At 42.0% G+C, this 119,151-nt stretch overlaps 2 protein-coding genes and 1 pseudogene across 3 annotated transcripts; 2 read left to right on the forward strand and 1 right to left on the reverse strand.

Annotated features, from left to right (window-relative positions):
- Nucleotides 1–28,809: 28,809 nt before the first annotated feature.
- NRG4 (neuregulin 4) lies at nucleotides 28,810–74,400 on the forward strand. Of its 2 annotated transcripts, XM_073619211.1 has the most exons (8): nucleotides 28,810–29,298; nucleotides 43,710–43,776; nucleotides 53,203–53,354; nucleotides 53,523–53,638; nucleotides 57,411–57,501; nucleotides 66,367–66,516; nucleotides 72,725–72,796; nucleotides 73,249–74,400. In XM_073619211.1, exons 4-7 carry the CDS (start codon nucleotides 53,584–53,586, stop codon nucleotides 72,759–72,761), a joined length of 333 nt encoding a protein of 110 aa, XP_073475312.1. In that variant the 5' UTR covers nucleotides 28,810–29,298; nucleotides 43,710–43,776; nucleotides 53,203–53,354; nucleotides 53,523–53,583; the 3' UTR covers nucleotides 72,762–72,796; nucleotides 73,249–74,400. The 2 variants fall into 2 exon arrangements, with proteins under 2 accessions (XP_073475312.1, XP_073475313.1); XM_073619212.1 differs by lacking the exons at nucleotides 53,203–53,354; nucleotides 53,523–53,638 and having other exon boundaries at nucleotides 28,826–29,298.
- Nucleotides 74,401–74,777: 377 nt separating this feature from the next.
- FBXO22 (F-box protein 22) lies at nucleotides 74,778–103,272 on the reverse strand. The gene is made up of 7 exons (XM_073619209.1): nucleotides 103,070–103,272; nucleotides 101,223–101,364; nucleotides 98,047–98,134; nucleotides 96,092–96,187; nucleotides 91,198–91,362; nucleotides 90,186–90,351; nucleotides 74,778–79,701 (listed from the first exon to the last, which is right to left on the reverse strand). The coding sequence occupies exons 1-7, from the start codon at nucleotides 103,234–103,236 to the stop codon at nucleotides 79,290–79,292; spliced, it is 1,236 nt and encodes a 411-aa protein (XP_073475310.1). The 5' UTR covers nucleotides 103,237–103,272; the 3' UTR covers nucleotides 74,778–79,289.
- Nucleotides 84,342–84,460, forward strand: LOC141135908 (5S ribosomal RNA; annotated as a pseudogene).
- Nucleotides 103,273–119,151: the final 15,879 nt, after the last annotated feature.

The following is a 119,151-nucleotide window of genomic DNA, read 5'->3' on the forward strand; positions in this document are numbered from 1 at the left end:
TGTTTCTCGGGCTCTGCTTCGGGTAGTCTCTGGGGTAGACCTCGACCACGGCCGTGGGAAGCCTTTACATATCCCACCTTCCTCTGGACAGGTTCAACAGGGATAGGTGCAGTAGACGTGGAAATGAAAGTGATGTCCGCTGATGAAGTAGTGACATCGGTATCTCCCTCAGGAACACTCTCCGTGGCAACAGGCGAAATCACGGCCTGTTGTTCTCCAACAGCAATGGTAGCAGCTTCCACTGTGGCAATACCTGTAGGCCAGTCCACCGATAAGCACGGGGCGACATAGAAGGTTGCTCCACTATGAACAAATATTCTCCGCACTGCAAACAACGAACAAATGGATGGAGATGTATGGCCAGTCCTTCACACTTGTGGCAAAGCATGCCCAGCCCTTCAATATCTCTAACTGTGTAGAGAACAAACCTCCCCTGTGGTTTCAGACGAATGCTGGTATCTGTCAGCAAGGTTCCGGTCAGCATAGCACCCGCAGCGGTACTCGTAGGGAACATCTTAGGTCCCATAGTTGGCGGCATCAATGGAAAAGAAGACATGGCCGCACTCTGATCTTCTCAGCACAATCACGTGGCCTCTCTTCTCCTCTGGCGCCAAACACACACACGCGTCCCACGAGGCAACAAGTAGGTTAGGCTCCTCCCACTTGTTCTTCTGATCACGTAGCTCCCGGGCTTTTACTTCTCACCCACAGCCTACGCAGTCAGAAATAAAGTCCTGCACTTTAACCCCTTCTTCTTTCCAAAAATTAACAAAGTCCAGAAATTTATTCCAATGCAAACTCCCGGTGAAATACCTCTCAGGGCTGCGGGAGGTTGACGGCTAACAAATCCCGGACGACGCCCCCCACATGTAGCAATAACTCACGGTGGAGCTGCTGGTTTAAAGCGGGCTGTTACCATCACCTTCGTTACCTCTATTTCACCAGAACCGGGTCTAGGGTCCCGTTGAGTTTAATACCAGACAATGTAGGCGCCGGACACTTGAGTATCTTTTCCAATGCTTTAATAAATGTAAATTGAAGGAAGTAGCAGGAAAGAGGTAGAAAGAGAGTTGCAGGGAAGTTCAAATACCTTTTCTTGGTGTAGCTTGTAGATGAATGTACTCTCTCTTTAGAGTTGAATCTTTGCCCGCCTGGATAGGTTTCTCTCACTAACCTAGCAGCCAGTACGCAGTTTGAAAAAGTTTTGTACATGTGAATGCGCTATTCGTATCTCTACACCACTTACAATATAAATTTCTATTCCTAGTGCTATGTGATAAAGAAAATGTATCATACAGTATTATCTCCTAAAAATTCAAATAACCATCTCCTGTGTACAAATCAAAAAAACATAAATCAAATATGTGCAAGTAAACCAATGGCCTTCCACTGCGTGTGAGTCACACATGGAAGCCTGTTAAAAACAGCTGAAAACCATATACTAAATTTCCCCTCATGTGCATATAACAATTTTCAAGTCCCATAAACAATGAGAATCCAAAAATCCTCTTTCAATTGCTGTGACTGTATTCTTATCGTGCTCTTGTGTCTCTTCTTATTTATATGTGACTTTGTGACACACCACCACCTTGCAGATTAGCCACTCACCAGATGCTTGTTAAATGATGTGCCTTTGGTTCATTCATGGGATAACCACTCCACCTTAAGAACGCTCCACCTTAGTGTCGCTCCACCTTAGTATCACTTTCTCACCGACTAAGCTTTAGTTTTCCTCATGTAGGGTATGTAGATAGACGATCATTGCGCAGTGCGTTTAAAACATTTATTGAGTAAAAAATCAAAAACAGATATTACACTCACATTTAAAAGTGCCTTCGAGCCGGCACTGAGCGAATCCAGCAGATAAGGACAAGTACTGAGCGGTTCCGTGGTTCGTATATAACCTCCGCGTTTAGCTTGCGCCTCACCCCTCGCTCTCGTATGTGTTTCCGCCCACTGCCCGGACGTTTCCGATCACCTATTCCGAGAGAACTCCCAGCAGCCTCTACGCGTTTCGCATCATCAATTGCGTCATCAGGAAGCTGCCGTGTGATTGGTGCGTGTAGTATTTATACTCCGTACAACCGGAAGTACGTGTATCGCCATCTTGACTAAGGGATGCTTTTCCTAATTCCTATTCTTCATAGCCGAGAGCGAGGGGTGAGGCGCAAGCTAAACGCGGAGGTTATATACGAACCACGGAACCGCTCAGTACTTGTCCTTATCTGCTGGATTCGCTCAGTGCCGGCTCGAAGGCACTTTTAAATGTGAGTGTAATATCTGTTTTTGGTTTTTTTACTCAATAAATGTTTTTTACTCAATAAATGTTTTAAACTCACTGCGCAATGATCGTCTATCTATATACCCTACATGAGGAAAACTAAAGCTTAGTCGGTGAGAAAGTGATACTAACGTGGAGCGACACTAAGGTGGAGCGTTCTTAAGGTGGAGTGGTTATCCCATGAATGAACCAAAGGCACATCATTTAACAAGCATCTGGTGAGTGGCTAATCTGCAAGGTGGTGGTGTGTCACAAAGTCACATATAAATAAGAAGAGACACAAGAGCACGATAAGAATACAGTCACAGCAATTGAAAGAGGATTTTTGGATTCTCATTGTTTATGGGACTTGAAAATTGTTATATGCACATGAGGGGAAATTTAGCATATGGTTTTCAGCTGTTTTTAACAGGCTTCCATGTGTGACTCACACGCAGTGGAAGGCCATTGGTTTACTTGCACATATTTGATTTATGGTTTTTTGATTTGTACACAGGAGATGGTTATTTGAATTTTTAGGAGATAATACTGTATGATACATTTTCTTTATCACATAGCACTAGGAATAGAAATTTATATTGTAAGTGGTGTAGAGATACGAATAGCGCATTCACATGTACAAAACTTTTTCACATTCCCCATTCTTAAAGAAGGATTTTTTTGAATGCAGCAATTCTGATTTTAACACTGATTGATGCACAAGTTTTTTGCGCCGGTGACACACATTTACGTAGTACGCAGTTTGAACAAAAGTCTCTGCCATAGACTTGATTGGAACAAAACCCGTACGATCCTCTGCCACAGGATGTAATGGTTTACGATGAACAGCAAACACAGCACTAGAACCTTTAAACCGACCCGGCAGTACTATGCGGTAGGATTGCTTTAGGATGCGTCCTCCAACTGAGTCACCAGGCCCCTCTCCAGACCAGCACTCTGCATGATCCTTTCATGACGGGTCCTCCCCTGGGATCTTCTCAGTTGTCCAGCTTCTTCCCGTAGAACAGACAGCCCAGGACCATTCCTCTGCCGCTGTGGTAGGCCCCAGACAGGCTTCTGGGCCCACCCACACGCTGCAGCGACATGGGCCTCCCGATCGGAGAACCACGAGGGAGTACTACTAGCACATACCTTTCGGCCAGAAGGGCCAGCAGGTGGAACGAAAGACGACCCTAAAACATGGCGTTTGTCCCATAAATACGCTCTCCCAGAATGCAACGAGGACCACCTCCACTGAGTTATCTGCGGGACAGAGGAGCACTCATACGCTTCAACGTGTTGCCTTTCCAACACCGACCCATGGCGACAATGACACCCACAGGCACAGTGTGAAACTACATGCAACTCAGCCAAGCTGGAACAGAGGCAAATCTGACTATGTATAAACAGATAACCCACTAAATTTACCTATAAGCAGTAGATTGAAAATCTACCACCGCTACACAGGATTTAATGCATACAGGATTAAGTATTACAGATGACTGGCAATTTTTGAGTCCTGTTCTTTACAATTACTGGCCAGTGGAGGAGACCTGGAGTAACTGTCTGTTACTTTCTAACCAATTTCTGAGAAACACACTAACTATGGTTAGTAATCTTCCCTCTTTTTCTTCACTCACAAAACCTAAAGTGCCTTGCAGGCTCGCAAACCTCTCAGCTTTGACTCTCCCTTCCAGCTGTAGTAAACAGGCAGGACTTATAAAAATAAACATTGTTGTGTTAATGCTATTGATAGAGTGAATTTTTTATGTCATTTTTTATTTCGACCATAATTCCACTGCGGGCCGGTTTGCAGCAAAACGCCATTGATCTTAATGGGTAAGTTTTACAGGGGGTGCCGCCAGACAACCTCTGCAGCCAAGGTTAAAAATGGCTCCACCATGAAACAAAGCATCAGTGCCATGGCATGTGAACAGCCTTGTCAGGCTGTAATAGTAAGATTCAGGTGGGTGGCCGGGGGGGGGGGCAGTAAAAACACTTTTATTTATAGAAGTCTTGTGGCCTCTGAACAGTCCTCTCCACAGAACCCTTTTATCTATGTAGAATGTTATACTACAACTAGTAATATATATAATATAGCTCAGATGGAATGCTATTCTACCAATCTTTACTATCTCTTACTCAGTTGCCACTTCCTTCTCTGGAAAACCTTATCTATTGTGGACTACAAGTGTTAATTCCCAGCTTCTACTTACCAGATAGGTCAAGTCTCATCACAACTATCAAACATGACCACTGTACTTTGCTGCTACCTCAGCAGTTCCTATACTTTCTGGGTTTCTCATCTATACATTACGCACCTGTTATCTAGACTTTCACCGCTGTTACTTATTCTATAATTGCTCGGACTATTATAAAGGCAATTCCTTGGGCTCCTGGTTGACTGACAAGATTATTGGAATAAAAGCCCAAGGTTTATCCATTCATGAGAATTTGAAGTGTCATCTGAGTTGGATGGGAAGTGGGGATGTGGTGTCTGTTACTGTGCAAAAAGAATGCGGGGCCAGATAAGCCAGATCCAGCCTAGCTAACCAGAATTTAAAGGCTCAGCATGGGAGACAACAATTAGGTACAAATATAGATTTTATTGTAAAAGATTTATAAAAACAAAGGCATACAAGCCTAAAATAGATCTATCAATAATTGTATATACTATCTCTACTAAGGTACCGGAAGACCATATTTGTAGGTATCAAAGCATAGCATCACATGTGAAACTGTGTGCTTGTGGTAACCCAATCTGCCAGGTCAACGTTTCGCCAATAACACGGCTTCTTCAGGAGACACGATAGGGAAAGAGAGAGCAACACTAAATATGTTTGTACAGAAAGATAAAATATATGTAAGACTACATATAATGTAATGCATTAACCACAATGAACATATTAAAAAATGCTTACGATATTGCAGTGGATCATATGGGTACAGCAGAGTACCGGCTGGGGGCGGGCACAGGAAGACCAAGGCCCAAAAAGAGGTGGCAGGGATCGTTATGGACAGAGATAATAAAGCGAGGCCTGAAAATCAATATGTCCCTTAGTGTACATCTCATTTAGGTATCCTAATATACATATATAGCCACAGGGCTGTACATAAGTGGGGTAGTGTGCAAATTTAACAACTTACTATATAGTTACATTTTCAAGGATAACACCTGTACTTGGTCACCAATAGTGGGCTCATAGGGCCATTTGTGAAGCGATATATCATAGAAGGTCAACTGGGGCTCCGTCATCCAGCCAAGAAATAAATATATCTATGGCCATAAAAAGGATATATATGGCTAGTAGAAGGTACTCAAAATGTTACACAAGGAAGGGAATATAAGCACATTGCATATATCCTTTAACAGGCAATAGAACTGTGTCAGTATCTACTATAGATGTAATATCCCACAAAGCTGTTCAAAATAGGTAGCCATACAAAGTTTCCGCCAGGGTATGCTAATAGTAAAAGAAGTGCAGTAACTTTAACTTAGCCAGCATCATGAGCAGAGTGCATGTATTGCTTCCATCACAGGTGCCCTATTAGAGACTTCCTATAGTCTCTTTTTGTAGTGTTATGTTATACATTCAATTCTAGACCATTAACCTACAATAGGCTCTATAAGCTTAAACAAATGCAAATAAAGTCTATTATGCCATCATATCAATAAGACCTGTTGACCATGGGTAACCATCCCTGAATATCAGGAAGATGTGTGAATTGTTATGTCCAGTACTATTATATCCTCTGTATACCTGCAGTTTTATGTAGATGTGATTACATGGTGTGTCCACCACTGTTTTTGTATTTTCTTGTTGATCTTTATGTTCAATAAAAACCTTTGTACAAGAAAGTGAAATGCAGACAGTTTAGTTAGTACTATGTAAAACTTCTCATTACAATAGATAGCATTAATTGTGATATAGTTGTACAGTTCAGAAGAGTTTAATTTATTGTGTCCCCAAATAAACAGCAGAAAGGAATAATAAAAAAAAAGATTTGCAGTTTTTCTTGGAATACAGAAATACTTAGAAAAGATAGCATAGTATATTCCTTCAAGGAATGAAAGGAATGAAGAGATAACAAGCCTTTCCCTTGACTAGATACAAGTGAGCATGACAGCTGTCCCTGATATGCTAATACAAAAATATACACTTCTAAGACATCATTTAGCACTGAGAATAAAGATTATATTCATGTATGCTTAAAGGGAAAGGGTTAGTTCACATTTTCAGAAGAATGGATAGGTGAACTAACACCCTACAGGCTTACACCATTTAAACCCCCCCGTCCCCACTATACTTATGTCAGTGGGTGATACGTTTTCAGTATCCACACAGCCAGTGCAGCGGTATGGGAATGTGAAATCCTTGCCCTTCTTCACCTACTTTTAGCAAGGTTTCCAGGATATATTAGCGCAATACTCTGTGCTGGCGCTGACCCATCAAAATTGCTCTGATCCATCCTGAAACCCTGCTTGGAGAAGAAGGGGAATTTAGAATTACTTGAAAACTGCAGCGGTTTTGTGGGTACTGACAGCTTATCTCCCACAGAGGTAAGTAGAACAGGGACCAGTGAGTAGGGAAGGTGTAGGATGTTAGTTCACTTTTCCATGCTTTCAGGAAATAAACAAACTTACACTTTAAAATTGGAGGTAAACTTTGTAATACTCTAGGATTGTGGTATTCTAGCACACTTTCAACCTTTTCTGGAAGTTTTTATGTTTTTGGTCAAAGGGTAGATACATTATCATGCCTGTCCTGGCTGAACTGAGCAAAAAATGTAATCAATCTATCAAATCTTTGTCAAAATAGGCCACATTCTGCATACAGGTTCCAAGGCTGTCACATAGGCTCAATTCACAATGCTTCAACACAGTCTAAAACCCTCTGGGGGAATAAGGGGAATTAACAAAGACTCTCATGTGCCCAATTTCTATATGCGTACTTAATTAGCATTCCCTGGGACAAATAATAAAGTGGCACATTTGTAAATTTGTTCTGGTGTGCCAGATTTGAGGTAATCTTCCACTAGGATCATCCTAAATTTTTTCCTTCTTCTCCCCTGCCTGTATTGCTGCACCTCGCTAGCTGTCCACCCTAATCCCCCTCTCCTCTTCTTGTTGCACTGCTGATTTCCTCTTTCTGTCCCTCCTCACTATAGTTTTTACACCACTATAATAATGGTGTATATTTTAGAACTTTTTACATTAGAACATTGGCGCAAGTGCATTATTATTTTGGCAATCAACACCAGACATTATAGAAATTTTCACATAGTGCTTTTTTAATGTCATTTTGCCTGGTTGGTATAACACCAAACAGAAATGGTCTTATAACATGGTTAATTTGGTGCACATAAAATGTCAAAATATTACACCACAAGACTAAAACATTTTACTTTGTTAATTCCTTTCTCTATGATAAGTCATGTGACAGTAATTTGAAAATCTCAATGAAGCTGGAGATAACTCTAAACGTTCTGGGTATATGGATCCTTATACTGGTGTGTTAACATTGGACCTAGATTTCCGAAACTCTTCAGACACCCTCTGACACCAGAATGAAAACTGTATATTGATCAATGTTCCAGTCCAGCTGTATTTCCAAAATGCACAGTAACATACTGCTTTAGAAAATTCTACAAGAGTGTTGTTTCATTTTATTCCCCAAATGAATGGGCTGTCTTAATGCAATGGACATTACCTTATGAAATACTGCACATTACCATGTGTAGTAATGCAAAGCAAAAGATTTGTATAGTGGGAAGGCACCCTGGATAATTTATTAAATCAAAACTAAACTGAGGACAACAGGAACCATCAGAAACGCCAATACTAAAAAATTCCAGATAAACTTCAGATAAACATTATTATGTATTGTTACAGTATATACTGAAATTACCATTAATTCAAACTATGTATTCATTAAGATCATTCATGTATTTTTCATAATTTCTGATTGGCTGTGGGTTAGCACCAATTGCTGAAGTTTCCACCGTGCTTCTTCTTGGATAGGACAGCAACCCACTGCTGGTAGTGTGTTAGCCTTCGTCATATTGTGCCCATCTCCTTTCCAAAGGCCTTCCCATGACATCCCTGGCCATCAGCCTTTATATTCAAAAGAAAGGAATGTGCACGCAAAGTTGTAGTTCCTGCATTTTACTCTAGTACTTGAACGAAGACATTGAAACACCACATCACATGTACATACAGTAGTATGTGGTGTCACTCGGCATACTTCACCAATCACATATAGTTGATGGTCCGCAGCAGTCACATATGAAAGCCATTCATTGCACATTGCTGCTAAGCCATCTTCCCTGATATTGCTCTCCTCTCCTTGGGAGCACCATATTGTTGGAACCCAGCTCACTGCCGTCACTCTCTCTCACTCACCATGGTCATTAGTATTCACTCAGGGGCTCTCACTTGCCTATTAGGCTTGATGCATCCAGCTCATGACTCCCTTCATGTCATTCCAGAGATAGGACTGCTGCAGCTGCTCCTCTAGTTGGGTACACTTGACTCAGATGTCACTAGAAGATCCAGGGGTATGAATATGCCCCCAGAAAACACTGGTCCTTCCTAAAAAGCCTTTTGCATTCTCATTTCTTTTTATGTTGTTTATTCGATTTTTACAATACAAGCGATGTAAACACAATTGTTCACAGAATTACTGTTACATAGATTGTCACAGAATGAATGAGCAAAATCTTAAAGCAGGAGACATATGTACAGAGCTATTGAAGTAGATCACAGTAGGAGATGAGATCTAAGGTAGCCATTTCCGGCAGTACTATTTGAGGAGGTCTTGAAGGCGGGGGGGAGGGGGGAGGAAAGAAGGGGGGGGAGGTTGCATTCTCATTTCTAGTCCAGTAAGACCATGTTTCCAGGTCACTTAGACAATGTTTAGTGAGACAGGATGACTACAGCTGGCTCTTCTGGGTATTGAACAATTTCACCCAGAGACATCTTCCCCATGCCGGGTCTTAGATGTGCTACATCTGCATAGTTGTGGGTGTTTGCCTCACATGCCCTGACTGCACTAGGCTCTTACTATCCAGGCATATATATGGGCACTAACTCCACCCATTACATCACTACAGGAAGGCTTTGTCTAAAAGGGACCTAACACGCACTTACATTATTCCCTGTTACCACACATTATTTTGGGACAGAGCCACCTAGTGTAAGACTGGCTAACTACATCTGCTTACACTCCCCTCCTTTACCTATGGTATGTCCTTGTGCCATGAGGAGAACCAACTCTCAGGAAGATGGCTTGCATAAACCTTAAGAGCAATATAGTAGTCAAGTACAACATAAAACAACACTAACCATAACTCAAGATATAATAGTCCATGCTGGCACAGGTTAGGTGCTGGCTTACAAGCTGTGGCGGCCTGGGTCGCCTCCTCCAATTACCCCTCTCCCAACGCAGCACCCTTAGGGGCATTCCACAAAGCCCATGGCCAGTCCTTAGGCTCCTCCTCTTTAAATGGGGACTCTGTCACTACCTCCGCATTCAGGGGTTCCACATGGCATGGGACCAATTCTGGCTTCCCCACTGGCAATGAGGAACCATTGTCTGTAGCAGGTTGCATGGCATTCTCCATAGGCATTAGCTGTGCAGTAAACTCATCTCTTGGTGAATTCTCCTGTGTGGGCTTTTGACAGAGCTCAGCCCTGCTGAGGGAATACTCAACCCTGCTGTCCTTGGAGGAGCCTTGGTGGGGAACATCATCCTCCTACACCATCAGGTCTGCAGAGCCTGTAACAAAACAAAAACTCTTGTGCATAAATGTTTTAGCCCGACAGTTCAAAGTTCAGGATGGACGGTAGCTTTCAGCCTTGCTGCCCTCAAGGATAGGGATATCCTAGCGATCAAACAAAAAAACAAAAAAGAGAGGGCGCACCGGCCTTGTGCATTATCCTTTAACAAGTTTATTTTAAAGAACATGTAAAAACGATTACTCACAAAGGTAGATGAAAATCGTGCTAAAGATAATCTTTAATCTTTAACGCTGCTGACTGACGCGTTTCAAAGGTTACACCTTCTTCTTCAGAGCCTAACAGGCTCTGAAGAAGAAGGTGTAACCTTCGAAGCGCGTTTTCATCTACCTTTGTGAGTAGTAGTTTTTACATATTCTTTTAAATAACTTGTTAAAGGATAATGCACAAGGCCCGTGCTTCCTTTCTTTTTTTTGGTTTTTTGTTTGATCTGCAGAGCCTGTATGACGATCCACCGCTGGCTTAAATTTAGAGCTGTCTTTCTCAGCAACTAGACAGGATGCTTCACCTGCCATGGCATCCACCTCTCACAAGATGCCTCCCCGACTGGCAGGACCTCAAAAAAATAACGCCCAACATTCTCCACAGTGAGCCCAAGATGTTTAAACCACTGTTAATGCACCACAGTCTGATCATACTGGAACCAGGGTTTCAACTGTCCCAGTGCACCACAATGCCATGCCTTGCCGGAGCATAACTTGCAGGCCAGTGTCCAGAGTAATATCCTTGATGACAGGAGCAGTGAAGCGGGGATGAGCCATCCATCCTGCGGCATATGGATAAGGCTGCATGGTGGAGAAATTGTAGTGCTAATGCCGTTCACACTCCACTGTGAGCAACATGTTGTTCTCCATTCACGCTGCCCGATATCCTTCCTGTAACTTCAGACTAATGTCAGGTCTCTGCACTTGGCACAGGGGTGTGTCCTATCCCGCTGACTACACCAGAATTGAATTTATCCTTGGCATTGGACTATTTCACCCCGGGACATCTACCCCATGCCGGGCCTTAGCTGTGCTGAGTACATCTAAATAGGTGTGTGGTGTTTGCCACCCATGCCCAAATTGCACCAGGCTCCTCCCATACTAGCATATATATGGGCACTAACTCCATCCATTACAGTGCCTTGAAAAAGTATTTATACCACTTGAAATTTTACACATTTTGTCATGTTACAACCAAAAATGTAAATGTATTTTATTGGGATTTTATCGATAGACCAACACAAAGTGGCACATAATTGTGATTGTAAAGTGGAAGGAAAATGATAAATGATTTTCAAAACAAATAAATATCTGAACAGTGTGGCATGCATTTGTATTCAGCCCCCCTGAGTCAATACTTGGAGGAACCAACTTTTGCTGCAATTACAGCTACAAGTCTTTTTGGGGATGTCTCTACCAGCTTTGCACATCTATAGAATGAAATGTTTGCCCATTCTTCTTTGCAAAATAGCTCAGGCTCTGTCAGATTGGATGGAGAGCGTCTGTGAACAGCAATTTCCAAGTCTTGCCACAGATTCCCAAATGGATTTACGGTAGGTCTGGACTTTGACTGGGCCATTCTAACACATAAATATGCTTTTGATGCAAACCATTCCATTGTAGCTCTGGCAGTATGCTTAGGGTCGTTGTCCTGCTGGAAGGTAAACCACCGCACAGTTGCATTTTTTAGCAATTTTTGCACAGATTATCGCACAGTGCTAAATCATCTACATATATTTATAGTATGAGCATTCATTGGCATTGTTTTATTTGAGCACAAGCTCATATTTGCACCTAGCAATTTTGCACAGCATCTTTAGTGTTTTTTTGCACAGTCGCATTTTTTTAGCAATTTTTGCACAGATTATTGCACAGTGCTAAATCATCTATATTTATAATATTAACCACTTGCCGACCGCCGCACGACTATATACATCGGCAGAATGGCACGGGCAGGCAAAAGGACGTGTATGTACGTCCTTGCCTGCCCGCGGGTGGGGGGTCCGATCGGACCCCCCCCCCGGTGCCTGCGGCGGTCGGCAAATCTTCCCCGGCGATCGGAGGTGAGGGGGAGGCCATCCATTCGTGGCCCCCCCCTCGCGATCGCTCTCAGCCAATGGGATCATTTCCCTGCCTCTGTATTGTACACAGAGGCAGAGGAAATGATGTCATCTCTCCTCGGCTCGGTATTTTCCGTTCCGGGCCGAGGAGAGAAGACTGTAATGTAAGTGCACCAACACACTACACACAGTAGAACATGCCAGGCACACTAAACACCCCGATCCCCCCCCCGATCGCCCCCCGATCCCCCCCCAATCACCCCCCCCCTGTCACAAACTGACACCAAGCAGGTTTTTTTTTTTTTTTTTTTTTCTGATTACTGTATTGGTGTCAGTTTGTGACAGTTACAGTGTTAGGGCAGTGAGTGTTAGGCCCCCTGTAGGTCTAGGGTACCCCCCTAACCCCCCCTAATAAAGTTTTAACCCCTTGATCACCCCCTGTCACCAGTGTCGCTAAGCGATCATTTTTCTGATCGCTGTATTAGTGTCGCTGGTGACGCTAGTTAGGGACGTAAATATTTAGGTTCGCCGTCAGCGTTTTATAGCGACAGGGACCCCCATATACTACCTAATAAATGTTTTAACCCCTTGATTGCCCCCTAGTTAACCCTTTCACCACTGATCACCGTATAAGTGTTACGGGTGACGCTGGTTAGTTTGTTTATTTTTTATAGTGTCAGGGCACCCGCCGTTTATTACCGAATAAAGATTTAGCCCCCTGATCACCCGACGGTGATATGCGTCGCCCCAGGCAGCGTCAGATTAGCGCCAGTACCGCTAACACCCACGCACGCAGCATACGCCTCCCTTAGTGGTATAGTATCTGTACAGATCAATATCTGATCCGATCAGATCTATACTAGCGTCCCCAGCAGTTTAGGGTTCCCAAAAACACAGTGTTAGCGGGATCAGCCCAGATACCTGCTAGCACCTGCGTTTTGCCCCTCCGCCCAGCTCGGCCCAGCCCACCCAAGTGCAGTATCGATCGATCACTGTCACTTACAAAACACTAAACGCATAACTGCAGCGTTCGCAGAGTCAGGCCTGATCCCTGCGATCGCTAACAGTTTTTTTGGTAGCATTTTGGTGAAATGGCAAGCACCAGCCCCAGGCAGCGTCAGGTTAGTGCCAGTACCGCTAACACCCACGCACCGTACACCTCCCTTAGTGGTATAGTATCTGAACGCATCAATATCTGATCCGATCAGATCTATACTAGCGTCCCCAGCAGTTTAGGGTTCCCAAAAACGCAGTGTTAGCGGGATCAACCCAGATACCTGCTAGCAACTGCGTTTTACCCCTCCGCCCGGCCCAGCCCAGCCCACCCAAGTGCAGTATCGATCGATCACTGTCACTTACAAAACACTAAACGCATAACTGCAGCGTTCGCAGAGTCAGGCCTGATCCCTGCGATCGCTAACAGTTTTTTTTGGTAGCGTTTTGGTGAACTGGCAAGCACCAGCCCCAGGCAGCGTCAGGTTAGTGCCAATACCGCTAACACCCACGCACGCACCGTACACCTCCCTTAGTGGTATAGTATCTGAACTGATCAATATCTGATCCGATCAGATCTATACTGGCGTCCCCAGCAGTTTAGGGTTCCCAAAAACGCAGTGTCAGCGGGATCAGCCCAGATACCTGCTAGCACCTGCGTTTTGCCCCTCCGCCCGGCCCAGCCCACCCAAGTGCAGTATCGATCGATCACTGACACTTAAAAAACACTAAATGCATAACTGCAGCGTTCGCAGAGTCAGGCCTGATCCCTGCGATCGCTAACAGTTTTTTTGGTAGCGTTTTGGTGAACTGGCAAGCGCCAGCGGCCTAGTACACCCCGGTCGTAGTCAAACCAGCACTGCAGTAACACTTGGTGACGTGGCGAGTCCCATAAGTGCAGTTCAAGCTGGTGAGGTGGCAAGCACAAGTAGTGTCCCGCTGCCACCAAGAAGACGAACACAGGCCCGTCATGCCCATAGTGCCCTTCCTGCTGCATTCGCCAATCCTAATTGGGAACCCACCACTTCTGCAGCGCCCGTACTTCCCCCATTCACATCCCCAACCAAATGCAGTCGGCTGCATGAGAGGCATTTTTATGTCCTCCCGAGTACCCCTACCCAACGAACCCCCCCAAAAAAGATGTTGTGTCTGCAGCAAGCGCGGATATAGACGTGACACCCGCTATTATTGTCCCTCCTGTCCTGACAATCCTGGTCTTTGCATTGGTGAATGTTTTGAACGCTACCATTCACTAGTTGAGTATTAGCGTAGGGTACAGCATTGCACAGACTAGGACACACTTTCACAGGGTCTCCCAAGATGCCATCGCATTTTGAGAGACCCGAACCTGGAACCGGTTACAGTTATAAAAGTTACAGTTACAAAAAAAGTGTAAAAAAAAAAAAAAAAAAAAACACAAACAAAAATATAAAATAAAAAATAATAGTTGTAGTTTTATTGTTCTCTCTCTATTCTCTCTCTCTCTCTCTATTCTCTCTATTGTTCTGCTCTTTTTTACTGTATTCTATTCTGCAATGTTTTATTGTTATTATGTTTTATCATGTTTGCTTTTCAGGTCTGCAATTTTTTATACTTTACCGTTTACTGTGCTTTATTGTTAACCATATTTTTGTCTTCAGGTACAGCATTCACGACTTTGAGTGGTTATACCAGAATGATGCCTGCAGGTTTAGGTATCATCTTGGTATCATTCTTTTCAGCCAGCGGTCGGCTTTCATGTAAAAGCAATCCTAGCGGCTAATTAGCCTCTAGACTGCTTTTACAAGCAGTGGGAGAGAATGCCCCCCCCCCACCGTCTTCCGTGTTTTTCTCTGGCTCTCCTGTCTCAACAGGGAACCTGAGAATGCAGCCGGTGATTCAGCCAGCTGACCATAGAGCTGATCAGAGACCAGAGTGGCTCCAAACATCTCTATGGCCTAAGAAACCGGAAGCTATGAGCATTTTATGACTTAGATTTCGCCGGATGTAAATAGCGCCATTGGAAAATTGGGAAAGCATTTTATCATACCGATCTTGGTGTGGTCAGATGCTTTGAGGGCAGAGGAGAAATCTAGGGTCTAATAGACCCCAATTTTTTCAAAAAAGAGTACCTGTCACTACCTATTGCTATCATAGGGGATATTTACATTCCCTGAGATAACAATAAAAATGATTAAAAAAAAAAAAAAATGAAAGGAACAGTTTTAAAATAAGATAAAAAAGCAAAAAAATAATAAAGAAAAAAAAAAAAAAAAAAAAAAGCACCCCTGTCCCCCCTGCTCTCGCGCTAAGGCGAACGCAAGCGTCGGTCTGGCGTCAAATGTAAACAGCAATTGCACCATGCATGTGAGGTATCACCGCGACGGTCAGATCGAGGGCAGTAATTTTAGCAGTAGACCTCCTCTGTAAATCTAAAGTGGTAACCTGTAAAGGCTTTTAAAGGCTTTTAAAAATGTATTTATTTTGTTGTCACTGCACGTTTGTGCGCAATTGTAAAGCATGTCATGTTTGGTATCCATGTACTCGGCCTAAGATCATCTTTTTTATTTCATCAAACATTTGGGCAATATAGTGTGTTTTAGTGCATTAAAATGTAAAAAAGTGTGTTTTTTCCCCAAAAAATGCGTTTGAAAAATCGCTGCGCAAATACTGTGTGAAAAAAAAAAATAAAACACCCACCATTTTAATCTGTAGGGCATTTGCTTTAAAAAAATATATAATGTGTGGGGGTTCAAAGTAATTTTCTTGCAAAAAAAAATAATTTTTTCATGTAATCAAAAAGTGTCAGAAAGGGCTTTGTCTTCAAGTGGTTAGAAGAGTGGGTGATGTGTGACATAAGCTTCTAAATGTTGTGCATAAAATGCCAGGACAGTTCAAACCCCCCCAAATGACCCCATTTTGGAAAGTAGACACCCCAAGCTATTTGCTGAGAGGCATGTCGAGTCCATGGAATATTTTATATTGTGACACAAGTTGCGGGAAAGAGACAAATTATTATTATTTTTTTTTTTTTTTGCACAAAGTTGTCACTAAATTATATATTGCTCAAACATGCCATGGGAATATGTGAAATTACACCCCAAAATACATTCTGTTGCTTCTCCTGAGTACGGGGATACCACATGTGTGAGACTTTTTGGGAGCCTAGCCACGTTTGGGACCCCGAAAACCAAGCACCGCCTTCAGGCTTTCTAAGGGCGTAAATTTTTGATTTCACTCTTCACTGCCTATCACAGTCTCGGAGGCCATGGAATGCCCAGGTGGCACAAACCCCCCCCAAATGACCCCATTTTGGAAAGTAGACACCCCAAGCTATTTGCTGAGAGGTATAGTGAGTATTTTGCAGACCTCACTTTTTGTCACAAAGTTTTGAAAATTAAAAAAAGAAAAAAAAAATTTTTTTTTTTGTCTTTCTTCATTTTCAAAAACAAATGAGAGCTGCAAAATACTCACCATGCCTCTCAGCAAATAGCTTGGGGTGTCTACTTTCCAAAATGGGGTCATTTGGGGGGGGTTTGTGCCACCTGGGCATTCCATGGCCTCCGAAACTGTGATAGGCAGTGAAGAGTGAAATCAAAAATGTACGCCCTTAGAAATCCTGAAGGCGGTGATTGGTTTTCGGGGTCCCGTACGCGGCTAGGCTCCTAAAAAGTCCCACACATGTGGTATCCCCGTACTCAAGAGAAGCAGCAGAATGTATTTTGGGGTGCAATTCCACATATGCCCATGACCTGTGTGAGCAATATATCATTTAGTGACAACTTTGTGCAAAAAATAAATAAATAAATAAATAAATTGTCACTTTCCCGCAACTTGTGTCAAAATATAAAATATTCCATGGACTCAACATGCCTCTCAGCAAATAGCTTGGGGTGTCTACTTTCCAAAATGGGGTCATTTGGGGGGGGTTTGTGCCATCTGGGCATTTTATGGCCTTCAAAACTGTGATAGGTAGTGAGGAGTAAAATCAAAAATGTACGCCCTTAGAAATCCTGAAGGCAGTGATTGGTTTTCGGGGCCCCGTATGCGGCTAGGCTCCCAAAAAGTCCCACACATATGGTATCCCCATACTCAGGAGAAGCAGCTAAATGTATTTTGGGGTGCAATTCCACATATGCCCATGGCCTGTGTGAGCAATATATCATTTAGTGACAACTTTTTGTAATTTTTTTTTTTTTTTTTTTTTCATTATTCAATCACTTGGGACAAAAAAAATGAATATTCAATGGGCTCAACATGCCTCTCAGCAATTTCCTTGGGGTGTCTACTTTCCAAAATGGGGTCATTTGTGGGGGTTTTGTACTGCCCTGTCATTTTAGCACCTCAAGAAATGACATAGGCAGTCATAAATTAAAGACTGTGTAAATTCCAGAAAATGTACCCTAGTTTGTAGGTGCTATAACTTTTGCGCAAACCAATAAATATACACTTATTTACATTTTTTTTACCAAAGACATGTGGCCAAATACATTTTGGCCTAAATGTATGACTAAAATTGAGTTTATTGGATTTTTTTTAGAACAAAAAGTAGAAAATATCATTTTTTTTCAAAATTTTCGGTCTTTTTCCGTGTATAGCGCAAAAAATAAAAACGGCAGAGGTGATCAAATACCATCAAAAGAAAGCTCTATTTGTGGGAAGAAAAGGACGCAAATTTCGTTTGGTTACAGCATTGCATGACCGCGCAATTAGCAGTTAAAGCGACGCAGTGCCAAATTGTAAAAAGTGCTCTGGTCAGGAAGGGGGTAAATCCTTCCGGGGCTGAAGTGGTTAAGTTGCGCTGATCACTTATTTATTTTATACCAATTGAATGCACTCATACACTTTAGATCTAGCTGCAATTTATCAGAGTACTATATTATACATTCACTTTGATAGCGCAAAAGACCTTACTTACATTTATTTAAACCACCGCAACAGTCTCAAGCCTTTTGCAGACTCTAATGCCCTGTACACACGGTCGGATTTTCCGACGGAAAATGTGTCATAGGACCTTGTTGTCGGAAATTCCAACCGTGTGTGGGCTCCATCACACATTTTCCATCGGAATTTCCGACACACAAAGTTTGGGAGCTTGCTATAAAATTTTCCGACAACAAAATCCGTTGTCGGAAATTCCGATCGTATGTACACAAATCCAACGCACAAAGTGCCACGCATGCTCAGAATAAATTAAGAGACAAAAGCTATTGGCTACTGCCCCGTTTATAGTTCCGACGTAAGTGTTTTACGTCACCGCGTTCAGAACGATCGGATTTTCCAACAACTTTGTGTGACCGTGTGTATGCAAGACAAGTTTGAGCCAACATCCGTCGGAAAAAATCCATGGATTTTGTTGTCGGAATGTCCGATCAATGTCCGACCGTGTGTACGGGGCATTAGAGGTTTTCTTCTAATGCCCCATACACACGGTCGGACTTTGTTCGGACATTCCGACAACAAAATCCTAGGATTTTTTCCGACGGATTTTGGCTCAAACTTGTCTTGCATACACACGGTCACACAAAGTTGTCGGAAAATCCAATCGTTCTAAACGCGGTGACGTAAAACACGTACGTCGGGACTATAAACGGGGCAGTGGCCAATAGCTTTCATCTCTTTATTTATTCTGAGCATGCGTGGCACTTTGTCCATCGGATTTGTATACACACGATCGGAATTTCCGACAACGGATTTTGTTGTCGGAAAATTTTATCTCCTGCTCTCCAACTTTGTGTGTCGGAAAATCCGATGGAAAATGTCCGATGGAGCCCACACATGGTCGGAATTTCCGACAACACGTTCCGATCGGACATTTTCCATCGGAAAATCCAACCGTGTGTACGGGGCATAAGACTGCCCTATATTTGGCTTCATCCATCTTCCCATCAACTCTGCCCAGCTTCCCTGTCCCTGCTGAAGTAAAGCTTTCCCACAACATGATGCTGCCACCACCATGTTTCACGGTGGGGATGGTGTGCTCAGGGTGATGTGCAGTGTTAGTTTTCCACGACACATGTGTTTTGCTTTTAGGCCAAAAAATTCAATTTTGGTCTCATCTGACCAGAGCACCTTCTTCCACATATTTGCTGTGTCCCCCACATGGCTTCTCACAAACTGCTAACAGGACTTCTTCTGGCTTTCTTTTAAGAATGTCTTTCTTCTTGCCACTCTTCCATAAAGGCCAGATTTGTGGGGTGCATGACTAATAGTTGTCCTGTGAAAGAAATTCAGAAGAACCTGACTGTCCAAGTGTTTTACAGATGCCAAATCCCAGTAAATGTAGACAAAAAGAAAGAGGTTGGGAGGGGGAACTTTAGAGGCACCAGAAGACACTTTGAATTATAGTAAATGTAAAAAAGAATTTTATTGGTACAAACATATTAAAATTCATGTAAATATAAAACATAATTACATACAAGAGAATTTCATATCTACAGCAAAAATTGTAACGTATATGCCCTTCTCTGGTTCAACATATCGTTAAAACAGTACCCCTACGCGTTTTGACTAAAATAAATCTTCTTCAGGGAGTTCTTTGTTGAGGAGTACAATGAAAAGACACTACAAGACAAAGGTCAATTAGTGACTTACTCTACAAAATTATATATGAAAGCATGTAAATCCAACACCAAACATATTGGTATCCACTTATGATCTTTCTACACATACATTGTAAGATATATCCATATGTTTGGTGTTAGATTTACATGCTTTCATATATAATTTTGTAAAGTAAGTCACTAATTGACCTTTGTCTTGTAGTGTCTTTTCACTGTACTCCTCAACAAAGATTCCTTTGAAGAAGACTTCTTTTAGTTGAAATGCGTAGGGGTACTGTTGTGAGGATATGTCGAGTCAGAGAAGGACATATACGTTACCATTTTTGCTGTAAATATGAAATTCTTCTGTATGTAATTATGTTTTATCTTTACATTAATTTTAATATAATATAATACACTGTTCTGCATTTTTTCTGCACTGTTTGCACACCAGATGTGAAGCATTTTTTCATTTTTTTATGGACTTTACGTTGTGTTTTTTTAACTTATGATGGGTCTATGTTTGTGAGCGCTTTATTTATGTATTTTTATTAATTTTAATATGTTTGTACCAAAAAAAAATATTTTTTACATTTACTATAATTCAAAGTGTTTTCTGGTGCCTCTAAAGTCTCCCCAATCCACTTAGTTTTTGTCAATAGTTGTCCTGTGGACAGATTCTTCCACCTGAGCTGTGGATCTCTGCCACTCCTCCAGAGTTACCATGGGCCTCTTGGCTGCTTCTCTGATTAATGCTCTCCTTGCCCGGCCTGGCAGTTTAGGTGGACGGCCATGTCTTGGTAGGTTTGCAGTTGTGCCATACTCTTTCCATTTCTGGATGATGGATTGAACAGTGCTCCGTGAGATGTTCAAAGCTTGGGATATTTTTTTATAGCCTTTACTGCTTTAAACTTCTCCACAACTTTATCCCTGACCTGTCTGGTGTGTTCCTTGGCCTTCATGATGCTGTTTGTTCACTAAGGTTCTCTAACAAACCTTTCAGGGCTTCACAAAACAGCTGTATTTATACTGAGATTAAATTACACTCAGGTGGACTCTATTTACTAATTAGGTGGCTTATGAAGGCAATTAGTTCCACTAGATTTTAGTTAGGGGTATCAGAGTAAAGGAGGCTGAATACAAATGCATGCCACACTTTTCAAATATTTATTTGTAAAAAAAAATTGAAAACCATTTATCATTTTCCTTCCACTTCACAATGATGTGCCACTTTGTGTTGGTCTATCACATAAAATCCCAATAAAATCCATTTACGTTTTTGGTTGTAACATGCCATTTAAAATGTGGAAAGTTTCAAGGGGTATGAATACTTTTTAAAGCCACTGTACATCACTACAGGAAGGCTTTGTCTAAAGGGGACCTAACACCCAATCACATTATTTTGGGACAGAGCCACCTCGTGGCAAACTGGCTAACAACACCTGCTTACATGCTTGTTTGATGTCAGCCATCAATAAAATTGTGCACTGTAACTGTTCATCTATGAGTGGGTGGGTCTAAGCTATTTACATGTTACTGCTTTGCACAGTGCCATGAATGTTACTGTGTGAACTTATTTAAAGGAGGAGAGAACAAAGCATTGTCTGTTCACAGGCTAGAGAAGGTCCTTGATCAAGCCATTCTGTAGGGTTGTACCGATACCACTTTTTTATGACTGAGTACGAGTACTGATGCTTTTTTTCAAGTACTCGCTGATACAGATTACTGATACTTTTTTTTAATGTCATGTGACAGTGGCACTAATATGCAGCACTGATGAGGCATGGAGTTTTTTATTAAATCTTTTGTTGCAATTTTATTTATGAAGTTTTTTATTAAATCTTTTGTTACAATTTTATTTATTTATTTTTTTTATTGTATTATTTTTTACAATTTATATATATATATATATATATATATATATATATATATATATATATATATATATATATATATATATTCAACCCTGTGAGATGTCACCAAAGCCCCTGGCGACCGGCTAAACTTACCCTTGACATCTCCCCTTTGAGACATGGAAAGGGACTGAGGACACAGATTCCCCAGTCCCTTTCTCAGCAGCCTCAGCTGCACTGGAGATGAATGGACAGGAGACAGCGGCTCCTCTCTCCATTGATAAACTGAAGCATCATAAACACAGTTTACGATGTTCAGTTATGAATGGACAGAGTCAGTGATCACTGACTCTGTGCATTCAGAAAAGGAAGGACCCGGTAAATTACATATTTACCGGTTCCTTCCTCCGCTCTCCATCCTGAAACATATGGGACGAGGGCGGAGGAGGACAGGGGGAACAGAGGAGCACACTGAGGGGGACCGGAGGAGGACAGAGGGGGGGACCGGAGAAGGATGGGGGGATCGGAGGAGGATGGGGAGACCGGAGGAGGACGGGGGGAGACCGGAGGAGCACACAGAGGGGGAACAGAGGAGGACAGGGGGCGAGCGGAGGAGCTCACGGAGGAGCACAGAAGAGGACACAGAGGGGAGTCGGAGGAGGATACAGGGGACACACAGGGAAGTTATAATCATGATCTCTCTGTGTGGCTTTCAATAAAGCAGCTGAGGGGATATGGCAAATTCCTGCGGAGGGGAGAGGGGGAGAAGCTGCTGTCAGCTGCTTTATTGAAAGCCACACAGGGAGATCGGTGATTATTTATTTTATTTATTTATTTATTTCAGGTACTTATATAGCGCCGTCAATTTACGCAGCGCTTTACATATATATATTATACATTCACATCAGTCCCTATACCCTCAAGGAGCTTACAATCTAAGGTCCCTAACTCACATTCATACCTATACTAGGGCCAATTTAGACAGGATCCAATTAACCTACCAGCATGTCTTTGGAGTGTGGGAGGAAACCGGAGTACCCGGAGGAAACCCACGCAGACACAGGGAGAACATGCAAACTCCAGGCAGGTAGTGTCGTGGTCGGGATTCGAACCAGCGACCCTTCTTACTGCTAGGCGAGAGTGCTATCCACTGCGCCACTGTGCCGCCCTAATTATAACTTCCCCTGCCGCCGCACCGCTCACCCCTGAGTGTCCAGGTATCGGACTAGGCATCAGGAGCATTTGCACGAGTACAAGTACTTCTGCAAATACTCAGTATCGGCACCGATACCGATACTAGTATCGGTATCGGTGCAACCCTACTATATTGTTTAAAGCAAAACTATGTACTAAAATAGCAAGCTTACCTCTTTAGTGAGGGCTCCTCTCCCTTGCTAAAACACTGCACTAAACTAAAAATAAAAACCGACAGAAGGGAAAAACGTACCTTTCCTCTATTTCCAGAGTGCCTAGGCAAAGATAAGGTGGCCACTCTTCCAGAGAATTCCCGCAGAATGCTGGGTAGTCCAAATCTTGTGAGAAGGTGATCATGCACTTTGCAGAATAGTGCAGCATTTTAGCAAGATAGGAAGAACTCGCTAAATAAGCGAACCTTCGGTTTTTGCAGGGGAACATTGGAAGATAAAATCTCTCTTTATGCAGATGACGCTTTATTGTATCTAGGGGACACAATGGCAAACAATATGTCCCTTGCAGAACAGTTTGGTAGACTCTCAGGGTTTGCTATCAATTGGACTAAGTTTGTGTTGACACCTTTGGTGAAAACTGGCCTTGACAGTAGTAGGGAGAGTCAACATGGTCAAGATGGTATGGGCCCCACAAATACTTATGCACTCCATAATTCTCCCTTGTGGATACCCCGTAAATGGTTTACCTGTATGGATACCCAATTTAGGAAGCTTATTTGGAAAAAGCAATCTGCTAGAATAAAACTCACTATGCTAGAATATGGTTAGGATCAGAGAGGCTTGGCAGTCTCAAACTCTAGGACTTATTTCATAGCTGCCCAACTCCAACATCTTACTGGGTGGGATTTGGAGCATAGAATGGACCTTATAGTAGGTAGATTTTTTCTTTTCCCTGATATAGAATTAGCAATAATGTCACACCTTGAAATGGGTCTTCCATATGTCCTGTCATGTTGCCCCACTGTGTCCCTATTGAAAATACTTTGGAAGTATTTAAAAACAGGTTTGCAGGTTAATGGTTACCTTAAAAACACACTACTTTTGTATAATCGCAACTATGCAGAACTAGCTAAACTACCAGGGTTCCATCCCTGGCAGGCACTGGGTATGTGGTTCATTGCTCAGGTATATTCCATGAACGTGTTGATATCCCAAGACAACAGTTTTATAGGTATTTCAAGCCCAAGCTCCCCACTCCAACCTAATTTTAGAGGAGCCATGTCTGATTCTTGATATAATACGTGAAACTGGTAGGAAAAGTATGATTTCAAATATCTATACTAATCTTTTCACAGTCACCCAAAATGCTGCCTGTTTATTTTGTAGAGGGAAATAGGAGCTTGCTGTTGGCAAAGTGGATGGAGAGAGATGGGAGGCAGCTTTGGCATCTACAGTATATCCCTAATCTTTTTATTCTCTTCACTAAAGCTATCACAACTATTTCTATTGCATCAAGCATATAGGACTCTGGCTCAATTGTTTAGGTGGGGGAGAAGAGACTTTCCCATGTCCCAAATGTAACAGAGATGAGTGGGATTTAATACATATATTCTAGAGAGGTCTGAAGTTAACCACATATTGGAATGATGTTATCAATAAACAATATCAGGGATATTTACTAATATCATACCTCAAGACCCTGTAGTATACCTCCTAGGAGTTATAGACCAGGAACATTTTACACCCACTAGCTTTATTGCAGTGTTGCAACTCCTCTTCATTGCCCATAAACTGAAAGCATGTTTTTGACTATCACCTCATGCCCCTACGAGGCAAAAGTGGATCGAACAGGTGAACTGTACTTTAATACATGAAAAACTAACCTATCAATAGTGTAACTCAAATGAAAATGTATCTCTCCAAAGAAATGTATGTCTATATGGCAAAGATGGTTACATACTCCGTGGCTAGTTCCCCCTCAACTGATTCTCCATAGACTTCTTCAGATGTAATTTCCCATATGCCCTGCGGTGACAAGCTTAGATACCTGATAATTGAGTAAAGAAACAGCAGCAGGGAACCCTATTTCCAGATGGAGTTTGGTTAAATGTTTAACAAAAAAAATAAAAAATACTTTGTAGATATTGAGCACCTGTCACACATGTCAGTAAGAATATTACTATGTTATCAATGACAAAATGCCTGATATGATATGTGCACTATGTGCAGTATGTTCAATAGAAAAGTACCTGAATAAAAAAAAAGTGGACCTTGCTCTCAAGTAGGACAAGATGTTGCCTTCAGTGCACAGAGCTAACCTGCGCACTCTGTAGACACACACAACTGGGCTTAGTCCCACCTCTCCCCACTTCCTCCTCACTGCATTTGATTGACAGCTGCAGGAGCCATTGGCTCCTGCTGTTGTTCAAGTCCCTGTATGAAGAGAAAGGGAAGAGGAGATGCACCCGTATACAGCACTGGATCTCTTCTACCTATCTCAGAACGAAAGATATAAAACATTTTTTACCTTGAAGTGGTTCTAAAGGCAGAAGTTTTTTTTTTAATTTTAATGCATTCTATGCATTAAGAAAATAACCTTCTGTGTGCAGCTCCCCCCTCAGCCCCTCTAATACTTACCTGAGCCCCTTCCCGATCCAGAGGCTGTCTGGGACTCTCCAACCTGATTGGCTCCTGCTGCTGTCAATCAAAGTCAGTAAGCCAATGAGGAAAGAGAGGGGGTGGGGCGAAGCTGTGGCTCTATGTCTGAATGGACACACAGAGCAGCAGCTTGGTTTAGGTGCTCCCATATCAAGCTGCTTGCTGTGGGGGCACTCAGCAGGAGGGAGGGGCCAGGAGTGCCGGTGAGGGACCCCAGAAGAGGATTGGGGCTGCTCTGTGCAAAACCACTACACAGAGCAGGTAAGTATAACCTGTTTGTTATTTTTAAACAAAAAAAGACTTTAATAACACTTTAATGCAAGGAATGTAGTTTTAGTATCACTTTAATGTGACTTTATAAACCCGTCAGTGACCGGTATTTACAACATGAGCCATAACTCCTCAGTGTTCAGTCTCTAGAGTATGTGTATTAACAGCTCAGAGACCAGTCTCCTTTGAACCAGGAAAAGATTCTATATGTTTAGCTCTGTGAAGATATGCATTTACCTTCTGTTTTAGCAAACAGTACTGTACTTTACAATGCATTAAATGAGGACTTCTTTAGTCCCCTTGGTTCCCTTGCTAGAAGACGAATGTCTTTTCTAATTCTTTTTGCTTTTTTTATTTATTCCTTTTTTTTGTTTTAATATACTATAAAATGGGGCAGGTACAGTGCAAAATGTAATGTGTATGTAACTGAACCTCTGGAGGAAATGTTATTCTTTTTTCAGAACATTGCATTTTTTGCCACCTGTATTGTTTAGTAGTTGCAATTTAAAGAAACGTATTGTGTTTTTTATTTTCATATTTTCCCTATTCTTGATTTCTTTACTTATATTATTTACTTATATTATTATACTGGTAATAATTTGAAAAACTCTTCTGTGTCTAACTTGTGAATATATATATGGTATATCTAACTATATGTGTATGTATATATGGTATATCTAACTATGTGTGTATGTACATTATTGGGACTGTCATATTTGCTTCTTACATACACAGGCTCTGCTTCGTTTTTGCTTCGTTTTTGCAGTACTACACAGTACTGTAGTTGTACTTTACTGCAACTTATCACAATACAAGTCTTTGAGTCAGTTGATGTATAAAAACTATGCACAGCCGGTATAGCTGGTATCATAGCTCAAGAATTGTTAGTCAAGGAGGTTGAATAGAGCTGAGATAAAGATACAGCTCCCTCCAGTGGCTTATCTACAAATCCCTAAATTTAATACAATAAAACATAGGAAGTGCAAGTTTTTTTTCAAGTCATATAAAAAATGATTTTAAGATAAACGATGCAATAATTTCTTAAAATATATGCTCACTGAAAATATAGTATATGCTCCCATAAAGGTACTATACACTTATGTAGAAAAACATGTACTGCGCAGCATGGTCCCCATAGCTATATTGCCAAATACATCTCTATTCTTACTGTTGGGTTTATACTGTGAGGTTAAATTATTAAAGCAGTAGAGCACATGCAGTTTGCAAAGTGAATTTTTACTTAGTTTAGTGAATGAAGTGACGCTACTGTAAGTCAACATTCACTTTGCAAAGAATATCTAATAGCATGCAAGGAAAAAAAAAAAGATTTCTCCTTGGGCCATAGTGTGCCGATGGTGGAGCCCTGTCCCTGAGGACCCCTTCACTGCTCACCAAGGGTGAAGCCAAGAGAGGTCTGATCCCTTTGAGAATAATGCCTATTTGGTCTCTCCTTGGATAATTACATCAAGGAGATCACAAGGGATAGGAGTATTCTCCCCCCCCCCCCCCCCCCAGAAAGAGAAGGCTTCCACTTCTGAGGGTAGTCTTTCTATTTCTGAGGCGGGGAAAATTTCATTTGATACGCCCTGTCGAGAATGTTTATGCCCCGGGACAAACTGCTGCTTCTCCACTCTTGTGCCTCCTCGATTAATGCCTGCATAAGGATCTAATGGTATCTTCTTTTGAGGCAGTGCCAACTGCCCAGGTTCCCTCCACACTGCTGCAAGTCAACATGGCAATGTGGGACAAACAGGCTTAGTCCTTAGATTGTACCATGCATCTGACCTGCAAGACCACACTTTCCCTGGCATGGTAGATATACAGCCCAATGTGGAAAGTTCTCATGACAGATGCCAGCCTGTTGGGTTAGGGAGGAGTCCTGGATGCCCTATTGCTGCAGACTACTTGGTCCTCAGGGCTAGGGCGATTCAAAATTTGGATCTTCTGGCCTCCAGATGCAACAATAAATGGGACAATTGTTGCCAGGTCCACAGATTATCAGGCCTTTACAGTGTATACCCTGGTGACTCTATAGGATCAATTTCACCTGATCTATGCTTTTCTGCCTCTCCAGTTTCTTTTTCATCTGCTCCACAGGATAGAGATGTAGGGTGTTCTAGTGATTGTTATCTCATCGGACTGGCCCAGGATTCAGGATGATGTGGTACGCGAACATACTCACACTCCTGGCAGATTCTCTGTAGGCTCTTCTGGATTGCCTGGACATTCTGTCCCTAGGGCCCATCCCCCATCCTGCTTCTCAGTCACTGGCTTGAATGGCATTGCTGTCCTGAGAAGCAGGCCTTTTGGATTTGGTTATCTCTATTTCCTTGAAGCTTAGCAAGTAAACCTCTCTAAAAATCTACCATCATTTCTGGGAAGCCTTTTTTTCGTGGTGACTTGTCCTTCTTCCTTTCTCCTCTAGACCAGCATCTGATAACAACAAAGGGACCGTTGCCCTCCCATTCCTTACTCAAGTCATTTGTATAGGGTGTTGCGCACATCTCTACCCCCTACATTCCCTTCTGACTTCATGGGATTTTATGCTTTCAGCCCTTCAGAGATTGCCTTTCTAACCTTTTAGGGATATTCCCTTATCTGACTTTACTTGCAAGGTGGCCTTTCATGTTGCTATCACCTCTCTGTGGAATGCCTATGAGTTAAAATCTCCCTGTACAGAGGCTTTCTTAGTTTTACACAAAGACAAGGTTGTCTTGAGGCTTACTGTAAAGCCTCTTTTGTCCCTAAGGTGTTTTCCTCCTTCAACATCAACCAAGTCCGTTTCCAAAACATCCCAGGGAAATTTCTCTCCACTGTCTTGACATGGTATGTGCTGTGAGAGTCTACCTCTCAGCTACAGGCTCTTTTCGGCAATTAGATTCCCTCTTTTGACATCTTGATAGGCAGTGGCAGGATGATGTAATTTCTGTGCATATACACAACTGTTTGTTCATCCTGGCACCAAGGCGCGCCTAGAAGGTACACTGAGCTGCACATATGCAGCTTAGTGTACATTCTAAAGAAGATGGCAAACAGGCAGGTAAGTTTGTTTTATTGTAGAAGAGACATGGCATGTCTCTTCTAAAATAAAGAGTCTGCTTGCTCAGAATTTTTGCTGTTTATCTTTAGTTCTGCAAAGGAAAAAGACCAATCAGAATTCATCTTTCAGCAGATTAGAGTAATTTTAGTGTTGTATTTGTTCATGTGGCTGAATAGGCAATGCATGGTTTTCATTGCTATCTGTCTTACTAAATAAAACATAAAAAATGTACTAAATGACCGTGGCTGTGGTATTTATAATTGTCTTATGATCCTCTAGTTAGAAAGTAAAATATGGTTTGTCGAATAATCTATACCAGTTAAAAAAAAAATTCTTATAGCAGCCCCAGAGAATATTGTGCGCCTTTTCTAATAATATCGCATATGAAATTATGCAATCAGCAAAATTCCAGTGATGCAACACAGCTTGAGGGAAGCATAAGTGAGGATATAAAAAGCAGTGAAAATGTGCCAGGACAAAGAGGAAAGAGAGCACAATGCAGTAATAGTAAACTGAACACACAAACAAAAAAATATTTAAGAAGAGATAGTGGAAACGGTGAACAGGGAGAGACTCAGCCCAGGGGAGGAGCAGCTGTTTCTGGCTGCAGAAGCTCTATATCCAATCTAGGATTGCATGGGTTGGCACAGACATTGCACTGAGCAGTGACAGGCGAGAAGCTCTACTATATTTCCCGTACATGCGAGAATACTGTAAGTAACTAAACACACCAGCTGTATGTGCCAGTACTATATGCCTGAGGTTGGCAGTGTAATCCACGTGGATGAGATAAATATGGAAATGCTTAACAGTATTTCTTTTTTGAGAGGGCCTGTATATAACTACAAACTATGCTGTCTTTTTACATTGCTTGTGTGCTATTTTATAATATAGTCTTTAAATTATTGTGCTGTTTATACTGATTTAGAACACATGTATTTGTATCTAACATTTTACTACTGGATATTTGTATTATAGATTAGAAATCCTGTGTTTATCATTTTGTTCCTTTTGTTCCTGGAATCTGGTAGAACACAACTTTACTAGTTCATTTATAAAATGTAGAAAGTGTAAGTATGTATGACTGTACATGCTGCTGATATCTAAGTATCCTAACATGTACAAGTATACAGGTTTAGGAGTTCGGACTGCACTCGGCATGATTTTTCTGGATAAATGACCCCAAAGTGTTGAAGCCAAAGACAGCCAGGCAACTAGCATTTTTAGATAAAGGTCAGTAGTGGCATTCGATATATGTCTGCAACCACCTGCAGAGAAAAATGTGCTACCACTCACAAGATGTTTGTGAGTACCATTAATCCTAATGGCACCCCCACGCAGTGGAAATGCACGGTGTGTTTTCCCTGCGGCTGCGTTTTCTGAAAAGGTGCAGGCACCTTTTCCCTGTGTTTTCTGTTGATACAGCAGCCTATTCAGATTAATGGGTTTTTGTGCGCAAGGAAATGCAGCTGCAGTCAAACCGCATATATGCGAACCAAGCCTTCAAGTCAGTTCACTAAAATATATGAGTTATTAGAACACCTCTGCATATTGTATCCTTTAAATTCAGTACACAAAGATAAATGCCATCAATCTTTAATTTTCCAAAGGAAACATTTATATCTGTTCCCTATCTTTTCAAAAATCATTATTTTAGCTCAAGTTTTATGTTATCACCATCTTAGACACCTCATTTTAATTTCCTCCCTATTAGTACTACCCTGAAGCTGGTGTTATTTTAAAGTCCTATTCTACCCTGTACAAAGAGTGTACATCAGGTAGGCATATTTGTTTTTACAAAAAACTATCTAATTTAGCCCCTTTCAGCCAGGGTGCCCAGGCACCCTGGGGTGCCTTGAGGTTATTTCAGGGGTGCCTTGGCAAAATGCCTAAAAATTGGCCAAAAATTGTATACAAGCCGGCATGTGGATGAAGGCTGCCTTTTAGTTACACTAATGCCGCGTACACACGGTCAGAATTTCCGATAACAAATGTTCGATGTGAGCTTGTTGTCAGAAATTCCGATCGTGTGTACGTGGCATTAGTCACAGGTTTTCATAGTGCACCATTACAACCTTCTAGCTGCTGGCGTCCTAACGACCATAAGTTGATAAGGAGGATGTCAGTTGCCTGCATAGCATCCTTGTTTGGCCATCCCTTGCAACTCTCCATCAGCGATAGGGTCATATTAGCTGAGTGATGAGGAAACATTGGAATACTATTCAGTACCAGTTTGAAAATGTGTATTTGCTTTGGTAGAATAAATCACCTTTAACTTTGGGTGTTCTACTTGGACATGTGGATGTTGCTACATTATTAGAATTACATCTTTTACATTTAGAATGTGGTGCCTGGAGACTGTCCATCATTTTTAAAGGCTGCTTTGAGATTGTCCATAATTTTTAAAGGGTGACTTGACTCAAAAAAGGTTGAGAAACACTGATCTGTTGGGATCTCCGTCACACCTTAGATGCTTCTTTCCATGTGTGCCAGCATATCTTCAGGGAAGGGTTCCTTCCTTGGGCCTAAATTTGGAGACAGAGAACTATACTGCACCAAATTATTTTTTTTTGCATAGGAGTCTCCAAAGCATTGTATTCATGTTCAGCGGATCATGGGTGCAATGCCAGACTCTTCCCCCTGCTCTATTTCTGTACAAAGGTACAGGCTTTCAGTTACTGAGCTGGAAGAAGTATCATTAGACTATGAGTGCAGTAATCACTGCACTTGTGTTCCAACGAGAACTACAATCCATCTGCCGCAGTGGCAGGAGGGACTTGTGGTTCATTAACTTAAAAATCTCAGTGAATGAATGATGCTGTGCAGGCAAAGCCGTGGCAATTTTCAAAATAGACGGCTGCTGCAGGGAAGGAGAACCCCTGCAGGCTGTTACAGGGGGTGTTTTGGGGGTGGGGGTCCATTTAAACCATGATACATCTTACAAACTAAATACGGGTGTGACATGTAACATGGTGCAAAAGGTGAAGTTAGCCTTTAAGTTTAGCATCCTCCCTCTCAGGTTTCTATTGGACAGTAAGGCTATCCATCACAGTTATGGTTCACTAGAAGCAGCAGGAAATGAAGGGTCAACCTTAAACACTTTCAATAAGTGATGAAACTGGCTTCTTATTGCAGCAATAGATGTGGGGCAGCAACCAGAACTGTCAGTGTGCCTACTAGTACTAACTACTCGGGCCAGGTGAGGTGTGCGGTGGCCGGGCTTTTATTTAAATTTCTACAGTGTGCTTTAGATCTGGACAAACCTCTGCCAAGCCTGCACCCTCACTAGTCAGCAGCATTGAACATCCTGTACCTTGTCAGTCTGTGTGGAGGCCCCCAAGCATTGATCATGGGCCATATTTATGAGATGGATTTCCTTTACACTAAAATCATTACATAATTCTCTTGCACCAATATAAGGGTAACAGGGAATTTCTGTGAGACATCTGGCACGCAGGCATGCGCATAGTATTTATCATAGAATGGTAACCAGATGTGCTCATGTGCACAAGCTTGCGCATGCACGTGGGAATGCATCCATGGTTACTGCTGATGCCAGATTTACAGGATGCCCCTTTTCATGCTCATTGCTGTTCTTACTCACCTGACCCTGGATTCTGCTTGCTCTTCTGCCCACCAGTTTCTGACCTCTGCTTTACGCTTGACTACGTTTCTGCCTATGCTTCTGTACCTTATTACCCCCTCTCTGCTGACCCTGTGACCACGCTTCGGCTTCCGATTTGGCTATATGTTGCTTCTAGTGCCTACTCTAGCTGTCATCTACATCAGCTCCAATGGTCGCAGCACTTTACTGTCGTAAGCTTGCTGGGAACTCTTACAATCCACAAGTCCAGAACCTCCGGTGCATGCAGAGTACCCATTTAACCTTGACTGGTCCATCCTGCATGGCTTCTGTTTCTGATCCAGTGTCCTGTCAGACCATCCGGGCTCGCATCTCTTACTGCAAGTTCTACTATCAACACTTGCCGGCACTCATGTTCCTCGTGTTCCTCCTGTCCCTCGGCACCATCTGTTCCACTTTCATTGGGGCCTGGGCTGGAGATACATAAGAGGGCAACCTCATCATTTCAATCTCCTACCAGGTAGGTGACAAAGGGCTTACAATGGGAAGGCAAAAGCAATTTGATTCTTCTTAGAATGAGTTTAGAAGCAGGTCAAAAGCATCTGAAGTGATCTAAAATTCAAGCTGAAAACAGTGCCTTGAAAAAGTATTCATACCACTTGAAATTTTCCACATTTTGTCATGTTACAACCAAAAACGTAAATGTATTTTATTGGGATTTTATGTGATAGACCAACACAAAGCGGCACATAATTGTGAAGTGGAAGGAAAATGATAAATGGTTTTCAAATTTTTCTACAAATAAATATCTGAAAAGTGTGGCGTGCGTTTGTATTCAGCCCCCCTGAGTCAATACTTTGTAGAAACACCTTTCACTGCAATTATAGCTACAAGTCTTTTTGGGGATGTCTCTACCAGCTTTGCACATCTAGAGAGTGACATTTTTGCCCATTCTTCTTTGCAAAATAGCTCAAGCTCTGTCCGATTAAATAGATTGTCTGTGAACAGCAATTTTCACGTCTTGCCACAGATTCTCAATTGGATTTAAGTCTGGACTTTGACTAGGCCATTCTAACACATGAATAGGCTTTGATCTAAACCATTCCATTGTAGCTCTGGCTGTATGTTTAGGGTCATTGTCAGGTTCTCTTCTAAGATTGCCCTGTATTTGGCTGCATCGTTCTTCCCATCAACTCTGACCAGCTTCCCTGCCCTGCTGAAGAAAAGCATCCCCACAACATGATGCTGCCACCTCCATGTTTCACAGTGAGGTTGATATGTTAAGGGTGATGTGCAGTGTTACTTTTCCGCCACACATAGCGATTTGCTTTTAGGCCAAAAAGTTCAATTTTGGTCTCATCTGACCAGAGCTCCTTCTTCCACATGTTTTTTGTGCCCCCCACATGGCTTCTCACAAACTGCAAACTGGACTTCTTATGGCTTTCTTCCAACAATGGCTTTCTTCATACTACTCTTCCATAAAGACCAGATTTGTGGAGTGCACAACTAATAGTTATCCTGTGGACAGATTCTCCAACCTGATATGTGGATCTCTGCAGCTCCTCCAGAGTTACCATGGGCCTATTGGCTGCTTCTCTGATTAATGCTCTTCTTGCCCGGCCTGTCAGTTTTGGTATGATGGATTGAACAGTGCTCCATTAGATGTTCAAAGCTTGGGATATTTTTTTATAACCTAACCCTGCTTTAAACTTCTCCACAACTTTATCCCTGACCTGTCTGGTGTGTTCCTTGGATCTTCATGATGCTGTTTGTTCACTAATGTTCTCTAACAAACCTTGTAGGGCTTCACAGAACAGCTGAATTGATACGGAGATTAAATTAAACAGAGTTGGACTCTATTTACTAATTAGGTGACTTCTGAAGGCAATTGGTTCCACTAGATTTTAGTTAGGGGGGTATCAGAGTAAAGGGGGCTGAATACAAATGCACGACACACTTTTCAGATATTTATTTGTAAAAAGTTTTGAAAACCATTTATCATTTTCCTTCACCTTCACAATTATGTGCCACTTTGTGTTGGTCTATCACATAAAATCCCAATTAAATACATTTACATTTTTGGTTGTAACATGACAAAATGTGGAAAATTTCAAGGGAGGGGTATGAATACTTTTTCAAGGCACTGTATACCTTAAAGAATACTGCATATGTCAGGGGCATAACTACAAATCATGGGGCCCCATAGCAAAATGTTCCCTACTGGCATTGATCGTAACATAAAGTATGTTTATAAAAGCTATACAAGTTTTTAATAAGACAGTTAAGAAAGCAGTAATTACTTGCTAGCTGCAATATCCTGTACCATAAAAATGTGTTGGTGGCCCCACGCTTACGGAAATAAATGAAAAGAACTGTTGCCTCTACCTGTACAACCACCTAAATGGAATATAAATATAATGGAAAAAAAGGGAAGGTAGGTGTGGAGCTGTTCTGGGGTGCAATATTACATGACCCTATGTGACACTCTCTATGTCCTGCTGTTTATATAAAAATGTAATTAAGAGGCATGTGCTTGGTGCAAATCCAAAACTGTGCAGGTGCTGACAATGCACTTAACAAGAAAAAATAAATATAATGACAAGTGCTCTATATATATATATTCATACACCAAAATATATATATATGTACTGTAATCAAAAACAATCCATAATGCATAATTTACTGAGAATACATAAAAACCTCTATTTAAGTGACTGGTGCTCTTAAAATCCTGCCTCAGTGATGCTCATATGCATCAATTTCATACAAAGAGATATATATAACTATTGTAAAAATAGTCCATATGTCATTCCAAAGAAACCTTTTAAAAATGAAGAATAAAAATATAAAATGAAAAAATGAAAAAAGTGAAAATGTGACAGGTGCTCTTCAAATTTGTGCTCCTTATGGATCCTCTATAGGAAATACACTCACCCCACGCAGGGGTATCTCGCTTTCACAGTATCTGCCACTGTGTAGCAATCATGAGACTTTGTTTCCGCTGCATCAGCTGAATGTTTCCATGCTTGCGGTATAAGGTATGTATTCTTTAAATCTCCCTCCGTATCTCCCACCAACTGCAATCAACATGTGGCCTGGAGCTGACTTTTTTTGGTCAGCTCCAGGCCACATGTTGATTGTTGGTGCAATTTATAGAGCACTTGTCAATTTATTTTTTTCTTGTTAAAGTGGATGTAAACCCAATGTCATCCTTTCTAAACTACTACCATAGGGGTTATCTATAAGGATATACATGCCTCCTGCATGTATCTTTACCTGTCAAATGTCTCCCCTCTGTCTGTTATGAGACCCAAAAAACTGCAGATTCTGTGGGTGGGTCTGTTGTCTGGAGCTCGGTGGGTGGAGTCGTGATGTCAGTAGACTCCCCGCCCACCTCTACACTCCTTGTCAATATGCATTTTCTCCTGTGTATTTCTTACACTGAACTTCTGCTATGATCTCTAACATCCAGTGAAAAGACAGGAAAGTAACCACATGACTTCAGCATGCCAAATCATGCTGAGGTGTGAAACAGCCAATCCTTGCAGAGTCGCTGAAGAAAGGAGTGGGGGAGGGAATTAAAAAATACTGCCTGTGTCTTAGGCTAGGGCACGAGATGTAAATCACCTGTCACTCACAGCAAGAGGGAGGATTTGACAAAGTTTTTCTCAGTTTGTCAAGATTTATCTCATTGAACAATAAAAGAGGATTGCTCAGAGATGGATTAACTCTGTGTGGCAAGACTGGGCTCAAATGATAGGAAATCTTATACTCTATAGTATGATATAAAAAAAAAAAAATGGGGTTTACATCCACTTTAAGTGCATTGTCAGCACCTGCACAGTTTTGGATTTGCACTAAGCACATGACACTTTTAATGTAATTTTTATATAAATCACATAGGGGCATGTAATATTGCACCCCAGAACAGCGCCACACCTACCTTCCCTTATTTTCCAATATCCCGTACTAGCCAAACAGATTTTATTACAGTGTAATCAAATTGGTGATAGGTAAAATGTGATTGGCTGCTGTGCATTGCTGCAGGTTGTGGCAAGAGTTGTGGATAGGGAACTGTACCTGCAGAGTGAGTCTTCCCAGGACCACCATGGGAGGAGGTAGGCTCCGTGTGTGCACCATAGGAGTGAGGAGAAAGGGAAATCCATGGGTGCTGGCTGCTTAGTTCCTCTTTGAAATGCTGATAGTGTGCTTGGTGCCCAGGGACTGAAACTGTGTACATCATTGCTGTGGAAGAGGGGAGGGAAAGCTTGAAACTGGTGTTCATAAAGGCTGAGAGTCCTCATAGCTGGGTGGACCAAAGAGGAGGTGCAGGGGAGATCAGCACCAGTGGAGCTGGAACTAACAAACTACGAAAGATAAGAAATGTATGCTCTATATTTACCATCTGCATGTCATTTACTACAGTTCACATGACACCTTCTCTCCTTGATCTGTGCTGATTTTATATGCATGTCTCTTATGTTAATGGCTTTAAGGATCTGCTGAAACTTTGCTGACATTGAGGTCTATATTATAATCCTTGTGAATACTATTGATTTTCAAGTGTCAGTTACAGCACTCCCTATCTAGTTCTCTGAAAAACTGTGTAGAAGATTTGTGATTGTTCTGAGGGTGGATGAATTGCTCCAGTATTAACATTCCCAGGTTAATCCACATGTAAATCATACCGTACATATAACACCCTGCCACCTAAATCTATAATTAATTTGCATTGATTTTAAATGAACAACTCCTATTTCTTTAGCTTTAGAGATTTGCTGAGACTTTGATGTCATCATTGAAGGCTATATTTGAATTATTGTGAATATACTGTTCTCAATTTTCAAGCATCATCCATACTCTAGTTTGGACATTCTGCAGAAGATTTGTGATTGCTTACAGGGTGGATGAGTTACTGCAGTAATTACTGCTTGCATGTTAACCTGCATTTTATTGATATGCCTCATAAGCCTATATACCGCCCTCCCTCCTAAGCCTACAATTGATTTATCCTAAAAACTCCCCGCAAGGGTCATTTAGTTGTGGGTGGCTAATACCCAGAGTCTACTGGCCAAAAAAGAAACTTTACTGAAAGCAGGAAAGTCATTACAATGCTCTACAGTAAGTATGTAAAATTACAAGAGGGGAGAGAAGGAGGATGGCAGGGGGGAAAAAGACGAGAGGGAAAGGGAAAGGGGGATGTAGGAGAAGAAAGGGGGGGGGGAGGGGGGGGAGTGGGGAGGGTGGGAGGAAAAGAAGGACAGGGGAGAGGGGGAAAGAGAAAGGAAACGGGGAAGGGGAAGAGGGGAAGGTAAGGATGGGGTAAGGGGGAGGGAGAGGGGGTGCATGTGCCGTGCGGTGCCCTTCAGTGACATCAGACGCCAATTCTATGGCAAAAACGCTCAAAAACGTCATTCACCAACGTTTTTTAGCGTTTTTGATCCATTGAAAAAAAAAAATTTGAAAAAAAAAAAAAACGCTCAAAAACGCTAACGCGGAAAAACGCTAAAAAACGCTCAAAAACGCTAAAAAACGCTATTGCAAAAACGCTGAAAAAAGCTGAAAAAAGTTAAAAAAAATCACTGCAAAGATACTGGCGTTTTCATAACGTTTTTTTAACAGCCTGTGTGCATGAGGGCTAAAACATCCCCTGATGAGCCCAGAGTGGCGAAACATGTCGGGACAATCACTCTAACACTACTACCGAGTGATTATATTTTATCATCTGTTTTAAATTTAAGATGTATCTTTGAACATGTGCGCATAATTTATATTGAAACCTTTAATTATGTTTTGTATGTAACAATAAAAATCTTGTAATTTTACATACTTACTCTAGAGCATTGTAATGACTTTCCTTCTTTGTTGGCACCCGTAAAAATCCCGCCAAATAATTTTCCTTGTTTACATTTACATACAGGGATGTTGTTGCCTTTTGTTTGTCATTGTCACCCACCCATATTACCACTTTACTGAAAGCACTGGCAGCAATTTTGTCTGATTTTATTGGAGCTAATCTCCTGTATATAGCCCAAGAAAGAAACATTGATATAAAAAAAAGTTTTGATCAGACATAATAGATTGAACTTGCCAATAAAGAAAAAAAAATGAAAAAAAAAAAAAAACCTGAGGGAATCCCCACAAAAAGGGTTCAAAGTATGCCTTTATGGATAGGAAACAATTGATGAGCTAGAATTATATGGAGAAAAGCCATATGCAACCAACTTAAAAACTATTTATGGAAAGTGTAGAAAAAGAGATGGAAACGATACAAGAAAGTTGGCAGTCATTTCTGAGAATAAAGTTAAGGGCAGAAAAACAAATCTCTGCTCTAGAAGACCAAATTGTCCAGTATGAAAGTGTTTAAATCAATAAAAGGGATATCACTCTTAAATACAACACTGTAGTGATAAAACATACATAAAAAATTAATATATATATATATATATATATACAGTATCTCACAAAATTGTAAATATTTTATTATATCTTTTCATGTGACAACACTGAAGAAATGACACTTTGCTACAATGTAAAGTAGTGAGTGTACAGCTTGTATAACAGTGTAAATTTGCTGTCCCCTCAAAATAACTCAACACACAGCCATTAATGTCTAAACCGCTGGAAACAAAAGTGAGTACACCCCTAAGTGAAAATGTCCAAACTGGGCCCAAAGTGTCAATATTTTGTATGGCCGCCATTATTTCCCAGCACTGCCTTAACCCTCCTGGGCATGGAGTTCACCAGGGCTTCACAGGTTGCCACTGGAGTCCTCTTCCACTCCTCTATGATGACATCACGGAGCTGGTGGATGTTAGAGACATTGTGCTCCTCCACCTTCTGTTTGAGGATGCCCCACAGATGCTCAATAGGGTTTAGGTCTGGAGACATGCTTGGCCAGTCCATCACCTTTACCCTCAGCTTCTTTAGCAAGGCGGTGGTCATCTTGGAGGTGTGTTTGGGGTCGTTATCATGTTGAAATACTGCCCTGCGGCCCAGTCTGCACAGGGAAGGGATCATGTTCTGCTTCAGTATGTCACAGTACATGTTGGCATTCATGGTTCCCTCAATGAACTATAGCTCCCCAGTCCTGGCAGCACTCATGCAGCCCCAGACCATGACACTCCCACACCAGGCAAGACACACTGTGCGGTGTGTGGTCTGAGCACTGACAGGGTGAACCCCTACCTCTTCAACCTCTGCAGCAATGCTGGCAGCACTCATATGTCTATTTCCCAAAGACAACCTCTGGATATGATGCTGAGCACGTGCACTCAACTGCTTTAATCGACCATGCCAAGGCCTGTTCTGAGTGGAACCAGTCTTGTTAAACCGCTGTATGGTCTTGGGCACCATGCTGCAGTCTTGGCAATCTTCTTATAGCCCAGGTCATCTTTATGTAGAGCAACAATTCTTTTTTTTAAATGTTCAGAGAGTTCTTTGCCATGAGGTGCCATGTTGAACTTCCAGTGACCAGTATGAGAGAGTGAGAAAGATAACACCAAATTTAACACACCTGCTCCCCATTCACACCTGAGACCTTGTAACACTAACGAGTCACATGACACCGGGGAGGGAAAATGGCTAATTGGGCCCAATTTGGACATTTTCACTTAGGGGTGTACTCACTTTTGTTGCCAGCGGTTTAGGCATTAATGGCTGTGCTGAGTTATTTTGAGGGGACAGTAAATTTACACTGTTATACAAGCTGTACACTCACTACTTTACATTGCAGCAAAGTGTAATTTCTTCAGTCTTGTCACATGAAAAGATATATTAAAATATTTACAAAAATGTGAGGGGTGTACTCACTTTTGTGAGATACTGTGTGTATATATATATATATCTATATATATAGATATATATCTATATATATATAGATATCTATACTGTATATATGCAATGTTAATGAACCTAAGTCTCTGCAATCAAACCTGAGAGTCACTCTTTCACAAATGAACTATCACCAGTACAAAACATTTCCAATCCATCCAAAACGAATAGACAACTAATATTCAAAGCGCTTCTTCATGCAACACCTCAATATCTTTGTGTAATCTCAAAATCCTGTGTCCTTCCACCTCTTTGATAGACAGACACTCACCAGGTTAAATTGTCTCTCTTTTTACAAAGATTGGTTGATAAAACTCTTAGCTGCAGTAATCCAATCAGACTATAGAAATCCTCCTCTTCTTCTTTCTCCATAGCATTTGTATCATAAGATCATGGAAAAAACAATGTGGCACACATCGTGTGATATTGCTTAAATCCAGTGTTTATTTAAAACAAGTAGGCATACTCACAAGCAAACACATGAAACAAATCGCAAATATAAGTCAGTACATGGGCTGCCTAAGGATCCCTTCTTCCACTGTTCACAGACTTCAAGCCAGCTGCCCTGCTTCTCAGTATTTCTCCCTGGGTTCCTGCCTCATAGATTCATTTCCAATTGCCACTAGGCCATGTCCAGATGAATTTCATCATCAATATGACATCACATTCAGACGCATTTCGTCATCAATATGACTTTATCAGGAGTATGAAAGTGTACTTGCAAGATTACAAAAAGAGAACACTTATGCCCTGTACACACAGTCGGACTTTGTTCAGACATTCCGACAACAAAATCCTAGGATTTTTTCTGACGGATGTTGGCTCAAACTTGTCTTGCATACACACGGTCACACAAAGTTGTCGGAAAATCTGATCGTTCTGAATGCGGTGATGTAAAACACGTACGTCAGGACTATAAACGGGGCAGTGGCCAATAGCTTTCATCTCTTTATTTATTCTGAGCATGCATGGCACTTTGTCCGTCGGATTTGTGTACACACAATCGGAATTTCCGACAACAAGTTTTGTTGTCGGAAAATTTTATATCCTGCTCTCAAACTTTGTGTGTCGGAAAATCCGATGGAAAATGTGTGATGGAGCCTACACACGGTCGGAATTTCCGACAACAAGGTCCTATCACACATTTTCCATCGGAGAATCCGACCGTGTGTACAGGGCATTAGACGTTAAGGTTGATGATGTGGAAAACAGATCAAGACTGGATAAAATTAAGTGAGGCTGCATGCCAGAGTCCATGGCAGGAAAGAAACCAAGAAACTTGAGAAATTTGTCAATACTATAATGACTAAGCTATTGGTCGTGGAAAAAAAGGAAATATCCATAATAAAGGACCGCAAAGAATAGGCCATCCAATGAAAAAACCTAGGACAGTCATCTTTAGCAGTAATTTTTGAGGCGTCATAATTAATATTATTTTAAGATTTCTCAGCTGAAGTGGTTAAAAAAATGAGACAGTTTGCTCAATTCTGTAAATGCATGGAAGAAAAGAACGGTTTACTTTGTTAAACTCATTTTCGAACTGGGCTAAGGTCTAGCGTTTTTTGGGAAGAGCAGAGGATTGATTTGGGGGGATAGGAGATGAAATTTAGAGGTGTATTCTGGAATGTTGGTGGACTTCACTTTCGGATTAATCACAGCAGAAGCTGATCTGCAGGTGCCGGACACTGGATGTCCGCCAGCATCCGCCGTTCGTCAGGCAGAGACTCAGAATGGAGCTCTTCCTATGTAAACAAGGCAGATCTCAGTTCTGACAGGGAGGGAGGGATGGATTTTTTCTTCCTGCAAAGCAGGGAACAAAGTCCATCACTTCCCCTGGTAAAAACAGCACATACAGTACACAGAAACACTGGCTAGGCACACAGTTAACCCTTTGTTAAGTGTCAGTTAGTGTCCGATTGTCCACCGCAATATTGCAGTCCTGCTATAAGTCGCTACCATTACTAGTTAAAAAAAAATTAATAAATAGAAATTCCATAAATATATACCATAGTTTATAGACACTATAACATTTGCGTAAACCAATCACTATATGCTTATTTGGATTTTTTGTACCAAAAACATGTAGCAGAATACATATTGGCCTAAATTTAAAAAAGAAATTAGATCTTTACATTTTTTTTTATTGGATATATTTTATAGAAGAAAGTGTAAAAAATATAGTTTTTCTTAAAAATTGTCGGTCTTTTTTTGTTTATATAAAACCACAGTGGTGATCAAATACCGCCAAAAGAAAGCTATATTTGTGGGGAAAAAAATACATGTTATTTCGGTACAGCATTTTATGACTGTGCAATTGTCAGTTAACTACTTAAGGACCGGAAGGCTTTGCCCCCTGAATGACCAGACCATTTTTTGCGATACGGCACTGCATCGCCCTAACTGACAATTGCGTGGACGTGCGACTCTGTACCCAAACAAAATTAGTGTGCTTTTTTTCCCCACAAATAGAGCTTTCTTTTGGTGGTATTTGGTCACCTCTGCGGATTTTATTTTTTGCGCTATAAACAAACAAAGTGCGACAATTTTGAAAAAAAAAAAAAAAAATTGTATCTTTTTTCTATAATGAATATAAAAAATATATAAAAAAACACATTTATTCATCAGTTTAGGCCGATATATAGTCCTCTACATATTTTTGGTAAAATAAAATGCAATAGGCATATATTGATTGGTTTGCACAAAAGTTATTGCGTCTACAAACTATGGGATAAATTTAGGGACTTTTATTTTTTATTGTTTTTACTAGTAATGGCGGCGATCTGCCACTGTCCACTTGCTGTGCCCCTGGCTATGCCAACCTGTACCTGGGGGAATGGGAGCGAAACATGTTTGAGGGTGAGGATCTCTCTATGTACCTGTGCCACGTCATTATGTGGCACAGGTACATCGATCACATCTTTGTCCTCTGTGATGGACCAACCAATTTGTTGGATGAATTCTTGATTGCCTTGAACTGTAATGAGTTTAATTTAAAATTTACCATGTTATCCAATTCCTAATCACTTTCCTAGATGTTGAAATTTACAAAGACTCCAGTAATTTACTATCATGTAAACTTTTTTAGGAAACCTACTGCGGGTAATACTATTCTACATTCGAGTTTCCACCCTAGACCATTGGTCAACTCATTTCCCTACAGTCAGTACCTGCGAATTAAACGCATTGTAGTGTTGGGTTCTGGTGACGGGTCTCCCTATCTTTTGCTCACCAAGGATTGAACCGTTGTTTAACCATCTGTTCCTGAATCATTTCTTGGGACTATTACCTGAGCGCTGCACTTTTACTATATATAATTTTTTATTGACTTTCTTCAATATTGTGCTGGCTGCTGATGTTTTATTGAATATATTGTTATCTGAAATTTTAGCGCAACATAGTTTATTTTTATTTGTGCTGTGAATTTCTGACCTTAACACGTTCTAAGGGGTGGTGGGGTTGGAAGTTGCATGAGTGACCGGTTTCCTGTGGTCTTGTAGGATGAGGTATGGATATGTATTAATGGAGTAACATTTTACCATTGAAGCCTTCAAGATATTAGTTTTGAGTAGAATTTATCTTTACCTGTATCTCTCATCATCAAGTTCTAGTATCAAGTAAATGCATAATTATATTTTCTGTTCTGAATCATAGTTTAATTGCAAATTCTACAAACTTGGTAAGTACTTTCTATTGTTTTGTATTTTCCAGATTCTGTTTTCCAATAGATTGTGTTCACACCAAGACCAAGATTTCTGTCAGCATAATATGACAACAGGTACTTTCATATGTTAATATTTCATGATAATAGGGTTGAGAATCTGCCAACCAGAAATGGGTGATTTGCTAAAGCATGTACTGTAAGGGCTATTTCACATGGACAATCCGTATGTCTGTTTTTCATCCTTCCGTTTTCGGATGAAAAACAGACATACATGTATTCCTATGGATCGTCGGATGTCAGCGGTGACATGTCCGCTGACATCCGACCCGCTCCGATCCGAAAAGTGTAACGGAGGAAAACCCTACTTTTCCATCCGTTTTTGGATCGGATCGGGTGACGACGGACTCTACGGTCCGTCATCATCTGATCCCCCATAGGGGAGAGCGGCGCTCTGACAGGTCCATCGCTGCACAGTGTGCAGCAATGGACCTGTCATCTTTCTGCTCAGCGGGGATCAGCGGAGCGATCCCCGCTGAGCAAGCGAGTGTTCACGGGGCGGATCATCACTGATCCGCCCCGTGTGAAAGAGCCCTAAGTTTTATGTCAAACCATTAAACATGTGTTTAGTGGAAAAAATTAATGAATTTTAATAATCCCCAAAATGTACCCATGATTTGTGGTATTTGATTGCACTTAAATATACAAATATATAATTTGTTTTCTATGGCATGCAGTTAAAACATTGACCGTCTCTATGGAAAATGTTGAATTAAATGTGATGAGAAGGTTGGATTTGTTCGACATGTGGCTTGTTTTTAACTAATGTTATACTAGATTCCTTAAGGGCGCCCACCTGCTGAAACAGACAATTAAAGTTTGTTTCAACTTTTGCAGCCAAATTGGGATAACACCATCTTTATATTTGATATGTTCCATTTCACTTAGCAAAAAACATTTAGGAATTTCAGCTTACATTTTAGATGTGCTTTTCTGGAAACTCCAGCACTAAAAAAACATTCTTAGATCTCATTGTTTATGTGGGCTAGTGTCATGTACCTGGTCGGAGGCCAGAGTGCTGAGAGGGCTCCCCTTGCAGCTGAGTGCAGAGCACCCCTGAAGGTGGTACAGGGAATGCAGTGCCCAAAGAAGCACAGGTTTCCAGCTCTAGTAGTCTGAAGAGCTGGTCACCGGATGGAAGCAGGATGCACTATAAGGCAGATGTCCTTCAGCAGTCCCAGGCGTACTTGGTAGCAGGGCAAACAGGAAACAGCACCAGAAGCCAGGCCAGGGCTCGTGCATGGTAGATCAGTCAGGAGCAGAGGCAGACAGCAGGAACTGGATAGCAGCAGAGTCGATGATACAAGCCAGCGTCATACACAGGTGAGCAGGCTTGTCAGTAGTACAAGCCAGGGGTCAGAGCCAGGAATGGAGATAAAAACACACAGAGGTACTCAAACACAAGGGTGCTGACGATAATCCAGCAATCTGTTGAGCAAAGCAGCAGTCTTTTATAGCCAAGCGGGCACCAACATCTATCATGTTCTGCATGTGTCACTGCACACGCGCATGTGCCAATTCGCCATACGTGCGCCAATGCGCATGGAAGTGCGCGCAATGTGGTCTTGCTGAGTATTGGCAGTTCTCCTTTGGTTGTTTTCCTGACAGCTAGGGAAATGTGTGCCATAATCAACCCTGTCTGTACTGTGCTGGCAAATCTCTGTTATCAGTTGTAAACTAGCTTCGGAACACTGTCTGTCCTAACAAAGGGTTATAGATCTAGAACAGTGGTTTCCAAACTGTGGCCCGAGGGCCAGATGTTGCCCTTTGCTTGCCTTTATCCAGCCCTTGGGGCACTATCCCTCCCACTGATACGAGACACTATTCTGCTATCTGACACCTACAATGAAGCACCATTTCTTCCACTGACACCACTAATGGTGCACTATTCTTCCCTATGATACCAACGACGGGGCAGTATTCCTCCCCCTAATAGCAGATGTTTACTCCCACTGATACCAGGACAATTTCCACTCCTGCTGGCCAAAGTCCGGCCCTCCTGGAGTCTGAAGGACAATAAACTGGCCCTTTGTTTAGAATGTTTGGAGACCCCTGATCTAGAAGCTTGCCCTCTTCATTGTATGGTAATGAGATGGGGCTTTTCCTGTCAAACTAAACTTTTTCCAAAATGTGCGAATAGCTATTCCCAGATGATCTGTATAGATTTTGGAATCAAATTTCAGACATACCTGTAGTAGGGTATTTATCCTTGGTGAAGTACCTTTGGAATTTAAAATGTGTGTAAAGCCAAAAACTTTTTTTTTTGTTCTGGATAAGTTTTTATTGCTTTCTATGGAAAAACTCAGTTTGTTTTGCTGAACATTATAATAGTTGTCACCAAAACAAGAGTTGATGAAAAATCTTTCCTTTCCAAGGGGGATACCTGTTCTGATGACAGTTGTTTAAAATGGGAATTTTCTTCACTTTGTATCGATATGCTCTCACTTCATATTGCTAAAGAAACCTCCCAGACAGGACACAGACAGTAAAAAATGAACCAAGAGGTGTTTTTAACCGTCCCTGCTATATCCAAAGCTAAGAAAAAAAAGTTTTCCCTACATACCCTAAGATCATAAAGGGATGCTGGGGTTGCAGTATTTTTTTTTTTTTTTAGAGTACTGGGACTGATCATTGTAACACTGTAACTAAGGCAGGCCATACACGGAGAGAATTTCTTTCATGTAATCATAGGTTGCAGAAAAGAAAATCATTTGATTCCCCCATTAAGACAGTCAGAGTTGATGGAAGTGTCCCTCCCACGGAGCCATTGTGTTCCCCGCTGGGAGAATACGATGTGATTATTGCTACTAGCTATAGCAGCTGCTAGTTATAATTGCTGGTATAACCCAGCATGCTGGTTGTACCCAAGTTGATTGATTAATAAACTTGGTACATTAAGCCTGCCCATACACGGTTTGAATCTCAGCTGGTTTCTGGTGAACCCACTGAGATTCAAACCATGTATGGTCTACCTAAGACAGGCCCTTTCAGGAAATGCTGGGAAGGACTACATCAATATCTACAAAGCAGAAATGGGTAAAGATTTGCAGTTAGGTTTGCCGAGTCCTTGCAATGTATATAGCTGTTACATTTTTGTAATGGTATATTGATTATATTTCACAAAACATAAAAAACTAAAGAAACCATCATTTTTTACAAGCAATCTGACTGGAGAAAAATATCTCCTCCCCCTGAAATATATGGTACAGAGCCAAGTACACATGTATTCTGTGACCAAGGTCTAAAGTAGCACATAGACAGCTTGACTAAACTTTGTGTATTAGTACTGCTTAGACCTTAGTAGAAGGGGGTATACCCCAACAGCTTGTTCTAAAAAATTGAATGTTAGTGCAAATAAAAAAGTATCAAGGATAGCACTCAATTGTTTTGGTTGTCATGTCCAAGAAATTTCAGCAGGATTTAATAACAAGCATTTATCAAGATCTGCCCACGTATGATGGCCCTTTATCCTATATTTCATGTAAACTGCTCCATTGTAAAGTGGCAAGTAATTACGTCACTATTGCTGTAAATAAATCCTAAGCAGGCACACCCTATCTTAGTGCACACTGGTTCATTTGAATAAAATGATGTAACCCTTAACCGATATTACCTTGATACGTTACAGGAGTTCATGCATGGTCATGTTGCAACAGGAAATCCTATGCAAAATTATCTGAGCATGCAATTTTGAAATTTTATATCTGAAGGTAAATTTTCATATTGTGATGAAGTGTCAGCGTGTTGCAACAAGAGAGCACAGAAAGCGTCAGGATTGCAGGAGTTACTCAGTGCTCATAATTTGTTTTCACAATTGTTGTTAGCTTTTCATTTATTTAATGAACAGCAGAGCTCATCTTTTATAAGTTAAAGTTTAATAAGCTAAAGGACCACTTTAACAAAAAAGTATTTGGTAACTGTATGTAGTTATCACCTAAAAGCTAGTATTCAGTATTATGATATGGTGTTTTATCCAAACTACATCAATAAAATACATTTTATTGTGGATACAAGATCAATTTAATTGTCTGCTCCTTACAAAAAAAGTCTAACAATACGGAGAGCCTCTGCAACAAAGGCATTTTGTGACCTTTTTTTTTCTCAACTCTTATCCTGCTAACTGCTACCAACCACTCCTGATATAACCTGCCTCGAGGGACTTAGGTATGGTTCTCCCTAAGCATCTGTATAGAGACAAATATTCTCTATATACTTGATGACAGGTTGCTTACTATTCTAAATTCTACAGTGACTTGAAAAAGCATTCCTACCCCTTGAAAGTTTCCACATTTTGTCATGTTACAACAAAATGTAAATGTATTTTATTGGGATTTTATGTGATAGACCAACACAGTGGCACATAATTGTGAAGTGGAAGGAAAATGAAAAACTGGGTTTTCAAAATGGTTTACTAATAAATATGTGAAAAGTGTGACGTGCATTTGTATTCAGCCCCCCTGAGAGTCAATATTTTATAGAACCACCTTTCACTGCAATTACAGCTGCAAGTCTTTTTGGATATGTCTCTACCAGCTATGCACATCTAGATTGACATGTTTGCCCATCAAGCTCTGTTAGATTGGATGTAGAGCATCTCTGTACAGCAATTTTCAAGTCTTGCCACAGATTCTCAATGGGATTTAGGTCTGGACTTTGACTGGGCTATTCTAACACATGAATATGCTTTGATCTAAACCATTCCATTATAGCTCTGGCTGTATGTTTAGGGTAGTCGTCCTGCTGGAAGGTGATCCTCCGCCCCAGTCTCAAGTCTTTTGCAGGCTCTAACAGGTTTTCTTCTAAGATTGCACTGTATTTGGCTCCATCCATCTTCCCATCAACTCTGACCAGCTTTAAACTTCTCCACAAATTTATCTCCAACATGTCTGGTGTGTTCCTTGGCCTTCATGATGCTGTTTGTTAAATAAGGTTCTCTAACAAACCTCTGAGGGCTTCACAGAATAGCTGTATTTATACTGAGATTAAATTACACACAGGTGGACTCTTTTTACTAATTAGGTGACTTCTGAAGTAATTAGAGTGTCAGGGACGTGCCAGTGCCTTTCAAGGGAATATGCGTGCGCGCATGCGCACGCGGGGTCTGTCCAGAGTCACACAGCAGAATTCTCCCACTGGTGTGCACCGGCGCGCTCCTGTGTGGGGCAAGTACAATTTTTAATAAAATGGAAAGGGTATGGTCCAGAGAACAATTCATGGGAACCTGACAGTAATATCCATGCTAAACGCTTAATCCGTGCTTATTTTTCTGCTCACCCCCCAAAAAAAAGTTGCCTAGGCATCCGGAGGCTGCCCCTTGGGAGAGGGCAATGTCAGGGACGTGCCAGTGCCTTTCAAGGGAATATGCGTGCGCACATGCGCACGCGGGGTCTGTCCAGAGTCACACAGCAGAATTCTCCCACTGGTGTCATGGGCGTGCTGCTGTGTGCGCACGTGTGCGCGCTAGTGCTGTTTGGCGCAAGGTGCTTTTAAAAGTACTGTCTGACTCTGCCTTTGCCTGTGCCTTGTATTGCTGCATTCCGGCCTTCTCATCCAGCTCCAGGTGTTGCTGCTTCAGTACCTCCTACCTGTCAGTCTGCTGATCCTCTTCTGCCTGCCAGCATCTTTAGCTCAGCCATCCCAAAAGGATCTCTACTCAGCTGCTGTGTCGGCCTCTGCAACACTTTCACCAGGCACTCCTACCCACTGTGCTCACGAGACCACTGTTCCCACTCCAGTGGCTCCTGAACCAGTGTTGTAAGAGGGGTCTTCTCCTACCAGTCGGGCTCAACTACCAGGTACCTAAAAGTACGAACAGCCATGACTGAGCCTGCAGGAGAGACCTCCCCTATTAAGGAGATTTGCACGCATCTTGCGGCCCTTACTCAGGCTGTGAAGACTCTGCAGGATAGCTACACCAGATTAGAGGGACAAGTTCTGAACCTTACTGGCCCTGGTAGCGTGGCCTCCGCCTCAGCGGCTGCCCCAACACAGACTGTTTCATCTCCCTCTGTGGTAATGCTTCCACCTGAACCAAGGGTTCCCATTCCTGAAAGCTTTTCTGAGGACCGATCCAAGTTCCGGGCCTTCCGCAGCGCTTGTCAACTTTACTTTGCCCTGCAACCCCGGACCTTTTCTCTGGTGGCTACTAAAGTGGGGTTTGTGATATCACTCTTACAAGGAGAACCCCAGACCTGGGCTCACCGTCTACTTGAAACAGACTCTGTACAGATCCAGTCCTTGCCTTCCTTCTTCGAGGCTATGGCTCAGCTTTATGAAGATCCTCAGCGGACTGCTACAGTTGAGTCAGCTCTGTTCGCGCTCCAGCAAGGCCGCAGACCGGCCGAGGACTATGTCACGGACTTCAGACGCTGGAGCGCGGACACTCAATGGAACAATGCAGCCTTACGCCACCAATTCCGCATGGGCTTGTCTGAGGGCCTGAAGAATGAGCTCGCTCGGGTTGGTATGCCTGATACCCTTGAGGATCTTATCACTCTGACGATTCAGACTGATCGTCGTCTCCGTGAACGTTGGTCTGAACGTTCTTCCCAGCAAACAAGCCCAGTGTGGATGACCACAAGAGTTCCAGCTCCTGCTTCACGTTACTCACCCCCAGCCTGCTCAAACCCGGTCACTGCAACACCTGATGCTCCCGAACCCATGCAGCTAGGGTGGAGTAGGCCACTATGTGCACAGCTGCCCGGCCAAGACCCGTAAGTGTCCACTTTCTGTTCCTGCCAGTTTATCTGCTTTGACCGCTAATGCAACCCAACTTGCTCTCCCTCTCTCGTTACAGCTCCAGGAAAAGACAATCCAAGTCAACGCTATCATTGACGCCGGGGCATGTAGTTGCTTTGTAGACTCTGTCTTTGCCATCCAACAAGATATTCCCCTCAAGGACAAGACGCATAAATTTTCAGTTTTCTTGGCTGATGGGTCCCACATTAAATCTGGGCAAGTCTCTCAGGAAACCCTTCCTCTGCCTGTCACCAGTTCTTCTCAGCATAAAGAAATTGTAACCTTGGACGTCATCTCTTCCCCGCTATTACCGATTATTCTGGGCATGCCCCGACTCCAGGCCCATAACCCTCATGTCAATTGGACTACCGGTGAAGTCGAGTTTTTGTCATCCTATTGTCAAGAACATTGTTTACATAAACTCTCCAGATCTTCAGCCACCTTACTGTGTATGGACATGGATCAGGACCTACTTCAAACCATACCGGAGGCTTATCGGGAGTTTACTGATGTGTTCAGTAAAAAGGGAGCAGACGCCTTGCCACCCCATCTCCCTTACGACTGCCCAATTGAGCTTCTTCCTGGGGCCAAAACTCCTTTCGGGAGCATCTTTCCCTTATCTGAAAAAGAGCAAGAAGCACTAAAGTTGTATAATAATGAGAATCCAGAAAAAAGATTTATTCGCCCCCCTCTACCTCCCCAGCTGGTGCCGGAATATTTTTTGTCTCTAAAAAGGACCAGACCCTTCGTCCATGTGTGGACTATCGGGAGCTAAACAAAGTCACGGTTAAAAACCGCTACCCGTTGCCCTTGATACCTGAACTGTTTCAGAAGTTGAGATCTGCTGTCATCTTTACTAAACTGGATTTAAGAGGAGCCTACAACCTGGTCCGCATTCGGGCTGGGGATGAATGGAAGACGGCTTTTCGGACTCGTTTTGGGCATTATGAGTACTTAGTCATGCCCTTTGGCCTATGTAATGCTCCTGCCACATTTCAGCATTTTATCAACGATGTATTCAGAGACTTCCTAGACATCTTTGTAATCGTCTATCTAGATGATATTTTGATTTTCTCTGGGTCACTTAATCAACACCGGAAACATGTTCGCAGAGTCTTGGGCCGTCTTCGTCTGCACGGGTTATACGCAAAAGCAGAGAAAACTGAATTTGAACAGAAGGACATTCAGTTTTTGGGGTTAGTGATCTCCCCAACCGGCATCAAAATGGATCCCCAGAAGGTATCCACCGTGCTAGACTGGCCAGTTCCCCTGGATAAGAAGGGAGTGCAATGCTTCATAGGGTTCGCAAATTTTTACAGAAAATTCATCAAGGAATTTTCCGCCATCATCTCATCCATTACGCAATTAACCAAACAGAACTGTCGCTTTCACTGGAGCCCGGAGGCTCAGGACGCCTTTGAAAGACTTAAAAGGCGCTTCACTTCAGCCCCAATTCTCAGTCATCCTGACCCGTCTTTACCTTTTATCCTAGAAGTTGATGCTTCCGAAGTGGCCATGGGAGCAGTCATCTCTCAGCGGCAGGGCAACAAAGACCTAATGCATCCTGTGGGATTTTTCTCTCGAAAACTCTCTCCGGCTGAACGGAATTATGACGTAGGTGATCGGGAACTACTCGCTATCAAAACAGCATTGGAGGAGTGGAGGTACCTGTTAGAGGACGCTGTCCATCCGGTATTAATATATACCGATCACAAAAATTTTGAATATTTGAGATCTGCCAAACGGTTGAAACCCCAACAAGCCCGTTGGGCTTTATTCTTTACACGTTTTTGTTTCCATATTACATACCGGCCAGGAACAATATCAAACCAGACGCGTTATCACGCATGTTCGACAACCCTAAGGACTTACCTGATACCATTCTGCCTGCAAACAACTTTTTACTCCTTCAGACGGACCTTCTGTCCCTGATCAGGGAAGCATCCTCAGATTCTTCAAGCCCCCAGGGAATCATCTTAACACCTCGAGATGGGTTATTGTGGAGAGGAAGCCAAATCTTTGTTCCGGAAGATGTTCGAGTCAAGGTGCTAACCCTACTTCACGACCATCCACTTGCAGGACATTTTGGGGTCCGTAAAACTCTTGAACTTGTGCAACGCACGTTCTGGTGGCCTAATTTGAAGGAGTTCTGCAGGAAGTATGACAGCTCTTGCCCTGTCTGCATCCAGAATAAAACCACAAGGAACCGAGCCAGGGGACTGCTAAGACCTCTACCAGTACCCGACAGACCCTGGAGGATGATAGTAATGGACTTCATAGTCGAACTACCATGCTCAGAACGGTGTTCAGCGATCTTTGTGGTCGTCGACCGCCTGTCTAAAATGGCCCATTTTGTACCCTTGAAGGGAACACCTTCTGCTGTGAAAACGGCCCGTGTGTTTATTAAAGAGATCATCAGGCTGCACGGAGTCCCTGCAAATATAGTGTCTGACAGGGGGGTGCAGTTCACCTCACGTTTCTGGAAGGCCCTGTGTGAGATCTTCAAAATGGAACTAGCCCTGTCCTCAGCATATCATCCCCAAACTAACGGGGAAACAGAAAGGACAAATCAGACTCTAGAGCAATACATTAGAAGTTTTACATCTTTTGTACAAGATGATTGGGTGTCCCTGCTGCCCCTAGCGGAATTCGCTTATAATAATGCCAGCCATTCTGCCACCGGTCAGTCCCCCTTTTTTGCCAATTATGGTTTTCATTTATCCTTTTTACCCGATTTTCTTCCAGAATCCTCAGTTCCAGCGGTCCAGGACACATTGCAGTTTCTCAGCCACAATAACCGGGTATTACAGGAGGCGGTATCCAAAGCACAAGCAGACAGTAAGAGGACCTTTGATCAGAAGAGAAGAGGGGATCTGAACCTTCAGCTTGGCGATAAGGTATGGCTGTCTACAAATAACATTAAGTTGATTTGTCCTTCCAAGAAGTTTGCTCCTAAGTTTATTGGTCCTTTTTCAGTTAAAAGGAAAATCAATGAAGTGTCTTATGAACTATGTCTACCTGATTCCTTTAAAATTCACCCAGTATTTCATGTGTCACTGTTGAAGCCTGCCGTGCCTGATCCTTTCCCTGATAGGGGTACCAGGCCCCCCGAACCTGTCCTGGTAGATGGAAGTGAGGAGTTTGAGGTGGAAGCCATCCTCGATTGCAGAAAAAGACTGGGGCAAGTACAATTTTTAATAAAATGGAAAGGGTATGGTCCAGAGAACAATTCATGGGAACCTGACAGTAATATCCATGCTAAACGCTTAATCCGTGCTTATTTTTCTGCTCACCCCCCAAAAAAAAGTTGCCTAGGCATCCGGAGGCTGCCTGTTGGGAGGGGGCAATGTCAGGGACGTGCCAGTGCCTTTCAAGGGAATATGCGTGCGCACATGCGCACGCGGGGTCTGTCCAGAGTCACACAGCAGAATTCTCCCACTGGTGTGCACCGGCGCGCTCCTGTGTGCGCGCGTGCGTTAGCGCTGTTTGGTGCCAAGGTGCTTTTAAAAGTGTGACAGCTGCACTCATGTGGTGCTGTTCATCTGCAGCTCCGTACCTGTGTTCCTGTATCTGCCTGCTGATTGTTATTACTGTTATCAACCCGGCTACGTCTGACTCTTCTGCTATCTCCAATCCGACCCGGCCTGCCTGACTCTGCTATCTTCCTGTGACCTGTTGCCGAACTCCTGCTTGCCTGACTGCTCTGTGATTATCCATTTGCATTATCTGCCTGATCTCCTGCCAATCCGGACTGTCTGACTATGCCTTTGCCTGTGCCTTGTATTGCTGCATTCCGGCCTTCTCATCCAGCTCCAGGTGTTGCTGCTTCAGTACCTCTTACCTGTCAGTCTGCTGATCCTCTTCTGCCTGCCAGCATCTTCAGCTTAGCCATCCCTGAAGGATCTCTACTCAGCTGCCGTGTCGACCTCTGCAACACCTTCACCAGGCACTCCTACCCACTGTGCTCACGAGACCACTGTTCCCACTCCAGTGGCTCCTGAACCAGCGTTGTAAGAGGGGTCTTCTCCTACCAGTTGGGCTCAACTACCAGGTACCTAACAGAGTAAAGGGGAGTAAATACAAATGCATGTCCCACTTTTCAGATATTTATTTGTAAAAAAAATTGAAAACCATTTATCATTTTCCTTCCACTTCACAATTATGTGCCACTTTGTGTTGGCCTATCACATAAAATCCCAATAAAATAAATTTACGTTTTTGGTTGTGACATGACAAAATGTGGAAAATTTCAAGGGGTATGAATACTTTTTAAAGGCACTGTATATCTTTTCCTATTAGTGGTTGTAAAAAGACAAAGAAACTACACGTAAGATGGCACGCCCCACCTCAGCGTGATCCTTCAATTTCTCATTAGATATTGTGAGAAATAGGTCATTTTAGACATATAAAACAGTATGAATTTATAGGTTCCTATTCTATTTGGCCATAGAGGGTGGAGATGAAACTTAGAAATGTCCCATACAGATACGTTGAAACAGGGTCGAGAGTCAAACATTGTTTATCTCTAAGTGAAGTGCTATTCCAGCCTTTAAGCTAGAGTATGCAGACCTGTCTTAATTAAGTAGTCTGTAAACTCTAAGTTAATTTGAGTACCACAATAAGAGGGGGTTAAAGACTCTACCAGATGGAGATAATAGATTAACTCTACAGCCCCGATTCCAAAAAGTTGGGACACTGTGTAAAATCAACATAAAATATGTACATAGAACATTGCAATGATTTGCAAATCTCATAAAACCCAGGTTCACAATGAGCTGCGGAAATGAAGCTGTACGAGTTCAGCTGAAGTCGCACGATTTCACTGCCGCATGTCAGTCCCGGTTTCGTCCGAGATTTCAGAGACATCTGTGCAGATGTTTCTGCACCGATGTCAATGAAAATTGCAGCCCGAAATTGCAAAAAGTAGTACAGAAACTACTTTTTGAAATTGATGCGGCACCGCAAATGCAGCATCACACCAATTAGGTTGGTGCCATTGCCGGCAATTGCCGCTGATTTGACATGTCTAATCGCATGTCAAATCGTACCAATGTGAACCAGGGCAAACACATATTGTATTCACAATACAAAATAGAAAACATATCAAATGTTTAAACTGAGAAAATGTACAATTTTAAGAAAAAAATAAGGTATTTTTTAAATTGATGGCAGCAACATATCTCAATAAAGTTGGGACAGGACAACAAAAAGCTGCCAAAGTGGTAATAACAAGGAACAGGTGGAAGAACATTTTGCAACTAATTAGGTTAATTGGCAACAGGTCAGTAACATGATTGGGTATAAAAAAGGGCATCTTAGAGAGTCAAAATGTTTCAGAAGTAAATATAGGCAGAGGTTCACCAATCTGTTAAAAGCTGTGTCTAAAAATTTTCGGTCAATTTCAGAATAATGTTCCACAATGTAAAATTGCAAAGACTTAAAAAATATCATCATCCACAGTACATAATATAATCAGAAGATTCCAAGAATCTAGAAAAATCTCTGTGCGCAAGGGCCGTGGCCGAAACACAGTATTTGATACACGTGATCTTCGGGCCCTCAAACAGTACTGCATTAAAAACAGGCATGATTCTGTGAAGGACATCACTGCATGGGCTCAGGAATACTTCCAAAAATCACTGCCTGTGAACACAGTTTGCCGCACCATCCAAAAATGCAAGGTAAAGCTTTATCATGCAAAGAAGAAGCCATGTCTGAACATGATTCATAAAAGCTGCCATCTTCTCTGGGCCAAAGCTCATTTAAAATGGTCTGTTGGAAAGTCGAAAACTGTTCTGTGGTCAGACAAATAGAAATTTGACGTTCTTTTTGGCAACCATGGGTGCCGCATCCTCCGGATTAAAGAGGAGAGGGACCTTCCAGCTTGTTATCAGCGCTCAGTTCAAAAGTCTACATCTCTGATGGTATGGGGGTGCTTTAGTCAATATGGAATGGGCAGCTTGCACATCTGGAAAGGCACCATCAATGCTAAAAGATATATCCAGGTTTAAGAGCAGCATATGCTCAGGCAAGAATGGGACAACAATCCTCTCCTAAAACTCCAGCAACTGGTCTCCTCAGGTCCCAGACATTTGCAGAGTGTTGTTAAAAGAAAAGGGGATGCTACACCATAGTAAACATGGCCCCCCTCCCACCTTTTTTGGAACTGGGGTTGTACTTTGCCAGCTTTTTGTTGCCCCTATCCAACATTTTTGAGACGTGTTGCTGCCATCAATTTCAAAATTACCTTATTCTTTTCTTAAAATGTTATATTTTCTCAGTTTAAACTATTGATATGTTTTCTATTTCTTATTGTGAATGAAATTTGGGTTTATGAGATTTGCAAATTACAAGGCACGATATATTGTTTAGGCCAAAGGACAGCAGTAATAAAGTGGGCTAGTTAACATCATATAATAATTTATGTGTGGAAGAGTTACATATTCCTAGCTATTCAGGAAATGTTTTGCTCTTCTAAATTAAAAAATTGAGATATCTAACAAATAGGGAGGTTCCCAAGGCAGCTGATTTACAACGGTGATTTAAATGTAGAGAAATGTTTTCTATCAGCCTGAATCCTAATTTGTAAATCTCCCTTCAGTGGTCAGAAATAATGTTGTGCCTGTTTAGAATCGGGCGTATTTTGAAACCCTCACAAGTAAGTAACATATTCATGCATTAAAGCAACATCCTAACAGTTTTAACTGGGTAGGTTAATATTATGCTCACAAGTACTAAAATATTTCCTTTCGGAAATGCGTTGCTGGCTAAAGTTCAGCCTAGCTCGATCAGTAGTAGATGTAAAAATCATTAATGGAGACATTGTGAAAAGGTAAATTGGAGACAGGAAGAGGTGGACTTTCATGCGTAAAATGTGGTTTTAAATAAACAAGAGATGACAGCATTCTGAGCGTGACTGATGGTGATCACATGATTTACACCTTGCATTTCAGGTCATGGAGTACCCTGTGCAGAGAAAGAACAGAAGGGTTTCTGTATGAATGGAGGCATATGTTATAGCATAGGACCTAATCAACTGTGCAGGTAAGTAACTGTGTGTCTGTATAAGATAATCCAGACAGAAACTAAAAAAAACATATCAGATATATGAAGAATTTGTGGAGTTGGGAAGTGATTGGTTATAGGATATGACTGCAGATCATTATTATTCCTTTATCTCTGAACAGCAATCCCGTAATTATATATTAAATCAGGACACAGACTAGCAAATAAGTTGTGTCTTCTGATTTACTGGCCTGTATATATGTGCAGGTCATGCATGATTGCTAACCCCCTTGATCTCTGTGATAATTGCTGGTACAAAAACAGCTCAGTGTGTCGTAGATACTGTTTTAGAAACTTGTCTCCAGGTAGTGCGACAAATGGTAGAGCCTGCAAAAAAAAATCATGTACTTGTTGGTGTTGGTATGGTATGTTAATCTTTTGCAACTATGACAAAACTGTCACAAGCATCTCTCCTGAGAAGTGGTGGAGTTTTATGGTGGCCATACACACTTTGATTTTTTTTATCCAATCGATGTGCCATTCAATGATCAAAACAATGGAATCCACAAACAATCAAATAGCTATAACTTCCCTTCTCATCCATTTAGATTTAATTTTGATCGAATTTGATCTGAGTCGATCCGTTGATCAGCCAGGGTGGAATATTATTGTGCATCAGTCAGTAGCACTGAGATACTTTACTCATGAATATGATCATATTTTTATCAATGAGATTATGAAATTGCATAGTGGAAACAGAGGTGGAATCGTAAGTTATGATCATATCTTAACTATCCCTGTGTGGGGCATTTCAATTGAATAGGTTGTCTACTATAAATCTATTTTGGTGGTTTCAGCGGGGGGGGCATCGGTAGTATCAAGAAACTATTATATAAGCACCTGAATAACCACAACATACAGGGATATAAAATGTAATACTGACATATAATCACACACATAGGTGTCTTTTTTCAACCTCACCTACTGTGTAACTATGTATGTAACTATGCTTATTCCCATCCAAAGAGATCAGAAAATAAATTGATAATTTATCAAAGTGTGTATTGCCACCATTAGGCTGATATTAGCTGAGCGATTCTGCCACTAGAGACAAATCAGTGGCAGTGTCACAAAAAAAGGCTGCTTGTCTGTCCCTATGGAATCGGTCCCTTTGTAGAGAGAGGCAATGAGGCGTCTCTGTGGCTGACCCGCACACTGCTAACTCTTGATCACTAGCTACAGAGGTAGCAATTCCATAGAAATAAATGGGCAGCCTCTTGGCGATCCTACCACTGGCGATTTCGAGAAATTGCTAGCAGCAGAATCGCCTGTCTGACATCAGCCTTAAGCTGGCACACACCATTCAACACAAAATCCCCATATGTAACCTAATATGTTTCAGACTTTCTTGCTGACTATACAAGCCTAGTCTGTTTCCATTGATAAATGTGTATTATTAAGTATATAGGATTCAATTACTATATTGTTCATAATTTACAGTTCAACGTAGAATTTAAATACATGTAAACCCTAATGAAAGCACTGTATAGCTCAATCAGCTGGCTTTTTTTTTTTTTTTTTAAATAAAATACTGTTTCTTTTTTGTTTATTGACGGACACAGCTTCTCATTCTCGTCCATAGGGTTTATAGCACCACCCACAGTAGAACACTAACTTGGCACCACCTTTGGGCAGTCCTAGCTGGTATAAACTCCTTCTCAGCTATAGTCAAATGAGTTATTTCTGCCTATTGTTTATGAGTAAGTACCTAGCTCCCTGCTGGAATGTGTGGTTCCATAGCTTTTTTTCTTTTTACTTTCCTGGGATTTCTGCCTGTGAAGATCTTCAATCAACGAGGCAGGATAATCTAGATCCAGTAGCCCCCCCCCAGTCTGACCAGCAAGCGCATGCAGACCTTTAGCTATGCGCTGGGTCAGCTGCGACAGCCCCACTTGGGACCGGGACAGCCGAAGAGTTAAACACCTCCCTGGACATCCATGTCACAATACTACCCTGGCTGTCTAGGGAGGATCACCTGCATACTCCATGGGAATGGTAAGTAGTGCTTCCCCTCCCCCTTCCAAGTGTAGAGTGGGGCGGGGAGCTCCTAGGGATAGCTGGCCCTACGGGGTTCTTCTCCTCCCATCCAGGTCCTACATTGCTGCTGGGTTATCTCCTGGGCCCTGATGGTAGCCATTTTCTTGTAGGCCGCTGGTGGCCATCTTGTGGTGGACTGAACTGCTTGGTCACTTGAACTTTGGGAGAGGGGCGGGAATGCAGCGGCCGTTCTCTTGGAGCCATGAGGCAGTGGCCATCTTAGCCACCTCTGTTTTTCTTATTAGCTCACTGGAGCAGCTTTCCCCAGAATTTTTGTCTTCTCAGGTGCGCACTGCATGTGGCCTCCTGGATCTGCTCCTCCTGCGGTGGGACTGCTGCTCTTTTCTTCAGGGCCTGGGCAGTGGTGAGTCCTACTGGGGTATCCCTCCTCTTTGCCGGCCTTGTGGAGTGTCTGGTCGTTCCTTTGCAACGGCTTCCATGGTGGTGCCTTCTCGTGGGTTTTCTCCCTTCATGGAGTCTTCTCAGGATCACACCTCACCACCTGATCCCTTCCTAGAGGCAGCGGATTCCTCAGGGACTTCTGTTCCCCTTGATGCACTGTTGGCAGTTCTGGAGTCCTTTGTTTCCCAGGTGAAGATGGTGTAAGGTGAGCAAGAAATGGACCCGCCCTTTCCTGCTTCTTTGGCCTTGTTGGCTCATGAATCTGACACTTCCGCTGCGGGCACGGTCCTGCCTAAAGAACATGATGATGCAATGCCCAACCCTTCTGACAGTGAGGATGAGTCCTCCGCTGCAGCTCTCACACATGGTGGAAGCACTTATTACTTTAGGGTGAGATTTCTTAAAACTGGAAGATGCCTCTAGGGCTGCCGAGGAAGTGGCTGCTCCCTTTGGTACACACAAGCAACCTCACCCAGCTAAGGTGCTTCCCTATCCCACCTATTTTGACAAATTTATCTGCAAGGATTGTGAATGACCAAAGGGCCCTTTTGTGGTCCCGAAAAGTTTTGAATACATTATCCCTTCGATACATCCATTCTGAAAAAGTGGACCACTCCACCTGTCGTGGACCCTCCCGTTTCAAGGTTGAACAAAGCAACTATGATGCCGGTGGAGGAATCCCCTTCCTTTAAGGATCTGGTTAACAGGAAGGTGGAACTGGTCACTTGCATTATGTTTATTGTTGCCAGTTTGGCTCTACAGCTGGTTTTGGCCATGACCTTGGTATCTCAGACACTCACTGACTGGCTAAGCTCCTTCAGCATTGCCTGGGTGGGGAGCAAGTTCTTTTGACCTACATGAAACTAAAAGACCAGTTGATTGAGGGTTTTAAGTATGTGTGTGATACATCCTTGAATGTAGTTCCTTTGCTTTCCAAGCTCTCTGCCTTTGCAGTGGTGCTGTGGCTCAAGTGTTGGTCTACAGACCAGACAACTAAAAAGGCTCGCGTGGATATATCCTTTCAGGGTGAACACCTTTTTGGAGCTACCCTGAACCTTTCTTCCACAGTCCAGAAGGGGGAAGAAACCACTTTAGATTTTTCATACTCCTGGATCTGTAGACAAAGGCAACAAACTCTTAAAGGCCCCCACAGGAGGCGCCTAGCAGCCCTGATCTACCAAGCCTATCAAGCCAGTGGACAAGTCCTCCTCAGCATGAAGGCTTGTCCCCACCTGTTTCCGGGGTGGGGGGTCATCTTTGCTGTTTTACAGCTCTGTGGACCTCCTAACTTTCCGAAAAGTGGGTCCATAAACTGATTTTGTCTGGTTATAAAATAGAAGTTCATTCCTATCCACCAGAGAGGTTATTTAATTCCTATCTTCATCTCTCCACGTCTGGTCTGCAGGCTCTCTCCGGGGTGGTGCAGAATCTGCTGCTCCAGGGGGTGATTGCTCCGGTTCCAACTTTGGAAAGGTTTCAGGGATTTTACTCCAACCTGTTTACTGTTCCAAAGAATGAAGGAAAGGTTCATCCAATTCTGGATCTCAAGGCCCTGAACTGCTTTGTGAGAGTGCAGAAGTTCATAATGGAATCCATCCAGTCCATGGTAGCCTCCGTTCATCAGGGGGATTTCCTGGCCTCTAAAGACATAATGAATGTGTACCTGCATATTTCCATTTGAGCCAGGCACCTATGCTTTTCTGTAGGAGAGCACATTATCAGTTTGTGGCACCGCCCTTTGGTCTTGCCTCCACTCCTCAGGTTTTCACCAAGGTGCTGGCTGCAGTTCTGGCCTTTACTGAGAATTGCTTTGATTGGTTATTTGGAAGACTCACTCAGCACTGATGGATGATGTGGCGAACATGACCTGCACTTTACAAGAGTTCCTGACCAGGAAGCTGGAATATCTGGGTCTAACTCTCAACTCGGCGCAGGCCAAAGTATTCCTTCCATTGAACAAGCTCCTGAAGTTTTAATCAGCGATTCGACTACTGCTGTTCCACAGATGGTTCTCTCTCTGCTCTTGTGTGCAGGTTCTGATGGTGTCTACTTTTGAGGCAGTCTTGTACACGCACTTCCACGCGAGTATCCTGCAGAAGGAAATCTTGTCCAAGTGGGAGAAGTTCCCCAAAGAATTGGATGCCTAGATCTGCTTAGGTCAAAAGACCAGAGTATAGCTGATTAGGTGACTTTGGTCTCCTGCCCTTCAGAATAGAAAGTTGTTTCTTCCCTTACATTGGACGGTGATCACGACAGACGCCAGCCTGTCTGGCTGGGAGGGAGTCCTGGGGTCAAGCTCGGCCCGAAGTCACTGGATGCTAGAGGAATCTCAACTGCCAATCAATGTTCTGGAACTTTGGGCGATCAAGCTATGGATAGGGATGAGCCGAACACCCCCCTGTTCGGTTCGCACCAGAACATGCGAACAGGAAAAAAGTTTGTTCGAACACGCGAACACCATTAAAGTCTAAGGGACACGAACATAAATAATCAAAAGTGCTAATTTTTAAGGCTTATATGCAAGTTATTGTCATAAAAAGTGTTTGGGGACCTGGGTCTTGCCCCAGGGGACATGGATCAATGCAAAAAAAAGTTTTAAAAACGGCCGTTTTTTCAGGAGCAGTGATTTTAATAATGCTTAAAGTCAAACAATAAAAGTGTAATATCCCTTTAAATTTCGTACCTGGTGGGTGTCTATAGTATGCCTGTAAAGGGGCGCATGTTTCCCGTTTTTAGAACAGTCTGACAGCAAAATTACATTTCAAAGGAAAAAAGCCATTTAAAACTACTCGCGGCTTTTGCATTGCCGGTCTGACAATACACATAGAAGTTCATTGATAAAAACAGCATGGGAATTCCCCACAGGGAACGCCGAACCAAAATTTTTAAAAAAATTACGTGGGCGTCCCCCTAAATTCCATACCAGGCCCTTCAGGTCTGGTATGGATATTAAGGGGAACCCCGGCCAAAATTTAAAAAAAAAATGACTTGGGGGTCCCCCTAAATTCCATACCAGACCCTTCAGGTCTGGTATGGATTTTAAGGGGAACCCCGCGCCAAAAAAAAACAAAACGGCGTGGGGTCCCCCCAAAAATCCATACCAGACCCTTATCCGAGCACGCAACCTGGCAGGCCACAGGAAAAGAGGGGGGGACGAGAGAGCGCCCCCCCTCCTGAACCGTACCAGGCCACATGCCCTCAACATTGGGAGGGTGCTTTGGGGTAGCCCCCCAAAACACCTTGTCCCCATGTTGATGAGGGCAAGGGCCTCATCCCCACAACCCTGGCCGGTGGTTGTGGGGGTCTGCGGGAGGGGGGCTTATCGGAATCTGGAAGCCCCCTTTAACAAGGGGACCCCCAGATCCCTGCCCTCCCCCTGTGTGAAATGGTAAGGATACCCCTACCATTTCACTAAAAAACTGTCAAAAATGTTAAAAATGACAAGAGACAGTTTTTGACAATTCCTTTATTTAAATGCTTCTTCTTTCTTCTATCTTCCTTCATCCTCTGGTTCTTCTGGCTCTTCTGGTTCTTCTTCCGGCGTTCTCGTCCAGCATCTCCTCCGCGGCGTCTTCTATCTTTTTCTCCTCGGGCCGCTCCGCACCCATGGCATGGGGGGAGGCTCCCACTCTTCTCTTCATCTTCTTCATCTTCTTCTTCATCTTCTTCTCTTCTTCTCTTCTTCATTTTCTTCTCCGGGCCGCTCCGTCATTTTTAACATTTTTGACAGTTTTTTAGTGAAATGGTAGGAGTACCCCCTTACCATTTCACACAGGGGGGGGGGGGCCGGGATCTGGGGGTCCCCTTGTTAAAGGGGGCTTCCATATTCCGATAAGCCCCCCGCCCGCAGACCCCTACAACCACCGGCCAGGGTTGTGGGGATGAGGCTCTTGTCCTCATCAACATGGGGACAAGGTGTTTTGGGGGGCTACCCCAAAGCACCCTCCCAATGTTGAGGGCATGTGGCCTGGCACGGTTCAGGGGGGGCGCTCTCTCGTCCCCCCCTCTTTTCCTGCGGCCTGCCAGATTGCGTGCTCGGATAAGGGTCTGGTATGGATTTTTGGGGGGACCCCACGCCATTTTTTTTTTTTTTCTTTAGCGTGGGGTTCCCCTTAAAATCCATACCAGACCTGAAGGGTCTGGTATGGAAGTTAGGGGGACCCCCACGTCATTTTTTTTTTTTAATTTCGGCCGGGGTTCCCCTTAATATCCATACCAGACCTGAAGGGCCTGGTATGGAATTTAGGGGGACCCCCACGTCATTTTTTTTTAAAATTTTGGTTCGGGGTTCCCCTGTGGGGAATTCCCAGGCCGTTTTTATCAATGAACTTCTATGTGTATTGTCGGACCGGCAATGCAATAGCCGCGAGTAGTTTTAAATGGCTTTTTTCCTTTGAAATGTCATTTTGCTGTCAGACTGTTCTAAACACAGGAAACATGCGCCCCTTTACAGCCATACTATAGACACCCCCCAGCTACGAAATTTAAAGGGATATTACACTTTTATTGTTTGACTTTAAGTATTATTAAAATCACTGCTCCTGAAAAAACGGCCGTTTTTAAAACTTTTTTTTTGCATTCTCTTTTTGTGATCACGGACGGGCCGGGGAAGTGTCTGGCGGCCTCCTCTGCCACCATTTCTAGGTGGATTAGGCAGATGGTGGTTCAAGCTTATACCATTAAGGGTCGGGTACCGCCCTACCTTTTTACAGAACATTCTTCCAGGGAGCTCAGTGCCTCTTGGGCTTTTCAACGTCAGTCATCTGTGTCTCAAATTTTAAGGTGGCTAATTAGTTGTCTATGCACACCTTCACTAAGTTTTACAAGGTGGATGTTCTTGCGTCTTCAGATGCTTGTTTTGGTCGCAAAATGTTGCAGGCGGCTGTTTGAGGTTTCTTTTCCCTCTGGGGGGCTATTTTTTTCGGTTAGGCTCGCGTTTTCCTGTTTGAGCTCCTGTTGGCCTGTTTTGGTTTTGGTTTTTCCCACTCCTCACCTTTGGCACTGATTTGAATTGTCCCTCTTGTTGAGAATACAGTGACAAGGAAAAGTCTGTGAAATGGGTTTTCTGCAGTAATTTGCCATAAAATGTGATCTGATCCTCATCTAAGTCACAACAACAGACAAACACAATGTGCTCAAGTTGATAACACACACCCAGAATCCTCAATAAGGTAAAGATGAACCCATATACATAAGTCTTTGAACAGGCAGGATGTCCATGGCAGAACACCACAGAGGAAGTCACTGCTCTTGAAAAAAAACATTGGTGTTCACCTGAAGTTTGCCAAAGACCTTTGCAAACCAAAATGTTACTGGGAAAATATTTTGTGGAATGCTGAAACAAAAGTTGAATTGTTCAGGAAATAGACTCCACACTAAGTATGGCACAAAAAGCTTACCAAAAATGAAGTATGTTGGAGGGAACTGGGCCTGGACCACTTGCCATCATTGAAGAGAAAATTAACATACATGTTTACCAAAATATCCTGCAGGAAAATGCCAGGGTGGCTGCACGCCAGCTGAAGCTTAATAGAAGTTGGGTGATGCTGCAGGAAAAATACCCTAAGTATCAAAGTAAATCCACCACAGACTAACTTCAGAAAAAGAAAATGCACCTTTTGGAGTGGCCCAGTCAGAGCATAGACCTTATCTCAATAGAGATGCTGTGGAATTACCTCAAGAGAGCCGTTTACACCATACATCCTACAAATGTGCCTGAATGGAAGCAGTTTTGTAAAGCGGAATGTTCAAAAATTCCTCCTGAGCGTTGTGCAGGTCTGATCCAGAGCTACCAAAAGCACTTTATGGTAAATTACAGCAAAAACCCAGTTAACCAATGCGTCCACATACTTTTTCTTGCCACTGTAAGAAGCTGTGTCTGTCAATGAACTAAAGATAAAACTGAATTTTTGTTACCGTAAAATCCCTTTCTTTGGGGGAAACAGCACCCACCCCCCTTTGATTATTTTTTTTTATTTGTACTGATTTGTTACTATCTGGTTTGCCTATAGTAGAGACAGGGTTTATACCAGCTAGGACTGCCCTTAGGCAGCGTCAAGTTTCCTTTCTGCCTCTTACTCCTGTAGTTGGTGCTATAAGCCCTATGGTCAAGAACAAGAAGCTGCGTCCATCAATGATCTCAGAAAAAGGGATTTTACAGTGATTAAATGAAGTTTTCCCCTCTTCATTCTGTGTCCTATCTCAGTTCAGCTGATCTCCTGAAGCCCCTTCCTATCTACATTATGACACTCCAGTAGTGGCTGCATGGAATATCTCTGGGTGTATTCCCTAATAGTGACAACCTTTTTTTTTTTTTTTTTTTTTGTAATAATGTAGTTATTGGTGATATACACCTAATGTGCATTTAGTGGTCATTTTATGTAATATTTCATTTTTGTTTTTCAGATGTATTAACAATTACACAGGGGAACGCTGTGAAGGTATCCTTTTGGCTAGTGTGGAAAGAGAGCCCCAAAGTGACTTTTCCATAAATTTTCTGGTATTAGGATTTTTTTTGGGCCTCCTATTTTTAGGTTTCATCTATTTTTGTTGCAGGTAAGCTAATGCTTCAGCAGCAACTCTAGACAGTTGTGTCTAAAATTGAAATCTATATTTATTTGTTTTAAAAATATAATGAAAAATGAACTCTTCGAAATGCAATAATCACAATTTTAAATATTTTTTTTTTTTTACAAATGTCATGTTATCCATTTAAACCATCCATGACAGTTAAAGCGTTTGTTACCCTAAAAAAAAAAAAAAAAAAAAAAAAAAAAAAAAAAAAAGATCCTGTTCCCTTTACCTTCTTGCCGCCGGGTCTGTACTGACAGTGGTGGTGGTGGTGGTGGTGGGGGGGGGGGGGCTGGGGGCTGCAACCACCAGAATTGTGTATGAAACTGACAGGCAGACTCCTGCCTGTCAGGTGAGAGCATTCATTTGTAGGGGGCTTTTCTAGCGTCCTCTATAAAAAATATAGGGTGCTGAAGTTTGACGCCTACATGGGCGCACAAAAAATTTAAGGTTTGGCATGTTGAGTATCTATTTGCTCGGTGCAACCTTGTCTTTAATATTTTAACAAATATGTGGGTAATTTATTGCGCTTGTGTGCCCTAAAATTCACGTTTGTGTGTTTTTTAATGAAATTTTGCGGTAATATCGTGACATAAAAAAATTGGAACTACCACAATTTTATTCTCTAGGGTATCTGGTTTCAGAAAATACAATATTTGTGGGTTTTATGTAATCTTCAGGCCTAAAATGATTTTTAAATGTGCAAAAAAACGGCTCTGGCAGCTAAGGGGTTAAAGCATGTTATACAGCACAGTGCTTGTGCTGTGTAACTTGGCCCCCTGTAACACCTGGCTGATCCTGCCTGGCTATACCCTCCCCCCCTGTAAACTGACCATGGTATATAATGGTTGCTGAGCCTTGACACCATCATCATTTTCCTTCCCTTCGTCATCCGCAGCCCTGCTCTGCTGTGTCCTCCTCCCCCTCCCTGCCTGTCAGCTCTGTCCACTCCACAATCCTCCCCTTCTGGTGCAATCTTATTTATACTACAATTATGCCATCCCCTCAGTTATATAACGCTATGAATAACTGTGTTATATAAAAAGAAAAAATGCTGTATAAGAGGGGATGGGTAGTATAGTGGGTTAACAACCACTTTAACAATTGCTTTTAACAGTGATCATCACTGTTATAAGCAATAACAGTGTAACAGAAACTACTCTGATGACAGGATGTAAAAATAGAAAAAAAAAGTAAAAAAAAAGAGAAAAGAAAAGAAAATGTTTAAAAAAAATAGAATAAAAATTTTGATTTTTTTTTTTTTTTTTACAAGCCAGCATTCCTGATTACTGCCACACCAGGCATATGATGCCTCTGTACTGCGCTGGTGACCGTATATATTTTCTGTGTACTGGGAACATGGTTTCTGTTCCCCCTGGATGGCTGCCATGAGCGTGGATGATCTCCCCTCCTAATAACCCCCCTTTTTCTTCCCTTCCCACTTACAGTATCTCACAAAAGTGAGTACACCCCTCACATTTTTGTAAATATTTTATTATATCTTTTCATGTGACAACATTGAAGAAATGACGACTTGCTACAATGTAAAGTAGTGAGTGTACAGCTTGTATAACAGTGTAAATTTGCTGTCCCCTCAAAATAACTCAACACACAGCCATTAATGTATAAACCGCTGGCAACAAAAGCGAATACACCCCTAAGTGAAAATGTCCAAATTGGGCCCAATTAGCTATTTTCCCTCCCCAGTGTCATGTGACTTGTTAGCGTTACAAGGTCTCAGGTGTGAATAGGGAGCAGGTGTGTTAAATTTGGTGTTATCGCTCACTCTCTCATACTGGTTACTGGAAGTTCAACATGGCACCTCCTGGCAAAGAACTCTCTGAGGATATGAAAAAAAGAATTGTTGCTCTACATAAAAGTGGCCTAGGCTATAAGAAGATTGCCAAGACAATGAAACTGAGCTGCAGCACAGTGGCCAAGACCATACAGCGGTTAACAGGACAGGTTCCACTCAGAACAGGCCTCGCAATGGTCGACCAAAGAAGTTGAGTGCACATGCTCAGCGCCATATCCAGAGGTTGTCTTTGGGAAATAGACATATGAGTGCTGCCAGCATTGCTGCAGAGGTTGAAGATTTGGGGTGGTCAGCCTGTCAGTGCTCAGACCATAAGCTGCACACTGCATCAAATTGGTCAGCGTGTCTGTCATCCCAAAAGGAAACTTCTTCTAAAGATGATGCATAAGAAAGCCCACAAACAGTTTGCTGAAGACAAGCAGACTAAGGACATGGATTACTGGAACCATGTCCTGTGGTCTGATGAGACCAAGATAAACTTATTTGGTTCAGATGGTGTCAAGCGTGTGTGGTGGCACCAAGGTGAGTACAAAGACAAGTGTGTCTTGCCTACAGTCAACAGCATGGTGGTGGGAGTGTCATGGTCTGGAGCTGCATGAGTGCTGCCGGCACTGTGGAACTACAGTTCATTGAGTGAACCATGAATGCCAACATGTACTGTGACATACTGAAGCAGAGCATGATTTCCTCCTTTGTGAGACTGGGCCGCAGGGCAGTATTCCAACATGATAACGACCCCAAACACACCTCCAAGACGACCACTGCCTTACTAAAGAAGCTGAGGGTAAAGGTGATAGACTGGCCAAGCATGTCTCCAGACCTAATTGAGCATCTGTGGGGCATCCTCAAACAGAAGATGGAGGAGCGCAAGGTCTCTAACATCCACCAGCTCCATGATGTTGTCACGGAGGAGTAGAAGTGGATTCAAGTGGCAATCTGTGAAGCTCTGGTGAACTCCATGCCCAAGAGAGTTAAGGCAGTGCTGGAAAATAATGGTGGCCACACAAAATATTAACACTTTGGGCCCAATTTGGATATTTTCACTTAGGGGTGTACTCACTTTTGTTGCCAGCGGTTTAGACATTAATGACTGTGTGTTGAGTTATTTTGAGGGGACAGCAAATTTACACTGTTATACAAGCTGTACACTCACTACTTTACATTGTAGCAAAGTGTCATTTCTTCAGCTTTGTGACATGAAAAGATATAATACAATATTTACAAACATGTGAGGGGTGTACTCACTTTTGTGAGATACTGTATATTATTATTCCGTTTGACCCATGGACTTCCTCAAATACAATCATAGAGATTGTGGACTTGGGATTTCATTGCGTGCATATATTATTATGCCTACATAGCACATTTGCTAAATATTGAAGGGTTATAGATTGTTTTAGTTTTTTGCACCTTCTACTTGTAGAATTTGGGTATTTGTACTTTCCTAGCATTTTAGGGTCTCAAGAAATGATAGACCATCAGTACATCAGGATTGATCAATTTTCAATTATATATACCATAATTTGTAGACTATCTTTCACACAGACTAAATAAGGCCCCTTTCACACATGCGGACCGTATGTCCGTATTTCATCCATCCGTTTTCGGATGAAATACGGACATACATGCATCCCTATGGGATAGCGGGTGTCAGCGGATGTACATCCGCTAACACCCGATGTTGTCCGGCTCCGCTCTCGTCCGATTCTGCAGACGGAAGAAAATCCTATTTTTCTATCCGTCTGCAGAGCGGATCGGATGAACACGGACAGACGGTCCGTGTTCCTCCGATCCCCCATAGGGGAGAGCGGAGATCTGACAGGGCGGTCCCTGCACAGTGTGCGGGTCCCGCCCTGTCATCTGCCTGCTCAGCTGGGGAAAACGGAGCGATCCCCGCTGAGCAGCGGATGTTCACGGGTCGGATCAACACGGATCCGTCCCGTGTGAAAGGGGCCTAACATACGCTGATTTTGGGTTAGCTTTTACCAAAGACATGTAGCAGAATACATTTTGGTCTAAATTTATGAAGATAGAATATTTATTTTCAAAAGTTTATGATAGAAACTAAGAAAAATGTGTTTTTTTAATCAAACTTTTCGGTATTTTTTTTTTGTTTAAATAGCAAAAAAAAAAACAAAAAAAAAAAAACACCCAGTGGTGATTAAATGTCACCAAAACAAAACTCAATTTGTGTGGAAAAAAAATTATATAAATTTAATTTGTATTCAGTGTTGCATGACTGAGCAATAGCCAGTAGCAGTGCTGAATAGCAAAATATGCCCTGGTTATGCAGGGGGCAAAACCTTCTGGGAGGACAAGTGGTTAAAGTGGTTGTAAACCTCAGACATGAAATATGAACAAAGCATGTCCTTCTATAGTGTGGACTTGTCTCAATTAAGAGCATTAAGTGTCATTTCTGTCTGCTGTTTTGTTCTTTTGCTATCAGTATGAATCTCTGTGTATCACCTGAGGCCAGTCATTTCACTGGGTATATGTAAGGGTTTACAACCACTTTAATCTCGGGTACATGATTTGCCACCAGTCCATTAAAACATTAAAGCATTATGGGCATTTTGCCTTTTTAAGACACAATTTGCCTAAAAGCAACATTGACATTGTGTTCTCAGGGCAGCAATCAGTGATGGGATAGGCATGTACAGTATACCTAAGACAGATGTCATACATCCTGAAACTTTATAGTTACAGTTTGGGCACATTTATTGTGCCAAATGTTTTATTTAGGTAGGTTATTTACCTGTAAAAGCCTCTATTGTACAGTATAGACATCCAAAACCCCCGAGACTCCCGCTGAGTGCTATTATTTTAGATGTGATGTCAGCAGCCCCAGTAGACTCAGAGCTGTCACCCAAATGGCATTCTATAGTTTTTATTTTGTAACTGCTATGTAAAAGGTTATGTAAGGGAGAGGGTAGGGTCAGAGGAGCTGGGCCAGCACAGACAGTAGTTAAATACTCTAAGAGGAGGAGGCTGTGTTAGAAAATTTGACTACTCCAGCGAGAGTCAATTCCCTAGCAAGTTCAGAGGCATATTGCAAGTGTATAAAGATCATTTGTTTGTATGGCTTACTGCACTTAAAGCAGTTGTAACCAAAAAAAAAAAAAAAAAAAAAAAAAAAAAAATCTTCTGTTCTTTTAAAGCAATATAAATACCACAGCGCTTCTGTAGTGTCATTTGTCCCATGCTATGTAGTAAAACACCTGGTTGATCCTGCCTGTTCCTGTGTTCCCCTCTGTGTACTGACCACGGTAATCCTGCCTGCTGATCAATGATACTGTGGACGGTTTACATGCCTCTGTCATCCCTCTGTGTGCTCACAGTCTCTCCCCCTCCCTCCCTGTCATTTCTGTGTGTGAGAGCCGATCTCCTCCCGCTATTTCCTGTGGTTGTAAAGTCAAATTTACAAATAACTGGCATCCCCTCTGTTGTAGTAAGATGTAAAGTACTCTGTGTCAGATTTTCTAAAATATCTATCAGATTCTATAATCCTAAATACTTCCTTGCACAGCGCCACTGTGTGGTCACGTGATCTCCCTCTGCTGGCTGACGTCAGAGGGGAATCTCAGCCCCCGAAGCTGCTTACATCAGGAAGGAGAGCGGAGGGAGGTCATGTGCAAAACGGTATTTAGGATTATAAAAAAAAATACTGACACACAGTACTTTATATCTTACTACAGAAGAGGGGATACCAGTTATTTGTAAATCTGACTTTAAGACGCTTTACTAAAAAAGCGATAAATGGTGTCTGGTCATACAGGCAAGATATGAGGGAATATATATATATATATATATATATATTTATTTATTTATTTTTTTGCACACTTGGGCAAACCTATGGAGGAAGGAGGGGTCATCCAGATATTCTAAAATGAATGGCAGCCTAATACAAATGGAATCAGAAGTTGTCTAAAAAAAAATATAAATAAATATATATATACATATATATATATATATACACACACACACACACACACACACACACACAATGTGGCTAAACTTTCCCCCAAAAATGGCAGGCCAGCAGCCTGTGTAACTGGTAAAATGACAATTAGTTTACACTTTTGCTCTTAAATTCATTAGATCATGGTTGACCCATGTGTTTCAGAATGCTGTCAGCTGTTTGAAAGGTACTAGGTGGGACATGTTTAACTAGCTGTTACAGCGTGCACATTGTGATATGATAAACTTTCACTATTCTTCTACACACCACATGAGAATTATTTCTGCATCATATTTAATAATTGAAGTCAAAATTACGGTACTTCTTTAATAAATGATCCCTATAGGGCCTCTTGACAATCAAATCCTTTGTTTTGGCCGTTTGGTAATCTAATTCTACTGCTTTCTGAAACTTTGCAGAAGAAAATTAAAGAATCGAAGTGAAGAAGGTCCATAAGTATGTCAATAATGGCAAGATCTAGATAACCCAAGGTATACAGCACCATTCTAGTGTTAATCTCCTTTAGGGCCAGTTCACACCATAAAAATGCAGTCTCGATGTGTTTCGAATGTATTTCTGCATGCGCATATTTGAGGTGTTTCCGGTGCATTTTTGATGCTTTCCTGTGCATTTTTTACCCACTTTTTTCCTTCACCTTAAATGAGGACATGTGCCTTCCGCTGCGTTTTTGATGTGTTTTACCGTGTTCCAGTACAGAACAAATGTAGTATTTTTTTTTTGGAACTGGAAAGCACTGGTGCGAACTATGCCATTGGAAACCATATAACCTACTCTCCATACGTTTCTGATGCAGAACAAAATGCACTGGACTGCATGTGGTGTGAACCGACCTTGAACTGTATTTCTAATACTAATGTCTGAAGTACTGTAATTATTTGAAAACATATCTTCCAGAAAGTACCACTGTTAATCTTTATTTTAGGAAATAGAAGATTGCTGCTTTCCTGAAAACTGCCCTCGAGGAGGAATTTACTACAAATAGTAAAATGATTTGTAAAAACACAAACACTTTCGTGGCTCTCAAAGATTTGGGGTCTAGTCTCTTCAGTAGGCTTTGCTCTTATGTGGTTTGGGAAACTATCTTGAAACTTTTTATGCATACACTAGATCTCATTACATGAATGAAAACTGCTTTGCCGTACTAAAAGCCGGTAATATGTAATAATTCCAGGTTTAATCTGCTATGGTTTTGAAAGTATCTGATGTACACCCTAACATGAAGAAAAAAGCCGGTAGCTAATAAGAGCTGGGCTCAGTCTAGTGTTAACCTAGATGGGGTCGAGATGAAGAGAGAGGATGCATTAGATTCAACCGTATGACTTATACACAAAAATACCACAGCAGTAACTAAGATCATAGGTTACTGTTCCAGAGATTTATTTATGAGCTAGCAAGAAATCAGTGGTCTCACAAACAGACCAGCTATGACTGTAGATCTGCTAAGTCAGGCATGTAGGAAATATGGAAGTGCAGTTAACAGGGTCTTTCTAAACTCACCACATATATTGATCACTGTATGAGGGATGTAAAATCTCTCTTTATTTACCATCACTTCCTATCCCCAGAGGTTGTGAGTGGAATGCTCCAAGAGCAGGGGTCTTCAAACTGCGGCCCTCCAGGTGTTCAGGAACTACAATTCCCATCATGCCTAGTCATGTCTGTGAATGTCAGAGTTTTACAAGGCCTCATGGGATGTGTAGTTCTGCAACAGCTGGAGGGCCGTAGTTTGAGGATCCCTGTCCAAGAGCAATAAAAATCCCACAGATGAGCCATGCGCCACACCCCTTTGTCCAAAAAAAAAAAAAAAAAAAAGGGATTTGATTTGAAGATTTGACTGGAGTTGGCCTTTAAATATAACTTTGGAGATCTTAGTGTCTGGACTGCTTTGCAACTTTTCTGTTGACTTTGTATTACAATTTATAGTTCAATGCCATCTTGTACTTCCAGTTGCTGTTGTCTATCTTGTTGTTGATATTATTATATAATCAGAAATTGATAATGATTTCTCAAATGCCTTTTATTCCAGTTATCTTTCCAAGGTTTGCAATGTGGCTGTAATTAAAACACTTCTAAGAAAAAACTTGTTTTGTGATTTTTTTTTTTTAATCTCACAAGCATGTTGTAGTTATAGGAAGCCTTAGTGTGTCGATGACCTCAGCTTGACATCAGTTTGAGATGCTTCTGAGCTTATTCAGAATTCAGGCAGGTGCATTTGACCTGTAAGTCAACCTTTTCCTGACCCTGTTTTAAGCTGGTTTTGAAGTACCATAGATTTGTGTGAAGTGATCAAAAGCCTGTTGATATTACTACTATACTATTACTAACAGTTTGCCATCAGCATATTTTACATCAAATGCAATTCACTAAGGAAAATTATCCATGATACAAATTCATCAATTAGTAGTGATTCAATCATGAAAACCAAATGTTACAAGAATGCTACAAAAAACCTGTGATTTATAGGTTTTATTCAGCTTTATGCAAAAGACTAAAACAATTGAACAAAATTAAAGAGGGTGACCATAATAAAAGAAACACAGCATAATGTTTTGGCTACTATAAAACAGCAGGCACAGCTTGTTTGCGTTGGCACAAAACATTGGGTATGGTTCACCTCACACCAGACCCCATCCACAACCCCCTCACACAGACTGTGCTGACCACTTAGAATCCGTGTGGTCCATACTTGCAGCACTGTACGGAAAGGAGAGGGAGCAGCGGGGATTTCAAATCTCCAGACCGTTGAATGGCTTGCAAGAGCCTTCACAGTTCAGGATCGCGGGAGGCAAGTACAATGGGGACTGGGGAAGGGGGTCCAGTGTTAGATCACCTTTACAGATTTTCTGTAAAAGGTAAAACTTAAAAACTTTAAGAAAAATTACCACAGAAAGATGGAGATGTCAAACAAGTCAATCATTGACCACATTATTTTTGTAGTACATATTATAACAAAAACCTCACAGCCTGCTCTCAACCTTTTTCTTTTTACTCCCGAGGAACCCTTAAAATCATTTAAGGTTTTGGAGAACAATTGCTAAAACCAATTTATTGTGTGTCAGTGGAAAAAATGCCCCTTACGTTGATGGATAGTGAGAAGGCCCCCCCCCCCCCCCCAAAAAAAAAGTAGTGGCAAGTATGCCACTTCTACAGATCATGCTGCTGACTAAGCCTTGTGTTGTTGGCCCGAAACGTTAGTCACCATCAAATGGGGGGGGGGGTGTCAATCAGGCACAGCTTAAGGAACGGGCGGCACAGTGGTGTAGTGGGTAACACTTTCGCCTAGCAGTAAGAAGGGTCGCTGGTTCGAATCCCAACCATGACACTACCTGCCTGGAGTTTGCATGTTCTCCCTGTGCCTGCGTGGGTTTCCTCTGGGTACTCCGGTTTCCTCCCACACTCCAAAGACATGCTGCTAGGTTAATTGGATCCTGTCTAAATTGCCCCTAGTATGTGTATGAATGTGAGTTAGGGACCTTAGATTGTAAGCTCCTTGAGGGTAGGGACCGATGTGAATGTACAATGTATATGTAAAGCGCTGCGTAAATTGACGGCGCTATATAAGTACCTGAAATAAATAAATAAATAAACTCTAGAGGAACCCTAGGCTTCCGCGGAACCTTTGCGGAGAATGGCTGCCTTTTTATATGGAATGGAATATTTGAGATGGGGACATAATCCTGAAAAAAATTCACTAGCATAAGCATACAGATACCTGTAAAATAAAAAATCTATAAGATTTGTGATGATGCTTCACAGTCTTTAAGCTTATATCACTGTAGATCTTGCTAAACAACTCCACTCATCCCTGTCACTTTCTGGTGGTTACATTTTGAACTGGAGACGTTGAAGATAATATTTAAATTGCCACCATTCACAGACTACATTAATGGAAATAAAAAGGACAAGAGGGCATACAAAATGTGAGTTTTATATACATTGATCAATTCATTGACAGATCAGCATATGCACAAAAATTAAGAAAATCACCAAAATGATTATACAAACACAAATGGGTATGATAAAACTGTATTTCCAAAGAACAAAAAAGTTGCAAATGTTCAGGTTAGTTTGCAGCACAAAGCAAAGTGGAACAGTAAAGGCATGACACAGCTAGTGCAATCAGCCAGATGATTTTCCAACTCAGGTCATTGGGACTAGGGATCAAAGCCTTACTATAAAAGCATAGAGAGTGCTAAATTTGGTCAGATTGTCTATACTGTGTAATGAAACTGAGCCGGACTGTCCTACCGAACTTACCTTGCCTCTCACTTCTGATTATGGCAAGCCAAAACAAAGACATTTCAGTTAAAATATATTTATTGATTTTGTAAATCCATAACTGGATTAAAAGGTGATCAGCTTTAATGTTAATATGTACCTGTCCCTTAGGTAAGTAAAGACACCAAGTAAGGATTGGGCCTAAAAAAAATAAAAAAAAAATAGTAAGCCTGAAAAAAGTGAACAATGGTGTTCACAACAAACTAGAAGGCTGGAGCAAACCTGGAAACTTTATTTCCTTCCTTTACTTTAGTTATTAGTTTGTTAGAATAACTGAGAAGACTGCATATGTCATCCTACAAGCATATAAAAAAACAAAAACAAACAGACTGCTAACCTTTTTAAATAAATGAATTCTAAGAAGAAATCACTGCTATGGTATACTGACCACATACATTTTACAATTAAATTATGGAATACAAAACAATATTTCCCATGTGTAAAAATGCAAAAACATGACAATTATCTAAGGCAGGTAAAATCCAGCTGATGTTAGCGGCAACACATGTTCTCACTTCTTCCAGTGTATTTAGAAGGTCCAAATATTTGGGCGTTGTGAACTACTGCTACTTTACACAAGATATTATATTGGGGGAGAACCAAGATTTTTATTTTAACCTCTGCAAACCAATGATTGATGGCTATCTTACACAAAAGGTAAAAGTAAACTCTAGAAGCATATTACAGAAGTGGTTAATGGCAGAATAATGTATTCAGCTTTTGGAAAACAAAACGTGAATCTAAACACTGCTTGCTCTAAACATATCAACCTTGACAAATCACTTTAGAAGCAATTCCACATGTCGGAGCCCTAAGAGGACTCAATTTTCTGGTGGAAGGAAAGAAAATCCCTTGACCCCCCCCCCTCAACACGGACTGCCTCTCACAGCGCTATTATGTTCTGCTGTTGAGGGGGCACAGGGAGACATCACAGCCGGCAAACCTCAATTACTGCTAGGGGCTATAGCTGCAGGCAGTAATCGAATGTAAAAAATGTGAAAGGCTGGTTGTACCCAAGTCAATCAATGGGTCAACTTTGGTACAAACAGCCTGCCCATACATGGTTCAAATCTCAGCCAGTCCCTGCTGAACGGGCCAAAATTTGATCCATGTATGGCTGGCTTTAAGGTGAACCTATGGGAGCTATGGTTGAGTCTGTCATCTCAATCCTGCCATTGCCATCTAGCGAGTCATTGGGGTTGAACTAAAGACAAATGTGTTGTTCGCTTGCAAGGGAATTTTTACTTTGCAAAATTCAATTTGTAAAGAAAGCACAATTTCATGCAAGGAAAAAAAAAAAAAAAAAAAAAAAAACACAGTATCTTTGCTTGAACGATTGGATAATGTAAATTTGCAGAGTTTCACCTCATTTACTAAGTTAGGGGGAAACATCCCTTGCAAACTGAACAGCCCATTTGCTTTTAGTATCATTACAGTTTAGGGTCTTACTGGTTAGTGAAGCAAGGATTAAGATGATAGCTCTAGACCCTGGACCTCGACAACAAAGCATTAATAGCATCTCCTAGACGTTTACCTTTAACACATTCTTTTTAGAGAATACTGGAGATAAATTATAGGAAGAATGTGTAAAGCCAGACGCAAGAAAACCAAAAAAGAGTAAAAGTGTAATGTCATTAATAGCAACCAGATTTATAGGATATCTAAAAGGTTCGCTTTTAAAAAACAAAAAAAACCAAACATGTCATACTTACCTCCTCTGTGTAGTTGGTTTTTGCACAGAGTGGCCCCGATCCTCCTCTTCTGGGGTCCCTCAGTGGCGCTCCACTCTTCGAGTGCCCTGTTGGAGAGCTCTCCCTCAGGGCACTCGTGTGGGCATGCTCCCGTGTCTGCTGCTGCATCTATTGACATAGACAGCAGGACTCGGCCCCGCCCCCATGTCAATGGATTTGATTGACCGCAGCGGGAGCCAATGGCTGCGCTTCTATCAATCTATCCAATTAGTACCCGAGACATGGGCTGGGGCTGGTGGGCTCATCCCCGTCACTGGAAAGATCGGGTTCAGGTAAGTAAAAGGGGGGCTCTTGGGGGCAGCTGCATCACAGGAGGTTTTTTACCTTAATGCATAGAATACATCAATGTGAAAAACCCGAGGATTTACAACCCCTTTAATGATTTATCTAATGTGAAATGCTACAAGCTATTCAATTTGTCTCTGAAAGTTATTGTGCTACATTCTCTGCACACAAAAACCCCTATCTGAGGATCTACTTAATCCCAAAGCGTTAGCAAGCATTTGTATTCTAAATCATCCGTTTTGAATTTCTCACACACAGAGGTGTTTTTTTAATTTTTTTTTTTGGGATAGGTGCTCCTTACTTTATTTCCCTATCTCTACCTCTCTCTAATCATTACTTATACCATTATATATTCTTAGAAGCAATTTAGTTGTTATCTGATATACTGTACATATAGTCATACACTCTGAGAATAATGGTGCCAGCTTAATTCTATTAAAGCAATAAAGGCATCACATTTATTAAAGCCACTGAAGGAGGATTATTGGAACTCGACAAAGGAACCATTTCTTCATTTGAGGCAGTATCACATAAGGTGACTGGCAAACATTAGCCCACATTGCTGGCAGTAATGTAGAGAACCCTGATGTATAGGTTTGGTAACAGAATTTCATAATCCATCTGCTACTTCTGTTGGGAACAGTGGGCACTATTTTGATGGTCCAAAGTGAATCAGTGTCATCACTGTTGTGTATCCATGTAAAAGGTTGTCCTTTTCACCATTACATTCTCGCAGTGTAAAACTTCCGCTCACTACCCGGTCACAGCCAATCTCGCCATTGCCGAAAAAACCAAGCAAAGGTACATTGGGAAAGTGCTTCCGAAAAGAGTCGGCTTCAACATTTTTCTTCTTGTAGTGCTGCTCTCCTCGGCCAACACATGCAAACATAAGCCCCACGCTGTTTTCTGTGGGTATATTGGCTGCTTTCAGACGCTGCATAGCAGAGTCTACAGTCTTTTCATCATAGACATCTTGGTCCAGTAGAACTGTGGCTCCTTGGATTTGCTGTCCACTCAGTGCCAGGCCAACAACACCAATACAGTCTGTTCCCTGAGTATTTCTAAAATGTAGAGTGGACAATTTGTGCGGTTTGGTTATATTTAAGCAAACATTCATTTTTAATTACATTTGCCTACTCTTACAAGCAAACAACAAGTCTAGAAGCATGAAACTAAAATAAAAAAAAGGAGAATTGGATGTGAAAATTTTTAACAAGTTGTGAACACTGGGCATGTACTATCCAATTAATCAGGGTATCTGACAGCGTTAATAAACACTGTTCAGTAGGAGTAAAAAAGAGATACAAGGTAACATTGTTATTTTTTTCCCCGAAATCAATTTTTATTAATTTGTATCATATATAAAGAAAAAGAACCATTACACATACATGACAATGCGGAACATTGTTATTTTTTACTATTTTAATAATATGAAAATCAAAGATAAGACATATCCCTCTCTCATTATATATACCCTGTTTCCCCGAAAAGAAGACCTAGCGTGAATGTCGGTGATGGCTGCAATATAAGCCCTACCCCCCAAATAAGCCCTAGTCCTTGTAGGTCTTGTTTTCAGGGTAGGGCTTATTTTCGGGGAAACAGGGTAGAGCTTATTGGGGGGGGGTAAGGTTTATATTGCAGCCATCACCGACAATCACGCTAGGTCTTATTTTCGGGGAAACAGGGTGTGTGTGTATATATATATATATATATATATATATATATATATATATATATATATATATATATATATATATATATATATATACATATACACACACATACATACACACACACACACACAGTGTTTTTGAGCGTTTATCAACGTTTGACGTTAGAGCATTTTTACAGCTGAAAAATTCCTCTCAGAAACGTAAGAAAGGGATAGGGATTTAATATTTTAACCTCCTTTATAATAACTCTGCATTGCTCTTCATCAGTCATAATTTCTTATCGTACATCACGGGACACAGAGCCATAGTAGTTACTATGTGGGTTATAGGCCACCTTCAGGTGATTGACACTGGCACGCCCTAAGACAAAAAAAGTGCACTGCCTATATAACCCATCCCACTACTGGGAGTATCTCAGTTTTTTTGCCAGTGTCTAAGGTGTTGATCACGAGTGAAGATGTGCTGTGCTGAGCTCCACTGAAGCAATCCTTGTTGGGGCTAGCTATGCAACCGGATCCATTCAAAGTGCCTTTTTTGGGCCAAATTGAATAGTACTCGGGCCTCGGGTCCGAAGAAACAAGGTTTTGCTTGTAAATGCTTCTGTTTTTAGACAGCTGGACCCCTGGATCCAGTACTTTTGGTTTTAAGGCCATAAAGTTTTACTGGCGGTGGTGCCATTACAGGTCCAGGATTGTGGGTTTCCCCGAGGATCCCCAGCTCCTGAAGGTTTGTTAACGGAACCCACCGTGAAGGGTGAAGATTGAGTTTGTTGGTTTTACCACAGAAAACCCTGCGGCGGGAAAGGTAAGTGGAGTTTTCTAAGAAATTTTTGAATTTTCTTATGAAATGTCTCCTTTAGTTAGTAAATGTAGTAGTAGTAGTAGTAGTAGTAGTAAATGTTAGTAAATGTTGTCATGCCTATGTGTCACCACTGGGGGCTATATCGAGCACATACCTTCTTATGCTTCCTCAAGAGACACACTGTGTCCGGAGCAGCAGGCTTCCTTTCTCTCCAGCCAGCAGCAGACCTCCGGTAAGTCTGGGGGGGGTCTTTTCTCTTCTCCTGACACCCCCCACCTGTACTGTATTCTCCCCCTCTTCACGAGGAAGAGGATCAGGAGAAAATGAAAAATAAAAAAAAAAAAAAAAACCACGTATAGCACGCCGCTACTACTTTTTTTTTTTTTTTTTTTTCAAAAAGAGGAAGGGGGCCGAGGGCGACTGGGGGGGCGGAGCTTAGCGCGGCATTGGCGTCCTCCAGCGGGGGTATGTGTTTTTTTAAAGGACCATTATTACTGCTGTAAGCTGGTGGAGGGATGCAAGAGCGAAGAGGGGCATGAAAGAGGTTGGTGTCACAAGCATTCTTTTTGACACATTTACTATTGCATCAGGCTGAGCATTAATAGCAGCGGCAGTGGCTGACTATTGCTCAAGCAATGGATGCGATTTCTTCTGCAGTACCTCTGCTTTGTGCATTGGGCTATGTTCGGAAGGGGGGGTTGAAACACTCCCAAAAAAGGAGCTAAAAGGGTCTCCCCTCAAGCTCTGTAAAACCTACTCTACAAATGGCATCCTCCCCTGAGAAGGGGTGGCTGGCCAGAGTGAGCATCGGGACCATGAAATATTTGCAACTGTTTTCAACGCTGCAGCCCCTGTTAATTTTACTCTTTCCTCAGCCATGGTAGGTTTAAAAAAAAAAAAAGTTTAGCGACTTTAATAGCATTCCAGTGTGGTCAAGATGCGACAGGTTCTCTTCCATTTTCCTAGGACCCTCAGACTGAGGAACTAGGGGCAGGAGAAGACTATTCCTTCAGGGGACTGTGGTGAGGCTGATGACTCCTCTTTTGAGGTGTCAAATGCTGGAGAGTCAGCGTTCACAATTTCTTGCTGAATGATCCACTCCACATTTATGTACCCTTATCTGAATGTTTGGGTTCGCTAAAGCCTCCTCAAGCTGCGCATGCTTTTTCCTGTCCATTCTTTGTTGGAAGTGTTTTTTTTGTACCTGGAGGATCACCCAGATAAGCATTATTTTCCTTCTAAAAGTTTTGCACACTTTATCCTATGGTAGAGAAAATTCACTAAGTGGGGTATATCAGCAATTAACGCTACTATATCCTTTGTGAGTAAGTTTGACTTGTGCGGCAGACAATACTCAAATACTAAGAGGGCTTTCACACCGAGCTGCGGGGGGCGTCGGCGGTAAAGTGGTGCTATTTTTAGTGCCGCTTACCATCGTTTTAGCGGCGATATTCGGCTGCTAGCGGGGCGGTTTTAAAAAGGGGTTAAATCCGCCCGCAAAACGCCGCCGGAGAAGTGTTTTGCCAGGGGTATCGCAGCGTGTGTTCCATCGATCTCAATAGGGAGGAGCGGTAAACACACCGCTCCAAAGAAGCTGCTGCCAGGACTTTTCCTGACGTCCTGTCAGCGCACTACTCCAGTGTGAAAGCCCTCGGGCTTTCACACTGGAGACAATGGAGCAGCTGTTTGAGGGCGGATTGCAGTTGCTATTTTTAACGCTATAGCGCCTGCAAAACGCCCTCGGTGTGAAAGGGGTCTTAGGGATCCAATGGATAAAAGATTGGAATTCCTCTTAAAAGGAAAAAAAAATAATTTTTCTGGAAGTTTGAGTGTCTCAGTCTGTGCTGACAGTAATTGGTTAATCGTTGAGAGACCAGTTTAAACAGGTGTTCAAGGTTATCCTGCTCAGCAGGTCCAGCAGGCAGCTTTATGTTAACAATAGTTGCTATGACAGACTCTATCCTTTAGGCCTTGCGCCCTTCGCTAAGCGTCATGCAAGAATCTCCTGGCTAGTCTTCCTTTTTTGTGGAAAAAGCTATCCGGGGATATTTTGGACGATATATCCAAAGAATTTCTAGTTAGAAAGATACCCCCTTTTGCCATTTAAGAGAAGGAGTAAATGTATTTATTTCAAAGCTCCTTCTTCTGTGCCTGGGGCATCAGCCTCCGGGCAGTCGAGATGGCTTCCGCTGCCAGGTTCAAAGGGTAATCCTCAGGGTTAACCCCAGGGACAAAAGAGGTCTTGGGGGAGCAAACCTACAAGGTACTGAAGCCTCCTTATGAGGAGGTGCCCCTGCTTGCTCAATAGGGAGATTTTTTTCTGCGGTTCTCAGGGATCTGGCAGAAGGAGTGTCAAGACGAATGGGGGACTTCCTCAATAGCTCCAAATGTACAGACTGGAGTTCCAAGAGTTTCCGTCTCCTCGTTTTCTCAGATCAAACATTCCTAAGGATCCAGAGAAAAAGAAATCTTTGCCTCAAGCATTGGACAATCTTTTGGCAAAAAAGTGTTCATGATGGCCCCATGTAAGAGCAGAGGTTGTGGTTTGGTTAAATCCAAATGGACATTCTGGATCTCAAAAGATCTAAAATTCAATTCCTGAATATAATCTCTCTTTTTTTTGCATGAAGTCAATCCAATCTGTTATCTCCATCCTACAAGGAGGAGAACTTCTGGCGTCAATCAACATCAAAGATGCATATCTCCATATGCCCATTTCCTCGCTCACTAGTAAAATCCTCTTTCAAAGTGGAAAATCTTCATTTTCAGCGTAGCTCTGCTTTCCGATCTAGCTTCTGCACCTCGAGTACAAAGGTTCTGGCTCCTTTTCTAGCCAGATTGAGGGCCCAAAATATAACAAAAACAATATATAATATGGTTTACCTAGTCACCACATTGGACTACCTGGAATATCTAGGTCGGATTCTCAACCTAGGAGGAATCTTCCTTAAAACCATGAAGAAAATACTTGGGTCTGATCATAGGTACATCCAGAAAAGGGCGTTCGTACCCCAGGCTAAGATCAGCGCCATAAAAGGAACCGATTTAGGTAGTCGAAGCAAGATGATTTTCTCCTATTCAACTTTGCGTGAGGTTGTCTGGAAAGATGGTGGCTTCATTCAAGGCCAATCCTTATGCTCAGTCTCATTCTAGACTGCTGCAAAACAGTATCCTATTGGCTTGAAACAAAGAGTTCAAGCTCTACATTCCCAATGTGTGACTCCAAAGCCTACGGCCACATCACCCTGATAGCGCTCGATCTCGTCTGATCTTGGAGGCTAAGCAGGGTCGGGTCTGGTTAGTATCCGGATGAAAGACCACCTGGAAATACCAGGTGCTATAGGCTGGGTGCGCCAGAGCCTCAGTTTATGGTTAACATCCAAAAATCTGCAAAGGGGAAAATCCTTCCTTCAGTTACCTGGGAAATAGTAACAACATATGCCAACCTTGTTTTGTTTAGGTTGGGGGACAGTCCTGAAAGAGGCAGCTGTCCAAAAGAAGTGGCGCAGATCAGAAATGGCCTTGCCCATTAGCATTTTAAAAATTCAGGCAGAGCACTCGGTCCTGAGGGCCTGAACGTTCAGTTTAAGGTATTGTCCTGCTAGGATTCAATACGTTTATGCCACAGGAATGGCCTACATTAATCACCAAGGGGGCACAAGAAGTTGTGTGGCCCGGAGAAGAGTGAATCTTATCCTATCTTGGGCAGAAAACAAACAATGTACATTGCCTATCAGCAGTTTTCATTTTAGGAATAGAAAATTGGCAGGCGGACTACTTGAGTCGCCAGCAGTTGTTCCTGGGAGAATGGTTGCTTCACCCTAATATCTTCCTGTCAATATGTTAAGGATGGGGGATCCCAGACATAGATCTGTTTGCGTCCAGGATCAAAAAAATGGATTGACAACTTTAGGTCAAAAACAAAGGATCCACTAGCATGCGGAACGGATGCCTTGCTATACCCGTGGAATCGGTTCTCACTGATTTGTGCATTCCCTCCTATTCTGCCTGCATCCACGACTTCTTCACAGGATCAAGCAGGAAGGGAAGTCGTTGATTCTTGTGATCCCCAGCGGGGTCCAGGAAATCTTGGTATGCAGAGATCGTAGAGATGGCAGTAGGGAACCCATGGAACCTACCTTCACAGCCAGACCTTCTCTCGCAAAGTCCGGAGTTCCATCATACTTTACAAACGCTAAATTTAACGGTTTGGCTATTGAGGCCCACACTCTGAAGAAGCGTGGGCTGTCAGGTTCGGTAGTTTTCTACCTTGGTTAATGCAGAGCTGGCCTCCATGGTTATATATTATGGAGTCTGGGAAACATATGTCTCCTGGTGTGAAACCAGGAGCTGCACCCCAGGAAATAAGTCAAGGTACAGTCCTTGACTTTTCTGCAGATGGGGTGAGAAATAAAGCTGGCCTTGAGTGCCTTCTAAGGACAGGTCTTGGCATTATCGGTATTATTTCAACCACCACTTGCTTTGCATTCTTTGGCCCATAACTTTATTCAGGGGGTAACACAGCTTAATCTCCGGTTAAGTAACCCCTGAACCCTTGGGACTTGAATTTAGTTTTGTCGGCATTACAAAACAGCCTTTTTTAGGGCCGATACGACATATTCTCTTGGTCTTTTTTTGACAAGGAAACTATTTTTTTCTGGTAACCATATCTGCTGCAAGAAGGGCATCAGTATTGGCTGCTCTTTCTTGTACAGAGCCATATTTGTATTGTTCACAAGGATAAAGGTAGTATTGCGTCCTCATCCTAACTTTTTACCAAAGGTAGTATCTAGTTTTTATCTAAACCAGGATATTGTTCTACCTTCATTTTTCCAGAACCCTGTTCTTTGGAAGAAAAATCACTACTTTTTTTGATGTGGTGAGAGCAGTCAGTCAATGTCTACTTAAAGGCGATTGCTCGGATTCGGAAAATGGATGTTTTTTGTTTGTGTTGCCTGAAGGTCCTAAAAGAGGACAGGCAGCATCGAAATCTACTATTCTAAATAGATTCGACAAGTAATCGTTCAAGCTTATGGTTTAAAGAGGTGGATTCCACCCTCTCAAATCAAAACGCACTCCTCTAGGGCTGTTAGTGTTTCCTGGGCAGTGCATCACCAAGCCTCCATGGCTCAAATCTGCAAGGCCAAAACTTGGTCTTCAGCCCATACATTTACCAAATTCTATCAAATAGACGTAAAAGGTTATGAGGAGATCACCTTTGGGCGCAGTGTACTGCAGGCTGCAGTATAAGTCCTCTAGTCTCTTATTGTCCTACTTTTGTTGTCTCCCTCCCTTCAGTTGGCATTGCTATGGGACATCCCACATAGTAATTACTATGGCTCCGTGTTCTGTGATGTACGATAAGAAAATAGGATTTTTAAAACAGCTTACCTGTAAAATCCTTTTCTTTGAAGTACATCACAGGACACAGAGGTCCCTCCCTTCTTTGGTATACACATGTATTGTTTTGCTACAAACTGAGATACTCCCAGTAGTGGGAGGGGTTATATAGGCAGTGTACTTTTTTGTCTTAGGTCGTGCCAGTGTCCATCACCTGAAGGTGGCCTATAACCCACATAGTAACTACTATGGCTCTGTGTCCCGTGAATGTACTTCAAAGAAAAGGATTTTACAGATAAGCGGTTTTAAAAATCCTATTTTTAATGTAATTTTAAATAGGACCAACAATAGAATAACGTGATAAATAAATAAATGCAGCGCTAAGTGTCATTAACCATGCGTTTTTATGTGGTTAAACGTATAATCAAACATGCGTTTTCATTGATTATACAAACATATAATCAAACATATCACCTTTCATAGGTAATAAGGATGTTCATCCGAAAAAATGTGATGGTGATTCAAAAAATATAAGTGAAAATAAACAACAAATTATAAGTGCAGTGTCTACACACATGAATCATCTAATTAGAATAATATATATCACAGCAGTGTATAGTGGTATATAAAGGAATAAAGTCCATACATAAAAAACTCTAGCGATAACGCTGTGCAAACTGTGGCACTGATGAGATCCCGTAGTGATTGTTACATCTGGTGGGCAATCTTCCTGCATACAGATTTCATATAGAAATAGTAAGGTGGATGTGCTTACCAGAAGGGATGGACACTCTCACCGTACGGCGGGGTGTCATAAGGGCTTGTGATCACTTGTTCAACTTTTTTATCTGATGCTTGTGAAACGTCTGCTGTACCGCTGATGATTTCAAATAAACCTGCTTTTATCGGTTCATGCACCATGTGGAGATTCCCTTTTTTTTCCCTAAGTGGATGACATTGTGACATGGTGAGAACTACATCCTTTCGGCCACCAGTGTATTGGGAGAGGTGAATCCATCCATCCGATGACCTACAGTCTACCTTGTCTCTGAAGTCGCTGTGTATGCAATTTCCGGTACTGTCCATTGGCACGTCTCACCGAGTTTCCAGTGAACACCCATAGGATCATCTGGATCCACAAGCCCTTATGACACCCCGCCGTACGGTGAGAGTGTCCATCCCTTCTGGTAAACGCATCCACCTTACTATTTCTATATGAAATCTGTATGCAGGAAGATTGCCCACCAGATGTAACAATCACTATGGGATCTCATCAGTACCACAGTTTGCACAGCGTTATCGCTAGAGTTTTTTATGTATGGACTTTCCTATATACCACTATACACTGCTGTGATGTAGGGTGATATATATTATTCTAATTAGATGATTCATGTGTGTAGACACTGCACTTATAATTTGTTGTTTATTTGCACTTATATTTTTTGAATCACCATCACATTTTTTCGGATGAACATCCTTATTACCTATGAAAGGTGATATGTTTGATTATATGTTTGTATAATCAATGAAAACGCATGTTTGATTATACGTTTGTTTAACCACAGAACTTAGCGCTCCATTTATTTATCACATTTTGTATACGGTTATCATACTGGTGATGCTGGCTGCTGATTTACACTTTTAAGAGAAAAAAAACATTTTTTTAGTAGCGCAACAATACTTTTCTCTCTTTCTTGTTTAAACAATAGAATAACATTTATATGTTTTCTCTCTTCAGGCAAGCCTATTCCACCTCTATCCAGCAACTGGAATTTTGGTTTCTCCATCTTCTCATTCCTCACAGTTATTACTTTTTGTAATCTCCTTGTCTTTAATTGTATTGTAACTATATTATCTCCCTTTATTTAGTAAAGCACTGCACAAAAGGCTGGCACACAATAAATTCTGTATAATAATAATAGAAAAAGGTGGCTACTGGCACAAATTAATAAGAATTGTGTAAATTTAGTTCATATATTAGTGTTGAGATTGCTCTTGAATGGCACCCTTGGATACAACTATGCACATCAATAATTACACCTGAACCAGATGACATTCATTTAAATGGCAGCCTACTGTCAACATTTTTCTACTATGCTGAAATGGGTGCAGAATGACATCCATACAATTGGGTTAAAGCATTTGTTAACCCCAAAAAAAAAAAAAAAAAAAAAAAAAAATTCCTGTTCCTTTAATGTGAAAGCTGCAGTTTGGTGCTTTTGTTTTTTGCATTACTTCTCTGTATCTCTCCGTTTGCTCATGCCTGCTCCTGTCTTCCCCTCTGAGAACAGACCACAATTATCATGGCTGCTGAGCCATGGTCTACCATGGTCTAAAGGCGTGCCTGCGTCATCCGCAGGTCTCCTCTCTCCTCTGTGTCTGTTTTCAGCTCTCCCCTACTCCCCCTCCCTGTCAACACCGTAGTCATGAGTCATAAAACAATCGTTGTGAAACACGCCTTGTCCCGCTCCACCTCTCTCCTCCCCTATCCTCTCCTCTTGTAAAGACTTTGAGCCCTTTCACACTGATAGCGCCCGGGCGCCGGCGGTAAAGCGCTCTTGCAGTGGCAGTACGGCGGTAATACCCATTGATTTCACTGGGCAGGGGCGCTATAGGAGCGGTGCATTCACCGCACATACAGCGCTGCAAAAAAGCTGCTTGCAGGACTTTGACACGCCCTGCCAGAGCAGCGCCCCAGTGTGAAAGCACTGGGTTTGCAGCTGAGGCTTTTTTCAGGCACTATGCATGCGCTATTTTTAGCGCTGTAGCACCTGAAAAACGCATGTAAGGGGTCTTAGTTGATTGTAATGTTTACCTGAAGCTACTCCTCCCCCTTACTGGTAGTAACTCTAATAATTGAGGGAGAAAGCAGCTTGCAGATTAGTCTTGGATGGTTTTTCCAAAGTTAATCATTTTGTACAATTAAAATAAACTATTTATACATACAGCTTTTTATAGATATTATATTATAAAGTGACTGTTTGCAGATTACTTGATTCTAGACTGTATTACTTGTCATATACAAGGACATCCTCGAAACATATAATTTAAAGCAATCCTGTTGAATAGATCATCTAATAGATCATGCCAATATAACCACAGTGGGTTTATATTTGTATGATGCAGACACCCACAGTATGTGATTTGCACAGGAATCATACCTCATTCCTGTGCACATCACATGCAATGTCTATGTGGTTCCATTTCAGCCATACAGTTTGTATGGCTGCAATATACACCCAAATGGTGCAGGACCCTTCATTTCCTCCACACCCATGCAATGCGATTGTTTCAGACTGCTTTTTTCGATCTGTTTGAGCCCTAGTTCACACTGAAGCAATCCTGGAAATGCAGCACATCCTGTGTGTTTTCACACAGCAACACACTGTGTACATCAGTTATGTGACAGGGTGAAAGATCACAGTTTCCTCTTCTGACATATCTTGCATACCTCAGAAGAAATCTGGGTCCCTCCTACTTGGCTCTCTCTGCTCTGGACAGCAAGGAAGAGGGGATATGTGACTGAGTTTATACCACCTAATTACAAGGTATTTGAACTAGGAAAAAAAAAACCCACACAACACATGCTGCAATGCTTAGGGAAGCATTTAAAATGTATGTAAGCGCATTTTATGGCAACTGGGTTAAAAACCACTTTAAGGCTAGAAAATGATGCTACTACTGGCAAAAAAAGTTAACTTCTATATGATAATTCAACCAGGTGTACTTACGTCTGTGAGGAAAATGATGAAAGGTACTCAACCTGGCCCCCGGCAATGATAATACTTTTCTCATTTAGAGGGTTTAAGACTTGATGTAAGAAGCGAGTTGCTCCATGTCTCCATGTGTTGTATCCAAAGATCAGGACCACACGTAGGTCTGGATTATTTTTAAGACCTGTAAACCACAATTAAGAAACTCATGATACAAGGAAGTCATGAACTATAATGCTGTAATCAGCCTAAACCCTTTTACTGTCCAGTCTGTACATGGTGTGGACCTGACAGTGGGCAGTTTTACATACACTCCTGATGGCTGCAGCCGCTGGGAGTGTGTGTATATTTGACGACCCAACGGCCAGCTGTCATCAAAAAATCATAACACAGATGTCCCCTATGTGATGAAAAAATCGTTTTTTTAAACTGTGAAAAATTAAAGTTACATCAAAGCACATAAAAACCCCCTTAAAAAATATGTTTGAGGCCCCCCCCCCATATAAACGTTAGCGCACATGTCATGGGCACCTATGCAAGAAAACATCAATTGTGATAGAGATATATAATAATAATAATAATAATAATATTAAATATATATATATATATATATATATATATATATATATATATATATATCTCTATCAAGCATGCCAGAGTGTGAGCAATAACTCTAGCACTAAAGCTCCTGGGTAACGCAAACAAACTGCTGACCTGTAGGGGGCTTTTAAAGAGTCATACATCGAAAACACAGGGGTACTGAAGTCTGTTGCCATTTCAGGGGCACGCGCAATGTTAAGGTATGTTTGGTGTCTATTTATTCAGTGCAACCTCATCTTTTATATTTAATAAAAAATTGGGTAATCGTGTGCCCTAAAATTAAACTTGAGTGTATTTTTAATTGACATTAAAATCTAACACACTATAATATAGATATTTACACACACAGTATATTTTATATGAGCAAAATGACAGCAGTAAGTTATCTCAGGTCTCTATTTGTGCATTGTACTAAACAATATCAGCTCACCAGCCTCCTCAAGTTTGCTCTCATCAAACACTTTACACTTGGAGTCTTTAAAGAACTGAAATTTTTGGATTTTAACTCCAGTGATTTTGGGGAACAGAAGTGCAAAGCCAGACTCTCCATCTTCCATTTCCACTGGCTGATTATTTGTGGATCCTATGGGAGTAACTGGAAAAAAAAAAAAAAAGTGAGAAATTAGAACTGTGGTGACTTCACATCAAATATTTTATCCAATATGAAGCATACTTGTATCAATGCTCTTTTCAAATGACTTTGCAGTCAAGGAAAACAATCAGAAGGTTAATACATTCTAATAATAATAATCAGGGATTACATTTGATTTTAGTTTTCTTTTTGTAAACCTTCAACATAGAAATAAATTACCAGCTGAATTTAACTTTTGTGTTGCATCAAGTGATGGTTTTAGCCATAAGATTGATTAAAACAATGGGATCAAATGACTAGTTGTATGAAAAAAAAAAAAAAAAAGATCTGCCTTTGATACAGTTGACCACCCCCTCCTCCTCAAAAAACTCAATTTGCTTGGTCTCCATGGCTGCACTCTTCGTTGGTTCAAATCTTACCCATCTCACCACACCTTCAGTGTCACTTACAACTCCATTTCCTCCTCTCCAACTCCTCTTACCGTTGGGGTCCCCCAAGGTTCTGTACTAGGACCTCTACTATTTTCAAGCTACAGGTTTTCCCATGGCTTCCACTACCATTTATATGCCAATGACACCCAAATCTATCTCTCTGCCCCTCAGCTCGCCCCATGAGTCTCCTCACACATCACTAATTTACTAACAGATATATCAGCCTGGATGTCAAACCACTTCCTCAAACTGAATCCGAATCTGAATCTAAAACCGAGCTCTCAATATTTCCTCCCCCACGTGCCCCTTCCCCTGACTTCTCTGTCAATATTAATGGCACATCTATCAGTCTGTCCCTACATGCCAGGGTGCTAGGGGTAACCTTAGACGCTGGGCTGTCCTTTCATGCACATATCCAATCCATGTCGAAATCATGCCGCCTTAGCCTACGCAACATTTCCAGAATATGCCCCTTTTTAACTAATGACACCACAAAGCTTCCAATTCACTCCCTGGTTATCTCTCGCCTCGACTACTGCAACTCCCTCCTCATTGGTTTACCTTTACATAGACTATCCCCCCCTTCAGTCCATAATGAATGCTGCTGCAAGACTCATCCACCTTACAAACCATACAGTGTCCTCCACCCCTCTCTGCCAATCCCTCCACTGGCTTCCACTCACCCAATGAATAAAATTCAAAGTGCTAACAATAATTTACAAAGCCATCCATAACTCTGCCCCCAGCTACATCACTAACCTAGTCCCAAAATACCAACCAAGCCGTTCTCTCTTCGGTCCTTCCAAGACCTTCTGCTTTCTAGCTCCCATGTCACCTCCAGGACTTCTCCAGAGCTTCTCCCATGCTTTGGAACTCCCTATCCCAATCTGTCAGACTATCTCCTAATCTATCCATCTTTAGACAATCCCTGAAAACCCTTCTCTTTAAAAGAAGCTTTCTGCTTCTAACTGATAAACTGTTTTACTTCCTCCATCAGCTCATCCCCCACAGCTATTACCTTTTGTATCAATTGACCCTCCCTTTTTAGATTGTAAGCTCTAATGAGCAGGGCTCTCTGATGCCTCTTGTACCAAATTGTAATGCAACTATAATGTCTGCCTTCCTTTTCTTAAGCAGTGCGCAAACTGTTGGCGCTATATAAATCCTGCATAATAATAATAATAATACTAATCATAATAATAATAAATAAATAATAAGTGTATGGCTAGCATGTGCAGCCAGTTGAAGACATGTCACAGGAAGCCTTGCATAACTCAGACTTGACCAGTACAGCAGTGGCCAAAAGTTTCGAGAATGATGCAAATATTACATTTTCATAAAGTCTGCAGTTTTTATGATGGTGATTTGTATATACTCCAGAATGTTATGGAGAGTGCCTAGTTCACACTGGTGCCCTGCATTTTAAATCACATGCGATATATGTGCGATGCAAATTCAGCCATACGGATTGCATGTCTGAATTCGCCTCACATTCGGACCAAAGTCATGCAGGACCCTTTTTCCGCACCAGAATTGGATCGCATAGGTGTTTAAACCCACGCAATCCCATTCATGTTCGAACTGACAGTTCGCACTACGATATGCGGACCGATCTGGGGGTGTCATTAACTTTGCGCAATTCAGGTGTGATGTGGGAACCCACACTGGATTCGCAGGGCTCTTGCATCGCACCAGTGTGAACCAAGTCCCATAAAAAAGAAGGCTTCAGGGCGCCCAAGAAAGTCCAGCAAGTGACAGGACTGTCTCCTGCGGGATCAGGGCACCACCAGTGCAGATCTTGCTCAACAATGGCAGCAGGCAGGTGTGAGTGCATCTGGCTGCACAGTGAGAAGACTTTTGGAGGATGACCTGGTGTCAAGAAGGGCAGCAAAAAAGCTACTTCTATCCAGGAAAAACATCAGGGACAGACTGATATTCTGCAAAAGGTACAGGGATTGGAATGCTAATGACTGGAGTAAAGTATTTCTCTATAATTAATCCCTTTTCTAATTGTTTGGGGCATCTGGAAAAAACCTTCTCCGGAGAAGAAAAGGTGAGATCTACCATCAGTCCTGTGTCATACCAACAGTAAAGCATCCTGAGACCATTCATGTGTGGGGTTTGCCTCACTCAAAACTTTGCCTAAGAACGCAGCCATGTATAAAAAAATAGCATGATGGAGCACCTTGCCATAAGGCAAAAGTGATAAGCAAGTGGCTTGGGGAACAAAACATGGCCAGGAAACTCCTCAGACCTTAATCCCATTGAAAACTTGTGGTCAATCCTCAAGAGGCGGGTGAACAAAGAAAACACCCCACAACCCACAAATTCTAACAAACTCCAAGCATTGATTATGCAAGAATAGGCTGCCATCAGTTAGGATGTGGCCCAGAAGTTGATTGACAGCATGCCAGGGCGAATTGCAGAGGTCTCGAAAAAGAAGGGTCAACATTGCACATATTGACTCTTTGCATAAACCTAATGTAATTGTCAATAAAAGCCTTTGACACTTATGAAATGCTTGCAATTATACTTCAGTATACCATAGTAACATTTGACAAAAAGACCTAACACTGAAGCAGCAGACTGTGAAAATTAATATTTGTGTAATTAACAAAACTTTTGGCCACGGCTGTACATGTATGGGATGCACATGAAAATAAGCAAATAACTGTACTATGCCCATCGCAACCACAACTTATAAAAGTGTAAAATGTATCATCTCCTAAATGTAGTAAAGTCTATTTAGGAATCGGAACAGAAAAGTTGTGTTTCATGATGTGTTGTTACCTGGTTCACATTATTTAATTCCAGTTATTCTATGACTACAATAAAATGCTGAACTTCAGGAAAGTCCTGGGGTAAACCTCAGTACTGTTAGGCGACTCACTATTACCTAATTAAAATCCTCAGTCAAAACACTGTCCTGCCTTCCCTGTCCTTACTTGCACCTCACACTCACCCACCGACCCAAACGGCATACGTATAAAACAAATGCTCAAGGGCCCAGAATGCGGAAACTGATCTGCAGCAGGTGTCAAAGCAATGCTACCGACACCCTAAACCAAGACAGCAAATGCAGCGCGTTTGCCTGCTTCTGACATATGGTAAAGAAATCCCACGCAAATGCAGTGCATTTTTTAAAGTAGTGCATGCAGTGCAATTTCAACCCAGTCAAATTAATAGGCTAAAAACATGCTGCACTCAAATCCTTCCTGGTGTGAATTGGCCCTTACTCCACAACCCTTTCTTGGAGGCACACATGCTGTTAATTATTCTTGGTACAAATGTCAACTATAAAAAAGAATACTGATGATTTACGTTAACCCCTTCACGCCGACCGCAAGCAAATATGCGTTCTCGGCTTGGAGGGGTTATACCAATGGCGCCGCTTTCAAAAAAATACCTAGTATTCCAAAACGCCGATTTCTGCGTTTTGAATACTTTTAAGGGCAAAAGGAGAAATTTGGGGTCTTATAGACCCCTGCTCCATCCATAAAGAGTACCTGTTACTGACTATTACTGTTACAAGGGATGTTTACATTCCTTGTGACAGCAATAAAAATGATCAGAATTTTTATTTTTTTTAAAGAGAGTGTAAAAAATAAAAACATGCTCGCGTGTAGAAGCGAACGCATTCGTAAGTCGCGCCTGGAAATGTAAACGGTGGTCAAACCACACATGTGAGGTATCACCGTGATTGTTAGAGTGAGAGCAATAATTCTAGCACAGGATCTCCTCTGTAACTAAACTGGTAACCTGTAGAAATTTTTAAAACGTTGCCTATGGAGATTTTGAAGTACCGTAGTTTGTTGCCATTCCACTAGTGTGCGCAATTTCAAAGCATGACATTTTAGGTCTCTATTTACTCGGCATAACATCATCTTTCACATTATCCAAAAAAAAAGTTGGCCAACTTTATGGTTTTGTTTCTTTTTTAATTCATGAAAGGGTCTTTTTTTTTTTTTTTTTTTAACAAAAAATATTGTGTTGAAAGACCGCTGCGCAAATTGCAAGTGACATAAAATATTGCAACGATCTGCATTTTATTCTCTAGGGTCTGTACAAAAAAAAAAATATAATATAATATGATAATATATTTTTTTTTTTTTTGGGGGGGGGGGGGGGGGTGTTTCAAGTAATTTTTCTAGCAAAAAAAATACACATTTTAACTTGTAAGCAACAAATGTCAGAAAAAGGCTTAGGCATTAAGGAGGAAGAAAGAAAGAAAAAAAAAAAAAACAAACACACTCACAAAAAGAAATCTACTGGAGATACAACCTGCCCTGAGTTTATATTACCTACAATTCCTGGTGTAGCAAGTCCAACAATTTGACATTCACTAGGTAGAAGCTTCTCCAAGGCAGTTGCCATTTCTGAACCAGGTTTCTTTTTTGCTGGGGAAAAAAAAAGAAAAAAACAACTTTAGCAGAAGTCAGTAGACATGCAGAATGAATAGGTAATACAAATCAAAGGACAAACAAGAAGGTGCAGCATAATGAGGTTACCAAAATCCAGTCCCAGACCATTTTTATTTTGTGCATAGTTATCTATCCGAAAAACAAAATCTGTGTTTTTAACTGCATTTTGTGAATAAGTGGTATATGTAATAATTATAGCTTTGTCTTTTTCATTTAAAAACACCAAAAGACCAGCTGTGTTTTGCTTAACCATATATTTTAAATACTTCCAAGTGAGATATCTTGAAGCACAAATGAAAGTGACCTGACTAATCTTATAACTAGTCTTTTTAAACTAGATTGTTGTATGCTCGTATTATATTTGTCACTCTGATCACGTATCTCTTTAGCCGCATTGTGGAGACTTTCTTAGTCTGTGTAGGCTGGGCACACCTATGAGAATTGGATGTGACTTTCCCCACATCCAATTTGTATGACAGGAGATTGTGACCGGCTCTCTATGGAGCTGGTTCACATATCTCAGATGCGGATTGCACAGGTACACTGTGCGTCTTTGGCTGCTGGCACTATATAACAATAATAATAAAAAGTTGTTGATATAAAAACTTGAGAAAAAAAAAAAAAACAACTAAAAAAAGTCAACAACGTAGACCCATGTCCTGTGGAGGTATATACTATTGTATGGACTACCGCAATGTTGTACAACATATAGTCTGCAAGTATACTATCTATAGCTCCAGGCTATCAACTTTTTGGTGGCAGGAGCTGATATTATGGCAGTTTAGTGCAGTAATGTACGATTCCTGAACAGCGTGCAGGGAAATGACTAGCCCAGCTTCTGATCAGTACTGGAATTCCTAGGTGCCCTATGTGTGCCCTGGAAAAACATCACAGGTCACATGTACATGGGTGCATGCCAGTCTAACAATGCTTTCTTCCTGGTGATATAATCGTATCTAGTAACATTTGCAGGCTCTTAAAAACAAAGTTAGTGTTGTAATCTGGCTTTAATGTTCCACATCAAACGTATTCAGATGTTCTAAACAGCACTGACATGTGGGCTTGTGCTCCAGGTCCCTGCAACTGTGTACATACTGTATTTTTAATGTGGGACTCAATGGGAAAGGCTGGACAAGCTTGACATAGGGGGTTATTTACGAAAGACAAACCCACTTTGCATTACAAGTGCACTGCAAGTGTACTTGGAAGCGCAGTCGCTGTAAATCTGAGGGGTAGCTCTGAAATGAGGGGTAGCTCTGAAATGAGGGGTAGCTCTGAAATGAGGGGTAGCTCTGAAATGAGGGGTAGCTCTGAAATGAGGGGTAGCTCTGAAATGAGGGGTAGCTCTGAAATGAGGGGTAGCTCTGAAATGAGGGGTAGCTCTGAAATGAGGGGTAGCTCTGAAATGAGGGGTAGCTCTGAAATGAGGGGTAGCTCTGAAATGAGGGGTAGCTCTGAAATGAGGGGTAGCTCTGAAATGAGGGGTAGCTCTGAAATGAGGGGTAGCTCTGAAATGAGGGGTAGCTCTGAAATGAGGGGTAGCTCTGAAATGAGGGGTAGCTCTGAAATGAGGGGTAGCTCTGAAATGAGGGGTAGCTCTGAAATGAGGGGTAGCTCTGAAATGAGGGGTAGCTCTGCTGATTTTATCATCCAATCATGTGCAAGCTAAAATGCTGTTTTTTATTTCTTTGCATGTCCCCCCTGATCTACAGCAACTGCACTTCCAAGTGCACTTGTAGTGCAAAGTGGATTTGCCTTTCGTAAATAACCCCCATAGAGCTACTATGAGCAGCCATGCACTAACAAATGTCTAAATGTATTTTACACCATATTACCTTTCTTTGGTCCACAGTTTCCCCCTTGGTCATTAAGTGACCCAAAGTCTGTGAAGTACAGAAACATTTCTGGAATAATATATATTTTCTACAAGAGAGAGGACATATTAAACATTTAGTTATATCCAAGCATAAAAATGCATTATATGACAGATTTACAGTACAATCATATCTAAAAGGAGAGCTTCAACAAAAAAGTGGGAAAGGATCCATTTACATCTTGACTGATGGTGAACTCTATGTTTAAGATGTCAACCAATCTCTCTACTAAATGCAATGGACACCTTCCTACGCTCCGATATAGTCACAAAAAAGTCTGTACAACTTTCTGCTCACCTCCAAGAATAAAGTGATCTTCTGGCTACATAGTTGGCATCATATGCTAAACCCTGGTGCAAGCTGGCTACTAAATTGAACCTCTGGCTGCATAATAAAAAAACAAACTCTATCCACCTATCAGACACCAGATTTACTTACTCATGTATAAAACGGTGTTTAAAACCAAATCTGCTTGTGTTGTCCAAAGCACCAAAATGGAATTGGTTGCTGTGGATGACATGATGCTTTCAGACACCTGAGAGCCACTGGGTGGAACTGGCAGACCTAGACATGAACAGCTTAGAACCAAGTGAGTACCAACAAAATGGAGTCTGCTTGTTATACTAGCCATCAGAGACATCCTTGTTTTCTTGCTGTTAATACCTGTGACGCGGATAAGGGGGGTACCCGCTTTCTAGAATTAAAAAAAAAAAAAAAAAATCTACAAAAAATACAGTACTACTAAGTTATACACTGATCTGTATACAAAATAAAGTAACACAAAGCAGGATATATAGTTTTATTTGAATGAAAACTCAAACTGAGAAATGTCATTAAAGCGAAGTTCCACCCAAAAGTGGAACTTCCGCTTTAAGGTCTCCTCCCCAGCTCCTGTTTGCAAAACAGAGCTTTTGGGGAAGAGGGGGGGGAGCAAGTACACAATTTTGCCAGGTACCTGCTCCCACTTCCATTCCGGAAGCTCTCCCTCCCGAAGTCTTCTGGGACACATGACATGTCCTAGAAGACTTCGGGACCAGTCACAGAGCACAGTGCCGCATGCGCAGTGGCCACCCGGCTGTGAAGGTGCAAGCTGTGACAGCTGGGTGCCCATAGCAGAGATGCCGGCGCTGCCAAGGGAAGACACGGGGAGAACACAGTGCAGGTGAGTGCATCTCTGGATCGTGGGACAGGTGAGCGGCTGTTTATTAAAAGTCAGCAACTACACTTTTTGTAGCTGCTGACTTTAAATAAACAAAAATATGACTGGAACTCCACTTTAATAAACAGGTACAGATCAATAGAAATTCTATATAAAAAAGTAATACACATCTTAACCAAACAGAAATAAAATCATCTGAGGCTGTAAAAAACACAAATATAATACAAAGGGTCAGGCAATGCAGAGGCTAAATTCACCTTTAGAACATGTTACAACCGTATTTATGGTGTAACATGTTTCAGCAACCATCCCCCCTTCACCCCCCGACTGACAGTGGGCGGGGATTCCTCCCCCCACAGCTGCTGTCACTTTGAAAAATCGAAGTGGCTGTGCGGGCTACACCCGAGACCTGTGAATGAAGAAACTACTGTTCTAGGCTGCCGTCTTCCACCATGGCAGAGGGCTTGTAGTTTGCAACAGTCTACAAGTGAACTGATCACTATTCTAACTGAAAGCCCTACAGGAAAGCTGCAGGAAAAACTAATAAATGCAATTTTTTTCCCTACAAAATCATATGCATTTATTATTATTTTGTCCCTAAAGATGAACTTAGCCTCCAAACCTTTTGACTTTTTTATTATTTTTCTTGCACATATTTGGGTCTTCTTAGGAAAGTGTATTTTCACTCCATTCACTAAGCTAAGGGTAAATTCCAATGCAAAGTGAACAGCCTATTTTCCTTTAGTAAATCAACCCCGATATATTGGTTTTACATATTACTTATTCTATTACCCACTCTCATTGGATAAAAGCAACGTCTTCAACAGCATTTACTGCAATAAGGAGTCATTTGCTATTACCTTCATGTCCTGCTTCAGTGCTCTTCCTTGTTTATGCTAAAATCACGACATGCAGTAACAAACATTAAACAATTCAGAAATTGCAATGTGCACTGAAAGAATGTATGGTTTTCTTTAATTACTCTTACATCTGGGTTCAGTTTCTTCTGGTTTCACTTTTGAGATGGCTTACTCTATGACTGACACTCAACACTACCAGAGCAGAGGTCTCCAAACTGTGGCCCGGGGGCCAGATGCGGTCCTTTGCTTGCATTTATGTGGCCCTTGGGGCATTAGTCATCCCACTGGAATGAGACACTATTCTGCCCACTGATACCAACAATGGAGCACTATTTCTCCCAATGACACCAACAATGGGGCACTATTCCTCCCCTAATACCAAAGATGGGGTACTTTTTACTCCCACTGATGCCAGAAAAAAAAAAATCTATTCCTGCTGGCCACAGTCCGGCCCCCTAAAGTTTGAAGGACAGTAAACTGACCCTTTGTTTGGAAAGTTTAAAGTCCCCTGCTCTAGAGCATTGTTATGTCATATTCTCAATTTTTTTACAGTATGTCTGGAAGTTTATGTTTTTTAATGTATGTACACTGAAATGTTTGATCTTATTCATAAAATAAAAAATAAAAAATTGTAATATAAAAAAAGAAAATTGCAATGCAAATGAAAAGCATAGTCCACCTTTCTGACCATATTTCAGGTTACAGCTATTTTTAGGGTGTAACATGAAACATGTTCACACTCTCCAGCTATCCTTCCCCCTCAAACCACCCCTGCACAACCACATCATTCATTCACAGGGATCTGTGAATAAGATAATTACAAGTCCCATCTGCCTCTTTGGCTGAGGGACTCGTACAGCTCAAGGGAGCACAAGTACAGTGATGTCACCGCACTGGTAGTCCATTGTTCACTTCTTCCAGCCCCATAACAGGTCTATAGCTCTGTATGAACCTGGGGCTAAAGGAAGAGTCAGCAGGAGCCTGTGCAGTGCACCTGCAATGCTCTCCAAAGCTAAAGTTTAATAAATGCACTTTTTTTATTATTATTATTGTGGGTGCATTTATTACATTTTTGAAAATGGTGGCCTGTGCCTTTAGATTGGATTAAAGTGTCATACCTCAAGTTCTTCTGTCACAGCATGGACCAGAGAATGACCACCCAAATCCATGCTGCTTCCTGCTCCAATGGAGGATATCCAGGTTATTTTTTGCCTTGCTTTCAGCTTTCGACAAGCACAAACCCTCCACAGTCTGCAAACACTGAGACCAAAAATAGCGAATTAAATGAAATATATCAAAACAAGACATGATCACTATGTTTTCTCCATGAAAACAAATTGCCTTTTTAATTCTAATCTGCAGCAATCTGATTTTCTACAACTTCACATTTATCTTTTAACCCTAAAAAGTCCTTTCCGTTGATCTTGGCCTCCTCCAAATCCCTTTTATTTGTCTTTTGGCTGCTGTGATTAGATTTCCTGTTAGAGGGTGGCTAGGTTTATTCTCCATCACCCTAATGTATGTAGAAATGTGACCACCCTCTCTTGTTCTCCCACTGAGATGAACTATAGGCTGTATAGTAGAGCTGCACGATTAATCCTTAAGAATCTGTATTGCAATTTTTTTCCCCGTTGCGATCTTGACAGAGTATTTTCTCTGCTCTGCTTAAGTCGATAGCTGTCAAAAGATAGGAGAAGAAGAAAAAAAAAAAAAAAAAAAAAAAAAAACGGGCAGTCTGCCAAGAATCACAACATTCTTTAGCAGTGGAACTTATGTATAAACATTGTAACAATTTGTCCTTTAGATCAAAAGGAAAACACTTTGGTGTGTAAATGAGGGAAGTTTAACCACTTAAAAACACTAAATCTTTTTCTGACATTTGTTGGTTTCAAGTTAAAATCTTTTTTTTTTTTTTTTTTTACTCAGAACCCCCAAACATACATAAAATTGCATTTGAATGACTGCTGCGCAAATACAGTGTGACATAAAATATTGCAACAACCACCATTTTATTCTCTAGGGTCTCTACAAAAAAAAAATATATAGAGAGAGAGAGAGAGAGAGAGAGAGAGAGATAGATAGATATAATTTTTTTTGTAGAGACCCTAGAGAATAAAATGGTGGTTGCTGCAATATTTTATGTCACACTGTATTTGCGCAGCAGTCATTCAAATGCAATTTTTTGGGGAAAAAAAATTACACTTTAATGAATAAAAAAAAAAAAAAAAAAAAAACCCAAACCAGTAAAGTTAGCCCAATTTGTTTTTGTATACTGTGAAAGATTTTACACCGCAAGAATCATGATCCTTTTATTCTAAGCAAAAAAATAGTGATGATCATTTTAGTCAGAATCGTGCAGCTCTACTGTATCGTGTGCATAGAGCAATGTACAGCCCACAACTAATGTGCACTGCTTGTTCAAACAAACTGAAGTGAGGGGGGGGGGGGGGAGGTTTAGTAGCTCACATAGGACATTACAAGGATGCAGAGAAACACAGTAAAAAATGTTTTATGAAAAAATAGATTACAGGGCTATTAAAGTGGAACTCCACCCATAATTGGAGTCCCCCCCTATCCCCTCAGTCCTCTAGGACACATCACAGGTCCCAGAAGACTGCGGGACCATTTACAAAGTGCAGCGTGGCTCTTGCATGCGTAGTGGGCAGCCGGCTGTGAAGCCAAAGGCAGCATAGTCGGCTGCCCACAGTTAGGATGCCTGCGCCAGGAACCTGGAGGCTGGTGAACAACTGGCTTGGGTGAGGACAGCGCTGGATCCCTGGACAGGTAAGTGTCCTCCTATTAATAGTCAGCAGATACATGATTTGTAGCTGCTGACTGAGGGTTTAGTTCCACTGTAATTGGAATTACATTAAAAAGTCTGAATAATAACAATAGCACCCAGCCCCGCCCACAATGGGTGAAATACATGAAGTCAAAGGGCCCTTCCCATAATAAAAGTACACACCAGGCCGCTCTCAGTAGCGTTTTGCTGGGCAGGAAGCTCATCACTCTCTCCACCACCTCGGCCAGGCTGCTGAGGACGTAGTGTCCCTGGTTCTCAAGGCTGTTGTGGCTCCTGGGCCCATTGCTGTCCCCCATATCGCCATACAGATCCAATTCCATCTCCGACATTTTTAATAAGCCTTCCACTTCCGCCGGAACTGGCTCGTTGCCGTGGAAACCACGTAAGCCGTAGCCAGGCCGCTGACGTCACCGCCATGTTTGATCAGGGAAGAGCTGTGTGGGGAAGGCGTTGTAAAGCGCATGTCTGCTGTACAAGGAGCTGGAATGATAGTGAAAGCGCAAAAGAGGCATTGAGTGAGTTGATTAGGTGCTTGGAAGGAAATTGTCTTATGTGTAAACATGCTATACACTCTCCAGAAGTATCTGCATAACACAAAAATTTTCATCCAGATTCTACAGTGTGCCTTATGTCACCCAATGCTAAAACGTGGGAAGGTGTGAAAAAAACGAAACATCAGTTAAAAGGAACGTATAAATAAAAAAACTGATTGTGAGCGGCCAGGATCTTTTAACCACTTTAATACCCCCTTCCCCTACCCCCTTTTACCCCCCTCCTGCCCAGGATGTTTTCAGCTTTTAGTGCTGTCGCACTTTGAATGACAATTGAAAGGTCATACAACACTTTAACCAAACACATTTTTTAAACCAGAGCTTTCTCTTGGTGGTATTTAATCACCACTGTTTTTTTTATTATTTGCTAAAAAAAAAAAAAAAAAAACGAAAAAAGACCGTAAATTTTGAAAAAAAAAAAGTTTTTCTTAGTTTATGTTCTAAAATTTTGTAAATAAGTAATTTTTCTCCTTCCCTGATGCACACTGATAGGCTGCACTGATGAGTAGGCATTAATATGCATCACTGAAAGGCTATCGTTGCGACGTGTGCCATAGATGAGGTGCATGTGATGTCATTACGTCACATGCCATCAAGGCAGATGCGGCTGATAGATTTTTCTGCCTACAGTACATGAGGATGCTGGGGGAACCACGTGGGACACACCTTTGGGCCTATGCAGCTATTTAACATACTGTGGTGGTGCTTTTCAGGCCAGTCCTTCAACTTGAGACACCCCTGGTGGCTTCAACACCATCATTTTATTGGAACAATTAAAGGGCAGACAATCCCTCCAACTACATAGGAAGGCTCAGAATAACATGTCGAAGGAGTACACCCTGCTATGAACTGTGAGCCCTCTTTTATACTACATTGTACCACATTTTACCTAGGGTTATGCTGTGTTTTCAAACCTCCCCAGTCCTAGTGCTGGATGTGTCCGAACCTGACTTGGGACTTTGCTGGGCCTGCAAGTTGGCTGGTGCAACACTGTCCTTGCACTGCTGCTTAGTTTACAGAGGTCCCATGGGAATCCTAGCCCACCCAGTCACTGTTGTTACTCCTTGATATTATTGTAACTTCACTTTTATGTTGTAATAATTACAAGGAATCTGATGGCACCCTAACCTTCCTCCATTTCAGCACCTTTTCTCTCCTTTAGGCCATGCTACCCCTCCGCGGGTGGCTATGTTGGTTACGGAGTACCTAATATTCCCACATTTTTGGCACTTTTTTGTCTCCCCTCCTAGGTATCTTTAAACTTAAACCACCTGGAACAACCATGTATCTAGTGGTAGGGATTCCCCACCTTTTACAGTATCTCACAAACGTGAGTACACCCCTCACATTTTTGTAAATATTTTATTATAACTTTTCATGTGACAACACTGAAGAAATGACACTTTGCTACAATGTAAAGTAGTGTACAGCTTGTATAACAGTGTAAGTTTGCTGTCCCCTCAAAATAACTCAACACACAGCCATTAATGTCTAAACCGCTGGCAACAAAAGTGAGTATACCCCTAAATGAAAATGTCCAAATTGGGATTAGCCATTTTCCCTCCCTGATGTCATGTGACTCGTTAGTGTTACAAGGTCTCAGGTGTGAATGGGGAGCAGGTGGTAAATTTCGTGTTATCGCTCTCACCCTCTCATACTGGTCACTGGAAGTTCAACTTGGCACCTCATGGCAAAGAACTCTCTGAAGATCTGAAAAAAAAGAATTGTTGCTCTACTTAAAGACGGCCTAGGCTATAAGAAGATTGCCAAGACCCTGAAACTGACCTGCAGCACGGTGGCCAAGACCATAAAACGGTTTAACAGGACAGGTTCCACTCAGAACAGGCCTTGCCATGGTCGACCAAAGAAGTTGAGTGCACATGCTCAGCGTCATATCCAGATATTGTCTTTGGGAAATAGATGTATGAGTGCTGCCAGCATTGCTGCAGAGGTTGAAGGGGTGGGGGGTCAGCCTGTAAGTGCTCAGACCATACAGCGCACACTGCATCAAATTGGTCTGCATGGCTGTCGTCGCAGAAGGAAGCCTGCAAACAGTTTGCTGAAGACAAGCAGACTAAAGACATGGATTACTGGAACCATGTCCTGTAGTCTGATGGGACCAAGATAAATTTATTTGGTTCAGATGGTGTCAAGCGTGTGTGGTGGCAACCAGGTGAGGAGTACAAAGACAAGTATGTCTTGCCTACAGTCAAGCATGGTGGTGGGAGTGTCATGGTCTGGGGCTGCATGAGATCTCCCGGCACTGGGAAGCTACAGTTCATTGAGGGAATGTCATGAATGTCAACATGTACTGTGACATACTGAAGAAGAGCATGACCCCCTCCCTTCAGAGACTGGGCTGCAGGGCATTATTCCAACATGATAATGACCCCAAACACACCTCCAAACAGTGGCGGCCCGTCCATAGGGGGTGCCGCCCCCCCCCCTCCTGTAGTCACCAAAAAAAATAAAATAAATAAAAAATACTTTTTAAAAACGGCCCCTTTAAGAAAAAAAAAAAAAAAAAAAATCGCAAAAAAAGTCCTTTAGCTAAGTGCACTGTGTTCGAGCGCCAGACACAGTGCACTATGAGAAGCGCCACGTCAGTGCAATCATGAGATTGCAGACGTGGCGCTTCATTGGCGGGGTTTGGAGCCGCTTTGCAGCGCAAACCATCACGCCGAGCAGTATCTGCCAGGCGCCCGGCCGGGTGCTTTGTTTTCAGTATGAGATCAAAGTCACTTCAGGCGGGCTACAAAAAGATGGCCGCCGTGAGGACTAATCCCCTTGTGTTCAGTGGAGAGGGGAGGCCGCCCCTCTCCACTGAACACACAGAGAAAGCCAGGAACTAGCTGGGGAGAGTCACAGACGTGGCTTGAAGGAGGACAGATGGGGGACACAGATGTAATGAGGGGCTCCGCTGGGGACACAGATGCAAGGAGGGGCTCCGCTGGGGTCACAGATGTAAGGAGGGGCTCCGCTGACGGGGACCCAGATGTAAGGAGGGGTTCCGCTGACGGGGACCCAGATGTAAGGAGGGGCTCCGCTGACGGGGACCCAGATGTAAGGAGGGGCTCCGCTGGGGACACCTGATGTAAGGAGGGACTCCGCTGGGGGCACCTGATGTAAGGAGGGACTCCGCTGGGGGCACCTGATGTAAGGAGGGACTCCGCTGGGGGCACCTGATGTGAGGACGGACTCCGCTGGGGGCACCTGATGTGAGGACGGACTCCGCTGGGGACATCTGATGTAAGGACGGACTCCGCTGGGGGCACCTGATGTGAGGACGGACTCCACTGGGGACACCTAATGTAAGGATGGACTCCACTGGGAGCACCCGATGTAAGGACGAAATCCGCTGGGGGTACCTGATGTAAGGACGAAATCCGCTGGGGGCACCTGATGTAAGGATGGACTCCGCTGGGGATACCTGATGGCATCTGGTGGCAGGCGACGTGGCAAGTGACACGCTTAGGGCTCCCACTGATTCTGCATTATGGTGAGTTGAATGATTTAATTTTATATTACAATGTAATAATAGAAATAATGTGCTTCAATCATCCTGACGCTATAACACCAGGTGTTTGGAGTATCTTTATCTGCTGATTGTTAAACTTTCTAGAATACACATATTTCTATTGTTGTGTAGGATCTGGGCCTGCTGTCCCTCCCTCTCCCTCATCCCTCGTTCATCTCAGACGCTAACCACACCACCTTAGAGCCACGCCCACTATTTCACTGAAACCACGCCCATTTTCACCAAGTGGGAGGGGTCCAAAAGGAAGGGTGGGGTCTGGCGCCCCCCATCCTAAAACTTCACGAGCCGCCACTGCCTCCAAGACAACCGCAGCTTTGCTAAAGAATCTGAGGGCTGATGGACTGCTAAGCATGTCTCTAGACCTAAACCCTATTGAGCATCTGTGGGGCATCGTCAAACGAAAGGTGGAGGAGCACAAGGTCTCTAACATCCACCAGCTCCATGATGCCGTCATGGAGGAGTGGAATAGGACTCTAGTGGCAACCTGTGAAGCTCTGGTGAACTCCATGCCCAAGAGGGTTAAAGCAGTGCTGGAAAATAATGGAGGCCACACAAAATATTTACACTTTGGGCCCAATTTGGACATTTTCACTTAGGGGTATACTCACTTTTGTTGCCAGTGGTTTAGACATTAATGGCTGTCTGTTGAATTATTTTGAGGGGACAGCAAATTTACACTGTTGTACAAGCTGTACACTCACTACTTTACATTAAAGCAAAGTGTCATTTCTTCAGTGTAGTCACATGAAAACATATAATAAAATATTTACAGAAATGCAAGGGCTATACTCACTTTTGTGAGATACTGTACATCCTATACTTGGGATGTGGTTCACTCTTGGAGTGGTATGTGCCTTGTATTTTTATTTTTCCTTCTTTTAATGCTGTGCCCTTTTTTGCTTTTCCCCCCTCCCCAATCCCTCCAGTCCTGCAGGCTTGGGTCCTCCCCTCTATGGCTGCACTTTTATGCCTTGGACACCCTGGCTCCTGGCCTCAGTCACTTTAGCTTACCTCCTTCCCTTCACCATGGCTAATGCACCCCTGCTGATCTATTCCCAAAACATACATGGGTTCAACTCCCCTATCAAAAGGTTAAATGTTTTCCACCATCTTAAATCTAGCTAAATTAATATTGTGTGCCTACAAGAGACCAGGTTTTCCTCCTCTTCTTTCCAGAAGGAAAAAAAGAAAGTATCTACGAGATACAAATGATTATCATCTGGAACAGGTTTTCAATTGGCAGATTAATCCTTAGCAAGGTAAAACAGGATCAATTACATCATCATCTGACAGAGAGGTCAGGATAGTCACCCCAAGAAGAGAACAAAGATACAGAACACCAGAAAGAAGATCAAGAACCCCTGAAGCACCAATATTTCTAAGAGAACCAGAGGGGGAACAAGAAAGAACATATAGGGAAGACAATGGTCCAAGAACCCCAAGACCTTGGTGGAAAAATAAAACCAAAAATAAGTCACCAAGAAGACCTTACTGGAGGAATAATGGCAATAGAAAAAAATCAGAGACCTCATCACCATATAATAACCAGAGACCATATTATTCACCAAACAATCAAACTAATGTCTCACCCTATTATCAACACGGGAATGGAAGGAATCCTATGAATGGGAATCAAGGCCAACATTACCAGCAATATAATAGGAATGACCCAAGAGATTACCAACAGAATACATATAGAAATGAGCCAAGAGACTACCATCAGAGCGCACATAGAGATGAACCAAGAGAATACTATCAGAACTCCAATAGAAATGAACCAAGAGATTACCATCAGAATCCAAACAGGAATGATCCTAGAGATTACCAATCTCACTCCAATAGGAATGAACCTAGGGAGCATGATCAATCTAAATATGAAGCAAGAAGTCCGGTACACACTGTTAATAGGTATGAACCATTAAGGGACTATAATGATGAAGAACAGTCGCGGTCTATTTTAGAACACCGCAGGAATGAAGATCCACCCCCCAGACAGGACCAGATGATCAGAGAAAGAAGCCCAGACAAAAAAGGGGATGCCGAGGTGGATTCAAAATTCAAAAGAAAAAGAGAACAATAGGAGAAGGCATATACAATATTAGTGGAATAGAATTAACAAAAGCAGAATTAACCACTTCAGAAGGATTTACCCCTTTAATGACCAGAGCACTTTTTACAATTTGGCACTGCGTTGCTTTAACTGCTAATTGCGCGGTCATGCAATGCTGTACCCAAACGAAATTTGCGTCCTTTTCTTCCCACAAATAGAGCTTTCTTTTGATGGTATTTGATCACCTCTGCCGTTTTTATTTTTTGCGCTATAAAAAGGGAAAAAGACCAAAAATTTTTTAAAAAAATGATATTTTCTACTTTTTGTTATAAAAAAAATCCAATAAACACAATTTTAGTCATACATTTAGGCCAAAATGTATTCGGCCACATGTCTTTGGTAAAAAAAATGTCAATAAGTGTATATTTATTGGTTTGCGCAAGTTATAGCGCCTACAAACTAGGGTACATTTTCTGGAATTTACACAGCCTTTAATATATGACTGCCTATGTCATTTCTTGAGGTGCTAAAATGGCAGGGCAGTACAAAACCCCCACAAATGACCCCATTTTGGAAAGTAGACACCCCAAGGAAATTGCTGAGAGGCATGTTGAGCCCATTGGATATTATTTTTTTTGTCCCAAGTGATTGAATAATGACTAAAAAAAAAAAAATTACAAAAAGTTGTCACTAAATGATATATTGCTCACACAGGCCATGGGCATATGTGGAATTGCACCCCAAAATACATTTAGCTGCTTCTCCTGAGTATGGGGATACCACGTGTGGGACTTTTTAGGAGCCTAGCCGCGTACGGGGCCCCGAAAACCAAAATACCACCTTCAGGATTTCTAAGGGTGTAAATTTTTGATTTCACTCTTCACTGCCCACTGCCTATCACAGTTTCGGAGGCCATGGAATGCCCAGGTGGCACAACCCCCCCCCCCCAAATGACCCCATTTTGGAAAGTAGACACCCCAAGCTATTTGCTGAGAGGCACGGTGAGTATTTTGCAGCTCTCATTTGTTTTTGAAAATGAAGAAAGACAAGAAAAAATTTTTTTTTCTTTTTTCAATTTTCAAAACTTTGTGACAAAAAGTGAGGTCTGCAAAATACTCACTATACCTCTCAGCAAATAGCTTGGAGTGTCTACTTTCCAAAATGGGGGGGGGGGTGGGGGGGTTGTGCCACCTGGGCATTCCATGGCCTCCGAAACTGTGATAGGCAGTGAAGAGTGAAATCAAAAATTTACACCCTTAGAAAGCCTGAAGGCAGTGCTTGGTTTTCGGGGTCCCGTACGAGACTAGGCCCCAAAAAAGTCTCACACATGTGGTATCCCCATACTCAGGAGAAGCAACAAAATGTATTTTGGGGTGTCACATATTCCCATGGCATGTTTGAGCAATATATCATTTAGTGACAACTTTGTGCAAAAAAAAAAAAAAAAAAAAAATTTGTCTCTTTCCGGCAACTTGTGTCACAATATAAAATATTCCATGGACTCGACATGCCTCTCAGCAAATAGCTTGGGGTGTCTACTTTCCAAAATGGGGTCATTTGGGGGGGTTTTGAACTGTCCTGGCATTTTATGCACAACATTTAGAAGCTTATGTCACACATCACCCATTCTTCTAAACACTTGAAGACAAAGCCCTTTCTGACACTTTGTTTACATGAAAAAATTATTTTTTTTTGCAAGAAAATTACTTTGAACCCCCAAACATTATATATTTTTTTAAAGCAAATGCCCTACAGATTAAAATGGTGGGTGTTTCTTTTTTTTTTCACACAGTATTTGCGCAGCGATTTTTTCAAACGCATTTTTTGGGGAAAAAACACACTGTTTTAAATTTTAATGCACTAAAACACACTATATTGCCCAAATGTTTGATGAAATAAAAAACATGATCTTAGACCGAGTACATGGATACCAAACATGACATGCTTTAAAATTGCGCACAAACGTGCAGTGGCAACAAAATAAATACATTTTTAAAAGCCTTTACAGGTTACCACTTTAGGATTTACAGAGGAGGTCTACTGCTAAAATTACTGCCCTCGATCTGACCTTCGTGGTGATACCTCACATGCATGGTGCAATTGCTGTTTACATTTGACGCCAGACCGACGCTTGCGTTCGCCTTAGCACGAGAGCAGGGGGGGACAGGCGTGTTTTTTTTTTTTTTTTTCTTTATTATTTTTTTGCTTTTTTATCTTATTTTTAAACTGTTCCTTTCATTTTTTTTTTTTTTAAATCATTTTTATTGTTATCTCAGGGAATGTAAATATCCCCTATGATAGCAATAGGTAGTGACAGGTACTCTTTTTTGAAAAAATTGGGGTCTATTAGGCCCTAGATTTCTCCTATGCCCTCAAAGCATCTGACCACACCAAGATCGGTGTGATAAAATGCTTCCCCAATTTCCCAATGGCGCTGTTTACATCTGGCGAAATCTAAGTCATAAAATGCTCGTAGCTTCTGGTTTCTTAGGCCATAGAGATGTTTGGAGCCACTCTGGTCTCTGATCAGCTCTATGGTCAGCTGGCTGAATCACCGGCTGCATTCTCAGGTTCCCTGTTGAGACAGGAGAGCCAGAGAAAAACACGGAAGACGGTGGGGGCATTCCCTCCCACTGCTTGTAAAAGCAGTCTAGAGGCTAATTAGCCGCTAGGATTGCTTTTACATGAAAGCCGACCGCTGGCTGAAAAGAATGATACCAAGATGATGCCTAAACCTGCAGGCATCATTCTGGTATAACCACTCAAAGTCGTGAATGACGTACCTGAAGACAAAAAAATGGTTAACAATAAAACACAGTAAACGGTAAAGTATAAAAAATTGCATACCTGAAAAGCAAACATGATAAAACATAATAACAATAAAACATTGCAGAATAGAATACAGTAAAAAAGAGCAGAACAATAGAGAGAGAATAGAGAGAGAGAGAACAATAAAACGACAACTATTTTTTTTTATTTTATATTTTATAGTTGTGTTTTTTTTTTTTTTTTTTTTTACACTTTTTTTTGTAACTAACTTTTATAACTGTAACCGGTTCCAGGTTTGGGTCTCTCAAAATGCGATGGCATCTTGGGAGACCCTGTGAAAGTGTGTCCTAGTCTGTGCAATGCTGTACCCTACGCTAATACTCAACTAGTGTATGGTAGCGTTCAAAACATTCACCAATGCAAAGACCAGGATTGTCAGGACAGGAGGGACAATAATAGCGGGTGTCACGCCTATATCTGCGCTTGCTGCAGACACGACATCATTTTGGGGGGGGGGTTCGTTGGGTAGGGGTACTCGGGAGGACATAAAAATGCCTCTCATGTAGCCGACTGCATTTGGTTGGGGATGTGAATGGGGGAAGTACGGGCGCTGCAGAAGTGGTGGGTTCCCAATTAGGATTGGCGAAAGCAGCAGGAAGGGCACTATGGGCACGACGGGCTTGTTTGTCTTCTTGGTGGCAGCGGGACACTACTTGTGCTTGCCACCTCACCAGCTTGAACTGCACTTATGGGACACGCCACGTCACCAAGTGTTACTGCAGTGCTGGTTTGACTACGACCGGGGTGTACTAGGCCGCTGGTGCTTGCCAGTTCACCAAAACGCTACAAAAAAAACTGTTAGCGATCGCAGGGATCAGGCCTGACTCTGCGAACGCTGCAGTTATGGGTTTAGTGTTTTATAAGTGACAGTGATCGATCGATACTGCACTTGGCTGGGCTGGGCGGAGGGGCAAAACGCAGGTGCTAGCAGGTATCTGGGCTGATCCCGCTAACACTGCGTTTTTGGGAACCCTAAACTGCTGGGGACGCTAGTATAGATCTGATCGGATCAGATATTGATCCGTTCAGATACTATACCACTAAGGGAGGCGTATGCTGCGTGCGTGGGTGTTAGCGGTACTGGCGCTAATCTGACGCTGCCTGGCGCGACGCATATCACCGCCGGGCGATCAGGGGGCTAAACCTTTATTCGGTAATAAACGGCGGGTGCCCTGACACTATAAAAATAAACGAACTAACCAGCGTCACCCGTAACAGTTATACGGTGATCACTGGTGAAAGGGTTAACTAGGGGGCAATCAAGGGGTTAAAACATTTATTCGGTAGTATATGGGGGTCCCTGTCGCTATAAAACACTGACGCAAACCTAAATATTTACCTCCCTAACTAGCGTCACCAGCGACTCTAATACAGCGATCAGAAAAATGATCGCTTAGTGACACTGGCGACGGGGGGTGATCAAGGGGTTAAAACTTTATTAGGGGGGGGTTAGGGGGGTACCCTAGACCTACAGGGGGCTAACCCTAACTGCCACAAACTGACACCATGCAGTAATCAGGAAAAAAAAACAAAAACTGCTTGGTGTCAGTGTGACGGGGGGGGGGTGATCTGGGGGGAAATGGGGGTGTATTGTGTGCCTGGCATGTTCTACTGGGATGTGTTGTGTTTTACACTCACATTTCAGTCTTCTCTCGTTGGCACCGGAGCGGCGGAAAATACCAAGCCGAGGAGAGATGACGTCACATCCCCTGCCTCTGTGTACTATACAGAGGCAGGGGAAGATTCTGATTGGCTGGGAGCGATCGTGAGGGAGGGGCCCGAATGGATGGCCTCCCCCTCATCACTGAACGCTCCCAGACCAAAGCCGACCGCCTCTGGCACTGGGGGGGGGGTCCGATCGGACCCCCCGCCCGCGGGAAGGCAATCAAGTACCAGGTACGTGATTTTGCCTGCCCGTGCCATTCTGCCGACGTATATTGTCGTTAGGCGGTCGGCAAGTGGTTAACCACACTAGATAATGGATTGAAATATGCCCCCACAAAAAAATCTCAATAAATTCGAAATGTACGTCGACATTCAAAAATATACTAGGAAACTCAACATCACGAAGTACATGTTAACCAAGCCCCCTACCAGTCACACCACTGAATTGGAAACCTCGGGGAGAATTATTCATAGTAATCTGTGAAACAAATCACTGTTTAACCCACCGGCTCAAAACAATGAACATATAGAAGTATTCAGTAGAATGGTGACGCAGGAACTGGACCAGCTGAAGTTTAAAAAAATACATGAACCTCGAACTATCCAAACAGGAACAGACATTTATTGATTGAAGATAGAACCAAGGATAGTAAAACAAATAACGATATACCCTTAATAATGAATTATAGTGTCCAACATAAACAGGTGGAGAAAATTATTAAAAAAATACATTGTCCCTTGTTAAAAGCAGACAAAGCTCTCAGTAGTGTCCTGCCCGAACGACCTCGTTTTATCTATAGACGAGTTCCAACATTAAGAGATTTGATAGCTAAAAATGTCCCGGTGCCTCCCAGAAGGGTGACAGGACTATCATTCTTTCAGGGTAAGGGGTTTTTCCCATGCAAGAGATGTTATGCCTGTCGGAATACCCATTTTAATGGGCAAAAATGGACCAAGTTTACATCAACTAGTACGAATAAAGAATACGAAATTAGGGACTTTATATCGTGCAGAACTGAAGGAGTAGTATATATTCTACAATGTTCATGCTCACTACAATATATTGGGAGAACCAAAAGACCTATGTGGAAGCGTATTAGGGAGCATATTCAAAATATTAAGAATGCTTTCCCTAACCACTAAGCCACCGCCCACCGTCATATGACGGCTGGACGAGGCTTCTATTGTTCTGGGAGGACGTCATATGACGTCCTCGCCCTCCCGAGCCACTAGGGGGCGCGCGCGCCCGCTGCGTCACTCGGGACCCGGTGCGCATGCGATTGCCGGGTAACAGAGCAGGAGCGTGGATCTGTGCATGTAAACACAGATCCACGTCCTGTCAGAGAGGAGAGGAGACCGATGGCGTGTCCCTTGTACATAGGGACAGCGATCGGTCACCTCCCCCAGTCAGTCCCCTCCCCCCACAGTTAGAATCACCTCCTTAGGTCATACATTAACCCCTCGAGCGCCCCCTAGTGTTAACCCCTTCCCTGCCAGTCACATTTACACAGTAATCAATGCAATTTTATAGCATTGATCGCTGTATAAATGTGAATGGTCCCAAAAATGTGTCAAAAGTGTCCGATGTGTCCGCCGCAATATCGTAGTCACAATAAAAATTGCAGATCGCCGCCATTACTAGTAAAAAATAAATAAATAATAAAAATACTATAAATCTATCCCGTATTTTGTAGACGCTATAACTTTTGCGCAAACCAATCAATATACGCTTATCGCAATTTTTTTTTACCAAAAATATGTAGAAGAATACGTATCGGCCTAAACTGAGGAAAAAATTTGTTAAAAAAAAAAATTGGATATTTATTATAGCAAAAAGTAAAAAATATTGTGTTTTTTCAAAATTGTCCCTCTTCTTTTGTTTATAGCGCAATAAATAAAAACCGCAGAGGTGATCAAATACCACCAAAAGAAAGCTCTATTTGTGGGGAAAAAAATTATAAAAATTTAATTAAGGTGCAGTGTAATATGACCGCGCAATTGTCATTCAAAGTGCGACAGCGCTGAAAACTGAAAAATGGCTTGGGCAGGAAGGGGGTGTAAGTGCCCTGTATTGAGGTGGCTAAGCATAGTGTCTCTAGACATTTTGCAACACATCACAATAGAGACCCCACATGCTTAAAATTTTGGGGGATCCAGAGATATAAACCACACTGGAGAGGCTCAAACAAAATAAGAGAATTGAGCAAAAATGAGTCTAGATGGATATTCGAGATGGGTACTCTTGCGCCGAAAGGTCTAAATATTGATTTTGATATTAATTGTTTCATATCAGATTATTAAATATATTTTTTAATTATAATTTTAAATGATTTTAGCGATTTCAATAATTTTTTAAAATAATTTTTATTGATTTTCTGGTTTGGTTGTATATATGATATTTGTCATATGTCTCTATGCTTTATATACATATTTGTCTATACCGAGTTTACAATCAGCACCCTGGTTTTGATTGATTGGTTTGTGCAATGCTATTTAAGTTTTAATTTATCAATACTTGATGGAGCTTGTATGATTATTTTTGGCTCACTTCGGGATTGTGCAATACTGATAAACCACCACATGATGGAGCTTTTATGGTTTTCGATTCAGGGTCGCACAGTACCGAATAGCCACCACTTGAGGGAGTCTGTGCAATTACCTGAATGTTGCTCTACTCAGGGTTGTTAATATGCAACACCAGTATTAGCCACTTGAGGGAGCTTACTTGATTATAAAGTATATCCATTCCCTATATATATTTTTTTTTTCTTCTTCGTTTTAACTTTGTTATTGCTTTAATGTATTAATAAAACATTGTATCTTAATAATATACATGTTTAAGCATAAGAGGTAGCAGTATGATGAACTGATGATTACTATGGTAACCTGAATGCCATCTGACATAAATATGGAGACTCTGGCATCTCGGGTTTATCCTTGAGAAAGTCACGCGGTCTGTGACGTAACGCGTGGGAGGAGCCAGTGACGATCACTGCTGTTTGATACATCTGCTTCACAGCAGCGGCTCTCTGAAAGAGTATCGTTCACAGCGGCTGACTGCAACTTCTATGCCTCTAAGCCTGAACAAACCGGGCGCTTGTGAGTGTATCACTGTGCTGTTAAAACCTTAGCTTTTATTGAGTTAGTTCATTGCGCAATGATATCTTCTCTGCTTATTTTTCATAAATCTATCGCATGTTGAGACTACACATTGAATCAAAGCGCAACTCATCATCATTATTATTCATCTGGAAAAGTGTCTTTTGAATTTCAATGACTTAAGCTATGAACAGGATGGCTAATCATCATAGTGTTTAACCCCTCATTTCTAATGACGGATGGATTGCTGGGCTGATTATTTGATTAACTTATCATCCTGATTTTTGATTGATAGTGTTTTTTCCTTTTTTTCCCCTTATTCCACTTAAGGATATTGCTAATTTAAATGTTTCATATTGATAGTAGCATCTACATATTTGTATTACCTTACCATATGGTTTATTACTGATATTTACATCAGTTATTATTATTGGTTTTCTAATTGCTATATTGGCACGATTTTTATGTTCACTTATTAACATCATTGTATTAAGTTCACTACAGGGAATTTGTATGCACTTCAAGCACTTTGTATTAACCACATTACCTATTTTAACTTTATTATATATATGGAGCGAGCCGTGTATTAACTGATTGGTGGAGCGTATTTATATTTATTGATTTAGCAGTACGGTTTTTTAATCACTCATATACTGTATGCACTTTTATTGATTACACTATTTATTTGCACCTATTTGCATTGTATATGAAGTGAGATGTGCATTGATTGAGAATTAATTAGAGCGCTTCAACTTTATATAAATTTTACTTATGAGCATGGCTTCTGACCACTTTTATGATTGATAGCAGCTTAATTTATTTTTCAGTCACCATTTATTTTTTTAATCACCAATCATTCTATCACTATTTATCTCCATTTCAGCGCTTGGTATTTATATAATTTTACTATTAATACATTTAGCTGTTCTATACTAATTTCAAACCCTGTTCATCCGAGCCCCCTCCTTATACTTACACCTACTGCAGAATAGGATTCTTCTCTTTATTTGGGCCTATAAGTGTCCCAGGGTCCCACGTTCCACTCTCTAAACAAAGACTATGGGAAGGGTTTGGGGTCCCTAACATGGTGAAAGTACATGGCAGTGCAAATCTCCCAACTATGCTTACTCCATGTAACTACAGTACTGATGTTCCGCTTTGGATGCCCTTGAAACTCCCCAATTGCAAGCCAATTTCAGTGTCAGCCCTGCTGTGGCTTCCCCACAGACTTCGTCCTCCCTCCCATGTCCGCTTATGCTACACAGCCTGAGACTGTGGGACTCAGTCCATTACTCGGGCAAGCTCAAGTCCCCCTTTCTCCCTCTTTTCAATAACCCTCTATTCCCACTAGATTTTGAACAACAGGACTCATTTTCTTGGTTGTCATCTCGTGGATTTACACAGGTCCACCACCTTCTTATGTTCTGCACCTTTCCATTCTGGCCCTCAATCCAGGAGACTACTGAAGCACCACCTGCAGTTTTTTTGTTATGCTTAACTCCGTCATTGGGTGATCTCTCTAAGACGCAATTCCACTTATCCTTTTTCAAAAACAGCTTTTGAACATACCTGCTTACACTCCCCCAGCATCATCTCAATGCTTTACTCCCCTCTGAAAACTATCGACACTCCCCAATGGGATTTAAAAGAGGTGGAAGTGGAATGAGACCTAGCAACCTCTATTGATCTTGAGGAGTGGAGCAAAGCCTGGTCTTCCATAGTTAATTATTCTTTTAACACTGCTACCTTAGAGGTTCTCCTAATGCCGCATACACACAAGCGGACTTCTCGTCTGCCTGAACTCCAAAGGACTTTTCGACGGAGTTCCAACGAAACGGACTTGCCTACACACAATCACACCAAAGTCCGATTGTTTCAAACGTGATGACGTACGACCGGACTGGAATAAGGAAGTTCATAGCCAGTAGCCAATAGCTGCCCTTGCGCCTTTTTTTGTCCGTCGGACTAGCATACAGACGAATGGATTTTTCGATTGGAATCGAGTCCATCTGAAAGAATTGAAACGTTCTATTTCTAGGTCCATTGGAATTTGACAGAAAGGGTCCGATGAAGTCCACACACAATCGGAATGTCCAACTGAATCGTTTCGTCTGACCTTTTCTGCCAGACAGTCCGCTCGTGTGTACGCGGCATTAGATGGTATTGGGTCCCGGTCCAGTTAGCAGGTTCAAACACATTACACAGTGATAGGGGCTTTAGGGGCTGTGGCCAATGCAGAGATGTTATTCATATTTGGTGGTACTGGCAATGTTTAATGGGGTTCTGGTCCAGGGTTTTCAGGCACCTTTATACTTTATTTCATGTGGCAATCCCTAAGGATGCTAACCTGGCTTTTTACATTACCCAATCCAAGGCTTATTCTGCTATCAACAAAAGCTTACAACTTACCTGTTCATTGCTGCCAAACATGCCATAGCCAGGGGCTGGAAGAAACCTTGTTTTGTTTGTTGCGGTGAAGCACCACTCCGATGGTTAATGAAAAGATGACCAG

This window comes from Aquarana catesbeiana, linkage group LG03, assembly GCF_042186555.1.
Source record: "Aquarana catesbeiana isolate 2022-GZ linkage group LG03, ASM4218655v1, whole genome shotgun sequence".
NCBI lineage: Eukaryota > Metazoa > Chordata > Amphibia > Anura > Ranidae > Aquarana > Aquarana catesbeiana.

Bases quoted from the DNA above. Each gene is read 5' to 3' on its own strand.
- NRG4 (XM_073619211.1), top strand. From the start codon at position 53,584: ATGGAAGTGAGGAGTTTGAGGTGGAAGCCATCCTCGATTGCAGAAAAA. The intron at 53,639-57,410 runs GCAAGTACAATT...CTTGCATTTCAG, and splicing joins GATTGCAGAAAAAGACTGGG to GTCATGGAGTACCCTGTGCA. The intron at 57,502-66,366 runs GTAAGTAACTGT...TTTGTTTTTCAG, and splicing joins GGACCTAATCAACTGTGCAG to ATGTATTAACAATTACACAG.
- FBXO22 (XM_073619209.1), bottom strand. From the start codon at position 103,236: ATGTCGGAGATGGAATTGGATCTGTATGGCGATATGGGGGACAGCAAT. The intron at 91,363-96,091 runs GTAATATAAACT...TTTTTTTTCCAG, and splicing joins TGCTACACCAGGAATTGTAG to TTACTCCCATAGGATCCACA. The intron at 79,702-90,185 runs GTAAGTACACCT...TCTACATTTTAG, and splicing joins TCATCATTTTCCTCACAGAC to AAATACTCAGGGAACAGACT.